This window comes from Polyodon spathula, chromosome 2 (assembly GCF_017654505.1).
Source record: "Polyodon spathula isolate WHYD16114869_AA chromosome 2, ASM1765450v1, whole genome shotgun sequence".
NCBI classification, from domain to species: domain Eukaryota; kingdom Metazoa; phylum Chordata; class Actinopteri; order Acipenseriformes; family Polyodontidae; genus Polyodon; species Polyodon spathula.
The window spans coordinates 47,575,596-47,719,774 of NC_054535.1; the positions used below are offsets into that span (position 1 = coordinate 47,575,596).

Below are 144,179 nucleotides of genomic sequence, written 5' to 3' on the forward strand. Positions count from 1 at the left end.
AAATACCAAAGACATCACGTTTGTGCCCATGACATCTGATGAATGGTTACAAAATGAAACTGCATCAATTCATAAAAGCAACTCTTCCAAAACTGAAGAAAAGAAAAAGTTGACCTGTCACACTGAGGTACAAAAATGTAACATTGCCATGCTAGAAAAACTTGAAATGAATACCACAAAACAAACAAATCGGGCTGTTAAATGCTTCAATAACTGGCTTTCTGAAAAAAAAAAAAAATACAATTTGACTTAAATTAATTACAAAAGAACAGTTAAATAATACCCTTAAAGACTCTATGGCACAGTCAGAAATTGTAAAAGCGAGCAATTTTGGGCTCTGTGCTGGATTAAACAGACATGTAAATGACCCCTGTTAAGTTTATCCTGGAGTTTAATGAGTGACACAGAATTCACAACTTCAAGTAATATTTTTGTTTCTACAAGGCCAGGATAAAACACAACATCACCTCATAACAACTGAAAGAGACATTCAAATTATTAGTCATTCTGATGCCCTACACCCTGACACAGCTACTGGTCTTGTTAGTAAAGTTTGGTTTGATGTCCATTTAAATTTTGGACGCAGAGGAAATTAAAGGTTTTGACCTCGAAAAAGTAAAAGAGAGCTGCTAAGTTGGAGGGTTCTGTAGGTCACATAGGTAAAGTTGCCATCCAAACGCTGTTCAAAAGGAATAGGAGTTTAAACTGAATTAACTGACATGGAGAAGTCCCCAATTGGCACCCCACTTAATGAAATTACATCCCTGTTAGATGACATTTGGGGTAATAACATCGGTTTGGCCTTAGAGTAACAAAATGCAATATCTGTTGACAGGAAACTAGTGTACAGTGCTCAGCCCACAACATATCGGCACTTTGTGGTGGAACGATCATTATTGTATTGAGTGGCCAAAACCCCGGGACTGGGTCAGGTGGTTCACAGGGTGTTGGTTCCAAGGTGGTTCCATTACGAGTTGTTACGCATGGCACATCCAGTTTTATTGGCCCGGAATATGCCACGATTAGCAAGAATATTGCACCCAGGGCCCCGACTGTCGGTTGTTGGCTCCACAGAGGGTGGCTTCAACTCCCTTGATTCCACTCCTGTTATTATGACTCCCTTTGAGCGGATTGGCATCATAGGCCCTCTAGGGAACACAGTGTCTGGGTAAAGGTTCATTCTTGTGATTGTCGATTATACAACAAGGTACCCAGAGGCTGTTCCCCTAAGCAATATTAATGCTGATACCATTGCCAGAGAGTTGTAAAGGTGTTTTCTCAAGTCAGATTTCCTAAGGAGAGCCTAACTGATCAAGGCACCAGCTTTATGTCAACTTTATTCCAGAAAATGTGTTGGGCTTTAAAAATAACTTCCCTTAGAATGTCAGTCTATTACCCACAGACTGATGGATTGGTGGAGAGATTCAATCAGACCCTAAAAAACATGCTCAAGTGATTTGTAACAGCACACTAGGAACAGGCTCAGCTGCTTCCCTTCCTACTCTTTGCGATCAGAGAGGTACCTCAAGTGTCCACTGGGTTTTGGCCTTTTGAGAGGTATCCTTTACCTGATCAGAGAGGGCTGGGAGGAGCAGCAGGCTCAAGAAACCAATGTCGTAAACTATGTCCTGCAGCTACGAGAACACCTGCAGCTTATAGGACAGCTTGCTAGAGATAACTTACAGACAGCACAAGTTGAGCAATGTCAAAATTGCAATGCCAAAGCTCGCAGCCATTACTACTATTGCCTACCACTAAATGCAAACTGTTTGCTAAATGAGATTATTCGGAAAATTGGGAAAGTAAACTATGAGGTCAGCCAACCAGACAAGCGTAGACACTGCCAAATTTACCATGTTAATCTCTTAAACCTGTGGAAAGGCCAGGAGGTCATGTTGGTAGCATCAGATTTACTGGATGCTGACTTCGGACCTAGTTGTGAGCCCATAAAACAGTGTAAAAGTCAGATGGGGGGAACGGAGTCGGGTGACAAGGTTAAAAGCTTTGGAGACTTGTTTTTGACTCTACCAGGCAAAACTCAGGTTACAAGATGCTATCGTTACTCCACCTGGCTGCAGGGTGCACGAGACACCATAACGGATACCAGAAACTTGAAGAACTGTTGTCTGAGAGGAGGTAGGGAAAATGCTCAACTTGGAGGTCATTGAACTGCAACGTAGCAAATGGTGCATCCCTATTGTTCTGGTCTCAAAACCAGGTGGCACTATTTGCTTTTGCATTGATTTTCAGCTGGTTGATGACTGCTCTAAATTTGATGCATATCCCATGACATGAGTGGACAAGCTCCTAGAAAGGCTGGGTAATGCACAGCATATCTTCACCTTAGACTTGATGAAAGGGTATTGGCAGATTGTGCTGACCCGGTCATCATGTCCAAAAACTGCCTTTTCAACTCAGGACAAACTGTTTCAATTTTGCAAGATGCCCTTTGGGTTGCATGGGGCCCCTGCGACGTTTCAGAGGCTAGTGTACCAAGTATTGCATCCTCATAAGGAATATGTAGTGGCTTACATCAATGGGATGGTCACCTGAGTACACTTGCTGCTGTTCTGAAGTCTTTGAGACAGATGGGGCTAACAGCAAACCTGATGAAATGTACAATAGGGAAATAGGTCCGGTATTTGAGTTATACTTTGGGGAACGAATTCGGTGCCTAGCTGACAAGATATGGGCCCTATTAGATGCCACCATCCCAACCACAAAGAAACAAGTACGATCAGTACTAGGGTTGGCGGGCTAGTATAGGTTTGCGCCAGCATTTGCCACAGTAGTTACCCCTCTAACAGAATTAACTCAGAAGTCTAACCCAAATAGGATCTTGTGGATTGATGAGTCTTAGAGGGCATTTGATAACTTTTAAAAATAGATCTTCATGTCCTCACCTTTATTAATCTCCCTGACCTTTCACAGGAGTTCGTCTTGCAGACCGATGCATCAGAGATCGGTTTGGGAATGGTTCTGTCCCAGAAGAAGGATGGTGAAGAACACCCCATCCTGTACCTCAACCAAAAGCTGACCCCATGTGAGACAAGGTACTCGGTACTCAAAAAGGAGTGTCTTGCTGTGAAATGGGGTCAGCACTGCCCGGGGAGGGAGAACGGCAACGGTAATTTCTGGGGGGCAGAGCTGTTATACAAAAGGGGCAGTCTCTCCACTGTTCAGGGCAGTGTTCTTGAACAAGCAACATGTAAGCAGGTCTCTCTCTGTTCCAGAAGGAATGATTTAATTCTCCTTTCTTTTGTTCCACTGTTAGACTAAGGAGGCATTTTCACAGAAGAGCTTTAGGATGTTACCTGACTGGCCAAGACATTGGGACAATACAGTCTACACAACCTGTGCCTCCCTGCAAATCCACCATATTGTAAATATTTGTTTTGTAGCCATGTTCCTGTGCATAATTATTTTTGTTTCCTTTCACCTACTTTAATTTTGTGTAAATAAAACCTGTGCACCTTCAATTGGACTTTCCATGTGTCTGTATTGCAGCCTCTAACAAGGAGTAACAGACATGAATTCCTGTACTGAATTCCTTTGAGAACAACTCTGTATTAATACCTTTAATTCTCCTGCACTCAGTTAAGAATATAAGAAAGTTTAGAAACGAGAGGAGGCCATTCAGCCCATCTTACTCATTTGGTTGTTAGCAAGTAGCTTGTATGAGTGTTCCATACCTGGTCATGTGAGGTGATGGGCTGTTATACTGGACCCCACAGCTCTGAAGTTTTCACTTTTTTATAATTAGTGTGGTTTCAGTTTTCCAGTGGTGATACCACCTATTATTGTTATACAATGTGTACTAGTTGGTTGAGAACCCATCTGAATAAATACATTAATAAAACTATATCAAACAAAGTATATGAAAAAACCTGTAATCCTCTACCATTTCAACCTCGTTGAAATGGTAGAAGTAATAAAGGGATTTACTATATATATATATATATATATATATATATATATATATATATATATATATATATATATATATATTAGTAAATCCCTTTATTACTTCTACCATTTCAACGAGGGGAAAAGACTGACATGCACTCCTCTAATGCAAAGAGCTAGAGTGAATAAAGTGCCCCTGCTTATTTTTTATTGTATCCCAGGCGTGATAAGTGTAAAATATCCCACTGGCACTGACTGCAGAATCTTCTCCAAGACTTACTGTCTTTTATTTGAACATTTTTCCTACTCACACTCACAGCTCCAGCTCCAGCACCATACAAAGGATAATAATTGAGATATGTGGCAGCTAAATAATGGACTGCTCAAATGACTTAATTCTAGCATATTTCATATGCCTAAATTGGTAATAAATGTATATTATTTTCATTGGACAGATGTATCTATATGACAAAAAAGCCAAGTAATATAGCATAGCTACTTTGCTATAAAACAAAACAAAAAAACAATTTACATGATTTGGATTATCAGAATATTCAATCCCCTGCATCTACCATATAGTACTACTCCCTTCCAGTTGTACTTTTTCACCCTGAACCAACTGCATACAATATTCTTTACACAGCTAGAATAGCAAGATCATATCATTTATCTGGCTGCACGCTATTTACATTTTGCTTTGTCATCTGAACCAAGTAAGTCCTTGAAAACACATTCTTTCAGCAAATGTCTGAATTGAGGTTCTGGCTTCATGAATACCCATACTCCATTTAGATTAACATGTAAAGTAGAAGCATTTAGACAAAAGTAACTTATTCCTCCAATATTTTATTTAAAGGGTTAACAGAGGTTGTTATTTAAAATCGTCTGAAATGTGTCCTCTATTTTTTAAAAGGCTAATAGTGTTAATGGAAACTCAGACTGTTTATCTGATTGCAGTGGCAACTTGTACTGGTTTTATTGTTTCTTTTTCCCTAAAAAGAAAAATGCAAGGACAGATGCTTAAAAGATTGTGTCCACAGACTTGAAAAAGAATGCATTTAAACTAAAATACATTCCTCAGATTTTAATCAGCAGTTTCAATGTGTTATTTCTTTATTTAAACAAGGGAGTAGAGCGTTACTAAAAGCAGGAAATGGCAATGACATATTAAGCTTAAAATGTCAAGAGCAGAAAGTAACGGTAAACTGTTTAAGTGTTTTTACAATTTGAAACCATTCTAAGCTGCAGTAAAATATTTGTAAATATTAGATGACAATGGCCAAATTCACACATTTTCTTTTCAAAATGAAGTACCAGACTCTCAGAGTTTAAAGCTATCAGCTATCAGCTGCATGTTGGGAAGTTAATCTCTAGAAATAGAAGTTCTGCCACTTCTAGCAGTGGCATTGGTGCTATATTGGTTGTTGTTTATTTTCTACTGTGTTACTGTGGGGATGATGTGGCATCTAAGATGTTCAGATGTTGGTATGGAAGAGGTATATTGATAATGTTTTTTTTTTACTATGGCAGGGAGATGCAAGCACTTTAGATTTTTTTTTTTATTTTTTAAAAAAATGTCTTAATGAACAATTTATAGAACATAAAAAACATAAAAAAGTGTACAAATGAGAGGTCGTCCTTCAGCCCATCTTGCTCATTTGGTCATTAGTAGCTTATTGATCCCAAAATCTCATCAAGCAGCTTTTTGAAGGATCCCAGGGTGTTCAACAACATTATTGGGACACAATTAGAACACAATTCTCTGTGTAAAAAAGTGCCTCCTATTTTCTGTTCTGGATGCCTCTTGATCTAATCTCCATTTGTGGCCCCTGGTCCTTGTTTCTTTTTTCTGGTGAAAAAAGTCCCGTGGGTCGACATTGTCAGTACTTTTTAAAATTTTGATTGCTTGAATCAGATCGCTGCGTAGTCTTCCAAGATTGAATAAATTCATTTTTTTTAGTCTGTCTGCATATGATGCCTTTTAAACCTGGGATAATTCTGGTTGCTCTTCTTGCAATCTTTCTAGAGCAGCAATATCCTTTTTGTAGCGAGGTGACTAGAACTGAACTCAATATTCTAGATGAGGTCTTATTAAAGCATTGTATAGTTTTAACATTACTTCCCTTGATTTAAATTCAGCACTTTTCACTATATATCCAAGCATTTTATTGGCCTTTTTTTATAGCTTCCCCCACACTGTCCACATTTCTGAGTCAACAAAACTCTTAAACCTTTTTCATAGGTTCTTTCTTCAATTTCAGTATCTCCCATATGGTATTTACAATGTACATTTGTATTGCCTGTGTGCAGTACCTTACACTTTTCTATATTAAATGTCATTTGCCATTTGTCTGCCCAGTTCTGAATGCTGTCTAGATCAGGCGTTGTGCTATTTTTGTGTCATCTGTCATTTGTGTCAATTTAACAAGTTTGCTTACTATACCAGAATCTAAGTCATTAATGTAGATTAGGGAGAGCAGAGGGCCTAATACTGATCCCTGTGGTACTCCACTGGTTACCTAGCTCCATTTTAAGGCTTCTCCTCTAATCAGTACTTCCTGTTTTCTACATGTTAATCACTCATGTTAATCCACGTGCATGCATTCCCTTGAATCCCTACTGCACTCAGTTTGAGAATTAATCTTTTATGTGGAACTTTGTCAAAAGCTTTCTGGAAATCTAAATAAACCATGTCATATACTTTGCAATCACCCATTGTCGATGTTGCATCCTCAAAAAAATCAAGCAAGCTAGTTAGACACAATCTCCCATTCCTAAAACCATGCTGTCTCCCAGGATACTGTTACCATATAGGTAGTTTTCTATTTTGGAACATATTATAGTTTCCATAAGTTTACATATAATAGAAGTCAGATGTATTGATCTGTAGTTACCTGGTTTGGTTTGCTCTCCCTTTTTGTGGATCGGAATTACGTTTGGAATTCTCCAGTCTGTCGGTACAACCTGTCTCAAGAGACTGTTGAAAGATCTTGGTTAGCAGTTTGTAAATAACTTCTTCTTTTCTTTGAGTACTATTTGGAAGATCTCATCCGGACCAGGGGATTTATTTATTTTAAGAGCTCCTAGTCCCTTTAACACATTTAATTGACACAATCAATCAATCATCGCCGGGCCACAATCCAAACTTTTCCAATAAAGCAATTAAAACATTCCACACTTTTCTTAATAAACAATTACCCCAAACTTGTTGAACTATGTCGATGTGGGAAGGTGGTCATCTTGGCTCCATGCTGTTCCTCCATACTCAAGCCAAAATGGTTGCCATCCACAAAAAGAAATGACACATTTCTCAGTGTGCAGGGCCTCTGCTCTGTCACAAAGACACTGTGCAAAAAAAAGTGTTAGTTTAAAAAATAAAAATGTGATCAGTGTATAAGTAATACCAATTAACATCCCATCACAACCTTTGGTAATGAAATTTAGGGGAGAGTGTAACAAAAGTACAAATCATCTCAGAAGTGTGCCTACATTATAAAACTGTTTACACTATGGCCCAATGTGTCCCAGAAGACATACTATTTGAAATGATTAAGCATTGGACATTTGGATAAGTGTAAGAGTCACATTTGACCTTACATTTCCATCTTCACCAGGAATTGGCAAACTTTGCTTGTCATCTAGGCCCTTACTTACTTACTACTTACTTGGTGTAACTTTTGAAAGCATTGGAGGAACATCTCTCTAATTATTTGAGTAGTTGTGGCAAAGTGGTTGGTAAGGCGAACAGATGTCACGGTGATGCGGTGCAGGAATGATGAACAGACAACAGTGATTCAGTGAATAAGTGCTTATTGCTCTTTTCCAGGTCTGGCGACCGTCAAAAATAATAAATCCCCGGCAATACACAACAATGTGTAAAGCACGGGGATAAAGAAACCAAGGGCACAGTCCTGAACAAAAACAGCGGTACGGTCACCAGTCCTGGGTGATCGAAAACGTGCAGGTGCTCAGTGCAGTGGTGCTCCGGATAGTGCTCTCCTTTCGACAGCTCCGGAGATGTGCGTTAACTGTCTAGTGCTGAATACAAAAACAGACAGTTACACGGACAGACACAACAATACAAAACACTAACACAATCCACTCTGAGAGCTCCTCTCTCAGTCCTTCTCTCTCTCCACTCGTTTAACCCAAACAAAGGAGAAGATCAGCGTTACCCTGGCCCCTATATGTAATCCCGCATGATATCGAGATAAACGGTTGCAGCTGCCTTATTACTTGCAGCTGCCTCTCGTTTACCTTTCAAATCAATACGGTCTTACAACAGAGTCGCGCTCCCCTCCAGGCTGACCCACTTCCCTGACCCGGAAACGAACTGTCAGGCCAGCCCTTCCAGATACTTCTCCTCCCGTTCTTTAGCGCCCTCACAGGTTGGGAGGAAGATTCATCACCAGAACTCATCTTTCCGTCACAGTAGTTCTTGAAAAAATATGCATATTCTCAGCAAGGAAAGAACACAAAGTTATTCAGTCCAGAGAATAGAAGAGCAGTTAAATTATTGTTAATGCTAGCAGAAAAAAGAGAGAACTTTAAAGCACTGGCTATTACTCTTTTAATAGGCATGAAACACAGAAGGTTTTGGTCATCAAGGAGTCGTACCATATCCCTGAAGGAAACATTTTGTAACTCGGTCACAGTATCTGACATTCATAGTATACACCCTTTGAAAACGACATTTCCTTTCTTAGGAATGTGTTATATTTAAACTCGTTTTGTATACTGTGATTATTTTTACTTCAGAGCATCTAAATCAACAAATAACGGTTGGTTAGTATATACATTGTTTCAGTACTTGAATAAATAGAACGATAACCTGTGTGTAAAGCAAGTGTGTTAAATTGCATCATATTATGTGGTTTGAAAATACAAATCCAATATTCAGCCATACAGAAACCAGTTCTATATACTCTTTATAATTAGCAACAATTGAGGTCCAATAAACTAGACAAAGCAAACCACAGTAACTGAGTTATTTCTCGCTATTATTCATGAACAGTATTTAGTGACGAGGAACACAAACTGCTACCATATTCAGGTATTCCTGATTTCAGACCACCCATGCTCACATAGCATTCCTGATCTGTAATGCAGGTAGCCTGGAATTAAACTGATTTCCAAAAAGAAGATACAATTACTTGTAACAGTAAACCTAGAGAATGCCAAGAAAAATCTAAATGCTTGGCCTTAAACTATTTTATAAAACTAAAGGTTGCTTTACCTGTAGATTTTTGTAAAGAAATACAGAATATAAACTTTGAAAATTTTATATATATATATATATATATATATATATATATATATATATATATATATATATATATATATATATATATATATATAGATACTCTGTTTATATTTAATACTTCCATGTGCGACCTTTTGTTTAAAAATGTTTAAACTGCATTCGACCATCTGTGTATTTTTAATGTTCTGGTCCTGTTACAATAACCTATAAGGAAATTGTTTTTCTAAAATATGTAAGCTAGCTGCTGAGAAATAGCATTAAGCATGCACCTCAACATGTACAAATCTAACCAGCAGATAGATATGCATATTTGTAAAATTTGTATAAAAATCATGGATGCCATAGAACAATTGAAATTATTCTGAGGCATCCCAGAGGTGACAACCAAAGGTTCATACGTCTTTACAAAAAATATTCCCTAGCTATGATTCTAGGTGAAATTTATTTTCACATTTCTGCTAAGCTTGTAAATTCCCAATCAGACGCAACATGTTAAAATAGACCTGGACAGTTCCTGCATTTCTCATCTATCAAATATTTCTAGTATCAGTCCTCAACCTACAGCTATGGCCAAATATTTTGCCTCACCTAGAATTTTTGGACTGATACATCATTTTAAAAACACACACACACACACACACACACACACACACACACACACACACACACACACACACAATTTAGATATTTTATTTATCATGTAATCAAAGACATTACAAAATGATATCACAAAAGTCTACCGGAAGACATAATAGTAGTACAGTATTTCATGTTATATTTCCGAATGACAAATTGTTCAATTTTTTGTCAGCTTTTTATAAGTATATGGAAAACTTCAACGTGGTATGTAATTCAATATGTTAACGTAACATTAGTCAGCAGGTTTAATTCAATTTTATGAAGCAAAATTAGTTAATTCTGTAGGGTGATACAAAACTTTCGAGCCATAAAGGACAGTATAGACATCTTGAAGGTCTTGAATTGATGTTATAGACGGAAACATAAAAATACATTCTGATTGTACTGCAACATGTTGAATGACTTAAAAAAATTCACATGCATCATTGACTACTAATATATTAATCGTGACTACCCCCTATACTTATTAGAGCAGTTGGCCTTGTATACTGTCACTATAATTGTGTGCATTACCGAGTGTCCACGTAATATATTGCCTTGGATGTAGAAAAAACAACACTTTTCTTTTTGCCAAAGTCCACATCCTCCTTTTCTTGCTCTTACATTATTTCTAATTACTACCTAATGGTTTCCTTTCCCACAGGTTAAACAAATACCAAGGCTTCAGCAGTTATGCTTGCTCTGGCTGATAGCTAAATCAATCTCATAACAGTATAGATAACGTGCATCTGAAAGGTAGTAAAATGTCTCACACAGGCTTCTGTTTATTATGGTCTGCTTTTAAAAGCCCCTTTCATTACTTTACTGTTGCTCTATACCTGTTTCAGTTTGACCTTGCTTTATAAGCATACAATTTAATAATTGGCAAACATTCGAGCAAGTTTATGATGTCTAGATTATTTCACTGTTAAAAGCAACCACACCCAAAATATATAAACTGAACACATCCAAACATAAAAGTAGTTTTTATCTACTATAACTACTGTAACAGCTTGCTGCTATTACAAAACGATAACAATCTGCTTGCCCACATCAATATTTTGTGTATTGTTTGCTTATACACAGTCATACCCAAGAAACCCCTCTGGGAACAGTACTTGCTGGAGGAACATGAGAGGAAATGGGTGAGGTTTGAGATTCCAGTGGAGGACTGTGAGGGAACGATTGGCAGGTCTTAACTTTTCCTGTGGAGGTGCAGTGCCTCAGAAGGCAACTCCCAAGAAAGATTTCTAAGGGGAAGTCATGTCAGCTGTGTTATCAAAAAGAACATATGAAGCTGCTGTCTATGGATAAAGAGGTAAGGACATGGTGGAAAAAGTGGATAAGGAGTGAAGTTTTCTGGTGAGCACAAATCAGTGTCTAATCCAATTACTATTTTTCTTCCCCAATTTATTAACAAATGTAAAAGTATGGGTATATATAATATTATTATATATATATATATATTATCTATATATAATATATATATATATATATAATATATATACTGTATATATATATAGTAATCATTATCATAGAGAGAGCGGAGAGACGAGAGGTAGAGCGAGCCGAGAGGAGAGAGAGGAGAGATATATATATATATATATATATATATATATATATATAGAGAGAGAGAGAGAGAGAGAGAGAGAGAGAGAGAGAGAGAGAGAGATTGTGTCTAACTAACCTGCTTGATTTTTTTTGAAGATGCAACATCGACAATGGATAATTGCAAAACATATGACATGATTTATTAAGGTTTCCATAAAGTCCTGCATAAAAGATTAATTCTCAAACTAAAAGCAGAAGGGATTCAAGGAAATGTGTGCACATAGATTAGGGAGTGGCTAAGATGTAGAAAACAGAAAGTAAAGATTTGAGAAAAAACCTCAAAAAGGAGCGATGTAACCAGTGCAGTACCACAGGGATCAGTATTAGGCCCTCTGATCGCCCTAATCTACATTAATGACTTAGATTCTGGTACAGTAAGCAAACTTGTCAAATTTGCACACGACACATAAACAGGTGAGTGGCAAACACCGTTGCAGCAGCAAAGGTCATTCAAAATGATCTAGGCAGCATTCAGAACTGGGCAGAAAAGTGTAAGGTACTGCAAGCAGGCAATAAAAATGTGCATTACAAATACCATATTGCAGATACTGAAATTAAAGAACGAGTTTATGAAAAAGATATAGGAGTTTATGATGACTCAGAAATGCCTTCATCTAGATAATGTGGGGAGCTGTAAAAATGGCCAACAAGATGCTCAGATATATTGTGAAAAGTGTTGAATTTAAATCAAGGGAAGTAATGTTAAAACTATACAATGTATTAGTAAGACCTCATCTAGAATACTGTGTTCAGTTCTGGTCACCTCGCTACAAAAAGGATATTGCTGTTCTAGAAAGAGCACAAAGAAGAGTGCCAGAATTATTCTGGGTTTAAAAGACATGTGATATGCAGACGGCTAAAATAATTGAGTCTATCCAGTCTTGATAAAAAAAGACTACGCGGCGATCAGATTCAAGCATTCAAAATGCTAAAAGGTATTGACAATGTCAAACCAAGGGACTTTTTTCACCAGAAAAAGAAACAAGGACCAGGGGTCACAAATGAAGATTAGATAAAGGTGCATTCAAAACAAAAAATAGGAGGCACTTTTTTACTCAGAGAATTGTGAGGGTCTGGAACTAACTCCCCAGGAATGTTGTTGAAGCTGACATCCTGGGATCCTTCAAGAAGCTGCTTGATGAGATTCTGGGATCAATAAGCTATTAACAACCAAACAAGCAAGATGGGCCAAATGGCCTCCTCTTGTTTGTAAACTTTCTTATGTTCTTATTAGGGGTTGTAACAGGGCGAGGAGACGTGTACAGTAAAGTTTGTTTATTTTTAGAATGGGATCTCCCCCTCTGCCCCTATGTTATTTTGTATTTGTCTATTATGATTTATTGATTGTATTTGACAGCATGTTATTGTTTATTTGGGATTTATTGTATTTATATATGACGGCATAGCCACATGATTTGTATTTGTGTCGCAGCGTGGATGCGAAGCCCCATCCACAGTAAAAACCTCATGCAGAAGATAGATATCTCCCAAGTCAATAAAGTGATTAATTTGTTACTAAATCGAGAGATGGTCACCTGCATTTAAACCTGCAGCTTTCTCCACTCCACGCAGATGTTCAGAGGAGGAACGGGAGAGCGAGAGGAGAGAGGTGATTTAAAATCAAAACAAAACTAAAAGAAACTCAAAAGATCAGTGAAGGCAATTTCCCAGCCTGACCTGGGCTTTCTGATTATTTTGTGTTTGAGATTTGTTTTTGTTTATCTCTTTTATTTGTGCTCTGTGAGCAAGTGTTTTCTGTTTGAATATTGTATTTATTTTTGTTCTTTAGTAAACAGCGTTGCCCTGCAGTACCTTGCCTTTGTTATTCTTCCTGCATCTGGCTTTATATCCACTCACGGCCATCCTGTCACAGGGGTTTTAATCGATTAAAGATTAATTGATTAATCACGCCTTTGGATGTTGATTGATTAAATAAATCATTGCTCAGTTAATCTAGTCTACCCACGTGCTGTATCTAGAAGGGTGGTGGAGAGTACTTCAAAAGACAATGGCAAACAAGTTACAGGGAGATATACCCAACAGCTTAGAACAGTGTTTTTCAGAAGAAGTTGGGGCGTGGAGACCTGACTGGAAAATATATTTTTCTGACTTCCTGGCGATTGTAAAAGCTCCATGGCGAATTGCAGACTCAGTGGATCTCCAGGATGATTTACTTGATCAACTATCCAGGCAGGGATCACGTTTAATCTGACCAAACCCCTGTTAAATCTGATCAATCCCTGTTCACAGAGCTTGTGTCGTTTCAGACCTATCATAGCTCAGCACCTGTATTGTTCAGCCCTCCTTCATCTGAAAGTGTAGTGGCGGCGGGTTTTAATATCAAATACATTTTGCTCACAAATAAAATAAAACAAAAATCTAGATTTAGATACAGCTTCAGTTAATAAATAGGGAGGGTGTGAGGCGAGAGTGTATTAAATGGAATGTCCAGACAGTAATTTATGTGTACAGAAATAAAATAATTTATTTTTATTTTCTATACACCACCAAAAAGGATTAAATAACAAACGAAAAAAACAAAATGGTGTGAGGGAAGGAGTGCAGGGGTGAAATCCAAAACAAACTGATGACACGTCTTTAATTTGTCTTCGTGGTGACCATAAAAACAAAAAAAAGACAAAAGAAATGTTAGTATTTCAAAAAAAACCCGCTGCACAAAACCAGTATCTCCCTTCACCCGTGACTCCTCCTACTTTTTCTTTCGGACCAACCCCGAACACAGTAGTACGTTCCCTTTAGTATGTAATGTCCCGCCTCTGTAGTCAGTGGAACACCAATCCCCAACCGACACGTGTCCTTATCCTTCACTTGACTCCAGTGGCTGGAAGTTACATACTCGTACTTCCGCCCCTCACCAAGGTGCCGCCCCTCAAAAGATGACTTTTGCCATGGTCACGAGATCTTGGTAAGGGAAGTCCCGAGTTGGTTTGATGCCACCTACTGTCGGGAGGCTGAATCACAGACCGAAACCCCTTTGACTCATCACATATCCCACCCCTCAGAGTGGAGCCGAAGGAACACTCGGACACCTCTAACCCTTCCCTTTTACCTCCCTCCCGGGAAAAAAAATCAGCATTTTGATGTAACTTACCCGCACGATACCTTATTTGAAAGGCGAAGGGTTGGAGCGCCAGGTACCACCGCGTAATCCTAGCGTTTGAATCCTTCATCGTGTCTAACCACTTTAAAGAAGCGTGATCTGTGATGAGTACAAAGGGTCGTCCCAGAAGATAGTATTTTAAAGATTCCACTGCCCATTTCACTGCCAGGCATTCTTTCTCCACTACCGAATACCTCTGTTCTCTGGGCAGTAACTTCCGACTGATGTATAGTATCGGGTGTTCTATACCATCTCTCTCCTGGGACAGAACCGCCCCCAGACCAGTCTGCGATGCATCTGTCTGCAGGACGAACTCTCGGCTGAAATCCGGGCTTATTAATGCTGGGGCCTGACTCAAATTAGTTTTAATAGATTCAAAGGCTGTCTGACACTCTGCACTCCACTTAATTTTATTTGGAGCGTTCTTTTTAGTGAGATCAGTGAGAGGGGCGGCTATAGTGGAAAAGTGTGGAATAAAGCGGCGGTAATAACCAGCCAACCCTAACAGTGATCTCACCTGGGTTTTCGTGGTAGGTACCGGTGAATCCAACAAAGCCTGGACTTTTGAAACCAACGGTTTCACTCTACCCTTACCCATTATGAAACCTAAATATTTAGTTTCTTCTTTTCCAATAGCGCACTTTGCCATGTTCGCTGTGAGCCCCGCCCTCCTCAGAGACTGTAAGACGGCTTCTAATCTAGTCAAATGTTCTCTCCAGGAAGAACTATAAATGACTACATCATCGATATACGCAGCTGCATACTCTCGATGAGGTTGTAAAACCCTGTCCATTAGTCTCTGAAAAGTAGCAGGCGCTCCATGAAGTCCGAACGGCATAGTACAAAATTGAAAAAGACCCTCTGGGGTTGAAAATGCCGTTTTCTCACGAGAGGCTTTCGTTAATGGAATTTGCCAATATCCTTTCGTCAGATCCAGAGTTGAAATAAACCGAGCTTGCCCCAGTTTGTCTAAGAGTTCATCTACTCGAGGCATGGGATATGCATCAAACTTGGAGATAGCATTCACCCTCCTAAAATCGATACATAATCGTAGTGACCCATCTGGCTTGTCTATTGGTACTATTGGGCTACACCACTCACTTCGGGAAGGTTCAATTACCCCAAGTTTCAACATACACTCCACCTCCCTTCGAACAGAATCTCTCCGACTCTCTGGAATGCGATACGGTCTCTGTCTAACTCTTAGACCTGGCGGAGTGATAATAGCATGTTCGATCAAATGCGTTCTTCCAGGCACGTTAGAAAACACATCACTGAACATTTTAATTAGATTGCTTACCTCTTCACGCTGATCAGGAGTTAATTGTTCCCCCATCGGGACCTCAATTGCTGACTCTGACTCAATTGAGGGTCCAAAATCCTCTCCCTCCTGTACAGGAGATATAAAATGGACTTCCCGTTCTTTCCACGGTTTCAGGAGATTAACATGATAAATTTGACTTTCTTTCCGACGCCCAGGCTGTCGGATCTCATAATTGACTTTACCAATTGCTCGAATAACCTGAAAAGGACCCTGCCATTTAGCAAACAACTTAGATTCCGATGAGGGCAACAATAACAACACTTTGTCTCCAGGTCGAAAGTTCCGAATTCTTGCATTTTTATTGTAGCTTTGTTGCTGCTTCTGCTGTGCCGCTTTGAGATTGTCATGTGCCAATCGACCGACTAATTCTAAGCGATCGCGTAACTGCAACACGTATTTTACTACATTTTTAGACTCCTTTGACTGTTCTTCCCAGCCTTCTCTTATGAGATCCAAGATACCCCGCGGCTGCCGACCGTACAAGAGCTCAAACGGGGAAAACCCCGTTGAGGATTGTGGTACCTCGCGAACTGCAAAGAGCAAGTAGGGAAGCAGTTTAGCCCAATTGCGTTTTTCTTGATCTACAAAGCGGCGCAACATATTTTTCAAAGTCTGATTAAATCGTTCAACAAGCCCATCCGTTTGTGGATGAAAAACTGAGGTTCTAATTGAACGAATTTTCAATAATTTATATAGTTGCTGAATACAGTCTGACATAAAATTAGTGCCCTGATCAGTGAGAATTTCTTTCGGGATTCCCACCCTAGAGAATATTTTTACCAATTCATTCGCTACAGCTATTGCATTCATAGAGCGTAAGGGAACAGCTTCTGGATATCTCGTTGCGTAGTCCACTACTACTAAAATATACCGATATCCTGACTCTGTTCCCTCCAGAGGGCCTACTAAATCTACACCAATCCTTTCAAACGGTACCCCAATAATTGGAAGTGGAACCAGAGGTGCGGGGCGAACTGACTTAGGGGCAGCTAATTGACATTCAGGACACTCCGATACATACTTCCGCACAAGACCATAAACCCCAGGCCAAAAAAACCGGGCCAGAATTCGTTCCTGAGTCTTTTCAGTTCCCAAATGACCTGAAAATGGAATGTCATGCGCCAATCTCATGATTTCTGACTGAAAAGGCCTAGGAACCAATAACTGTTTTACGAGCTGTCCCGTCCCGGGAGCCCGGGTTATTCTATATAATAAGTGCCCAGATACAGAAAAATGCGGAAATACCACCGGTTGTCCTTCCTGCATATCCTTCCCCTCGATATATCTAACCCGTTTCCAAGCATACTGTAACGTGGGATCATTTTGTTGTTCATATCCCAAGTCAATATCTCGGTCCCAATGGTTAGGTACACAGAGAGGAGTGTCTTTTATTACATGACCTTCCACCTCAGTAACCTCGCAGCCCCGGTTACACTGAATACCTACTCCCTTTCCTTGCCGTTTCAACGATTGGTTTACTTTTGTGTCAGACCCCTCCCCTTGTCGTCTCAGAGTTCCCTCATATTTTTCCACCCGACGCTCTCTTTTTGTTTTTCTTGGGCGGATTTTAGGGTTAAACAGGTCGGATTGCAACGGAAAAATCTCGCCAATTGTTTTCTCCTGTTGCTTTAATTGTCCCCTGGTAGAAACTAAGACCATTTCCCGACCTAAAATACGATCAAAAAACGGCCAGTCTCTTCCCAGGAGAACAGGGTATGGTAAACATTGCGCTACAGCCACTTTAACGCAAGCTGAATAATCACCTACAATAAGTCTAACTTTAGTGGTGGGATAAACCCGAGTTTCTCCATGAATACAGGAGATAGCCACTTTACCCTGTGGCTCCCAGGCTACCCCATCCAAGAGAGCTTGCCGAATCAATGTTTGTGCACACCCAGAGTCCGCAAATGCGTAAGTACTCTTTCCCCCGACCTGTACTCTTAACTGATAAGGGCCCTCCCGACATTCCCCAGTGTTCCTACCTGTTACTGCTGACCAGGATCTTGTCGCCAGGTCCACCTTTCTTACTGGACAATTCCTGGCAATGTGTCCAGGCTCATTACATTGGTAGCACACTTGGTTAGGAGGCATCAACGGAGTTAATCTGTCCTGCGAGTCCGCGACCGGCAGGTTAGGGGGATTCTCTCTCGCCCAGGATGGGGCTAACCTTGACCTCCATGGTCTGAAGGTCCGGTTACCCCCTCTGGGCTTCATTGGTTGGTTGGTCCGAGTTAGTTTAGGGGCAGGAGTGGGGTCTGACCCGGCACCTTCGTTTGCGTCTTCGTAGGCCTCCGCCAGGAGGAGGGCATCCTCGAGAGTGGTAGGTCTATTCCTCTTAATCCACTCTCGATTCCCTGGCGGTAGTATAGACGCAAACTGTTCTATAACTATTTTCTGCACCAGTTCTTGGGGTGTATGTTCTTCTGGCCGCAGCCACCGGGTGCACTGATCTAAAAGATATTGTCCCGCAACCCGGGGCCGCATCCCCTTGGACAGCTGGTATTCCCGAAAACGGCGCCGGTATGTTTCCTCCGTGATCCCGAGGCGTGAGAGAATGGCTTCTTTAACTTTAACATAGTCCCCTGCATTCGTGGCCGTCAGGGCTCGATACGCTGCCTGAGCTTCCCCTGTCAGGCAGGGTGCCAATTTCATGGCCCAGTGTTCCCTAGGCCACTCTGCAGCCTCTGCCACTCTCTCAAACGTAATCAAGAAAGCCTCGGGATCATCTTCCGAGGTCATCTTCTGAAGATTAGGCTGAGCTGCAAACATCCGGGCAACCGCTCTCTCTGATGTTGATATTGATAGTTTTTCTACCAGCTGTCCCAAGAACTGGGCGAGCTGTTCCAGGTGCCGTGTCTCTCTCTCCTCTCGCTTCTCCTCCTGCTCCCTAAACATTGTCAAAACTGTAGCTGGATCCATTTTCACTTCTGACACCACGTGTGAGGCGAGAGTGTATTAAATGGAATGTCCAGACAGTAATTTATGTGTACAGAAATAAAATAATTTATTTTTATTTTCTATACACCAACAAAAAGGATTAAATAACAAACGAAAACAAAATGGTGTGAGGGAAGGAGTGCAGGGGTGAAATCCAAAACAAACTGATGACTCGTCTTTAATTTGTCTTCGTGGTGACCATAAACAAAAAAAAGACAAAAGAAATGTTAGTATTTCAAAAAAACCCGCTGCACAAAATCAGTATCTCCCTTCACCGTGACTCCTCCTACTTTTTCTTTCGGACCAACCCCGAACACAGTAGTACGTTCCCTTTAGTATGTAATGTCCCGCCTCTGTAGTCAGTGGAACACCAATCCCCAACCGACACGTGTCCTTATCCTTCACTTGACTCCAGTGGCTGGAAGTTACATACTCGTACTTCCGCCCCTCACCAAGGTGCCGCCCCTCAAAAGATGACTTTTGCCATGGTCACGAGATCTTGGTAAGGGAAGTCCCGAGTTGGTTTGATGCCACCTACTGTCGGGAGGCTGAATCACAGACCGAAACCCCTTTGACTCATCACAGAGGGGCTTAGCTTTTAGTTTAAATTAACGGAATTTGCTGTGTGCAGAATGTAGAAAACGAACAAACAAGGTTGTAACATTTTATTAAACAAATCTTTAATACAATCTTAAAGTATTAAAAAAATAACCTGGACAAACATTACAATTACTATTCATAATTGCATTATCATTACTTAAAGACTAGTCATAGATATACTGTAATAACAACACTGTAATAATAGCAAAAAAAGTTTAGGAACCACTGGCTCACAATGAATGAAAAAAGACTACAACTTGCAAGATTTGCTCTTTGGGGCTTTCCTTTCACAACAATAAAAGATTATCTTATCATCTGAGTCGCAAGTAAGTAGATGCTTCTTTTAAACAGCTGATTCAAGTGACTGGTCTGCTTAATATATGGATTATGTTGCTGTTTGCAGTTGGAAGGGAACAGAATAGAGATTAGTAAGTAAATTTGAATGTGTGTTTGCCAATGTAACTACATCAGCTGGTTGAAGTAATTAATATTCTGTAGTGTTCACAGCTGTGGTAGATTGAAATGAATTTAGATAGCATTAAATGGGTAAGTAAAACTTTCATTATGCTAGAAAATGGTTTCTTGTTATAAGAATGAACTACACTTTCCATGCTGGAGAAAGATTTCCCATTACCACGCACTTTCCAGTTATGTGGAAAAACAAACCCTTTCCCTTTACTCTGACAGATAACCTTTATTGTTTTCCAATGCATGGATAGTCTGCACATTCCCCAAGCGCAGAACATGTATCTGTTTACCTGAATAACATTATATGTTAACCTATTTGTGTGGTTCGGGGGGCAACAGCTAGGATCTACCCTAAATTTTCATCTCCTGTCATCAATCAAATCTGCCTCCTATTTAAACTATTAGTCTACCCTAGGCAGTCTCTTGTGTTTTTTCATTTGGTTGTGAACCTAAGCGGATGGCAAGACAGCCAGCAATTTCTTTCTGTGTAAAGAATTTAGAACAAATAAAGTATGGAATACTTACGCACAACTCTTCCTTGGATTTGGAGGGCTTCGAGGGTAACTTCATATCCGTTTCAGAGCATTCTCCGACAGGGTCAATCCAAGAGCTGATCACCTCACCACTCTTCCCTCTATCAGGCGAACAAGTGCCTCCCAAGCACCATTACCATTCCACTACCCACCATACAAGGAGTTAATTGTCTGCACTTTAAGGACAACAAGCTCACAAAGACCATCTTCAAAAACTGCAGCAAAAGCACAGCAGGGTACAATCGAGAATCCCTTTTAATTTTCTATTGTGAATCCATCTCAGCTGAACCTATATTTCCACCTAAGAAAACTCTCCAGCCACGCTCAGCTGTTCATCAGCCCAGGACAAACTGTCTCATGCAACTCCAGCTGCCAGCACATCATCCCGCCATCAGGCAGCTGCTCCAGCCAACAAAACTCAACAGAAACATTATTGCATTTTCAATTAAATAAAAGCATTCATGCAATACCTTCCCCTCAATTAACACCAAACTTAGCAATTTGGATAAATGGGTGTCCAACATTGAGCAAGAGAAGCAAGGTTTTGCAGTTTCAGTGTTCTCTTTCATTCCTGCCATAAACGCAGCTGCTGCAACAGCTACAGTCACTTCTGGTTTTACACCAACCCCGGTCCCTACAATAGAGCCTCCAGTCTACAGCCTTGCATCTGCAACAGCATATGGTTCTATTGCCTCAACCACTGCCCATCGTCACTCAATATCCCTGCAGATTCGGCTCAGGATAATTGAATTAGATTTCACAGTCTGGTCCCTACAGCTGAATAATAATAATTGAAACAGATTTCACAGTCTGGTCCCTACAGTTCAGCCAACTCCAGCAGTAACACACAATTTTCAACTGAAAAGAACTATTAGCGGACTGCTCAGTACAGTGCAAGCATACATGGCTGCAGCACTTGCTCCTTCTACCAGATTTTATTCCACCGGCTGGACCACCTATTTGACTTTCTGCTCCCAAAATGGGATTAATCCGACCCCTCAACCAGGACTAGATTATGGCTTTTATAGTACACGCAAAGGACTCTATATCTTGCACCACCTACAATCAAATCCTGTCTGTCAGGAATACAATCTCAATTTCGTTTGATGCCCATTACCTCGCCAACTCTCCTATCAATACCAGCTGTCCATCTCCTCCTGCAGGGAAACTCTAAGAGCCCTCTGACTGCTTCTCCTTCTTGTCTGCCTATCTCTATAGATATTATAGGCAATTTGATTTCAATCCTCTGTCAAGGCTGCTTCTCTTTGCCGGTTCTTTTGTTTGTCTGCACATACAGTTCCTATAGAAAGTCTACACCCCCTAGAACTTTTTCCACATTTTGTTGTGTCAGTGCCTCAAAGTTTCATGCATTAAACTTTTTTTTTCACTTATCTACATACCATACTCCACACCATTCAGGGGAAAAAAAGTTTTTACTGTGGAAAAAAAAACTGAAAGATCACAATTGGATAAGTCTTCACCCCCCTGACTTAATCCTTGGTGGAAGCACCTTTGGCAGCAATTACAGCTGTGAGTTTGTTGGGATAGGTCTCTACGAACTTATAACTACGCACACATAAATTTGGCAATATTTGACCATTCTTCTTTATAAAACTGTTTGTTCCTTGGGGAGTGTTTATGGACAGCAATCTTCAAATCATGCCACACATTTTTAGTTGGATTTAGGTTGAGGCTCTGACTGGGCCACTCAAGGACATTTACTTTTTTGTTCGTTAGCCACTCCAGTGTAGCTTTGGATGTGTGCTTTGGGTCGTTGTCATGCTGAAAGGTGAACTTCCATCCTAGTTTCAGCTTTCTTGTAGAGGGCACAGGTTTTCCTAAAGGACTTTTCTGTACTTTGCTCCATTCATTTTCCTTCCTGACAAGTGCCCCAGTCTCTGCCGATGAGAAACATCCCCATAACATGACGCTGTGACCACCATGCTTCACAGTAGGGATGGTGCTCTTTGGGTAATGTGCTGTGTTGGGTTTGCACCAAATATAACACTTTACATTTAGGCCAAAAAGTTCTATTTTAGTTTCGTCAGACCACAAAACGTTTTGCTACATGACTACAGAATCTCCTGAGTGTTTTGTTGCAAACTTTAAATGGGACTCAAGGTGGGCTTTCTTGAGTAATGGCTTCGTTCTTGCCACCCTACCATACAGGCCAGATTTGTGGAGTGCTTGGGATATTGTTGTCACATGCACACTTTGACCAGTCTTGACTATAAAAGCCTGTAGCTCTTGCAAAGTTGCTATTGGCCTCTTGATAGCCTCTCTGATCAGTCTCCTTCTTGTTTGGTCATCCAGTTTGGAGGGACGGCCTGATCTAGGCAGGGTCTTGGTGGTGACATACACCTTCCACTTCTTAATAATCGTCTTGACCGTGCTCCAAGGGATATTCAAGGCCTTTGATATTTTTTGATAGCTTTCTTGCAGAGGGCAGCAGGTTTTCCTCAAGGACTTCTTTGTAGTTTGCTCCATTCATTTTCCCTTCTATCCTGACAAGTGCCCCAGTCCCTGCCAATGAAAAACATCCCCATAACATGCTTCACAGTAGGGATGGTGTTCTCTGGGTAATGCATTGTTTTAGGTTTGCACCAAACATAACGCTTTGTATTTATGCCAAAAAGTTCTATTTTAGTTTTGTCAGACCACAAAACTTTTTGCCAGATGGCTACAGAATCTACTGAGTATTTTTTTGCATACTTCAAAATGGCATTCAAGGTGGGCTTTCTTGAGTAATGGCTTCCTTCTTGCCACCCTAGCATACATGCCAGATTTTGGGAGTGCTTGGGATATTGTTGTCACGATTGTTATATATTGACAATATTCAAGGCCTTTGATATTTTTTTATACCCACCCCCTGATCTGTGCTTTTCTACAATTTTGTCCCAGGGTTCTTTTTAAAGCGCCTTGGTGCTCATGGTTGAGTTTTTGCTTTGACATGCACTACCCAGCAGAGGGATCCTACAGGAACTGCTTAATTTATCCTAAAATCACGTGAATCACTACAATTTAACACAGGTGGAGGCCACTTAACTTGGTGTGTGATTTTGAAGGTGTTTGGTTACACCTGAGCTTATTTAGGATTGCTATTACAAGGGGGGTGGACACTTTTTATTATTTTTACAAATTTCTAGAATATTTTTTTTCACTTGGAAGTTGTGGGGTAGGATGTGTAGATAAATGAAAAAAATATGTATTTTAATGCATTTTTTTAAAATTCCAGGCTATAAGGCAACAAAAGGTGAACATTTTGAAAGGGGGTGTAGATTTCCAATAGGCACTCTATAGGATTCTTTTGCGGGTAGAAAGGGTCCATTCTTTGGGGGGTTAATGATCTCACTTTCTCCACCCCTTGGTTAAGCTCTGATTCCTTTACCTCAGCAGGAGGGTTCTTCCCAAGTCAGAGGGGACCCCTGGTCAAACCCAACCTTTTAGCATCAAATGATCTATCATTACCCTCGCTATCAGAGGGGCTAAGCTTTTTCTTGCTAAACCTCACTGTAGAAGCTCTTCCTTCATAACACAAGGCTGTCTTCTCATTTCAGGTTCTCTGGAGGTGCGTCTCTGTCCCAGCTTTGGAAATCTATAATTCACCTCATCGTGGCCAGCTCTCTGAGCCAGAGATCCCCCATTTCTTCTTTCCTTTCAGGTGTTCGAGCTGCTATTTATGTGCTGGGTCCCCCCAAGAGATAGGGACCCCTTTTCTATATGTATTCTATCTTTACTGACCATGTCCATGAGGGTGTCGTGCGTCCAGCCTTGGAGGGTGCCTCACCATGACGCGGACCTCATCCTGCCGAGGGCTTGGGCCTAACTGTGTGTGACTCTCTGAGATGTCAGATGATGTCACTAGGTAGCCTGGCTCCTGCTCCATCAACCACTAATTATTTAAGGTACCTCAGTGCTGCCATTGTGTTGTTGTTGGATGCCAGAGTTTTTAAACAGGCTAAAGCAAAAATAGAGTTTGCTGTAAAAAGTTACAAGGACAAGTTTGAATAAGATTTCCCTCTCAGTATATTTATATTTTGAATTCACTCACCATCTGTTGAAGTTTTATTAGTGTAATGCTTAAGAAAAACATGTTTGGTTTTCAATGCAACATTAACATGGATTAAGTGTAAGGGTAATGCTTGTGGTTATAAAGTGAAATACTATGAAATTACTACTGGTGATACTGTATCTTTAAATAATGTTAATTACTTGTGCCACTAGCACTCTACCTAACTCAAATTCAGAAAAGCAAGAGCCAGCATTCTCAAAACATTGTAAAAGCTTGTCAGGGCTACGTATTTGACTGTTGAAATAAAAAACATACTTCCTGTAAATATTAATTAAATCTATTGCACCAGAATGCAGTTTGTTTTGAATTTCTCTAAAAGCTTAAAGAATAAGTAGCGGAGTTGCAAAAAAAAAAAAAAAGAAAGCGATATATGTCACCACTTGTTGCTACGACTGTTAAAATAATGTACCTGTAATTTTAATTTTCATTGTTAATATCCTGACATTTTTACACATATAACTTTAAAGTCTGTTTCAAAGTTCATTTCAAAATGTCTGCTCTAGTGCACTGGGGTTTTAAATCTGTCCTCTAAATCACTGCAGGAAGAGCGATAAAAAATACAAAAAAACTAAGTGTTTTTGGTTTTTCTGTTACATACCACATTATGGATTGTTATTGCTGTGTTACCTGTTTGACAATAATCCTTACACTATCAGCGCACTAGAGCAGACATTTTGAAAAGAGCATTGAGACAGACTTTAAAGTTATGTTTCAGGATGTTAACAATGCAAATAAAAATTACAGTTGTAGCAACACATGGGGACATGTAATGTTATATTTTTTGGAGCCCCGCTACTTACTCTTTAAAGAGAACTGTATATGATAAAATAACAATATACATAATGCAGTTACATTAATTGACAATGTGTTAATATGTGGTTGATGGTTCTTATGTTTCTATTTTTCCACAACATGTATCAAAACTGTTGGAAACACTTGAATTAAAGCTCAACATTTAATAACCAATGAAAACGGTGCTATTTCAGGGTTTTATATTTTTAGCACATTGTAGAGCATATATGAAAGTTTTTTTTTTAGTTGTGCCTGACAGCTGAGTGCAGACTGTAAAGTAAACCAGGCACTATATTGTGACTGGTTTACTTTACTTTATCGGTATTACAAATAGTGGGAACTAGTTGAAATAACAATTCTATTGGAGGTAGGCATAGGTGGTAATTAATTTTAGTCCTAGGTTTGAGCTCAGAAAAGCCCTCCAAAAATGGATTTTCATTGGTGAGTTTGTTACAGTGTTTCATATCTTACAGCTGTCTTACTCTTTATTTTTCAATGAGTTAAGATTTCTTGGTGAGGTGTGTCCCCAGTCACACTATTATTATTAAAAAAAAATGTTTATAAATCTTTATGCAGTCTTTATCATTCTTGATGTAGTCCCAGCACCCCACTGAGTACATAATCCCAACTACAATTTAAACCCTTTACAGTATTATTTGCTTCCTGTCTTTTTACCCATTACATAATGTACATCAACTATCTTCGATTCCCACTGGTTTGAGCTTAAGGTCTTTTATGCGGCACTCTATCAAAGCCTTTTTACAGACCAGATACTGTATATCATGTCATACAGTCTTGTTTCTATCCATCTTGAAAGAAGCTTAGTCATACAGGATCTATCTTCCATAAATATGTGTTTGCTGCCTCCTATGATGTTGTCACAGTATAACTAATCCTTTTGGCTATCCCTTATGATTGGTTTTCTATGAGGCTCTGTTGCAGAATTTGCATATTATAAGTAATCGTCGTAGTAACTACATTAGACACTTACTGTAAAGAACCATTACTTAATAGTAGCCTAGACAATTACTATTACATTATATATTTTGCTTAATCCAGTTATTTGTTATTACTCACCTTGTCTAAACTTTTGCAAACTATGGTGCCTCAACAGTTGCATAGCATCTTCCACTACAGATTACCGTTAATTGATTTGCTGAGCAGCCAACCGACAGCTAAGTCTCTCCATGCAGTAGAGGGATGAGCCATCCTGTGGATCTTAGCTCCACTCCCCAGACCTTTGAAATGGCTCAGGTAATACAAGTACTATAATCTGAGTGATTAAAGTAATAGCTGTTGATTGGACCACACAGATGTAATACTTCTCTGAAATATCAGAAGTACTTAAATTTTTTTTTTTTTTTTTTTTAAATAGCTAAACATGAAGATTTCATTTCATGTTTAAAAATATACACAACTTTCATAAAATGTGTTTTCTCTCAAGTATGCTTTGAACTTAGTGTCTTCAAAAACATCCTACATTGCATTTTAATAGTCGTCTATAAATTCCTGTCAAGCTTTAATTCAAAGAATGTCCAAGTCTGAAGTAGCTCCCAAGACAACACTTTAAGTGTAATGGTCTTTTCCAACAGCTGTTATTTCATATATAGTAACCCTGAGGTCTAGCCCCCTGAGAGTACCGTACAACATACATTATAGGGATAATACATTATTCTACCTCTTCCTGGAAGCTGAATTTAAATCACTGTTAGAATAGTCTACCACCTAACTCAAAGAAAGCTGGCATTCTTGTGTCCATACCGTGTTAAAGAGCAACTGATAAATGTCAGTTAAAACAAAACAGAACAGTGTGCAGTCATGTAAAACTGCATTGGCTGTGTAATTGAAGCCAGATTTAAGTAACTGCACCTTAAAATGCTACTGAACAGGAACAGGCTGTAGCGATTACAGCAAAACACCTTACTTTTAGTTGATGTGCGCTGGGTTGTAGATATTCCTGGAAAACATTTATGAGAGAAACATTTATGTGTAGCATGAGTTCAGTTCTCCTTTTGGTTATTGTTATTTGATACATATTTCTTGTTTTTTGACCAACATGAATAATAATTATTTATAACTACTCACATATTTGATTTTGATAGATATGAGGGACAAGACCTTCCTGTGTGTGACCCTGTTCATAATCTCATTGTGTTTAGCAAACAGCAGACCTTGTATTTTGGGTTGTTAGGTAGTTTCGCTATAAAGTAGCACGCTTTAAAAGCACAAGCAAATGGGTAAATCTTTACTGTTGCAACTAAGGTTTGAAAACCCATTAAAAACAACAAGTTCAAGAGAGCAGGGACTACGGTAAAGCTAACACCTGATTTTAAACCCGCATTACAACACATACACATATGAAAATAACAACAAAAAAAGAATCAGGATACGATGCAACTAGCTATTAAGTTTATCATGAAGCTAATAAACTATGTTTTGTACCTAGCCAATAAAACAATTTACCAAACATCTTGTATGAAACAAGTGTTTGTTATGGTAATGATCGAACTGTTTCAAGGGTAGTTCTCTTGCTGCTGAATAGCTGAATGGCAAAATGCCAAATTTTGTTATTTGAGTCACTCAAGGATTGCCCACCTGCCCTAACCCTGAAGAAAATAAGGATATTTCTGACAACGGTAAGCCCCTCTCACCATTTCTGTATGTAATGAAAAAATCTGCAGTAACAAGCCTGATCTTGAAGTACTGTATATAAAACCTGGCACAGGTTTATTACAACTGTTTGATACATTCTTTGACAAAGCAATAGAAGAGATTCATCACAACGTTTTGTTTCCCCTGCCAAGAGGATTGTACTTTTGTCTTCATTTGTATTTCTAGGACTGCTTTGACTGACACACAGCTAAACAGTGTACAATGCAATGTTATATTTATTCCAAAAAGATACTTCACATGATACAAAAATATTGATCAGTTTTTTTTTCTTTTTTACGATTGCAATTGTTAACAAAATTGTAGCAGACTTTAGTGGCAATAAATTATTCATTATCTGAAAAAAAAAAAATCATAAAAAAGGAAAACCTAGGCCATTTGGTCACTGAGAACTACGAGTCCTTTGTAAGTTCTCTACATAAAGGCCAAAGTTAATGGAAATGCACAATGTGCCTGTGTCCTCATAGTCCTTGGGGGGTCTTTGGTGCACAGATATATCCAAGCAGTGCACATTTTAACATGTCACTTTGCACGTAACTGTTGTTGGTGTATGTATTATTCAGATATATTTAATCTGTGTATGCTGGTCTTCTCCAGTACGTTGGTACACAGCGGCAAACCTCCTCACTGAAGTAAAATCTTGCCTCGCAGCGCTTTCTTCGACCTTCACAAGGTGGGCTGTAGCAACTGCGGCAAAAAAATAAATATATGAATATATATTATATAGAATTAAGACTGCTCTTAAACCAGTATTTGTCCTTGTTTATACAACATCTTAAGGGCATAACTTTGTAACATAATAACCTGGAAAGGTACAATACTTCTTACAGTAAACAAAAAGACAGTGGCAACAAAATAAGACATTTAAGTAAAAACCCCTAAAAGCATACAAATATGCCCTATAGTAGATGTAAAAGAACACTTAGCTCAGTGGTTGTTTTCCTTGGTGACAAGGGAAGGCAGTTGTTATCCTGTGATACTAGAAGTGTTTTATACATTTATTTACAGTAAGTCAGCACATACAACTTAACTGGTAAGAGTCCTGAGAAGATGCAAATGAGGTTGAGATCATCACAGTGCTGCTTTTGCCTCCAGTAGTGTTATTTTAATTGGTAGTTTTACGATAGTAATATTTTAAAAATCGCTATAGGTGTTAAGCTATGGACCAGACTTTGCTGCAGATTTACACCTAGTAACATTTGAGAAGCATTGCAGTAAATCACTGAGTAATGGGCATGTACTCATTCAGACAAATCAAACCACCCTATTGACAGTGTTTTGCAGTGCATTACTCCTTAAACTATGCTCTACACCAGCTGGTTTTGCCAGCCCTTGTACACATATACAATACATGCATCCAATATATTATAAAATGCTTCTCCATGTAAGTTTATCAAAGCATAGGCATTACCACAGATATATATTTTGAGTAGAGGAGTGATTGCAAGATGTCACATAAATCTTATCCAGCTACAAACTATTATATGGAGTTTAACATGAATAAAAAGCATGGTATTTCTGTTGGGAAATCCCTTGTGCCTTATAATAAAAGGAGACCTAGCCCTCACCCGGCTAAATTAATTATATTTATCTGCATTCAATAAGCAGGAAGATGCCAAATATGATCTAGGAGCAATGTTAACTTGATCACAAATATTATCTAATCATTCATGAATTAATATTTCCACAACGTAAATGTAAAACCACACCCTCTTACTGTGGCAAAATGGCTTATTTGGGCAATAGTCACAAACAAAGACTTGGGCAATAAAGTCACAAACCAAGACTAATTGTTGGTTATTTGCCAGGATACATTACATTATTACAGCAATTTAGTTACAACAAAAGAGCGACCCTCCTCAACTTACACATCTAATCTTATAATTTACAGGGTATAAACCTGTCATATTAAAATGAAATAGCAACAGTACAAACAGTACACAAAATATACAAAAGAGCCAACTTGTTTGCAAGAGCAGTTATAACTGTTGTCTTAGGTAAACTAATTAATACAATGAAATACGAATTACCTAAACATTTGTGCTTAAACAGATGACTGGCTTTTACAATGTACAGCAGTTTTTTTATTGCTTACAGTTTTATCCTCTGCCATTCATGTGAAAAAATATAGGACTGAAAAAATATTTCAGTTTACATGATTTAAAATACATTCAATAAAGCAAAATTCTTATGTCCATTATTTTACAAGTAATTTTCTTAGCCCTATATTGAGAGAACTGTAAACAGGAGTGTGGTTAAGGATTAATATACTGTTTTGGCATTCTATCTGACTTCCGTCAAACCTCATAACATATTGAAGGTTCTGGCAGTGAATGGAGAGCCAAAATACTAATCTGCAACATAAAATAAATTCCGGTTATAACTTGGTTGAGAACTGAAATTGATAGATGTACACATACAGTGTTGTGCATTGGATGTCTGTTTCTTTTTTAAACTGTATCAAGGCAGTAAAAGCAAAAACATCACCACAGGCCTTAAACAAATACAGATGTTTTGATATTGTAGTTCAACTAACTGCTCCACAAGGATAGCACTATACATGTTTGGCACCGGTTTGCTTGAACGCATGGTTTGGCAAGCACAAGTCAGCAATGCTCTGAAAATTCAATTTTCTACTTTTCAGGCTTGCATAAACACTAAAGGTATTTTGAACAGAGTTAAATTCATGTGTAACTGCATAATTAAATGTAATGAAAACCTTTTGTTTTACACAAAATGAACACAAGTGGATTTTGGTTCTCTTACTGTGAGTTAAACAGGTATATTTCAACACATGTTAATTGTGGATCATTAAAGAAGTGTGAATTGTGTAAAACACCATTAAAATTGATTTGGATTTTGTTTCCATATTATATGAATGACAAACATGAGCTCACAATAAATTAAGTGTTGTCTATGAACAAAAACCTTTAGATAGTATGGTAAAGCCCCAGGTCAAGGTTGGTCTGCGCAATTGAACCCAGACTAAGATATTGCGGTTTCAAGCACTTCTTGTACACTTATTATATACAAACAAATGAACAAAACACTGGAACAAAATAACAATTGCTTAACTAAATAATGGGAGCTAATCTCCTTTACCCAACATAAAACCCCACAAAATACCACTCGCTTTTCTTTTGTTTTCTCTTCATCAGCACACCCTCTCTCTTCAAGCTAAGCATACGTCTTCACTGAAACATTCTCACCCAAAAGTTCCCCTTGTCCTTTTATAGGGTGTGGCCAGGGATAATTGATCATCAATCATTAACTCACCACCTGGCCCCACTCCACACTTTTGTAATTAACAAATAAAGCAATAAATTAAACAATTAGTAAAACAACCAAACAAGCCATGTGGCTGTGCAAAGGTGGCCATCTTGGCACTAGGCTGTTCCTCTATGTTTGAGTCAAGATGGCCACCAGCCACAACACAAGCAGAGCCATGGCTGTGCCACAACAGCAATACTAACTACCCTTGGAACATACAATGCACCCTGCAAAATCTACTACTCGTACCATCTAGGACTGATTTGTATAGTAAGTGCCTGGCATGCTTTATTATAAAAGAAAAGTAGTGTCTAAAACATTTTTCATTTTGACCCAGTTGAAGCAAACTGAATAAAACATTTAAACCAGCAAGTATTACAACCCCCAGTTGACCCCATAGTTAAGTGTTAGGGTGAGGTGGGGTAAGCTGCAGCTCAGGCAGTGCAGCAAGTATTCTGACCCTTGTGAACTTCTATTCGTGGAAAAGTTGTATTACCTGCATGTCTGGTGTTGAAACCTTCTTCCTCTCAAAAAGCATCTATTTGGTGATTCTGTACATTCGCATGTACATTTATCAGGATTCAGCGGCTGATGTCTTGGGCAGACTTTTGAACAAACACACTGGCATGTGTCTTTATCAAAAACTTCACTGGGTCCACATGACGTTGGAAGCAGTCTGCACACACATTGGCAGGAGTCTCTATCCAGTACTCTGTTGGGTTCACAGCTAGAGAGGCTCAAGCTACCCTTACAGACACACTGGCAAGTCTCATCGTCTAGCTCTTTATTAGGTCCACAAATATCATTGACTCCATCAAATGCATCTGGAAGCAAGAAAAGAACAGTACAAATTAATTTGGTTTCTCTTCTGCTTAAAACTGATATTTCAAACCATATCTATAATAACATTTGTCATCACATTGAAACTTCAACACTACTGTGTGACAACAAACCAAACCAAACAATAATTAATCTCAGCCAGACCACACATGGTATCGTTGCGTGACAAGCTATATTTTGCAGACTTTTATATCAAAAGTTTCCATATACTGTAGCAGGACATTTTCATGGTGGTTGCCCAAGCAAACCTTAAAGCAAGTAAATAAACAATGAGATTGCAAATCTCAAGCCAGAAAAACACTTTTTTTTTTTTTTTTTTTTTTTTTTTTAAATGGAGATATATATCACCAATGATCTGTTTGTAGTATTTTTAACATTGTGTTTATGAAGATAGTCCTTTAACATATGCTAAGCTGCTATGTTGTAATATTAACCGCTCAAATTAAGTTTAAGCTGCACTTTGAACAACTTCTTTATCTTCTATTTCTAAAATTGACAAAAAAATGTTTCTCTCATTTGTACATTTGGGTCCAATGCCAGCTTAACGGTTACTTTTTATGCCTGTTTTACAATACTAATGAATATAATTTAACAGCTATATACAGGCAGTACTTTTGTCTCTGAAAATGTTATGTAAGATCAAAAACTCTAATGTTAAATACTTTGCACAGTAACTATACAGTTTCCATTTAATTGCTGCGGTACTTTAACCCTACATTCCACCAGACGTAGGAAGTTCACATAGGCCCCTTGTTATTCATTATTGCAGGGCAAAAGCCCTGCTTGTGTAAATACTGTGTGTGGGAATGTAAGGTTGGCAGGGTTGGGGTTGATTCTGCCCCTGCCAACAATCACAGGTGTAGCCATTCCACAATTATGTAATAGAGTGCTAATTTGGGAGTGGCCACCGGTATAAAAGAGCACAAATTCCTTTGTTTGAGGAGGGGAGTGAGTGTAATGGTGGTTTGTTTGTATCTGCTCAGTGAAGGTGAATGCCCAGCCAGACGGCAGTGTTTCTTTTTGCCCTCATGCCATATTTATTTGTTCCTGTTTATTTGTTGTTTTGTTTAAAAAATGTGCACACGAGTCCTTGAACTTCAGCTTCCTTGTTTCTGAGTCTTATTTTTGCTGACATCTTGGGCCACAGCGTTATTCTGTCACACTAAATGAAGGTGCCGTAGCTGTTACAACCATTGTGTCATTGCAAACACATGGTTCAAACATATAATATGTATACAAATTTTTTTTTATGTAATATTATATATATATATATATATATATATATATATATATATATATATATATATATATATATATATATAATAGAATACTTAGATAGGAATTTAATGCAGCAGACTTAATTCTTTGAAATCCTATATCCTCATGAGGCCTTGACGGCTGTTTTATTTTCCTTTTGTGTGCTTCAAGTTAAAAAACATCTTGTGGAATCTTTCTGAACATTTTGTATCACCTTTTATAGTGTTAAACACTGGGATATCATCCGGCTATAAAATGTTATAGGCCCCCTACATTCTTCAAGAGAGTTAAAAACAATTTCCACAGGAAACGCTCATGGTTAATATGTTCGGGACTGATTAGTCTTATACCTAACCAGTAATAAATCTTAACAATGTTACTAGGTGTTACTGTAGATTGATTATCTGCTAGAAGGGATAACGATAATCAAAGAGGAATGTGCTTTTCTTTCCCCTTTTAGAGTAGATTCAACATGGCCAGGCCTCACTGCTCAATTTTCTAGCATATTATTATTTTATGAACAAATCTCAAGAAATTAAAAGCAGGACTACGTACAGGTAAGTGTATCTATCAATCTTTATATTGTCTAACAGTTAAGTAGTGGCAGAAAAATGCATGTGTTTAAATGACTAAAACAGGACCCTCTCCATACATGCTTTACCATACAGAGATACACTACAGTGATACATGTTAGATTTTTGGTACCTTGGTACTCAAAGGGACCAATTTTATGTGTCTAAACAGTGCCGTTATTTAAAATATATTTAAAAACAACATGGCTCTTATTAATTAATCACTTACTTATTTCAGTAAATTATCTTACAATATTTTCATGTTGCTATTCACAGAGTTAAAGATATTTGCAATATTCAAGTTCCAAAGTACTTTTGTAATGAAATGAACTTTTTGTTGCAACACATTATCTCTGGATATTATAGAACGTAGCTGATAACCGCACCAAACTATTTGGCAGCAGAAATATTCCAGAAAAGAAATTAAAGCAAATAAACTATTTCCCTATTAAAGGGAAATATGATGTTTGAAAATGCTAGCAAGATGAAATTAAAGTTCAGCAAAAGTGCTTACAAAGTGCTTCAGATAAGTGATCCGACAATATTAGTTGAGGCAAAATAATGGCATAGAGGCTTATAAATCACTAGGTTTATCCCTTTAACAATAAATTAAAATTGCAGTATAACTGCCATGGGACAAGTCATTGGGTTGTACCCACGAGGCAGAAACGCCCTACTTGTATCTGTACTGGAAATGTGTGGACGCTGCTCTGGCATTTTGTAGGGTGTCAATAACCCTATTGGACAGACCCAGATGGCTGCAATGCAGCTGTTCCAGGGCCAGATCCAGAGCTGTAGGCTCGGTGGGTCAGGATGCTATAAAGTCCCCTGTGCCTAACTGAACAGGTTGCAGTGCTGGGTAGTTTCCACGGCTAGTTGCTCAGGAGCTGAATCAGGGTTGAAAATCAGTCTCCTGGGCCAATAAAATGCTACTAGGAGCAGCATGGCCCAGTATTGCCTGATTTTCTCCAGACACAGTGGGAGCAGGTCAAGCGCTGGGAAGGCATATAACATGTGCCAAGGCATCTACTGCCAGTGGGTCCCTGCCTTCTATTATGGAGAACCAGAGGGGACAATGGGTTGAGTTTTGGGAGGCAAAGATCTATCTCTGCTCTCCCGAAACCTCCACTCCAAGGCGCTGGGAACTCTTATTGAGAAGTGCAGCTCCAAAACATTGATGTGGAGACCCTGCCAAGGGAGGCTCCACACACCTTGCGCACCCCTGCCATTCTACATAGTGCCCCAGCTCAGGTTGGATGCGTCCATGGTAATGACCTCCCTTCTGGTGACGCTGCCCAATGCTAGTTTGCCACTGGTTTACGTACTGGAGGTGGGTGCTTGGGAAGCAGGCGAGCCAGCTCCTTAGTGGATTCCCACGCTGCAGCATCTCGTTTACAGCGGGATCAAAAATATGCCCTGGAGGAATCAGGGCATCCAACCCTGGTGCTTTGTCCCTGTCAGGCATGTGTGCCTGGGAAAGCCAAAGCTGCCTATGTGCAGCTACCAGTGCAGCCAGGTTTCTACCTACAGCCTGTCCATTGAGCTTGGACACACGTAGCAGGTTTTTCTTAACCAAGTTCATCCAGCTGTTGTTGTGAGGGTCAGTGGTGCTCTGCAATGCTGCTCAAGATGTGAGATTAGATTGCGTAAACGTTATTTGAAGGAAAATTGCTATGTCTTTAATAACATTTAGGAAATAAAGATGAAACAGGAATATAGAAAAAAAAAACTTACACATAGTGGGGGCAATTCAATCAATTTGTCACTGCTTAAATAATAATAGATCCAATCTGGTATTTTACAAATATAGGCATAAGGGACACTACTCTAAAGACAGCTTCAGAAACTCACAGGCATTGTTAGAGATGTTAGGTTTCACAAAGGGCCTTTCTTTAAATGGTTCAAATAAAGACAGTACTTAAATCTGCAAGCGTTTAGATCAACTGAATGATTCTGCACTTACAAGATCCTGGATACCGTGAAGGAAAAGTGAAGTCGTGCTGCTTCACACATCTACAGATGTGATTATTCCAGATGTGATTCTTTGGACAGGTCTTATTTGCAGCATGACATCTGTAAGGGAAATTAAGATAGAAGTCAGTTGTAATGTATTTAAGTAAACAAGTGCTGGAACTAAAATCTAGCTATAAAATTCAATTCTGGTATAACATTTAATGAAAACCCCACAAGCTGGTATTTCCCAGTCTGCTTTTTCTTGTTCAGTGCTAGTTGTGCTCAATGCATTTTTGAGGCAAACACTCAAATACCTATTTTTTTCCCCTAAAACCAGGGAGCAATAGACTGCACACATGTGCCGCTAACCCCTCCAGCTCATTTTGAGCATCCGTATAGGAATAGGAAACACAGCTATTCTATTAATGTGCAGGTGGTTTGTAATTGTGCACAATTTAGCACTGCACCACTGACTAACTGAAATAAAAACGGACAGTATACATGTAGTTTATAGGCTACTCATGATAATACAAATTAGTAGCATAATGACTGTCCTCCTGTAAGTATCATGATTCATAACTTGTCAATGGGGCACCATGATCTATTTTGTGTTGTCTAGCCCCCTTGCCCCCCCCCACCCCCCCTCAACAAAACCATTTATTTGCATTGTACATCAATGTGTACAATACAGCAGCCTAAAGTAAAAAGAAACATGTTATTTATTCATTTGATTTTACTACTGCTGTACTGTATACTTTACAGGCCTATAAAGTACACTGTACAGATTTATTGTTTTTCATAATGTAATGTGTAGCCTACTGTGGCAGAGCAAAGCTCTGCTGTTTAGAAATTGGCAGGGATGGGGTTAATTTCCCCTACCTGCCTGGGTTTATTATGTTCCGTTGGCTGGGGTTGATTAGTTGATTAAATGATTAACTTAATTAATGATCAATCAACGCCCAGCCACCTGACATAAAAGGAGGCCTCTACTTCTCATTTGGGAGGAGGGAGCTGAGGAAGCGTGTTGGTGTTGGTGTTGGTGTTGGTGTTGGTGTTGGTGTTGGTGTTGGTGTTGGTGTTGGTGTTGGTGTTGGTGTTGGTGTTGGTGTTGGTGTTGGATCCAGTGAAGGCATCGCCCAGCCTGGAAATCTGTATTTTTGTAGGTTTTGCTTTTTGCTTTATTTGTGTTTAAATATCTTTATTTTTTGCCCTTGTGCACTTTTATTTTATGTGTTATTTATAATAAAATCGTTATTTTTTTGAACTGCAGTCTGTCACACCTACCCAAAACACATTTGTAATCAGAGTAATGATTTATACATTTAAAATACATTGAGCGCTATAAATGTACGTATGTGCGATTGTATTTTATTTTTTTAAACCCTTATGTCGGACAAACATAACTGAGGAAGTGTATATGTATTTATAAAGTATATATTCCAAGGCACATAACTCATTGAATACAGTGTTATAAACCCAAAGTATTACTAGAACAAAGTGCCATTATTGGTAAAATTCTGTGATATATTCCTTTCCGTTCTGCTAGTTATCTTTATGTAATTTAATTATTGATCTATGGAATACAGATGACACAACCCATGTAGGACATACAGTGCATTTGGTTCACCACACATTCATTTTTCTGTCTGCAGGGCATAAAGAAAAAGAACTACGAATCAGTAACTTAATTCAGAGCAGCTAGCTGCATTTAGCAGGAATAAAACATGCTTAACCTTGAACATGGCATGTCTCCACACCTGTCACTCTTAATATCAATTTAACAATAAAACATACACCCTGTCATGAATACCAATGGATTTTATTTCTTTGCTGACTGTTTTTAGGCTATTATAAGCATTTCCAAATACAAATAGAAACTGGGAAAAGACTAAATAAACCCCTGAGACTGTTAACCCTCTGATGTTAAATGTTGCAGTTGATAAAAACAATAGCTTACGGATGCCTGTATATAAACCTGGAATGTAATGATTTATTGTGTACAGTTGAATTGTAATACTTTCTTTACATGATGCAGGTATATTATATTGTAATTAGGGGATTTAATCTTGACATTTTCTATTGATCGATTATCTTCCGATTAAGAGAGAGTTTAGCTGCGTGAGTTGGAAGCACATCATAACCATAGTGTAATTCGGAGGGTTGCAGCTTGAGATTTTTGGCTGACCAGTCGATTTGACAGGCTGTCTGGCTGTGTTCTGACTTATACTCATGAATATGAATATGACTTCTATTAATGTGATTGGCCAACTGCAAGGCTCCTTGCAAACCACTGCCCTAGGAACTGGAAACAATCCTCAACTCAACCAGCGTCAATCACATCTGAAATAAACCTTGAAGTATCCCACTTACTCCAAATGCAAACAACAAATGCTTTTAAATATTTATGGTTTATGGTTTCCAGGCTTTATTTTTGAGTGTGGTATGCACACAACGAGGGATGAAATGCATTTTATTTTGCAGCAAATCAACATGTAAAAGGGCTTAAATAAATAATTATTATACTATGATTTTAACCGAGGCCTGTGCTTCACAGGGCAATTCAGATTAATCAGACCAATTAATCCACTAAAGAGTTGATCTGCATTTTCTCCGTGGCAGTCCAATCATAAGTGAGCGGAGGCGGGGCATAAACAGTAGAAAGTACTCTCTACCTCAGCTGAAGGTCTTGAGTAAGTTTAACCAATGGGAGAGTCAAATATATGCCCCTTGTTATGCAGTTGTCCAATCATTACTGAGCAGAGACAGGACATAAGTGTGCTAGGGTAAGCGGTGTAAGAATAGCTGAATTTCGTGCAATATTGCTTATTTGGAGAAAACAATCTGACAAAACCAGAGGTTCAAAAAAATTAATCGGACAACGGGGACGTTGTATTTGATAGCATTAGCGCAGTGAGTATGTGAGTAGGTGATTACGCTGAAAATTGTGTAAATTGCGTAAACCGCATTGAACTCCTGAAGGATCTGGAGTCTGTTGTACTTTCTCAGGCTGCTGGCTTGTCAACATCGCAGGTGCCTTGCATTATGAAAAGATGTGATTTCGTTCTTTTTCATTTCATGTAGAAATAAAAAAAAACAGCATTTAATTTTTTGCCCAGAGCGCTCTCAATAATGTCATGGCCTCTATACCTTCCACAAGCTCTGTGGTAATTGTTTGGGACACCTTTTATTAAAAAGATCTGCTCTGAGGTAAGTCCTCCACCAGTGAATTTGGCAGTTTTTACTTTAACTTGAATATCAAATCATAATTACAGCATGTCGTTATCTGGAGAGTGGGTGAAAAACAGGTAAAGGATGGGGCACTAAAACAGTGTAAAATGTCTAAAAACTGTGACATACAATTTCTCTGGCTTTATTAAAAAATTATATGAGATAATACTTGTTTAATCGTGTGGTATAATTAGTCATTTCTCACCGATTTAGCCCCGTCCAAACAGTTTTGTCTTGGTCCAGAGGATTTTAGTATTCAAAAATATGAAAATGTATTTAATGCTAATTATGTTTAATATGTAAACTATAGTGACAGAATAATTAAACGGTATTGTTTTTAATACATTTCATTGTTTAGTGACAACTTATTTTTCTCACCCTTTGAATTTTTTTTTGTTTTTCCCTTTCCAAACAATTTGTCTTCATTTTCTAAGACATTGTCAGCTATTATTATGATCCTGTTTTCAGTAAAGTTGCTCTTTCTATGCTCCTGAACACTTATCTCGATTCTATGAGCACGGATTGACCGCCAATCGGAGCTGATATGAATTCTCCCTGTTGATAACCTACCTGAGTTGAGTGAAGAGACTCAGGCCCAGATTTCTAAAAGGACTGTGCATGTTTTACGACCGTAAAACGGGCGCTGAGGGATCTGAATTCTTGGATGGCATAATCACACAATTAATGAGTGATTTGCGGGGGGAATGTCTCTGTGAGCTTTACCCCTTGATGCATATGTAATTCTGTATATACATATGTAATTCTAGGGCATTTCTATGAAATTTTCAGTCTAATTTATTAAAGCTGCCGGTAATTGCAGGCCTCGTATTTGTGTGATTATTTTAAGAACTCTGAAAAGCAGGTGTTAATTTGCCACAGTCAGACAGTAGGCTAAGGCAAGGTGATGTGCTAGACTTATCTGCAGCAAGAAGAAGACATCGTTTTCAAGGACAAAGAAACTTTAATAACATTTTGGAAAGAGGTCATTTTTTAACCCTTCTGATCAAGTTAGTTTGTAAATTACAGTTTATAATACCGGTACCGTATTGTTTAGCAAACTCCAATTTTCAATACATGTTTCATAGCTTACATGACAAAACAGAAAGTCTGCAAATAGAGAATATAGTATCCATGTAAAAAAAAAAGGTTCTTAGAAGCAACTAAAAAAAGATCTCCCCTGGTGGCATTATTAAAAAATAATGGAGGAGATGGAACGATATTCCGAGGCGCACAAAAGAAAAAGTCTCATATAGAATGAGGGCTCATCCTCCACCGTTATTTTAGTAATGCCTACAGAATTAATTTTTTTGTAATATGGCATTGTGGTATAACAATACTGGTTCAGGCAGTATTGTTAAATTCGAGTTGGAAAGAAAACGGTAATTAAAAAAAAGAGGGACAGATGACGCAGTTAGTTTGTAGCCAAAGCAAGTACAGTTTTTCGACCATATACATATTATGATATGATTTAAAATCATACAAAGAGTAAGAAATACAAGCATAACAAATAGGAGAGTTGTAACTGCATAAACTTTAAGAAGATATAAGTCGTAGTTAAACTGAAGACTGTTCGTATGCAGCTGTATTGTTGCTGAACATACTGCGGTATAACAACGGAACAATCATCCACCCGTTTGACTGCCATGGATGTAAGTAAACAAAATGTATTGTTACTTAAGTTTGAAAAGTCTATATGCCTGTGTGACAGGAAATGGCTGAGTAGAATGAGGAAGAACAACAAGGGCAAGGTACTACAGGCAAAAAGACGTGCTGTGTCTATTAAACAAAATAAATAAAATGTTTAAACAGAAAACACTGCTCACAGAGCGAAAATAAATAAACAAAATAAATCTCAAACACAAAATAAACACTCACGCTGAGCAACTGCCTTCTCTGATCCTTATGTCTTTTAATTTATTTCTCTCTCCTCACGCTCTACAATTCTCCACTTCCGAGCACAGAGTAACCTGATGGCCCAGCATGTGGATTAACTGTTTACTCATCACTTGATTGGACAGTATTGTAACATACTTCCACCCATCCTGCTTTGGGTTAGAAAATAATCAGAGGCAGCTTGAATTGGCAGCAAGGTTTTCAACCTGGGTTGAATGAATGCATGGAAACAAGATATTTGAGCCATTGTCTTACCTCAGATATATTGTGTGTGTGTGAGTGTTATATATATATATATATATATATATATATATATATATATATATACACACACACACACACACACACAGTACTGTGCAAAAGTTTTAGGCAGGTGTGAAAAAACACTGTAAGGTAAGAATGCTTTCAAAAATAGACATGTTAATAGATTATATTTATCAATTAACAAAATGCAAAGTGAGTGAACAGAAGAAAAATCTACATCAAATCAATAATTGGTGTGACCACCCTTTGCCTTCAAAACACCATCAATTCTTCTAGGTACACTTGCACAAAGTCAGGGATTTTGTAGGCATATAGTCAGGTGTATGATTAAACAATTATACCAAACAGGTGCTAATGATCATCAATTCAATACGTAGGTTGAAACACAATCATTAACTGAAACAGAAACAGCTGTGTAGGAGGAATAAAACTGGGTGAGGAACAGCCAAACTCAGCTAACAAGGTGAGGTTGCTGAAGACAGTTTACTGTCAAAAGTCATACACGTGGCAAGACTGAGCACAGCAACAAGACACAAGGTAGTTATACTGCATCAGCAAAGTCTCTTCCACGCAGAAATTTCAAGGCAGACAGGGGTTTCCAGATGTGCTGTCCAAGCTCTTTTGAAGAAGCACAAAGAAACGGGCAACGTTGAGGACTGTAGACGCAGTGGTCGGCCAAGGAAACTTACTGCAGCAGATGAAAGACACATCATGCTTACTTCCCTTCGCAATCGGAAGATGTCCAGCAATGCCATCAGCTCAGAATTGGCTGAAAACAGTGGGACCCAGGTACACTACTGTCCGGAGAAGTCTGGTCAGAAGTGGCCCTCATTGAAGACTTGCGGCCAAAAAGCCATACCTCCGACATGGAAACAAGGCCAAGAGACTCAACTATGCACGAAAACACAGGAACTGGGGTGCAGAAAAATGTCAGCAGGTGCTCTGGACTGATGAGTCAAAATTTGAAATATTTGGCTGTAGCGAAGGCAGTTTGTTCGCCGAAGGGCTGGAGAGCAGTACACGAATGACTGTCTGCAGGCAACAGTGAAGCATGGTGGAGGTTCCTTGCAGTTTGGGGCTGCACTTCTGCAAATGGAGTTGGGGATTTGGTCAGAATTAATGGTCTCCTCAGTGCTGAGAAGTACAGGCAGATACTTATCCATCATGCAATACCATCAGGGAGGCATCTGATTGGCCCAAAATTTATTCTGCAGCATGACAACGACCCCAAACATAGAGCGAAAGTCATTAAGAACTATCTTCAACGTAAAGAAGAACAAGGAGTCCTGGAAGTGATGGTATGGCCCCCACAGAGCCCTGATCTCAACATCATCGAGTCTGTCTGGGATTACATGAAGAGAGAGAAGCAACTGAGGCTGCCTAAATCCACAGAACAACTGTGGTTAGTTCTCCAAGATGTTTGGGCCAACCTACCTGCCGAGTTCCTTCAAAAACTGTGTGCAAGTGTACCTAGAAGAACTGATGCTGTTTTGAAGGCAAAGGGTGGTCACACCAAATATTGACTCACTTTGCATTTTGTTAATTGATAAATATAATCTATTAATATGTCTATTTTTGAAAGCATTCTTACATTACAGCGTTTTTTCACACCTGCCCAAAACTTTTGCACAGTACTGTGTGTGTGTGTGTGTGTGTGTGTGTGTGTGTGTGTGTGTGTATATATATATATATATATATATATATATATATATATATATATATATATATAGCATCAGCTGGTGTAGTCTGAGTTGTGATTAATTTCTTCATAGATTAATGTAGAAATGTATTCACTTCCACAGCCTTGCGATATTAGCATTTTTCCTACAACTCTTTTGAATTTGACAGACTTGTGAATATATTTAAGATATTTACAGTGTTGCTTAAAAGTTGCATAAATTCACAAAATCTTTGAATACCTGGTTACATATTTCTACCATGACCTTTTATTTATTTAAAATAGTGGAAATAACCCTAAGTGCAAGAAACAGTTTGTGGGTAAAACCACCAATGACCTGCGTCTTGGTTTCAGAAACCATAAGTCTGTAATAAATATAAAAAGCTGGATCAACCTACTGCAAAGAACTGTCCGCCTGAGAGCTGAGTACGTCACAGTGTTCTCAGAGCATTCATCAGCAAGTCACTGTGCCACTTTCAAAATGAACAGCATCAGTCTACCTAGCTATTTCTACCATGCTATCTAAAGAAGGTAGAAGCCAAAAACATTGTAGCTAATAGCGAGTAATATCAGTTACTTTTCTTCATCATTATGTATTTCTAGAGATTGACGAGTATCCTCCTGGATCCTAATTCTTCTGAATATAGAACTGTTTGCTGTTTTTGAATTCTTCTGTAAATCAGCTATTTTCAGTTGGGCCATGGCATATTGATTTATACAATACTTCTACTGGGGTGGTTAATGTATTTTTCTTATCTTTTTTTCCTTAGTTCTTTAGTTTAAAATTTGACTATGTTGCATCTTTCTGCAGTTGTCTATTGGTATATCAATGTCTTACTATTGGTTGTATGACCAAACAAACTTTCATTTTATTGTTTCTTTGTTTCCTGGGGTGAGGGTTATGGGAATTACATATTTTGAAGCTCAGTTGAGCTGCAGCAGTTAAAGAAGCAACATGCCCTGTACACACAGTGATGGATTTGCTTACCCATGCCCGAAATATGTACAAAGACATATTTCTTAGTCTAGTTGCTCTGCTTTTGGAGCTGTACTATTGTCCGGTTCTTTGTTCGTTGGTTTGGTTTCACTGTCAATTGATTCAGTTACTCCACTATTTTCATTTTGATGGTTTCTATTTGTATTGAAAGGGTCTCCTTTGGGCTTAAAATGCTTAAAGGAAAGCAATGGTAAGCAATGGATGGTATAAACTCCCACACAATAACCTGACATTCAGAATGCCCCCCAATCACTACTACAGTAAACAAAATAAACAATAAAAAAAAAATAAACAAGCATCACAAGTATGAGGTTAAAAAATCTTTAAGACAACCATTACACTAAAAAAACATTTTATTAAAACCTATGAATGTAATAACAAGAGCAAAAAAATAATGTGAGTGCAGAAATGTACACTACAGGTAGGATACATTATTGCAAATTGTTTGCAGTGAAGAACTCTGTGATATGCATCTGGACTTTTTTTGCAGACTTGTGTCAGCGTTTTCAAAAAAATCCCAATTTGGCTATATCCAGATGCTGCTTCATTGCACGCCACAGTGTTAAAAGTGCAGCACGCATGCTTTCGTCATCTGTGTCTTTAGACAGAGTGTCCTGGTCGCCAAGGTGACACAGCTGAGAATTCTTCCTCTGACATCAGTTTCGGTTGTATTTTCGTCAGAACTCTCCTGCTCAACTACAGAAAACACAGCTTTTTTGATGCAAGGTTTCATTGTTTTCCTGACTGACAGATCCATGCATGCTTTAGCAAGTGCACAGCATCTAACTGGAATTTTATTTACACTGAATTTTCATGCTGATGCTCATCGCTGTTGCAGTCAGTCCTGCACAGTGATTACATAGCCATGGTACAGTACAGGGGTAATCGCTCAGTAACGAGGTGTAAACAGCTGATTGATCAATCTGTCAAGCAGTGTGGTCCAGTAACTTGTAACTAGAAGGTCACTGGTTCAAATCCCACCACTGCCACTGCCTAACTCACTGTGTGAGCCTGAGCAAGTCACTTAACCACCTTGTGCTGCAGATGAGATGTTAAATCAATGTCCTGCTGTAAGTGACTCTGCATATAATGCACAGTTCACAGCCTACCACGGTCACTCGATAAAAAAATTGGGCATTCGTTGATTAATCGGTAGATTAGTTGGTAGAGTACACCTTTGCAGTCCTATGTCAGACCAGGTCCGACATCATCAAAAAGACGTAAAGCACAGGTCTCCGGAAAAAGCAGAGAAAACCTTTCAATGGCCGAGTGAGACCAATAGGAGCAGAATGAAGCCGAAAAAACAGGCTGTATCTGATAGCCCCATGCACCACAGAGATAACATGGACATAAACAAAGGAGAGCTGCTTCTGCATACAGAGCTCAAATAATATCACAGACATTTGCAGAGCTTTTTCAGATGTTATAGTAATAAAATAATGACTTGGATTTCACTATTGAGGAGTTTGGTGATAAAACGAGTAATCAGGAGAGGATTTCTTAGTATGCATGTCTATAAAGAGGTATGTATAAAATACAATGAACAAGAGGTGGGGCTTGGCTGGAGATACAGTACTGAGTTTTCTTTTGCGATTCAATGCCTTTTAAACCTGTTTTACTCAGAAAAAAATATTTTAAACTGCAGGTGTAAAATAACAGCAATGTGAAATTAAATTGGACTTGACGTGCCTGACAAGCACTGAATAAATGGACTGCAAAGGGGTAATCCGTGCACATTTTTAATAAAGGTAACAATCTTATAGTGGCTGTCCTGCATTATAGAACTAAAAAATCTATAGAATCTAAAAAAATAATAATAATAATTAGCCCAATGGGAATTTGGAGTTGCAGTAGCTTGTCCATTGAAATTATACTATTGTTCTCACAAAGTATTCAAAAATGTAAAATTAAATCTCATTAGTTACATAATAACATTATTGTTCTACAGTGTCAGCCAAGTTAAAATGAGGTCTTAGCAGGGGTCTGGATTATGTAGATAAGTGACAAAAGGGTATGAGGAGAGAGGTTACCTCATGTCAGGAGAGGTGGGCTTGCAGGAATTACAAGGCATTTTTCTCTACCAGTCATGTGTCTTGGCTTTTTGTCAAAAGCATTATCGGCATGTTGCAGCCACCTGAGCTTAATCGACCTCTCTCAGCAGCCTAATAAAAGACCACCTTGAAGAAACTGAGTTGTATCCTAAGACACACTATAAAGAAACAGAATTCCAGCTGTGGAATCTAATCAGCAGGTAGATGTGTTCCAGTGTGGCATAAGGTATAAAAAGGTTCAGTTTATTCACCTCAGGGCTGCTGCAAAACCAAAGACAATGGGCTGAACACCATCCATGCTATCCGGACAAAGAGAACTTGCTGTTTACTGATCGGCATGAGAGTGACCTGGGATCAGAATATAAAAAAAACAAAATGGACAATGACCGTGCAAGTGTCTGTGTGGGACCTCCATGGTGTTTTATTTAGCATTACTTACATTCCCCTGTATGACCTCAGTGTGCTACCATTGTTGGTAGTGTCACGTGAGCTGTTCTCACTGTGAATATGTAAATAAATCATGTTTGCCTGCGGGATGAATGAACTTCAACCCCCATCTCAATCTCTTGCCTGTCACTCAAAAGCTAAAACATAAATCTGTGTACAATACTTATATACAACAAAAAAGTCCATGTGTCAAAAAATAAGTTTGCATATGATTTTGATTGGTTTATTTAAGCAGAATATGAACAGCAGGCAGTATCTGTATGGTTATTTGGTATAAAGCGATGTCTTTGGAGTTATATACTGACATTTCAAAAAATGCTTGGGGCAAGCTGAACATAAATGTTGTGCCAATGTGTTTCCAATTACCATATGTTTAATGGCAAATGCATTTCACAAAACTAGTAACAATGTTCTTCTTACAATGCTCACTTATATATTACATACATTTCACTGTCTGATTGCTATCACGTGTATTTCCAGTTAATAAGTTTATAAATAATATTATCATTAACTATTTTGAGTTTTGGTTTCAAACATTCAAAACCTGCAGGGTTGTTTTGTGAATTATGGGTGTTTTAAAGACTAACAGGAAAGGAAATTAAAGATTCCTTCTGAATCCGAAATAAAAATGAGTTATTTACAACCATCAACAGTATTTTCTTGGATTGTTTGTGTGTGTGTGTGTGTGTGTGTGTGTGTGTGTTAGCAATAAAGCCTGATGCAGAGGGCATTACTTGAAAAAGGACAGGGCCACTGACCCTTGGCAGACGCCCATTTCATGCATAATCACTGACGTTTTGTCTGGCAGGGTTTTAAATCAATCAAAAAGATACTACAAGCAAAAAGAAAAAATAAATAATCAAAAACACTATCCAAAGAATGTAGTAAATGAAGGCAGTTTTAACAAATATGCAAAATAACCCTAGATTATTCTGAACTTTAAAAACAATCTATCGAATTGTTTTTCATGTGGTGCAGTAATCTTTGTTAAAAAGATATATAAAAACACAACAACATCAAAAAACATCAACAATTATCTGTGTGTGGCGGTGGCGCTGGCAGTGGTCATGTTGCTCTCAGTGTGGGTCACTCCGGCAGTGGCAGCAGCGTGGCGTAAACAGAAACTGCTATTGGTGCAGGTGGTCTCCTCACCTCCCCTTCCTTCTCTGTAGACGGCAACTCCCTTTTCTTGGGCTCCGGCCCCAGAATTTCCTGCAGAGCAACTGCTGCTGTGGACCCTCAGGAGGTGACCGCAACTCTGCAGGCTGAGGCATGAGCAGTGGGTAGTCTCCCTCTGGCGGTGGAGGCAATATCAGCAGGTAGCCTCCCTCTGGTGGTGGAGGTGGGAGCAGTGAGTAGTCTTCCCCTGTCGGAGGAGGTGGGAGCAGCAGGTAGTCTCCTTCTGTCTATGGAGACTGGTGTGGTTCTCCCTCGGTCACTGGAAAATGGCATGGCTCTCCCTCGGTCAACGGAGACTGGTGCCGCTCTCATTCATTCGCTGGCGACTTGGGTTTCTCTTCCTTGGGTTCTGGACATTCGGCATACCCCCTCTTACGCTGTGGATGCTCAGCCTTCCCCATCTTAGCTGTGGACGCTCGGCTTCCCCCCTTCTTGACGCTTGGGCTCCCCCTTCTGGGCGCTGGACATTCCGGTTCCCCCTTCTTGGGCGTTTGGAGACAGCAAAGCTGGGCACTCCAGACTTGGCAGTGGGCTTGGGCAGCCCTCTTCTGGGAGGGGGCAGTTGAGTGGGAAATGCTCCCATTCTCAGCAGATGGGGCACCAACAAGTTACCCAAAGAGTGTTGAAGGTGTCCCAGCTGCTCTCCCTTTTCTCTGCTGGAGCTGGTACAGGCTGCTTCCAGGGACGGCCACTCCTCCCCTTCTTTCTCCTCATGTATGGCAGTTGTTCCTCTTTCTAGTGTGGGGGGTGGTAGTTGGGTGACACGTGCCCAACTTTGCCAATGGCAAAGCACCACTCCTCTCCTTTTAGGCACGCCTCTTCTTTTAAGCAGACATCCTGCCCTTGTTCCATTCTCTTCATTCACAAAAAAAATCCTTCCAAAAATAAAAATCTGTACCCGCTGTACCTGCTCTGGCCTGGATCCGTGCAGGCGCTATAATCACAAACTGACACCACGGCTATGTGGTGACATCCCCAGACCAGCAAGTTGACACCGACACAGGTTGATGTGCTGGTTCCTGTTTTCATTCCAACAAAAATGTAATAAAAATTGTATACAAGATGACGTTCACAGAGGAAAATAAATATTTAGGCAAAACCAAATCTTGAACACATAAAACAAAAACAAAAACCTAGGTCAGGCTTCACTGATCCTAGCAGTACCATGCTGGTGCTTCCAGCAAGAGTAGCACTTGGTTTTCTTTTATTTTGGTTTTACTTTCTCCTCTCTCGCTCGCTCCCATTCCTCCTTCCTGAACAACCACCACAAAAACACAGACATGTTTATACCGATATGTTCATACTGATATATTTATACTTATATGTTTATATACATGTGGCCATCTCTGAATCAGCAACCAATTAATCAATTTGGAGACGGACACATTCTGCATGAGACTTTGCCCTGCCCCCTATTTACACGCAGGGCTTTTCTGCCTGCCACGCCTTATGATAAGACTGGAACTATATGTCAAGGAAAATGGAAGTGCTTCAAGTCTATCTAATATAGTAATAACCCTGTTTAATGTCCCTGTACAGCAACCAATGACTTTTATATTCAAGTAATGGTTTTGGCAATAATAGCGTGTTACAGTTAAGAAAAAGTGTTTGCAGACAAAAATGAGAAGGTGTTGAAAAATAAGTGACAGTGGGTTAAAAATATCTCAGCAATGTGTGAACAATCTTAACTTAATTGTCCTTTAGAAAATTGTAAAATTATAGAGATATGCACTCCTAGTATATCCAGTCAGTAAGAAATTGTGCATGCAAGGAGGTCAAATGTAGAGAGCAAAATAAGAGCAAAACGTTTGAGAAGAGAAGATGTTAATGGGAGTTAAGATAAGGCAGGTTTGTTAAATTCCCAGACACCCCTGATAAATAGCAACAAAAGTATATAACTGATTTTTTTTACGTACTGAATTTCTAAAACCTTGTGAGATGCATTTTTCCAAAATTTCTCATTATTGCAAATTATCTTGACAGTAATGATTTTTTTGGAATGAAGTGCAAATAAATAAAACATTGAGGAAGTATTTATAAACAGATTCCCCAGCCGACTTAACTTACAACTGCGTAAATGCCAGTTTTAATCAGAAGGATTTATTGTATTATCATACACTATGATGACAGAGGAAATGATTTGTGGTTGAAGTTCACTGCAATGTGGCCATCTGTTTATAAAAGTTGTTTTAGAACACAGTGTCATGATAACAAGGACACAAATTCTTCCAAGACACATGCAAAAATGTCCCTGAAGTATTACAAATATCCCTGTTTACTATATTGAAGGCTGTGTGGTCCAGTGGTTAAGGAAATGGGCTTGTAACCAGGAGGTCCCTGGTTTAAATCCCAGCTCAGCCACTGACTCATTGTGTGACCCTGAGCAAGTCACTTGTGCTCTGTCTTTCGAGTGAGATGTTCTTGTAAATGACTCTGCAAATGATGCACAGTTCCCCTAAAAGAAACATACTGCAGCTAACGAGAGGTCAGACTGGGTGAACATATTTTTGCAAACTGTAGATAAACGAGAGGGTTCTGTTTTTTGTCTTCTATCTTTCTGAAACCTGTTTCTTGGACACTGTAGAGGTGCATAGCCTGCCTCTGTGCTGTGATCTTTCAACTCTGTTGTGTACACTGGGGGGGGGGAGGAAGGATATGTACAAGAAGCTCAAATAGATATATATTTTATTTGAGCTGTACATCTCAAAAGTTGCAGGGTTTGCATTAACTATAGAATGTTGAAAGCAGCACCTGAACATTTGAATGTGGGGCAGAGTATTTAAATTAAGTGAATGTGCTGCGCATCAGAATAGTGTAGGCTTTGGATTTGGCTGAAGGGAGATTTGTGTGGTTATTGCTAGAAATCCTGGCACCATGTCCGATGCCCCTTTCACAAACAAATGCCGCTACTGAGCCATCTCAGAGACGTTTAAAAAGTTATTCATAATACCCATTCACACAGCACGAAATTGCATAATCTATGCCAGTATAATGCCGTCATAACCCTTTCACACTAGCAAAGGGATCAAGATTGTAAACAGATCGTTCTTATGGCTACAGAAACTTCACTTCAACAAAATCTTTTTTTTTTTCTTTCGACACTGAGCAACGCAAATGCATTATATTGCACAATGCATATCATTTAAAATAACTATGAAGATTTTGATAGGGACACCTTTAATATTTTAAACACCCTTATTTAATTTATAACTATGTATTCATTTTCATTACCATTGTTAAACCATCTCAATTACTGTACATCATGAATATCAGATGATGATAAAACAGGCAAAAAATATATATTCTAGCTACACATTCCTTGAACAAAAATGTTTGCTGCCCTCTCCCTGTAAGGAAGATTTAATCACTACAGTACTGTACTCACAACTTGTTTCAGAAAATAGATACATTCTGCCTGGAGACACGCTCTTTTTAAGATTGGGAAATGAAAAAAGTTAATAATTAGCAAGAACCACTAAGCTCTATGGAACGTGGGTAGTAAAAGCCACATTTTTTAATAGTTCCACAGAGATTATAGTAGTATGATCTTCTACTTTTCCGGTCTCTCTATCATATTGTGTGGTTGTGTTTTAACTGCTAACATCCTATTAAACAACTATTGAAAACTGAAACAAATTATACAAAACAGAAGCAGTCGTCACTGGCGAGAGTGACGAGCAACAACGAAAACACTGACCGCATTACAAGAAAATATTCAATTTATTTTTAATATCGCCCTTCATAAACTATTTAAGCCACACATTTGCAGGTACTGAGTCAGAGAAGTCACATATTTAATTGTGTTTAATACAAAATTAAATATGCATATGCAGTATATTATTGATGTATACATTCTTTGTATAAACAAGATATCTAATTAAGGCCATGACATACATCATTTCTATGTTATTGCCACATCTGCCCAAGACAGAAATACAGTATTTCATGACTGGAGAACACACTCGCACAAGTACACCTTTTTATAGCACCTCACCTTTTTATAGTCACATCATTTACGCCAAGTCCTAAGTTAAGAATGTGCAAGTAATGGAGCGACTGGATGCTCACTTTAGTACATATCATTATGCACTGGTACATCTGGACTGCATATGTAATCCAGAGCATTTCAGAGACCAATGAAATGTTAAGGAGCTATCTGCATATTCCCTGGAGTATCTTTCTGCGGAGGCGTAAAGTTGCCCTTACAATTTGAGCATGCACATTTTTCAAGAAGCACTGAGTATTTCTCTTTCGTACATATGTCGAAAGGGAAAGTATGACATTTTCTCTTGTCTGCGTTTCCTATCAACACAGTTATACCGGTACGACATCAATAACAACTCCAGTGTTCACAGACTTTGTGATTATGCTCCGTAACGATAGTGGTATAAACACGGTGAAAAAGGCTTAATATGTATATAGAATTGGTTAAACAATGACATAATACTTATCAAATCTATACAAAAAAAAAATCCATAGTTGGGTGTCCAAGATGGAAACCTCATTAAGATACTGGCTTGAATTGCTCCATTATCATAAACTGTAACATTAGTGTAAGTTCACTGTACATGTCTGCTCCAAATTACAAACATGAAATGATATATCCTCACAAGTAAGTAACAAAAATCTATAAACACATTAACACAATAAAATAAAATTGCACTGTGCAAAATACTAAATGCTCCTATTTCCAATTTATTATCCAATCATCCACTAACAAACCCCAGAAAATATTCTCTACCTTCTCCTCCCTTCTCAACCCTCCCCTCCTCCTCCTCCCTCCTCTATCTCCTGACAACTTTGCCTCTTTCTTCTCTAAAATCTCTGACATCTGCATACTCTTTAACACCTCCCGCTCTAACCCCAACACCCTCTGTCTCCCCTACCAACTCACCCTCCTTATCCTCCTTCTCTACCCTCTCAGACTTTGACCTCTCCTCCTTCCTCCAGGTCCACAAACCCACCTCTATTCTCCTATCCTCTCTCGCTGACCTTGGGATCTGTGGCACTGCTCTGGAATCTACAACAATCTCCCCCTCCTCCTCAGCCAAGAACCTTGGAGTAACCCTGGACCCCTGCCTCTCCTACTCCCAGCACATCTCCACTCTAGCACAGACCTACTGATTCTTCCTGAGCAACATACGAAGAATACAACCCTTCTTCACCAACTACTCCACGCAACTCCTCGTCCAGGCCCCTGGTACTCGTCCATCTCATCCAGAACCCTGCTTGCCTGGTGTTCTTTCTGCTTTGCTTCTCCCATGCTGTTCCACTTGCTCCTGATCACCACTCTCATCCAGTTCAAGACTCTTGTACTTGCCTACCGATGCCTTGCCAGACTGCACCCAGCTACCTCCAGACCCTCATCTCTCCCTACACCCCCACCTGACCTCTCTGCTTCTGATATCAAATCGTACTGTGTTTTGTATTTGCTTTTATTAGGACTGAAGTCATTGTATTTTGTATCTTGCTCTTAATTGTACTGTAATTCTTGATATGTATTTTTTGTATACAACTATAAGTCATCCTGGATAAGGGTGTCTGCTAAGAAATAAATAATAATAAGAATAATAACTTTAACTTCCCCACTACTGCCTATAAATCATACTGGGAATCTCAATTGCAATGAAAAATATACTGTACATTGGCTCCAGTTTAACAATTCTCATGTTACGGTGGCTGCAGGCAAGTTAAGCAGCAACCAGTACCTCACTATCTGCACTCCATTTCTAAGGCTTGTTCAGTGTAAATGAAACCATTAAAGAAAACCACACCCTAAATGTAATGACTTTGGGTTCAGGGAGATTGACACCAGGTTATAATAAGTATTATCCTTTTTTTTTTCAAGGTGGCATATGGGCTTTTCATGGTCATGCAGTAGAATATGACCAAGGACAAGTCTAGATTAACTGTGGAAAATAGCTGCAAATCTAAAAACACAGAAAGCTACAATCTTCAGCTTTTAGAGTTATGGTTATATATTTTTAAACTGAGCATGCTCTCATCCTCAATCTTTTTTCCCCCCAAAAATAAACAGTTACTTGTTTGACAAATAAAAACAGAATAACAACATTCAGAAACTTACTCTGGTAGAGACCGTCTAATGATTGAGTGCACATGTCTATAAACATCCAGTTTGGACAAGCAGCGGCAAGATGTATGATTGGCAAAGCTCACTGTCACTGGTTTTGGTCCCTGAGACAGTGGTACTGTAATTTCAAACAACTAGAAGAGGACAAAATAGGAAAACATCAATTACATGACTAAAAACAGAACCATAATGTGACATTCTTGTGGAACATAACTGTCTGCAAACAGCATGACTCTCAACAAATTAGTTTAGTTTTTTATCCGTGCTGTTTAGTCTAATACAAATTGTGTTTGAAAAACGCATTGTTAACAACGGTTGAGCATATTAATTTCTTTATCATATTATTTTTGTTTAAATAAACTGTTTACCTAAGCCCACATAGCTGTTTCAGCTACAAGTGCTTATTTAAACATTTTCAAGAGAGACAGTAGCATTAGCAACTCATTATGTTTTGAAATAAATGAGCCTCAAGCTTTTATGGCAATCATTATTGTACATTAGTTTCTCCCATTTACTGTTAGAGTATCCTAATTGGTTGCTTTCCCATTCATGTACAATATATATTTACCAAATCTTACCAAAGCATACAGTTACATAAACAAATACTTCTAAACTAAAGAAAATGCTAATTCATGTAGACTTAAAACCCTTAAAGTGTATATTAATTTGTTAGATTTTGCAACATACATTTTCTTCAAGAAAAAAAAAGGTTTGCATCAAATTGCACTTTATACATCATAAAAAGTGATTCTTGTCAAAAACATTCAGTTTTTATCAATAATCAATTTCAGTTCAACAGTTACTGGAAGTATACATCAATATATTGCTTAAAGGATCTTAAAATTTGTATTTGGAAAAGGTTACTCAAGTGACTTCCACCGATTATTTATTACAGTCTGTAGCAGGGAAAGATCTGTGCTGACACTGCTGGTGTGTTCACGGGCTGCAGGAAGAGGGCGGCAGTCGTCCAACAACTGCCTGTGAGTCATGGCAGTGACACGGAGAGGTGGGAAAGTGGGTGTGTGGACTTTCCCCCTCTCTGAATGGCTGAGAGGCGAGTCTTGGGAGATTGTTGGTCCTATAAAATAACACTCTGCTGTTTCCTCAGGTCTGCCCTTATAGACGTGCTGAGAAAGTGTCACAGTGAGACAGTGAGAGCGGGGAACCCTTGGGCAGACCCCTTTAAAAATATAACAGAGCAGGCTAGGTAGCCGGCAGTGTAGGATGAAGATCCGGGTCGCATGGGCAGCGGCAACCGGATAATGCTGCAGAGTGCAGCACCTTTTATTTGTAGTTTTGTTATTGTGTTATTTTTTCCCTTGTTATTTTTGCCTTGTGTTTTCATTATTATTTCTTTGAGCACCTGCAAGGGTGCCGGTATTGTGTACCATTGCTTGGTATGCCCGTGGTTCTGTTTACCATTGTTGGTAAATCAGACCACGGACCCACAGCGCCATCTGCGAGATAAACTTGAAAACAGCACCCCGAAAATAAAACTGGACACCTGTGCGGTGTTGCCAAATCCACCTGTCTGTCTCCTGTGTCAGTGACTTACCGACCACCTTTCCACACGTGGTGTCAGGAGTGGGATTCACTGGCACTACCCCAAGCAGTGCAGCTACAGAAGGAGCAGACTAACGATGGATGCTACCCAGTTTGCCACAATGATGGACCTCCTGCGACAGACGCTCACCGCGGCAGTGCAGGGGACGGCCAGACCCGCAGCTCCAGACCACTCCCTACAGAGACCCACCAAGATGACGGCCGAGGATCGACCTGACGCCTACTTGGAGGTGTTCGAGGCCATGGCGATCTAGGCCGGGTGGCCCCAAGTCCAGTGGGCTAGCTGTTTGTTACCCCAATTCACCAGGGAGGCTCAAGCAGCTGCGAGGATGCTGTCCCCGGAGCACATGCTGGATTATCCCCTGCTAAAGGGAGCCATCCTGAATCATGTGGAAGGGTGGTGGGTAAGTCACTGACAAAGGAGACAGACAGGTGGATTTGGCAACACCGCACAGGTGCCCAGTTTTATTTCCGGGGTGCTGTTTTTAAGTTTATCTCGCAGATGGTGCTGTGGGTCCGTGGTCTGATTTACCAACAATGGTAAACAGAACCACGGGCATACCAAGCGATGGTACACAATACCGGCGCCTTGCAGGTGCTAAAAGAAATAATAATGAAAACACAAGGCAAAAATAACAAGGAAAAAAAAATAACACAATAACAAAACTACAAATAAAAGGTGCTGCACTCTGCAGCAATATCCCGGTCGCCGCTGCCCGTGCGACCCGGATCTCCGTCCTACGCTGCCGGCTACCTAGCCTGCTCTGTTATATTTTTAAGGGGTCTGCCCAAGGGTTCCCCGCTCTCACTGTCTCACTGTGACACTTTCGTGTCTTTTTCTTTCCCGGCTGGTTCTCGGTCCGCGACCAGCGTTTCCGCACTCTCAGCGCGTCTATCAGGGCAGACCTGAGGAAACAGCAGAGCGTTATTTTATAGGACCAACAATCTCCCAAGACTCGCCTCTCAGCCATTCAGAGACGGGGAAAGTCCACACACCCACTTTCCCACCTCCCCGTGTCAATGCCATGACTCACAGGCGGTTGTTTAGCGACTGTCGCCCTCTTCCTGCAGCCCGTGAACACGCCAGCAGAGTCAGCACAGATCTTTCCCTGCTACACAGTCCTTAACTGAAAAGGCTGTTACTTCATGCACTGTTACACAATTGTCATTAAAACCAATCATGTTGACCTTTTCCCTTTACTACCCGGTCATAACACTTGCATGTTCTGGCAAATCAACTCAGTTTAACAGACACAAAAACTTGGCATGACACACTGTCCAGACTGTAAATATTACAACTAAAACTCTTGTCACTGATAGTGATCAAGTAGTAACAAGATGGTCTGACCTAACAGCATGACCTAGGAACTGACACCACCTAATATACTGGGAGTAACCCTTCCTTTCACAGGCTAATTTATAGCCATGTACGTATATAACACATATGATTTTCTCATTTATAGAATGCAGGCACCAATTGAATTAATTTACGTAAAAAGAAAAAAAAAAATGGAATTGGCTTCAGTTTGTTGTCTGGCACAAAACAAACAGCACTTACAGTAAGACACTTTTTGAACTCATCAGATACGTCAGATAAAGGACAAAAGAAGAAATGTAGGTTTCAAACATAGGAATACATACACTACATCTAGAGGGCACAATTTATGGGTGAAGTTTTAGAATAAAGACTTACTGTTTTGCTGATATATGATGTGCTAATGTTCATGCACTGAAGTCCTTCGTTGTTGCAGCAGCCCCCACATCTGTAGACAGACACGCAGGGTGGTTTAAAGAAGGTGTTTGTTGCTGCCCCAAACTCTTTTCCCACATCTAAACAAACCTCTCGTGGCATGCACTGGGTCTTTCTCCACTCAGTATCAATACCTGTCAAATGCATTTTGAGAAATCAGATAGCAGAAGAAGTTGAAATACAACAGTGTTAAAAAAAAACAAACACAAAACATCCGATGCACTGCCCACATGATTAGGTTTAAAATATGCTATTGTGTATGTGCAGTAAATAACAAACAATGTTCATGCAAGCAATATCATAATTTAATGAATTAGTTTCTAATGTAATGTAAATGTCCTTTATTATTAAGTGATCTGCCTGTGTACTCGTGGGAAAGTTTAGTGTAGTTTACAAAAAAGTTTCATAAGGAAACATAAGGAAAAACAAATAAACTGTACAACCATTTGTCCTTTTTCCCCCAGAAGGCACATTTGTTGTATAATACTCAATGATCTTCAATATCCCATTACAATATCTTTTTAGCTGTCAACCTTTCATAGCTTACTGAAAAAATCTGGGATATAAAGCCGAAGTTCATTGTGTTATTCTTTAATTACAACATTTCACTTTTAAATCTCACAATGGTTTGGGCACTATTGGTAATTAGGGTCAGTAATTATGGGTTCTTATTGTAATTCTGAGATCTGATTATTTGGCTTAGAAAGGAAACAATATCTGGCCACTGATGTCATTTTGTTGGGAAATGTTTCAAATTTCAGCAGCGTTTCTCCTGAGGATAACAGCAGGAATTACAAATCTTTCAGATTGTAATCTTTAGCTTGTTATGTTGTTTATTTTACATATATCTCAAGAATGATTACATATATAGCATATAAAAAAAATTAAAAAACATACAAGATAAATGGTTCTGTACAGCCCAAAGGCAAAACTGCTTGTTGTATAACCTCCATTAACTCTGAAAAATGTCCCTTGGTAGTTCTGAAATAAAATCAGTCTAATTATCTACTAAAGCCCCTTTCACACTGGCGCTCCTACCCGGGTCACACTCTCGTGTGGTGTGAAACCACGTACCTGGGTCGTACCCGTGTTGACCCAGGTCCCAGCGACCCGGCTCAGGATGTGGATCGACATGCTTTGACCCGGGTTGAGCGACACAAAATGTATGACTGCCATTTGGAAACCAACGACATAACAAACAGTCATACTTGTGTTGCCTGAGACACACCACGAGCCAGATTGCAGCAGGGATGAAGACAAATTTGCTCTAATCAACATTTTGGCTGACATTCAGTCCAGAGAAGCTTGCATGGAAGCGTCCATAACAAGCTGCTCCCGTGCATTGTGTACTTGCGTCTTTCACTCAGGCCAACCCTGCTTTATCAAAAGCAGTGTGAAATCGCGTAGCCGACCTGCATGACACCAGGTCTTGACCCGGGTAGGTTCCGACCTGGGTAGAGCATGCCAGTGTGAAAAGAGTTTAAGTTACTTAAACAACATGCAAAGGGTTTCAGCAAACTTACTTTTTAAAATGTCAAGATTGTAAAAGGCTGCTGCAAATACTAAGGGATCCTCAGTCCTTGTGTCGGAGGCAGCTTTTTCTCTGAAGTGCAGATGCCCGGTGCTCTTTGACTGACATCTTAACATATTCCAATATTTTGGGTAGACTGTTTTCATGAGTTCATCCACACTGGATACAGACCGCAACTGTTCTTCTAGCTCTGGTTCTGGATAGTCCTAACAAAGAAACACAGGAGATCAATTACACAGTGTTAGGGATCTCTAAAGTAAAAAGTGCCTCAGCAAAGCCAGTCTATTTAAAGATGTCACAGTAATTTTAAAGAAGCTTCATGAGCTTACCAATATCATTCCCCATCTACTGTAGCAAAAAAAGTTAAATGAAAATGATAGCAGAGGTGAGTAAAGTCTGTGAAGTTTTTAAAACACAATAAGGTATGGAAATATCATTCTGTACAGAAAGACTCCTTTCCGTATTGTTCATATTTGTCTTTTATACCCTCTCCACATTACCATAATAACATGCAATCAACATGTGCTGATTACAATTCACTTAATTCACAGCCATATTTTCAAAACAAGATGTTTAGGCATTATTTAGGTTTTGTGAATACGATATCAGTTTCACAACCTGATTTATAATGTACTTTAAAATCTCTAACCATTTACCTAACTAAAAACGTGTGTATTGGAAACCATCTCTTCAGTTAAAAAAAAAAAAAAAAAAAAAAAAAAAAAACTGCATAGAGAGAAAAAAAAAGCTGACAGTGTCACCTGCAAACTGAAATTGAACTGAGTTTTCCTTTATATAGACAAGTAGGTCAATAACAAAAACATTATTAGCTAACTGAAAAAGTAAACGGCAAATAGTTCTCCCCTTCCTGTTATCCTGGTTTATAAAAGTTTGGAAAAACAATATTATTACCATAACTCAGTTCTCCTTGTACTCCGTGATGAGAATACAATTTGTATATCATTTTCTATCTTCAGTCCATATTTTACTTCTCAGAAGGACTGAGGACTTATCAGTGCTCTGCTTCTCTCAATGTTCCATTCTGCTTGTTTTTCTTACTAATTAATGGTTTCTTCCTAAACAATCTTGCAATCTGTCTATTGATGTATATCAGATTCCCCAGTTTCCTAGAAACTTAACCACATCCACAGCTGTTTTCTTTCTGTCTAGTTTCCTGGTAGACCTCTCAGTGGCTTGAGCTTTCAAACAGTAATGGATACTTGCATTAATTGAGTACTAATAAGGAAAAAACAGTTCCTGTATGTGCTTAATTTATGCATTTTTATATTATAAAACTTTCTTTTATACTGAGAATGTACCCTGAATGACATATTTCAACGACTTGGAGTGCAAGAAAATAATACAGAAAAAGAACGTTTTCAACGGAATCATGACCCAAATAGTTTTATTCTTCTCTAAATGGACAATGCAAGTAATTTGGAAGCACATATTGTTTTAATATATAATGACATATTATTCTGTTTTGTTCAAACATTTGTAATGATGACTGTGGCAGGAGAGAATGAATGCAACATGATAAAATCATTCTTGAATCATGTTCTTTTTCTGACAGGTCATACCCTTGTAAAGTGTCTCCTATAAAGGTCTTGTATTCAACCTAGAAAAATATTCAATTTATAAAAATAATAATCTACAATAAATCATATGCGTGGTCTATAATACTGCCTCTTTCTGTCCATATTTTGATCTCACTGGGTAGTAATCTTTTGTATAGTATAAATATATCAAACACATTTTACATAAGTATAAGTTTGCTTATTTGTAAGAAATAATATAGCGCTGTTTCTGAAATTGAAGACAGTCTTCCCAGCGACAGCGAGTGGAAGCGACAGCGAGTGGGAGAAGTACAGGCGTGGAAAAGTACAGAGTAGTTTCGAAGCAGAAAGGAGAAATTGCATCTTGAATTGCTTTAATCAGAAAACAGAGGACATTGGGGAAACATAGCAGCAGCTCAAAGTCAGACAGACGCGTGTGTTTTTCTGATAACAAACAAGCTGAAACTCGGAGCAGCTGATTCAAATTCAGCGCCGTTTTGAGACACGGGCGAGGGGAGGAACCAATAGTACAGCAGAACAACGCAGTTAAACGAGGCAGTCTTCCCAGCGACAGCGAGTGGAAGCGACAGCGAGTGGGAGAAGTACAGGCGTGGAAAAGTACAGAGCAGTTTCGAAGCAGTTTGAAAGCAGGTTAACGGCTGCAGAAGAAACTAAACTTCAAAAAAAAAAACGTCAACATGGTCTTCAAGCCAGTAATCTGTGACACCTGCTTGATGTGGGAAATCCGAGAAAACCCAACGGAGCTAAACCAAGTGTGCGTAAAGTGCCGCGCGATCCAGGATTTGCATAAACTAATAAGTATGCTAGAAATGGAGCTGGAAGAAGTGAGACAGCAACAGGATCTTGAGGAACTGGCACACCCACAATTCATGGAAGTCTGCATCACCCCTAACAGACTGAAAGCCACCAGGGAGATAGAAGGTCAGAACAGCTGGGTTCAGGTAGGCAGAAGCAGGGAAAAAAAGAAACTTCGTCAAACACAACCACCAGAAATCAAAACAACCAACAGATTTGAGTCACTTCAGAATTTTGATGAGCAGAACCAACAACAAGAGAATGAAAGGAACAACATCCAGGACCCTATTGACAGTGGTGACCAGACAGCAAAAAGAAGGGAGGTCATGATTGTTGGGGACTCCATATTGAGAAACACAGCAAGTTCAATTCGCAGTTTGGACCCCCTTACTACAACAGTGTGCTGCCTTCCGGGAGCCTCGGTCAAGCACATCACTGAGAACGTGGACAGGCTCCTAGAACGAACAGGAGACGACCCGGTAGTAGTCGTCCACATCGGTACAAACAACATTGGAAGAGACAGACCAAAATCCCTGCAAAACAAATTCAGAGAGCTAGGAAGGAAATTAAAAGAGAAAACCAAAACTGTGGTATTTTCTGGTATACTACCCGCACCTTGCAAAGGACCATATGGACAGCTGGAAATAATTAATCAAAACGAATGGCTGAAGACGTGGTGCACACGGGAAGGCTTCACCTATCTTGATCATTGGACCACATTCTACAACGAGGACTATCTGTATAGACGGGATGGACTGCATTTAAATAACAAGGGAACTAGTCTACTCGGAGAAAAGATCCTCGAGCAGGTTCAGAAGCATTTAAACTAGAAAGGAAGGGGGGAGAAATCAACAAAAAAACAGAAGGGAGACCGCATCAAAACAAGAACAACAACTCAGGTAAGACAACCATTAAATGTATTTATCTAAATGCTAGAAGTATCAGAAACAAAATTCTAGAACTTGAAGCTACTGCACTAACAGGTAACTATGATGTGATAGGTGTTACAGAAACTTGGTTGTCTGAGAGTGATGGGGACGAATTTAATATTTGTGGGTATACACTGTATAGGAAAGACAGGCAGGACAGAAGAGGAGGAGGGGTAGCGCTATACATAAGAAACAGTCTTGAAGCCCAGGTGTTAAACCTGGACAAAGAAAATAAAACCGAATCAATATGGGTCAGAATAAAGGACAAAAATTCAAAAGGGCATAATAATAGGAGCATGCTATAGACCGCCAGATTCAGACGGTGAGCACAATAATCTGTTATACAATGACATTAGAAAAGCGTGTAGCAAAGAAGCCATACTAATGGGGGATTTCAACTTCCCCCAAATAAAATGGGAAAACCCGGTGGGTAGCGCGAAGGATGAAATAGAAATGGTGGAAATGACAAATGACTGCTTCCTAACACAATTTGTGAAGGCACCCACTAGAGGGGAGGCATGCCTTGATTTAGTCTTTTCAAATAACGAAGATAGAATAACTAAAACAGAGGTCAGAGAACCACTGGCAAACTCAGACCACAACATGGTCTCATTTGAAGTGTTTTTTAAAATCCCCAAAAGTAATGACTAAAGCTAAGGTTTACAATTTTAGAAAAGCAAACTATGAAGGTATGAAACAGAGACTAACAGAAGTAGATTGGAGTAAAATAGAGAAAACACCCACAGAAGAAGGATGGTTGTTCTTCAAAAATGTAGTACTAGAGGCACAAAACAATTATATCCGTAAAGTAGACAAATCTAAATGTAAAACTAAATTGCCAAAATGGTTTAATAGATCAATTAAAAAAAATATTCAGCGAAAAAAGGCACTTTACAGAGCATTAAAAAAGGACCAAAAAGAAAGTACACAGAAAGAGTACACAGAACTGCAAACGCAAGTCAAAAAGGAAGTTAGAAAGGCCAAGAGAGAAATAGAAATGAACATTGCTAAGGGAGCTAAAACCAATTCCAAAATGTTTTTCCAATATTACAACAGCAAGAGAACATTCAAAGAGGAGATTAAATGTTTAAGAGATACAAATGGCAAAATCGCAGAGGAAGAAAAAAAAATAGCAAATATGTTAAATGATTACTTTTCACAAGTTTTTACAAAGGAAGATACTGACAACATGCCCCACATGTCATCCAGTTCCTATCCAGTTTTAAATAACTTTAGCATAACTGAGGCAGAAGTGTTAAAGGGACTAGGAGCTCTTAAAATAAACAAATCCCCTGGGCCGGATGAGATCCTCCCAATAGTACTCAAAGAAATGAAAGAAGTAATTTACAAACCGCTAACCAAGATCATGCAGCAGTCTCTTGACACAGGGGTGGTACCGACAGACTGGAAAATTGCAAACGTAATACCGATCCACAAAAAGGGAAACAAAACTGAACCAGGTAACTACAGACCAGTAAGCCTGACTTCTATTATATGCAAACTTATGGAAACTATAATAAGATCCAAAATGGAAAATTACCTATATGGTAACAGGGTACTGGGAGACAGTTAACATGGTTTTAGGAAAGGGAGATCGTGCCTAACTAACTTGCTTGATTTTTTTGAGGATGCAACATCGATAATGGATAATTGCAAAGCATATGACATGGTTTATTTAGATTTCCAGAAAGCTTTTGACAAAGTCCCGCACAAAAGATTAATTCTCAAACTGAACGCAGTTGGGATTCAAGGAAACGCATGTACATGGATTAGGGAGTGGTTAACATGTAGAAAACAGAAAGTACTGATTAGAGGAAAAACCTCAGAATGGAGTGTGGTAACCAGCGGTGTACCACAGGGATCAGTATTAGGTCCTCTGCTATTCCTAATCTACATTAATGATTTAGATTCTGGTATAGTAAGCAAACTTGTTAAATTTGCAGACGACACAAAAGTAGGAGGAGTGGCAAACACTGTTGCAGCAGCAAAGGTCATTCAAAATGATCTAGACAAGATTCAGAACTGGGCAGACACATGGCAAATGACATTTAATAGAGAAAAGTGTAAGGTACTGCACGCAGGAAATAAAAATGTACATTATAAATATCATATGGGAGATATTGAAATTGGAGAAGGAATCTATGAAAAAGACCTAGGAGTTTTTGTTGACTCAGAAATGTCTTCATCTAGGCAATGTGGGGAAGCTATAAAAAAGGCTAACAAGATGCTCGGATACATTGTGAAAAGTGTTGAATTTAAATCAAGGGAAGTAATGTTAAAACTGTACAATGCACTTGTAAGACCTCATCTTGAATATTGTGTGCAGTTCTGGTCACCTCGCTATAAAAAAGATATTGCTGCTCTAGAAAGAGTGCAAAGAAGAGCGACCAGAATTATTCCGGGCTTAAAAGGCATGTCATATGCAGACAGGCTAAAAGAATTGAATCTGTTCAGTCTTGAACAAAGAAGACTACGTGGCGACCTAATTCAAGCATTCAAAATTCTAAAAGGTATTGACAGTGTCGACCCAAGGGACTTTTTCAGCCTGAAAAAAGAAACAAGGACCAGGGGTCACAAATGGAGTTTAGAAAAAGGGGCATTCAGAACAGAAAATAGGAGACACTTTTTTACACAGAGAATTGTGAGGGTCTGGAATCAACTCCCCAGTAATGTTGTTGAAGCTGACACCCTGGGATCCTTCAAGAAGCTGCTTGATGAGATTTTGGGATCAATAAGCTACTAACAACCAAACGAGCAAGATGGGCCGAATGGCCTCCTCTCGTTTGTAAACTTTCTTATGTTCTTATGTTCTTAACTCAGATTTTTGATCTTTCAACACTGCTGTATAAAACTAGTATAAACAATATATTGTATGTGAATTTAGATTAAAATCTTTCCTTTCAGGGGTACCCAAATGATCGGTCTTCGCTGGGGATTCCATGGGGGCGCCACATTGGCTTTGGCACTCCCGAGGTTGGGGAGGTGGGTTCCGGGTTAGACTGTTTCACTTCACCGCTCTACGGTGACCCCTACAGGCCAGGAGGGGGCGGAGATTTGCTGGGCTGGTCTTTGTCCTCCAGAGGCCTGTAGCCTGCAGACATCTGCTCTCGAGTTCCTGAGTGTACAAAAGACGCTGATTGGCTCGTGGGATCAGAGGATGCCCACTGAGCCTCAGGTCAGTGAGCTGTGTGGAGAATCGCCGCGGTGAAGAAGAAATAATAATAATAATAATAATAATAATAATAATTGGACATTCCAAATAAAATAATTGGAGATTCTATATTTTTTAAAAAAGAGAAAAAAAAATCATTCCTTTAGTTATTTTAATTGTTTTGTTTATGCCTGGTGTCAAAACCATAACTTAGCTGCCGTCAGAACAACTGCAACACTTGCAACCTGACCTCTACCTTATAGGCCTGCTTAACTTGGATGTTTCTAGTCCTGTGTTCAATTGGCATTTCTCTTTAAATGCAAGGTCTGGAGGTTATTTTGAAAAAGGTCAACATTTAGCGTATTTTCCAGCTACTACTCCTACTGATTAACATTATAATAGTCACATTAATTAAAAATTAAAATTAATGGTAATGAATTCTTCAATAACCTAGCTCCAATTTCGTCTGGCTATCTTAATGCAATACTGACTGTAATTGCATCTAATTGCACTGCTAGTAATCATGGTAATAATCTTATCTTTATAATGTTTACACAACATTTTAACATCCAATTCTCCTTCACCCAGGACCAGTCAAAATTCTGCTTATTTGGTAAGTCGAGCAGAATTTTAGCAGGCCTGGGAATTAACATTAAACACAAGAATTGTAGGGTGAATGTGCAATATGCAGCCCCTTTGGGACAATCTTTCTCAAAGTGTGAAAACATGAGGTCTGTTATAGAGGTTGTCAGTAGCTGATGACGGAAACCGATACTCTTGTCTTGAACATTCCAGGACATATGTCCAGTTGCCCTCATGATTCTTTTTCAGGGAGTGATAAAACTCAAAAGATAATGATTACGACTCCAGGGATGTCAATAAAACATTTCTAGGAACACGTTTATCTTCACTGATGTAGTAGACCTAATTTGCCACGTAACACCAAAATCTACTAATCATAGCATTTGCATCTCTTTATTTTATCAAATAAAACGTTTTTATGAATAAGAAATATATTGCACCGATGTGTCAGCATCAAAAAGTATAACAAAATAATATGACGGGATACAATAATCGTTTTTAATTAAGCAATAACACAACAGGGTGTTCTTGTGGTATATCGCCACTCCTCGGGAGCACTGTGTCTCCCACTGCCTGAGAAGTGGCGATGTCCGACAACAACACACCCCCTGGCATGCCATATTGGGAGGAACAGTAGTTCCTATTGCCAAGTTATCAGCGAGAACTACCAGACTTTGCATACAGCAAGGATAGTTTACATGTTTTCAGGGTGTTGGCGCAGCAAAAGTAAATCAGCCAAAAGCGCCATTTGACTTTTAATTCGTAGTTCCCAACACTCTTAGGTGAAATGTAGAAAAAAAAGTCAATACCTGTGTGACGAAGTGCCCGCCCCTGTGTGTATTTTCTGTTATGTTGTGTGTTTAATGTTGGTGTATAGTCATTGGTACATGGGATATAAATGGGTCTGTGAAACACAAGTGTTTAAAATGTATATTTGTATTTAGGCACGAGGATTGCACAACACTTCACGTGCAAGTAAAAAGTAATAATATGTGAGCACAGGGAATTGCACTTTATTAGTGCTGTCTCTGCATCCACCACCATCGGGGGGAGAGGAGCAGGAGCTGCCTCTCCCTGTACAAGGAAGAGTATCAGGACTTGATGCCTGCATTCCTCAGCAGTCACTAAATAGTCTGCTGAGGGGAGCACGGGGGAAAATGGCCCGGCAGCAGCGGCTACGAAGAGGGCCAGTACATCAGCTTGTCCTGACTCCCTGCCTCGCTTCGCCCAAGGATGCCTGCCTGGCATCGCCTGGGGTTGCCCGCCGCTCCGCATCGCAGCAGGAAGTACTGTGGCCCGAACCCCACAAAGGGGAGCTGCTGGCCACAATGAAGGGGGAGGAGGTCTGGAGACCACCAACCCCAGCAGCAGTTTCGCTGCCGGAGATCATGGGGGAGGTCAGGAGACCTGCTCCCACTGCAGCAGTTTCACTGCCGGAGATCGTGGGGGAGGTCAGGAGACAGTCTCCCACTGCAGCAGTTTCGCTGATGGAAGTACGGTGGTCGAAGCCCCACCAAGGAGAGCTGCCGGCACCAAAGAAGGGGGGAGGTCAGGAAACCACCCCCCAAGCAGCCTTTCCGCTGCCAGAGCTACCCTGGCAGGAGTATGCCACCCCGCTGTCAGCATTGCTGCTGACAGCCTTACGACCTGTGGGCCCCTTGAAGCCTCCGGTCCTGGCCCAGGACTTTTATTAATGGTACTGTCTTAACCCTCTCTTGCCTTTTCTTATAATCAAGTAATTCATTCCTATTGAGTTTGCCAACTTTTCTCAATTCTCTCTCAATAATTTGTTCTTTATATCCTGTTAAGATTTATTTTAATTCTTTTCTCTGTTTTTGTAGTTATTTTCTTCAGAACATGTTATTTTTATCCTTATACCCAGTCCTTTAGGAACTGTTCTTTTAGTATAGAGAGAATGTGCACATGGCATGTGGCAGTACATATCAGTAGGTTTCGAGTAAAGATCTGTTTAAATAGATCCTTGATCAAGTTTAACCAAGGTGTCTAAGAATTAAATTTCAGATTTTGTCCAGCTTAAATGCACTGAAACGTTAGGGTGGATATCATTTGAGATTCTTCTCTGTGTGTCCCTATTCTAAATATGTCATATGCATATCTTATGTATTCTAATGGTTTCTTGTCTAGTTTACTGTGACAAAGTGCCCGCCCCTGTGCATATTATCTGTTATGTTGTGTGTTTAATGTTGGTGTGTAGTCATTGGTACACGGGATATAAACGGGTCTGTGTAACACGAGTGTTTAAAATGTATATCTGTATTTAGGCACGAAGACTGCACATCACTTCACGTGCAAGTAAAAAGTAATATGTGAGCACGGGGAATTGCACTTTATTAGTTCACGTGCAGTTGTACCGAGACTCCAATTGAATGAATGATTAGCAGTCGAGTCTTTGTACAGATGCATAAAAACAGCATGTTTTCACCCAGTTGCGGTTGGGTGTTCGGTGAGTGGAGAACGGGAGAGAGAGTAGGAGAGTTATCATTTCAATTGCTATTGCGTGCTGGTGGGACCAGCACGATACTTGTTTATTTAAAAACTCACCGTGTTTTGTCTGTGTAGTTCGTTTTGTTTATGTCTATTTATTTTGGCATACAGTGCCGTGTCCTGTTGTTTTCTGTTTGTTTAAACCTTTTATTTTGTAAAAAACCGGCGCCAGCAGGCGTCACCATCAATTCACCTCATCTGTCCTGTCTGTGTGTTTCATACTTTTCTGGTTCTGACACCGCCCACTTCGGCTGTCTCTGTGACAACCTGTCTAAGAGATTTTTGCAGACCCCAGGCACATTTATCCATGCATATGTATATTACAGGACATCTGAGTTTAATAACAATTTATTTGTTTTGTCAACATGGAAATATACTAGAGAATGCATTAATTTCAACGTCTGTATCATTTATAATAAATTATTTATTTCTGTTTTAAAATGGAACATTTGCCTGCAAATTTATATATATATATATATATATATATATATATATATATATATATATATAAAATAAATAAATGTTGTCCCAATTGTTTCTACTAACTTGTCTTGTGTTTTTCAGGCACAATAAAAGCGGATCGAACTTGAATCAAAAACACAAGCCAAGTTAGAAGAAACAATTGGGGCAACCTTGGCCCCCACCACTTTTACAGTTGTGCCTATTTGCTTGGTGTTGGCCAAGGTTGCCCCAACTGTTTCTTCTAACTTAGCTTGTACTTTTTATACAAGTTAGAAGAAACAATTGGGACAACCTTGGCCCCCATCGATTTTACAGTTGTGCCTATTTACTTTGTGCTGGGCAAGGCTGCTGCAATGGTTTCTTGAAACTTGGGCTTGAGTTTTTGATATCTCCAATTTAAGTGGCTGGGCACTTTTGATAACATGATAATGATTATACAATGGACAAAATTAGGCTTAAAGAGAACCGTGGTGAGTCGCCTGCTATGCTCTACCTTCAAATGTTTTATTTATTTATTTTATTTTTGATTAATGCATTAGCTGAAATGTCATTGTAATTGACTTTTATTTCTTTGGTAGTAATGATATAGCTAGTGATTTTATGGAAGGAAAATGCAGAGACTGTGCAGTTTAAAATAACACCGATATCACAACCAGATCAGACATCTGTGTTTTGCTAGTGTGAGAGGCACCTTCATCACTGATTATGATTAATGAATATGATTTACATAATATCTTTTTCAACTTTTTGGGCCAACAGCTGTTGCACTACTTGAGTTATTATTTTTTTTTCCATTCAGATTTAGAAACCACAGAAATATCCATGTCCCTAGATGCTAAAACAAGACAGGATTCTTTTTTATATCCAAACAGCAGGTTTAGCCTGGAATGACCTCCATATTACTCTGAAAATGCTATTGGTTGTTTAAAACCCTCGTAAAATATATATTTTAAAAATACTTTAAAAAAATCATAGCCTTCTTTTCTTTTTAATTTAAATACTTGCATACTGTTCTGAATATTTTAACTATTTATATATGCAGAACTGATACAATATTGACCTTTAACTACAATTGACCAACGGGACTCATGCAATATATTTTATGTCAATACTAAACAGCACCAAAGGTGTACAACAACACTAAAACCTGTAATTTTTTTACTCAGTACTTGTTTACTGGCATACAACTCGTGTAATGTGAAATATGAGGGTCATAAACTACAACAGAGATAGTGGGAATCTAAACAGTATGTTGATTACATTGCATGGAAGGGCCACCTGGTTAAATATAGGAATGCTCTGGCGTTGGCTGGATCATCATATCATTCTAATTTAACTGAAACAAATAAAAATAATCCTAATTTTATTTTTGTTACCCTAGATAAATTAACAAATACTTCCCCTAATAGTCCTACCCTTGACATTGGCTCCTCTCACAGCTGCAAGGACTTCTTGCATTTCTTTAAAAATAAAATACTAGACATCAAAAATGGAATTCCACAAACACCTTCTATTAAGAAGGACTCTGGCACATTTTTTACCAACTACACCTATTAAGGCTACTGTGGTGGCTTTGTCTTTGATTACCTTACAGGAACTGACAGAGTTAATTCGACGTATGAAAGATACTACATGCTCTCTTGATCCTACTCCTACAAAACTATTTAAAGATGTTCTTGGTGTTATTAATACCCACATTTTAAAAATTATAAATAGTTCACTTTCCTCCTGTATAGTTCCCTCAGCACTTAAGATAGCTGTGATAAAGAAACACAATTTGGACCCTAAATCCTCAATAACTATAGGCCAATCTTCAACCTACCATTCTTAGATAAGGTTCTAAAGAGTTGTTGCAATTCAATTATAAAAATTTCTAACTCTTAATGGTATATTCGAGAAGTTACAGTGTGGTTTTTGTGCTGCACATACACCGAAATGGCCCTTGTTAGAGCTGTGGATGATCTGCTGATAACCTCTGGCTTTCTATCAGTTTTAATTCTTTTAGATCTAAGTGCTGCCTTTGATACTGCGGACCATTCCATCCTATTGTCTTGAAAGCATAGTAGGACTGTCTGGCCTTGTCCTATCCTGGTTCAGATCTTATCCTTCTAATAGGTTTCAGTCTGTCTCTACTGGGGAGGTAAAATTATCTGAAGTTGTCTGTGGTGTTCCATAGGGCTCCACTCCAGGTCCCTTGCTGCTTTCATTATATATGCTACTGTTAGGTGACATTATCTGCAGACACAGAGTGAACTTCCATTGCTATGCTGATGATACCCAGCTATATTTGTCCCTAAAGCCAGGAATTTCTTTTGCATGGGTGAAACAAGAGGTGTGTAGTGTAGTGACCACATCTTCCTTACCAGACGCGTCCCCAGAAATCTTTCACATGGTACACAGAACTAAACCACACCAACATCCCATCTTGTGCCAACAACAACTTAGCATCACCATGCTGTAACATGTTTCAGGCAATCAGACTGCTGCATTTTTGTTGTTTTCCTTATTTTTCCTTTCTAAAAGTGAATAAACACAGCACGCTGCCATCGGGGCAGAACAGTGAGAGCCAAATAGTCCACAACAATAAAAGCTACAAGTAACCTATTTGAAATACAGACCAAAACTGGGGGAATATTTCATGCTGGTTCCATTTCTAACAATTTTACTCTCATCCCCTAAGCATGGCGTAAAAACATAAACTTTTGTTATGTTACATGTTCAAAAATTAAAACATCAATAACAACAATATTAATATAGGGAATAAACTCATGGCAAGATAAATGATGAGACCAAAGATGGCGAATCCATGTCACCAGAAGCCTGAGATACAATGACATGCTTTTTATTGCACACTTTGGTGTAATTTATTTGTTACAGTTAGTTCTATCTGTTTACAATAGCTTGAAGAAGTAGCATATATGATCGTTTCCCTTCCCTTGGTTTTTTCATGCTTTTGTTTTGCAAAAGTCTGTTTGGTTGCCATAGCAAATTGAACTTTCATGTTTGTGTCATGTTAAATACCCGTCTTTGCTTCCCAGTATACTGTAATTTTGCTGAGTTGCTGTACTGGTATTTGATTTACTAAGTTTTAGAAAATGTATATCACTGAAGGCATTTTCCTGATTTTCAATGAACACATCTCTGTTTTCATCAGTAACATTTTGAAATCTGGTCATCATTTTCATTAACTGCCAGATTGTGTGCTGTTTTGAAGTCAGTTTTGGGTCTGGGAGTAACTTACCCTCTAATTATAACACTGAGAGAGTAAAGAGACACTGAGATGTACTTTCAGGGGGTAAAATGCAACATTACCTTGAAGTCATGATTAATCAAAAAAATACTGTACAATTTTTAATGGTAATAGGGTATGCATTAAAAAATAGCCTTCCATTTTAACTGGTACTTTGAACTACTGTACAATAACCTAGTATTACAATAAAGACAACAGCTATTCTTATTCACTTTATTGACCACAGCCAATATTACTCTGAAGATAAGCACACAAACAGATCATATATATGAAGACAAGCACAGAAACAGAACTTCTATTTTAACATTAAATTCCTGAAATCAGTGAACATGTTAAAATTTCAATATGAAGCCATACAGATAAATAAAATAAGTAAATGCATTAATACATTATAAAACAGTTTATTTAATATTATAGGCACCAATTTTTTTAGCGGTTGCCTCTGACAATGGTTCCAGTTGGATTTGTAGCTAGACTGGGGTGTTTACGCTTCAACCTGTGTAGCTTTGAAATTTTCTTATTCTCACTGTGATTGGCTGCAAAGACAACAGGGCTAGCCAGAGATTGGATAAAGTTTTGTTGGGCGGGTTTTAATTGTGCACAGTTTCACAGTAACTGAAGACAGTGGAAGTTTTAGGGGAGGCAGACAAGCTGTGCAGCAAAACTGCTATGCTCATTTTTATGCATTAAATTAAAATTGATTGGAAACTTTTAATACATACAAATTGGCAAGTACGCAGCTTATCTAAACCGCTACATGTGAGTCCACACTTATGAAGACAAAATTTTGCAAATCAAAGGTATGCACAGTGTGTAACGTGCGTGTACGGGGGTAGTGTACATCTGAGCACTCTTATGCATAATAGTGGCACCAACATCACACTGTACCTCTATGAATTCCACTGCCATGTCTAGTGTGGCATCCACATGTTTGATGTGCGTCAGTTTGTTGGGTGGCGAGTGGGGAACTGCATGCAGGGCAACATAAGGGGAAGTGTACATGTATGGTAAATCGTTAGACACAGGTGCATGACAAAAGGACTACCAATAGTGCTGTAATATGAATCTATATCCTAGCATAACTTTCTTTTGCATGGAATTGCAGATTTTCAATAGCATAATACATTTTCAAGAGAGGAAGGGGCGATGGGCTGGCATTAACATTCATAGTAACATGTACAGGGGAAATGGGAGCTCTTTAAGAACAGGACACCCATGTGACAGATGTATGAAACAATGATATTGTCACCTGCAAAAATTGAAGTGTATGAGGTATACTGTTATGAAACTGTGTTCACATGGGCTGACTCAGTGAGTGAACAAGGATTTGAACCAGGGACCGCTTGGTTCCAAGCCTCTTTTCTTAAAACACTGGACCACTGAGGATCTTGACAGCCTCAGCACCCTCCTAGTAGGTCTCTAAAGAGCACTTAGAGGCTAGAGGCACCTAGTGGACCATGAAGGTAGATGTCTCTTGTGTTATTGTGATTTCACTTTTATCTTTACCAACATATTTGCACACTTTGCATGTGCTTTTACAGGTTGCAATGTCCCTTAATGTATATATGACCCCTTTTATGTTTACTGTGGACTAAAATCCCAGCTAAATTTGCATCCCTTCTAAAAGCTACGATCTGTGTTTTCAGAAATATTTGTTTTCATTTCCGTTATGAAGTATATGTAAATGCTTCCAAACTATTTTTGAAATGCTGAGTAATAATTTAGAATATGTAATTATTAATGGTACTGTCTTAACCCTCTCTTGCCTTTTCTTATAATCAAGTAGTTCATTCCTATTGAGTTTGCCAACTTTTCTCAATTCTCTCTCAATAATTTGTTCTTTATATCCTGTTAAGGTTTATTTTTAATTCTTTTCTCTGTTTTTGTAGTTATTTTCATCAGAACATGTTATTTTTATCCTTATACCCAGTCCTTTAGGAACTGTTCTTTTAGTATAGAGAGAATGTGCACATGGCATATGGCAATACATATCAGTAGGTTTCGAGTAAAGATCTGTTTAAATAGATCCTTGATCAAGTTTAACCAAGGTGTCTAAGAATTAAATTTCAGATTTTGTCCACCTTAAATGCACTGAAACGTTAGGGTGGATATCATTTGAGATTCTTCTCTGTGTGTCCCTATTCTAAATATGTCATATGCATATCTTATGTATTCTAATGGTTTCTTGTCTAGTTTACTGTGACAAAGTGCCCGCCCCTGTGCATATTATCTGTTATGTTGCGTGTGGTTTGTTAAATGTTGGTGTATAGCCATTGGTACACGGGATATAAACGGGTCTGTGTAACATGAGTGTTTAAAATGTATATTTGTATTTAGGCACAGGATTGTACATCACTTCACGTACATTTAAAGTAGTCAATATGTGAGCGCGGGGAATTGCACTTTATTAATTCACGTGCAGTTGTACCGAGACTCCAATTGAATGATTGATTAGCAATCGAGTCTTGGTACAGCTGCATAAAAACAGCATGTTTTCACCCACTCGGGGTTGGGTGTTCGGTGAGGTAATAGTGAATAATTGTGCAAATAGTATTTAAGATATCTACTCACCGTGTCGTGTTTGTTAATCCATTGTTTGTCTATTTATTTTGGCGAATGTGCCATGTCCTGTTTTTGTATTGTTACTGCCATTTATTTTCTGTTCTGTTTATTTATTAAATGGGGACCAAACTCCACTCCTCTGTTTATTTCCTGCTCTGTTTATTTCCTGCTTCTGGTCTGACGCCACCCACTCCGGCCGTCTCTGTGACATTTACTCATTAACATTTCCTCCCATTTGCCCATACACGTGCTTGGAAAACGCATTCCTAATTTTGAGCCTATTGCTGTGCCATCATTCTGTTTGTAACTTCTATTTCCAAACGTAAAATAACAATTTCCTAAAACTATCTTGATCACATTTAATATTTCTTTCCGTAAGTATCATGTTCTTATCTACTCTATTTTCCAGTGCCTCGTTACATGCTTCTAAAGTTTCATGACCGTGTTCTGTGGAAGTTTAACCTTTATATTAATCCTTTTCAGAAAATATGTTGTAACTTTAACATAGCTAGGTAAGCTTTCACATGTGTTGAGTTGTCAACAGTCCTAACAATCATTCGCATTGGATGTTTTTCTCTCTGCATTTTTGGGTTACCTCTAACCAAACCTGTTCTTGGAATTTGTGGAAGCATGATATTTTTTAATTCTTCCGATACAAACCTATTTTTATATAATCTATCTTCAAATTTCTCACTTCTTTTATTATGCTGTTATTAGTTTTTACTTCTTCATATGTATTTATATTGTATAAATCAGTCCTTACTGCTTTTATATAATTATCTTTGTTCATTACTACCACCCAGAACTTTTATCCGCTGGTCTTACAGTGATGCTATCATCCTCTATTAATTCCTTTAGCACTGCTTTTTCATTCGCAGTTATATTTAGTTTATCTTTATTTCTAAGGCCTGTTATTATTTCATTTCTAACTACTTCAATATATATATATATATATATATATATATATATATATATATATATATATATATATATATATATATATATATATATATATATATATAACCCATTTGTTTCCCTCTGCTATCGTTTAATTTGTATTCCATTTTGACGTACATATTCTGTAACTGTGTGTGCTTCATTATAAAAGTATTCCGCTAGCCTCCTTCTTTCCCATTCTTTTAATTCTGTTATTAACGTATCCTTATTTAATTATCTTCTTGCTGGAACAAACTTGAGCCCCTTCCATAGTAATGCTTTCTGTGAGGCTGTTAATGTTTTATCAGATAAATTAAATACTGTGTCCACTTCATGACCCTTAGTGATCTTCTCTTTCTTTGTTTTAACTTTTAGATTCTTGTGTGCACCCGATTGCTAGTTGCTTCTTCATTACTAATAGTATTTGATTATTTTCCTCAATCCCGATTCCGCATTCTTTTCTTTTTGTGTGGATGTATTTGTTTTTTATCATGACAGGATGATGGGCCGAGCTTACCCCCAACCACAATCACATTTTTTACCTCAAGAACACAGATGTTTTTGGAACGCTGTAAACACACCTTGGTAGTGTTCACAGACAGAAATATTAATTTTGACACTGGATACTTCATACACACGACACACAGACTAACAGGTTGTACATAAAATGACTGACACTCACAAAGCTAAGATCAAATGCCAAAATACAGAGGAAAGATATAGCATTAAATAAGCCCCAGCCCCTCGTACTCCTAACAGGATGAATTATTCAATAAACAGTTACACCTGGAATGATTTTATACAAGAATAAACTCTATTATTTAACATCCATTCCATTCACATGTTTTCCAATACACACAGCTGAGGACAACTGACTGAGAGGCTGTTATCCTCATGCAGGGCACTGTTAATAGGGTGATAATTGCACAGGGGATAAAAGGACTGAGAACCTGTTTCAATGCGTGAAACTGGAGTGGAGACAGATGTTGCATCTTGGTGGAATGAGAGAAGGACTGTAGTTTTAAACTGCAGCGGGGAAGCTCCTGGGACTGTTTATGGGATTGTAATGTTTCACTTCTCCTGGTTGCAATTATTGACCAGTTACAGGACAGTTGGACTTTTTATCTTGGTCTGGAAATCAGGGAAGTGCGACTTTTGCTGTGTTTTAATGTATTATTGTAACTCTTACTGTAATATGTGCTTTAGAGTGGTGGGCTTGTTAGACAATTTATATGTTGTGTGTTGTGCTTTTTAAATAATGTCTGGATAACTGCTTGGCTGTGTGAATAGGGGGCAGTAGTTTATAGTTTTGTTTGATTATTCTGGGATGTTATATATTGTTTTAGTTCCATTGAATTGTTTAAGAATCACTGTATTTTAAAGTTGTGTACAGGATCCCCTGTGAACGGCTGTAATTGGGGTAAAGTGCATGTTTGTTTTTAACAGTAAAATCTGTTTAAGTAAATTATTGAACCTACCTTGGTGTCTCTTTTCTTGATCATTGTGCCATTACTAAAGTTTTTCCTGCCATAGCTGGACCTCACCAGTGGTCAAAGGTGGTGGCAGCAGTAAACTAGTCGGTTTAAACAATTTCATTTCAATATATCTTACATTAAACATGTTTCTTCTTGTTTTATATGTTATTGTTTACAAACAGATGATTGATAAACGATTCCATTATCTTATGTTTACTTATTATCATTATTGTCATTTCTATTCTCTAGTCTTTAACTCTTACCAGTAATAACTGAACATTAGCATTACCCATTCTACTGGAAGAATACCAAACACTTGTCCCACATGTAAAGCTATGTAAAAAGGTAAGCGCCTTATCTAAATGAAGCAATATACCATCATATATCAAAAATACAGATCACCCACAGCTTTATCGCCAGTAGAATAACAGTAATAAACACAATAACAGGCATTACAGTGAGGGTCTCACACTCACAATATAGTTTACTAAAGTAGGTGACTTTGATAAAAAAAAAAAAAGGGCAAGGTTTCATTCGGTTCAGATTTTATACAAAACTGCACACACTTATGACTAAAACAGATTACTGGAGCCTTGTTTCTTTAGCAGTAAAACAAATGTAGTCATCCAAACCCTACATGCTGCTTTCTCTCGCTGTTTAAATCTGAATGGAGGAGTATTTGCTTCTTGCAAGATCAATTATTTTAATTATAGAACTGTAAGACTACAAAAGAAAAAATATTCACCTGATTAAATAAACGCTGGTGTGTATAACCAAGCTTCTGTCATGCAGAGTGGTAGATTCACTCTGACTTAAAACGGTTTCATTTCAAACCTGTGACCATAGAAAATGTTTTCTAATTTAAACTAACCACCGTTTATGAAAAAAGAGCATTAATACACAACAGTGCCACATTGCCACACAGAGGACTTTAAAAAAATGTAGGCAGCTTTATTTTTTCAGAGTAAAAGTAAGGGGGCCAAACCATATACTCAGTCCCCATGTCTGAAAAGTGGATAGGCCATGGACCCTTGGCCCCCATTAGAGGCTCACTAAAGGTTCATTCACTCTTGTTGGTAAAACTCGGTCTTTCCAGTTGCCCTTTTAGTTCAGACTTTTAGTTGGCAGTCAAACTGACGAAAGGCGTCAGTATCTGCCTGTCAACTAGCTTTGAAACCGTCTCTGACAGGTAATTACCAGTTAGCTGAAGCACTGGGTATAAGTTTTCTTTTTTGTATTGAGAACATCTATGTCTTTGTTTGTTTGATTCCTGAGATAACATCCACAGCCTGTTTCCTACCAGGAACAACAGATACCGGTAATAAGATTTATCAACAAATTCACATATTGCTTGTTTCCTTGCTCCTTGTTTATTTGTTCTTGTATTGTTTTTATCAAATAATACTCTTGAAGGTTTCCTTTTTGCCTAACCATAAACTGAATTACTCAAAGCTTAAATCAGAAGTGAACATCCTTTTAAGGTAATGTTGCAATGTTTTCATTCTTTTGGCTATAAAAAACACTCAGAATAAACAATTATTTGTGTAATATATATATATTTTCCCCAGGGTGCCGCTTTTTCAAGGGTGGCGATAGTCTTGGGGATAACGTCAGACCAGGAATAGACCGGACACACAGTATGGCGAGAGAAGGCGCTGCTGCACAGATATTAATAATAAAATGGAAAGGTTTAAACACAACAAAAACACTTCACAAAACAAAACAACATAGTTACCAAAATAAACAGACAGAACTGACAAACAAGTATCTTGCTGGTGTAAAACCAGCATGGGTAGCAATTGTTTTCTATATTATGTTATTTCCTTTATCTCTCGACTCACGTCTCTCGTTCTGCCACTGAACACACTAACCCCGTGCAGCCAAAGCTGCAGATTTTTATACATGTGACCGTCTCCAGATAAGTAATACATTCGGTCACATTCTGCATGAGTTTAGCGTGGATGGAGAATTTTAACCGCATCCATGTTGTAAAACAACAATAACAAAACAACATTTTTATGCACTAAATAATAATACAAAATAAACAAAATACACACAGGGCTGGGGTGTACCCCATCACAGGCGGTAATTAGAAGTACTATGGTTTGCAAAAGACGCAATTTTTTATTGGATTTTTTTTTTTTAGGTATTTGAGGAAGGCGTATTTTGAAATTTATTTCTGAGGAATACAATTTGATCAGGATGGAGAAGAAGTCCTACAACTTTAAACTGAAAGCAGTTGAGCTTGCAGATCAGATCAGTGTTTGACTAGGTGAAGACACATACCAGTGTAACGTGGAGAGAGACATAATAAGAGAGAAATGGCAGCACCGAGGAGGTCGGTTTATTTTCCCTTCCTTTTCTTAAAATAGTTTCTAAGAGTCGCAGGGCTGAACTCGTTTATATATGGTGCTTTTCTTTCTCTTCAATCAGCAAGACAATTAAATACTCACAGTTTCCTGATCCAGGCAGGGCTTCAGTGAGGAAGATGAGCTGATCTAGTGGCTATCCCCTAAACAAAAACGCCCGCCACAGCGAGGGCTATACTAGCTTCTGCTCCCCATTGACACTCAAAAACCCCCACTCTCCGAACTTCCTGTCTGGCTCAGGATTCTGCAGCGCCTCTTAATAGCCAAAATACCATGTACAACCAAAACAGAAATGCATTTAAGAAACTTAAATAATAATTCATACAGCTCCTGCATTACAACTAAAATATATTACTTTTCTTATATATATATATATATATATATATATATATATATATATATATATATATATATATATATATATATATATATATATATATATAGTTTTATTGCATCGTAGGATTGGAGGACTCCTGCGGATGACTTGGAAGTCAAAAAAGATTAGACACGGACGCCTTAACGACGCTATTCCTTTGATTAACCGGTAATATGAGGCCTCTACAATTGAGAGTGAAATAATTAGGCACTCTAATTAAAAAATACCTTTAAAAAATGATCAGAACTGACTTTCATCCCTATATTTTACTGTTGTGTCAAAACAAATGTACATACATAAAGAACTAAAATCGGAGAGAGCAGCGGTCTTACCAGTGAGTTATAAACTGGCAAGTTTATAACGCAGTAAATCTTAAGAATTAAAACAAACTCAAATTAAATAAATTTCCTGATATTACAAAGTTTCTATGTGGTCCCTGCCTCATTTATTTATTTAGAACAATTGTTTATATTCAGTTTCCTCCCAGTTATTATTCAACCTCACTCACTGCTGCAACCCCCGAAATAACTTGGGAGAGACTTGCACTCCCATCCTCCGTAATGAGTGCTGTCAGCTTTTTTCACTCTGCAAGTCCGCCACGCAGCCATATCATGAACTTACAGCATCGGAGGACCACGCAGTTCTCAATCCTGCAGGTGCTTGGCCAGCCACAGGGGTCGCTGGTGCACAGTGAGCCAAGGACTCCCCAGCCAACCTAGCCCCTACCCCGCCCAGGCAGTGCTTGAACAGTTGTGCGCTGGCCCCTGAGAACTCCCATCCACGGTCAGCAGTGGCATAGCTGGATTCGAGCCAGCAATCTCTGAGCTATAGGGCGCATCCTGCACTCCAGGAGGAGTGCCTTTATTGGATGTGTCACTCGGGAGCCATATCCCTGCCCTATTTAACGTAAATTACTTCTTATACAAATTCACTTAACCCAATGTTTCTGTTTGTACAATTATTTTGGAACACCCTCAGGGAAGAATTATTTTAATGAAATGAATTGCTCCAGTTCGAACAGCTGAGTATTGCGGATATTGGACTACTGATCCTACGATGCATTTTGAGTTGCCGTAGTGCTCACACATCAATTTCCATGAACCAGTACAAAAACACGTCCACTATCCTTGCAGACAGAAGTGGAGGTGTTCAAAATGGTGGATAATGCACCACCGTACAAGAAAAAGGAAGATGTTGCTGCAGATTTCAACATTCCTGTGAACACTTTTTCAACCATTCTGAAAAACTGGGAGACAATATACAAAACAATATTACAAGGAATCATGGTGTCCCTGAACAGTCAATTTTCCTCCATAACCCTCAGGAGTAGAAAGGTCAATGCTGTGATCCTTGTCATCCTCCCAAGATCGCAAACTCAGGATAAGATTCCAACACGCTCTCATGATTCACCCTGCACTTCAAGCAGAGGTGTGTTTACTAGATATCACTATATTTCTGACTATTATTCTGTCCAGGAATTAAATTTTCTAAATGATTGAAAATATTGGTTTACTAAAATCACTAAAAGCTTAAATGGTCCAAACTTTTCAAAACATTAATTTGTTTATGCAACTGTGACTTGGGGTTATGAATTTCCTGAATATTATTAATATTAGGTCTACCATAATAGCTACATAATATCTCTTAGAAACATAATTTGGTTTGTTTTAATCATCCCTCACGTCCACACCCTACAAGCACGTCAGGAAAGAAGAAGGAAACATAGAGCTACTCTCCATCTGGCCAATGTACTGTTTCGTAACTAGTGGAAAGGTCCACCAGTCTATCAGCCTACACCATAACTGAAACAAAGCCTGCTACATTTCAGACTTGCAGAGCAACATTAGACAAGGTATCCTAAACAAAGGATTTCCTGCCAGTTATGCATTATTCCAGTTCCTTGCTGCCTTAAGTTATGCAAGTAGCAGCAAATGAAATGTATACAATATTTCAAACAAGTGGACTGGTTTATTTTCAGTAAAATATATCTGGTAATAAAAAATAAAAATAAAAAATCACAAAATCAAAAGCAGCTTTTAAACGTTTAGAAAAGATTGGAACCCATTATATTGGTCAGCAAAATATAACCTGTTGCAGGTTGTGGCAGTGCAGGAGCCCTGCGTATGAGGCGTGGGTTTTTTGTGTGTATATATTGTAAATAGTGTTGTGTAATTAGTACTGGGACAAATATCCAAACAAATATTTTTTCACATGTATTCACATACAAAAATCAGATGTTCGTATTAGCTACAAATAACAAAAATACCTTACATTTATTTACCATCTCACCAGAATGTGCGGAACAGTCTTCAAAAAATGGCAAATAAAAAATAGCTCTGTGTGATACGTGAGCAGGGTTGGCAGATTTCTGACAGAAAAACAAGTGCAACCCATGTTAGAGTATGGGCATTTATGCAAATTCCAATCGCGACACTCAAAAAAAGAAGTCCAATCCCGTTTATTATAAGCGGACTTGGCATCTCTGTATGTGAGATTAATATAACAATGTATAACTGCAGGCTGGAGGCATGCTCTGTGGCAGCGTCTTTGTGAGAGGACCGTTTCTGTAGCATTACAGTGGTTCTGAAAAGTATTCACCCCCTTGGACTTTTTCACATTTTATCGTGTTACAACATGGAATCAAAATGGATTTAATTAGGAGTTTTTGCCACTTTTTCTAAATTAATTACAAATATAAAACAGAAAATAATTGATTGCATAAGTATTCACCCCCTTGGCTATGACACACCTAAATAAGTTCTGGTGTAACCAATTGTCTTTAGAAGTCACATAATTAGTTGAACAGAGTCCATCTGTGGGCAATTAAGGTGTTTCACATGATTTCAGGTAAAATACTCCTGTCTCTGGGAGGTCCCACAGTTGGTTAGTACATTTCCTAACAAAAACTACATCATGAAGACAAAGGAACATTCAAAGCAAATCTGGAATAAGGTTCTTCAAAAGCACCAATCAGGGGTGGGATATAAGAACATTTCCAAGGTATTGAATATCCCCCGGAGCACAGTAAAGTCCATTATTAAGAAATGGAGAGACTAAGGCACAACTGTGAATCTGTCTAGAACAAGCCTGTCTAGAACAATCTGTCTAGTGGTGGCAGAATCATGCTATGGGGATGTTTCTCTGCATCAGGGCCTGGAAAGATCATGAAGATAGAGAGCAAAATGGATGCAGCAAAGTACAGAGAAATCCTGGAGGAAAATCTGATGATGTCTGCAAGAGACCTGGGACTTGGGAGAAGATTCATTTTCCAGCAGGACAATGACCCTAAACATACAGCCAAAACCACATTGGAGTGGCTTAAAAACAAAAAGGTCAATGTCCTGGAGTGGCCCAGTCAAAGCCCCAATTGAGAATATGTGGAAAGAGTTGAAAATTGCTTTTCACCAAAGGTCCCCATCCAACTTGACGGAGCTTGAGAAATTTTGCAAAAAAGAATGGGCAAAAATTGCAGTGTCCAGATGTGCAAAGCTTGTAGAGACTTATCCAAATACTCAAGGCTGTAATTGCTGACAAAGGTGCCTCTACCAAATATTGACTCAATGGGGTGAATACTTATGCAATCAATTATTTTCTGTTTTGTATTTGTAATTAATTTAGAACAATTTGTAGATTTTATTTTTTACTTTTACATTATGGACTTTTTTGTGTTGATCAGTGGCAAAAACTCCTAATTAAATCAAATCTGATTCCATGTTGTATCAATATAAAATGTGGAAAAGTCCAAGGGGGGTGAATACTTTTGAGAGCCACTATATATACAGTCACAGACAAAAGTATTTGGGCAGTAAGAAAGTGATTTCAAATAATATAAGTCAGAGAGTCTGCTTTGTAATAAAACAACAAATTATTACATAACATGCATAAAATGAAAAAATAACATGCAAAAACTAATTTCATACTTTGACAAAAGTATTTGGACACCCTTATATTTGTATTATGCCTACCCTTTACTTCCTTTACAGTCTTTTTTTGTATTTTGAAACCAGTTCCTGGCATCTTTTTTTGCCTGTTCTTCAACACATACAGCTTTGTGTTCTGCAATCGACTTTGGTTTCCTTTTTGTAACAGCAGCCGTCAAGTCAGTCCACAACATCTCGATGGGATTCAAGTCTGGGGACTGTGATGGTCAATCCATAACTGTAATCTTCCTTTTTTCAAAAATTCCTTTGTAGACTGTAGAATGCTTAGGGTCATTATCCTGCTGGAATACAAACTTCTGTCCAATAAGGCTTCTAGCACTGGATAATAAATGAGAGTACAACTTTTATGATATTTTGCAGCTTGCATTGATCCTTCTACAATACAAAGGTCGCCCGTGCCTGAGGAAGAAATACAAGCCCACACAATCACACAACCTCCACCATGTTTAAACATTCTTTAAATTTTTCTCCTCTTTTCCTCCAGACATACTGTTGCTTTTTTGGAGAAAAATAAGTTATATTTTTTTGGATTTGTCTGACCATACAATCTGGTTGAAGAAATCATCAGACTTCATAAAGTATACAATGGAAAACTCCAATCACTTTCTTTTGTTTATTATTTTTAACAAAGATTTGCATCTTGGTTTTCACCCATGGACATTCATCTTGTTGTGGTATCGTTGAATTGTTCGCTCGTGAATTTCTTGACCATTTTCTCTCAATACTTATGTCAAATCTTTTGCAGTAATCTGAGGATTTTGCAGGGCTGCTCGAATGATTCTTCTTCCAGATTTTGCAGAAATCTTTCTTGGTCTTCCACACTGCAGCTAGTTGCAGTAGTTCCTGTCCGCCTGTGTTTTTCGGTAAAATGAGTCTTTCTTTTTCTTGTAGTATCTCCTTTTTCGTTTTGTTGTATCACTACCATTTTGAGATTGTTGCTATACTCTTTAGTTTTAACCATTTTTGTTGCTGTTTAATCAGAAATGTCTACACTTGATGATTATGTATTTATTTATGCTATAATTATCATCAGGTGTTGGTTTTCAATCATGGTAATTGTCAATAATTAGCAACAAGTGGGTTTCATACGAAATATGTTGATTGTCCAAATACTTTTGTCAAAGAATGAAATTAATTTTTGCATATTATTTTTCATTATATGCATGTAATATGTTATGTAATATTTTCTTGGTTTACGATAAAGCTGAATCTCTACTGTCAATGTATGTGTGGATGTGTTTGTACAGCCACAGGTGTAATTAGTTTATTTAAGGAATTGATGTCACATGCCTGTAGGCAGCATGCAGGTATTAAAAACAGAGCAACAAGTTTGTTCAGGGCAGTCTGTGAGAACGTCTGCTACTCTCCTCCCCCTGAAACTCCAGACGTCACTGTGCAGTCGGCTGATGTCATGTACGGTCTCCCTGCCTCCTATGTTCCCCCTGGAGGATCAGATGCTGCTGCGATGGATCAGAGGTTCTCAACTCTGCCTGCTGCTGCACCCACCAGGTAACCGGCCTACGCGCCAATTCCCCAGGTCACCCAGTTTGGGTCCCGTGTCGCAGGTTCGCAGTCCCTTCCCGAGGTCACCGGAGAATGGATCGTCCAGCCCTTAAGTCTGCCCACAAAGAGTGAAGAGGGACAATGTGTGACTTGAGGGAGGGAGGATGGGTTTTAAAGGAAGAAGGGGGTGGGGGTGAAGTCCGGTGTGCAGTGCACAAGGGGGGAGGGGGGTAGGTGACAGGACAAATTCCTGCATGAAAGAAATGTGTTTAGATGTATTTGCACAGCCACAGGTGTAATTAGCTTATTTAATTCACTGATGCCTGTAATCAGCAGTCAAGTTTAAAAAACAAATGGCAACAAGTTTGTTCAGGGCAGTTGTGAGAAGGAAAAGAGGCTGTCAGTGTGGTTAATAGAAAAGGTAATGTGTGTAAACCTTTTTGTTTGTGTTAAAAGAAATGTTTTGTGACTGGTTTTGTTTTGATTATTTTTCTTTTATTTCTGTAAAATAATACAACGGCACAGGATATAAATATGGGTTACATGCATGAGTGTCTAAAATGTATATTTGTACTTAGGCACTACTTAGGCACGAGGACTGCACAGCACTTCACATGCAGGTAAAATGTAATAATATGTGAGCATGGGGAATTGCACTTTTATTAATTCACGTGCAGTTGTACCAAGACTCTAATTGAATGATTGATTAGCGATCGAGTCTCGGTACAGCTGCATAAAAGCAGCATGTTTTCAGTCACTCGGGGTTGTGTGTTCGTGAGTGGAGAACGGGTGATAGAGAAGGAGACATCTCAAAAACAATTGCTATTTCGTGCTGTAAGCTCCAGCACGGTACTTGTTTGGTTCGTCCACGTCTGGCTTGTGTGTGTCTGTTTGTTTGGCCAACGCGCCTTTTGTTTGCATTGGTTTTGTTTACATCTTTTATTTGCTGTTTATCATTTAACAAATATACTGAGTGCCACGGCTCCGTTTTCACCTGCCAGTCCTTGTTTTGGAGTCTATGTTCTTCTGGGTCTGACGTCACCACTGCAAGCCATCCTGGTCACATATGGTGTATGAAGAGGGATAAACCCAGCCTCCACAAGTCAGACCAGGGAAGGACAGCGTTTTTTTCTGTGTTTTTCCAAAAAAAAAAAAAAAAAAAAAAAAAAAAAAAACTGAAACTTTTTTTTTGTGTGTGAAGTGCCCTTATGGGGAAAAAAATTAATAAAAATGGGAAGAATTGGCAGGAGAAAGCAGCAGCAACAGCAGGTGTGGCAACAGCGGCGCAGGGCTGGTCGCAGGTCCTGTCAAATCTCTACCACACCGGATGTTTGCCTCGCCTGTCTGGATGAGGAAGGGTGGTGCTTCCTGCGTGGCAAGGTCAGGTACCACCCACTCAGCCAGAGCACGCATGGCAGGAGATGAAGGAGCCTGAGCGTCCGGCGTCAGGGGGAGAGGTCCCACTGGTTCAGAGGCCGACAAATTCCCTCTGGAATCTGGGGATGGCTGGTGGAGCCTGGGAGAAATGTTGAAGAGGCCCTCCATGACGTGATCAACCTACTGTGGGCCACAGATGGAGAGCGATGGGAAGCCTGGGAAAAGCAACACCGCCCAGTGTCCCTCGTAGATATTGTGGACATGGTAACCGCTGCCTGGCTGCAGATATGGCAGGGCTCCCGCTATCTCCAGCTCCATCGGGAAAAACCTATAAAAGAATCCACAACTCGTCGTACCTTGACATGAATGGGGTATGGCAGCCAATGACCTAACAGAGTTCCACATCTTTCAGCAAAACACAAGAAACTGCAGTTGCAGTAGGCTAAGGAACAAAAACATTGGATACTGGAGGATTGGAAAAACATTGCCTGGTCTGATGAATCCCAGTTCCTGCTGTTTCACGCTGATGGGAGGACTAGGGTATGGAGAAAACCACACGAGTACATGTATCCATCATGCCGTGTGTCAACATTGCAGGCTGGTGATGGTGTGGGGTGTGTTTTCATGGCACACATTAGGCCCGTTGATAAAAGTGGAGCAACGTTTGAATGCCACAGGATATCTGAACATAATTGCCAATTAGGTGCATCCCTTCATGGCAGCAGTGTATCCATCTGCTAATGGATTTTTTCAGCAGGATAATGCCCCATACCACAAGGCTAGGATTGTCCAGGAATGGTTCCACGAACATGACAGTGAATTCAGCTTACTGCAGTAGCCTGCCCAGTCACCAGGTCTCAATCCAATGGAGCATCTGTGGCATGAGATGGAACGAGCTACCAGGAGTAGAGATCCACTACCAGTCAACAAGCATTGGAGTCAACATGGGCCAGAATCCCTGTGGAACGCTTTCGACACCCTGTAGAGTCCATGCCCCGACAAATTGAGGCTGTTCTGAGGGCAAAAGGGGGTGCAACTCAATATTAGGAAGGTGTTCCTCATGTTTTGTACATTCAGTGTATATATATGTATACAAAAAGAGAAAGATAGAGAGGTGGAATTCCTTTAACAGACCACCTATCTTGTTTGTTATCTTTTAAACATGTCTCATCATTTTTCCAGTCTGTTTTATTTTTATCTGCATTACACTACTCACTGTTTTAGCCATAAGAATAAATGCAATTTTAGAAAGACAAATTGCTGTACGTCATAACAAAGTGCTGTAAATCATAATTTGTGCAAGTCTGGTTGTTTAGTATTAACATACTTCTTACAGCTTAGAATTACTTCACTTTTTCAAGCAGATGGTTTCCAGTTCCTTCGGTGATGTTGGCATCTCACATATTCTCCACTTAGTTAAACTAGGCCACTCTTGATCTTTACCTTGGTGGAAATGCTGCCCAATAAGCAGCTGGCAGCATTCTACTTTGCAAAGTATGTTTGCATTATGCATGTCATTAACAGCATGGATATGTTTCTCTCCAGAGGACAACACAGAATAACTCCCTGCTTTAGTTTTCTGATAACTCTCTTGCTTGAACTTATAAATCTGACAAACACATTCTCTTTGGTTTCATCTAACCAAAATAGACTTTCATTAATCTCAGCATCTTCTTTTACAAACATTTTAGTTTAAACATTAGCAGTTGTAGGGGTGCTGGCAGCCGGCAGTGGGAGACTTGCTAATTTATACAAGCTCCCCTTATGAGGATGCTTAATTACATTCCTAACTGTAATATGATCCAAGGAGTGTTTCAGATTTCATTTACAAGTCATTCTCAAACTGCAGTAATGGTTTCTAGGTTCGTATTCAGCCTGATGCAAATTAATTAATATAAACCTACTGTACTATAGGTGGGATTGTGTTTAAATACTTCATGGAGTGCTGATACATTCTGTGTTAGGATTTAGGGACTTAGGTTCTGTAACAGGGCAAGGAGCCCTGTACATATATTTGTTTATTTATTTTTAAAACAGGGTCTCCCCCTCCGCTCCTGATTTACTTATTGTATTTATATATGACGACGAAAGCTGTGCATTTTTGTTTTGCTTAAATGTGTTCTGGCAGAGGCGAGGTTGGCAGCCTCTGCCAGTTACTAATTAAGAAAACCGTGTGCAGAAGGTGGCCATCTTCTGAGTTAATTAATTGCTGCTAATCAGGAGATGGTCACCCTCATATAAACCTGCAGCGCTCTCAGTTCCTTGAAGGAGTACAGAGGAGAAGTACTAGAGAGCGAGAGGAGAAAGGAAACTGAAAAAAAATAAAAACAAACATAGGAACAGTGAAAGCGAACTGCCCAGTCTGACCTGTGTTTGGTGTTTTTTGTGTTCGAGATTTGTTTTAGCTCACACGTTTTATTTGGCTCTGTGAGCAGTGCTTTTGTATTTAAATATTTATTTGATTTTGTTATTTAAATAAACGGTGCACGCCGCGTCTTTTTTTCCTGCAGTTACTTTGTTTGTTTTTGGTTCCTGCATTCTGGCCTGACGTCACCATACGGCTACCATGTCACAGGTGCCAATGACATACTTCTGATCTGATGTAAACAATGGCTGTTGTTATGCTGAAAACACATTTTCATGGGAAGACAAGATGCTTTGGCCAATGTCAAATGAATAACTAGACCAAACAAAGATATCCTATATATATATATATATATATATATATATATATATATATATATATATATATATATATATATATATATATATATATCAATGCAAACATACGGACAGCACAGCAGTAAACCGAATAGGTTCTGGAGTAATAAGGTAGTTCCATAATAGCTCATCTAATATGTGACCAAAAATGCTTATTCTCATTTTAATTTGAGAAGGTTTGTGTTAGAATGGAGTGACCCACAGAAACAACTACTGGGTTTGCTCTCCCCCAATGATGATAAATAATCAGCAGCAGTTTAAAATAATCATCATAGCAGTTCATATAATACAGTTCTCACTTACCCTACAGTACTCTTAAATAAAACACAATCCTGACAAATATAATACCATGTTATTATGATTCCAATAAATAACTAATACATGTTCATTTTCAAAATTCTGATCCGACATTTGATTGAATTTAAAATAAACAGTTTCCATTCTTGATATTGTTGTGATATGAATTTATAGTAAAATTTACCCATGCATTTTAAATCATAATGACATCTCATGTGTTGCTTTGGACGAAAGCCTTGGTAGCTAACATTTACCTTGTATTATATGTTTATATTGGAAGCAGTACAGAAGGATGCAATTGCTTGGGAAAATGTAGCATTAAGACACCAAACTGCATTTCTGTTTAACATCATATAGAACCACTATTTAACTACAGTGCCAACTGCTGAAGCATTCATCCTGGTTCATATATGGTTCATGTCTTCAATAGGACACAAGTATTTTTCCTTTTGAGTAGAACACCATAAAAGGCTTGGATGCTTATTTTGAGAATGAAGGAAGACTCCATGGTCAAGAAATTGTTACATGGTTTATCAAAATATATTACATATTACACTTGTTGCCTTACGGTTATTTGGTTTGGTTTAAACAGTTAAAAATGTAGTTATTTTATTTTGTTTAAAATAAACTCCAGAACTTTAAAATTGCCCCAACTTCAATATGAGTAATGTCATATTCTCCAATGTACTTCATACAAATATTGTTTTGCTAAACTGACGCAAGCTTCACTGTAAAAATATTTCAGCTGCATTTTTGTAGAACCTCAGTATGAAATATTTGTTCACAGTTTTTACATAATCACATTGTAAAAGGCTAATTTGGAGGCAATGAAAACAAAATAAGCCCTACCAAACAGCATTCAAGTAACAGATTGTTTTATAAATAAATACTATACAACTACTACAGCTATTATTTTTTTGCAATGTGTGTAACATTATAATACTGATGTAGAATAAATATACAATGTATAGTATCTGAGCTTGTATCATACATGTTAGTTTGTAAACAGTTTAAGAAGTTGTATACGTGCCATATTCCTTTGAATTTAAGACACACATTTTTAACCATTTTTTGATTCTCAAAAATAGTCTTAAGTTCGAGTACAGTACAGTGATGGCTGCATTAACATCAGCACCAAAAGGCATGACTACCTGATTACACAAGCACCAATGTGACTTACTACCGAGAAAAGATGAGCCAAAACGTTACTGCCCGATCTCAAATCATCCATGACATACAGGCAACCATTTTCAAAGAAGCGTCGTTAGCTTCCTGAGGAATTAAACGGGAAGCTTTTACAATTTCAGCATTTCTAACAAACAGTACCAGCTTGGACAGATCAGAAATGCTGATCAGATCCCTGTATTTTTCAACATGTCAAGCAATACCACAGTTCACAAATAGGGAGAAAAACATGTGTGAGTAATCACAACTGGAAATGAGTAGCAGCACATAACTGTAATACTTTGTGTGAGAGCAGACGGCTGCAAACTGCCTTCATATGCGTCGTTCAGGTTGTATCTTTGTAAATGTATATTTATTTGATATTTTTTCCTTAAATTGAGGGTGGGAAATTTGGGCTGCGTCTTAAATTCAAAAGAATGAGGTATTTTGCCACATCAAGACACTGTTTGATTTAAGAACATGTTCTACTGGTCAAAAAATCACAAGGAATAAGTAATTTAGTCCATGATACATATTTCACTTCATTACATTTATATCACACTAAAAAGGAATTACTGGAAAGCAATTTAATGTAATTATTACCAACTCAATTTGCTGTGGTTTGAAATGCCTGAAATACATTCAAATAGTACCAGTATAGTGAAAATGTGATATAATTTTTTTTTTTTTAAGTTATATAGACAAAGTTATAGGTATATTAAGTAAATGTCACCCTGTGGCAAAGTGGCTGCTGGTTGTGTACAGGTGATGGGTGATGCAATGCAGGAATAATCACAGGCAGGCAATTGTAATCCAGTTAGAAAGACTTTATTTTGTAATTCCCGGTCTGGTGACCAAAACAATAAACCTCCTGCAATACACACCTATGCGTAAAGCACAGAGGGTGTTTACATAAACGGTTCTCCACAACCAAAATAATAACACAGTATTTATCTGACCCACAATAATACAAGACACGGTCACCAGTCCGGGTGCGTGCTGTAGTGCTTGAGGTGGGTGATAATTTATTAAAGACAGGGAGTGTAAAATGCAGTGATGATCCGGTTTAGTGCTGGCTCAAGACAACAGCTCCGGATTCGTGCTTAGCTGTCTCGTAATTACAAAAAGACACAGACAGTTACTAAACACACAAACAAACAAAACACTCACAAACTCTTTTCTTATTTCAAGGGACAATCTCCTGGTCCTTCCTGTTCCTCGTATTTTAAACCAAGTGAAGGAAAAGATTAGAGTTTCTCTGGCCCCTTTTATGCTATCCCGCATGATCCCTTGGTAAACGATTGCAGCTACGTCTATTGGTTGCAGCTGCTACCTCGTTTACCTTCCAAGTCAATACGTTCCTGCAACACAGTTTCGCTTCCTTCCAGGCTGACCGACTTCCCGACCTCAGAAACAAACTGTCAGGCCAGCCCATCCAGAGACTTCACAGCGCCCTCACAGGTCAAGAGGAAGATTTACAACCAGAACTCATTGTATTTCTATCACACTCCCTTTAAAGAGAAAATAAGCTTACAATATTTATTTTCTCTTTTATTACTTTTGCAATCATTCCGAGTGCTTCTGGGGGTCTCCAGTATTGATTAGAATATGAACATTTCAGAACCGCTGGCCACACGTGCTCTCTTTAATAATAATAATAATTATAATTCACACCGAAGTGTCTCAAGGCACTGCACAATAAAATGTCCACAAATTTATAAACATTGGCGGTGTTTACATGCACAAGTCATGACAGTTTTCCTCATGACGTGTTTGCTGTACTTTTCAGGAAATGCGTGGCTATGAAGTTTTGATTTAAGAAAAAAATTGTCCGTACCAATGCAGATTACTTAATTCATAGTCATTTAGGGGAGTAGATATTTAAATATCTGTGTCTGCTTATTAAGTAGGAAAAGAACGACTTTGAATATCGTGAGGAGAGCTCCATGCATTGCCATGAAGATAAAAACATTTAACAAGAGAAATGAATACACGTGTTGTCGCCCACATTCTTAATACACACAAACACAAACACACACATACATAAAATTATATAAAACATAATTTCTACTAAATCCAAGTTATTTATTATCCAAGATATTTGGTTGAATATCATTGGCATATATGTAAATCCAGAGTATGCAGGCCAGAAGGGTTGCAAAATAACACTGTCAGATTATCTGAATGGAATGGGGAAGACTATGAGTCAAGACTCAACCCAGCTTGAAGAAAGGTAAAGATATTTAGAAAAATTAGAATGACTCAATATTTGTGCAACAGAACCCAGACCTATTTGGACTGATTTCAAGCATCATAACAAAACAGATGTAAAAAAAAAAAAAAAAACTTAAAATGTTGTTAAAGCTATTCACCTTTAAATCTTGCTATATTAAGGTCAAATAAAATTATGGAAGGATGAACTGCATTATGTTAAAAGAAGGATGTCATTAATATGGACACCCCCACCTCCATAATCAGTGCTACCTACTATATAAACCTGTTTGTGTGTGTGCTGTCAGTATTTTCATGTAGCTGGTTAAACTCTGCCAAGCAATTACCCAAATTAAGCAATACATGCGTCCATCATTATCATTCCCCCTTATACTTAGCCTGCTTATTTTAAGATTATCTAGTCACATAAAACTCAGCTCTACCACATGGTAATCACCAATGATATTCTCAGACTCATTTCTACAGAATCAAAACATGGAAGACGCTATATATCAGAATTTTATGAACAGCAGGATTAACCGTAGTGCTAAGATTGCTTAAAAAGGGAGCGCTATAGAACTGGGATATTAATACTTTACAGTTTTTAAACTTAAAAGTGTTTCCAAGTGTTACAAGTTAGAATTTTAACTAGCTTCTGACCTCAACTTGAAATTGTACTCACTTTACTGTTTTTTTAAGGGGAAAGATGAATAATCTTTATAGGATAACACTATGTTATCACATGTTTCACCTCCTTCTCTGTTTTGTATTTTTAAAATGGTGGTATTGTGAATTATTCTGTGGTCTGGGGTAGGTTACAACATGATCTGTCATATATGATTGAACACCATACAAAAGTATTTGGTAAATGTTGTTATGATACCATCATATTCCTTGTGCATCTTTAGCAAGGACTTAAGTCTTTAACCATTCATGTCTATTATAATTTGCACCTTCTTCATAAGCCAGAAAACTACCTTCCCTCTCTCATTTCAGACCCTGGTTATCAAGTTTCATTCTTGTTATGACATCTCAAACCACAACAGCAAACTAAGTAAGTAAATATTATTTTAAACAAACAAAGCCCATACTACACAATTAAATACCACAGAGAAAAGACTATAACCTTATCTCATAAAAAATCCTAAACACAGCATAGTCATTAGCCATCCAGCCTTTTGATTGAAAATAGTAAATGAACCATTTCAATGTGGTGGTGGGGCGAGCACAGCTTGTATGGCAGCATGCCAAGAAGTAAAATTCCTTTCATGACATACTGTAATCTGGCCAGCTGTTAAATGGATTTCATTATTTTCGTTTTACTCCTGCGGTGTGAACAACATTTGTTTTAATGCTATATTGCTTTGTATAAAACATTCACAAGAAAATACTATTTTATTATTTTGTTCTAGGTACTGTTTTCTTAAGAATCATCATTTTACAAATATACAGTTTTTTTTTTTAGCTATTCAAATGTATACTAAATAAAGAAATTCAAAAGGACTAATAAATTGCTAATATTATCAAGTACAAATGTCTTAAATCTCCTGAAATACATAGTCAAAATTCATAAAGCTCAGGAATATGATTAATGATATTTAAATTACTTAACAACTATGAATTTGTCCATTCTGTGTTTCACTTAAATATACTCATCTTCCTTTTAAAATGTACTGTACAACAATGCCTTTTAGTGCTGATGTCCCACTAACATCTGATACAGTTTTTCACAATGTTAGCAAGGCATCTGTGTGCAACGAATATGGAACTGTTGCTTTACACTGTGTAACCATTTAGTGATAGGAAAAAAAGGGCTTCTGACATGCAGTAAATATCTTGAATTTCAAGCTTAACAAGAAACAAATCTATTTTCTCACCAAATGCATGCAATTCAGCAATTAATGCATATATGCTTATGAAGGAAAATGTGACTTAAAATAGAGGAACATGGAGTTCTTCATAATGTGTCTAGGCTACAAAGTTTATTTCTCTAGATAAATTAACTGGCTAAAGATTAAAAAGTAATAGTAATTTAGGGTTGATACTAAAGGGTTTTAATTAGTCACCTAAAACACAGCAACAAGTTTATATAAGTTTGAAAAAAAAAACAATTTTTCTAAAATGCCAAGGGTTTTCGGTACACAATGAAGTTGTTTAGAACAATGTCTTTAAACTGTACTACTGTATTAAGAATGTCGAACAGTTAAGTAGATGCAATAATAGCTAACAAGGTGGGTCACCTTCAGCAACTTGTACAGACCCGAGCCTGCTCCATATATCTGCCAGAAGGATCACTTTGACTTCGGCCTCAACTGAATAAAGTGAATGGAAGTCAAACTAAAAGCTGAGGTTAGACAATGCTATGCTTAACAGCACAATCCAAAAGAGGCTGTACCAAATGAGGCTGAACAGAATGAACTTGATCTAGTCACTGGACAAAGTGATCCAACCTAATCTTTTAGCAGAAAAGGTGTTATACTGCATTACAGTTTTTTTTTTTTAATTACTGTATATATTTATATGCACTTAATATGTCTTTTTTATACATATGCTATAATCCATAAAAAAAAATAAAAAAAAACCTAAGTGCTGGATATTGTTGCCAAATTATAGAAACATTCTTCCACATCACGTTCCTGTCTATGCATTAATGCTAATTGGTGCCAGACCAGATTTGGATGTTTGCCATCTTCTGGTACTTTAACTGAAATAGTCTGTGTGCCACCTTGGATTGTGGTTGTGGTTGCTCGTGGTTTTCTAATGAGAGATCAATGGGCCAAACTGTTATTTTTTTGTAAGATTAATTTACAGCTTAGCACATCGTTCCTCTGCAGACATCTCTCTTAAACATGTATATACTGCCACTGGGTGATATTATTCAAAAGCATGGGGTTCAGTTCCATTCCAGATACACAGATCTATTTAAAATTAAATTTGAACACTGATATAGTCCTATCTGCTTGTCTGGCAGATATTCAAACCTGGATGTCATTTTTTTTTTTTTTTTTTAAACTGAATGCTATCTAAACTGAGCTATTGGTTACTGGATCTAATACCCAGCTTTGCTCTTCTGCTGGTTTTTCATGCCTTTTGGTGATTGCCTTGTAGATGCCTCTTTGTTAGTCTGCAGCTTAGGTGTTCAACTCGACTCAAAGCTTTTATTTTAAAAAACACATCTCTTCAGTGGTATAGAAAGGGTTTTAGTACTTAAAGAAAATTACCAGAGTGTGTCACGTTCTGCCCCCTAGGGATGCTGAGATACTTGTTCATGTTTTTGTTACGTCTCGGTTGGATTATTGCAATACACTTTTTGTTAATCTTCCTGCTCGCTCTTTACATCGATTGCAGATGGTGTAGAATGCAGCAGCAAGGGTTCTTACCGGTACCAAGCGGACAGAACACATTACTCTGGTCCTTAAGCACTTGCATTGGCTTGATACCCAGTCCCGTGTTTCCTTTAAAATATTGCTGTTGACATACAAGGCTTTGTACAGTCAGGGTCCTAGTTATATAATGGACCCTTTAGCCTTTACATCCCTGGGAGGCAGCTTAGATCCTCTACCTCTGGATTGTTAAAATGCATGGTTCCAAAACGTATTACGCTCAGAGGGTGTAGTTTTAGCCGTGTTGCTCCTTTTCTTTGGAACTCACTAACAGCCTTTATTTGAGAATCTGCAACAGTAGCCAAATTTTAAAAAAATCCCTTAAGACGCATTTATTTTCCATGAATAGACAGCACGCCACTGATAAAAAGTCTGCTACTACAGTGAGTGAATCTGGTAATGGTGAGAAAATTATAACTGAACAAACGTTAACGTTGTAGAACAAAATTGCTTTAAAGGTACTTAGTGAAAGCCTAGTGAAGATAAAACAAGTATAGTGAGGGAAATAGCTACACTTATTTTGTGGGGCGGCTACTGTGTTTATGCCAAGCCACATTCATCTAATTTTATAGTGTTTTTCAGTTATTGTTTTCTGTTCTTTTTGTTTGTTAAACAGAAGAAAAAAAAATCCTTTGTTGTGGTAAAACAAAAGTGAGGAAAAGACAAAACAAAGGAAATAACCAATTTGAGCTAGAACATTTATAATAGTGCCCAATCTATAATCAATAAAATTCCAAACCGACATTTCAGCCCCAAACCTCTGGTATTCAGTGTCTTCCTGCTTTCCAGCCCCTCTGCTCCTCTCACAAGACCATACTGGCCTGGCACCCAGTGAAGCATACCCACCACTATGCAGTCGTGGGTATTGAACTTTTAACCTCTTCTCATCCCACTGACAGGGGACAAACTCCGCAATGGTCATGCACCACACAACACTGCTTGCTACACGAGCCCAGTGGATTGCTCATCTAATCAGGTGTTACAATCATGACCTACATTCACAGTACATTGAAAAACCAAACAATGAGGACAAGCTTAAGCAATCTTAAGTTACCGATACCTACAGCAGATTCTCTGTCCAGAAAGTATCATGACCGATATTCACAAGACAGGCACGTCCACTCTTTCCCCTGTTGACAGGGATATGCTTTTCAAGCAGGTGATAATAATTTTGAATGCTATTAAAGTTCAAACATGACTCTTACAAGTTAGACTTTTTGGCAAGCAGTTTAATTTATTCACAGCATACTTCGATTTCAAGAATTTACAAACTGGTTCTTGTCCAAGCAACATGCCCAGTAAAATCACTTCAGTTTGCAAATGCAGCCAAGAAAGCTTTGCAATGTTAACCTTTTACATTATTCCCCTTCTACAAAATAAAGTTACCTTGTTAGGAATGTTAGGAAATCATTTTGTTTTATAGCATTTGGGAACACAAGTATCTGAAACTGCAGTTAACTTGAGGTTTCTGGGATTTCTTTGCCAAGAATGGAGTTGTATAGCTTTGTACTGTATACAGGTACATAACTAATCCTATGCTAACGAAAACCTGGTTGGTGAGAAAGCATTACTAGAATAGTAGCCAAATCAGTAGCGGAGGAATAGCTGGTGCAGCCAGTGCAACTGTACAGGGGCCCACAGACTCAGAGGGCATTGGAGGGGTCTGCAAGTTTGAAAATAGAGATGACAGTAATAATATCCTTCACATTTGTGAAACCATCATATTCTTAATATTCTAGCAACCAGTGCCAGTAATTCAGTTTGTATTGTCCCTTGTTTCAACAGGTACCACTAATCTCTTAATTATGTTTTAAAAAATTTAGAATTAAAATGAGCTTACAAACTTCCTTTTTTCCGCAACTGTCTTTGCAAGGCAGGTGCTAGGCACTGTTTTATGTGTCGTTGGTCTCTTTTCTTTTTTTTTCTTTTTTTTTTTTTTAACTAAGTTACCACTTGTGCTTCTGGTGGTTGCTCAATGTTGCAAAACAGTTTCTCACTGTCTTCTTGGAAGGTTTTGGGGTACTGTTCAGCACAGATGTTTGCAGTTCATTGCTGTGTACCCGATTCATCCTGTAGTTTCGGTTGAAGCTATTAACGGGTGCTACTGGGTATTAAAATTAATAACATGCCTGCATTTCTGATTGAAAAAAAAAAAAACGGTTTTCCATGTGAGAGAAATTCTGCAAATCTCTGTGCAGAACCCTTCACCCTTGTGCGAGTTCTGCATTCACATCTGCAATCGCAGAATCGTGGAATCCTGGTGGGGCTGGTGATTAAACTAGTTAGGTTGTGATTAAAAACAAGTGTACGTGCACGTAAAATGCAATTCAAGTATGGTGAGTAAAAACATTCTTATTACATGCAGTCGTATACTGTTTCACACATGCTAACATTCTGGTAATTAAATATTGTTAAATACTGAATACTTGACTTGGAACATTTTATGTTTATAGCAAGTGCTACATTCAAGTTTTCAGGGGCCCACAATAAGGTCCTGCACCGAGGCCCCTTTTCCTCTTCCTCCGCCACTGAGCCAAATTATGGTAATTTATTTAAAACAACATATAGAGCATTTAACTGTTATCATTTTATTTTATATGCATGTGCTATAAATTGAGCTTAAAGCACCACTTTCAACAACATTTACTTTAGCTCTTCAGTGGAAATCTGCTGAAATACTTGGCTTCTGTTCAGGGAAGAATGCATTGAGTGTATTTATTTATCAAGTTTTCAGCGAACCTTAGAGGAAGTATAAATTCACCTCTAAGTGGTAAACATACCACCTGTCCGTACATTAGTCATATGTCTTTTTTAACAAAGGTTTATAATGGCTAAATACTGTTTCAAGGAATTGCAATAGTGCTTTACAAAGAAAATGTGAATAGTTTTCTTTAAAAAAAAATATCACCAATGTAGTTTGACAACTTCAAAAAGTAACCAAATAACTACCTTAAACAGAAACATGTTACACATTATTTTACATTTTCTTTTCTACCACATAAGGATACTCCAAACTCCCCCACATTCAGTTTTTTTGCATGTTTTTGCCCGCTGACGCCTGACAATCATCCTCTCCCTTTCCTACTTCGGCTCACTTGCACTTTCTTAAGATCTGTTTTAGCTCCACTCCCGTTTGACATTGGTAGGCTACAGTTGTTTGTACCACATGTCCTTATCTCGCTTGGAACATACATGTCAGAATGCAAAAAAGTCCATGAAGCCAGCCTGGTGGCAAACTGACGCAGGGATTTATGGTACGTGTCACTGTAACCCTCCAACAATACTGCAAAATGTTTTGCATCGGTACCGTTAGGCTCTAGAAAATAAAGTAACTTAATCAGTCAACTAAGGTACCAGGGTAAAGTATGGCATAAAATTATTTTATGACATGCTTCAAAATTGTCTACACTAATAATGCATCGCTGCAGAACTACATGACTGAAATCATAATATGGTAATAATTTCGGTCTTTCTGTATCACTTGAAAATCACATCCATGATATACTGACAATACTTTTCCTAAATACAGGTATCCAGCTGAACATGATCATTTTAATAAGAATCTCTTGGTCCGTCCGTCATTAATGTCGGGCAACATGTTAACAGTAAAAGGTATATACATTGGCAACTAATAATAATAATAATAATAATAATAATAATAATAATAATAATAATAATAATAATAATACCTGCTATATCTAATACATGCATAGTAGTTAATATTACAATTTTCAACCTACCTTTGTATCCTCTTGATCCTGTTCATAATCATAGTAATCATGACCTGATTCAAAAGCAGAGTCTCTTTGAAGCAATATAGTAAAGATCACTAAAGGAGCTAATTCCAGTAAGTGCATTTTATACTCTAACAATCCGAGGTAAAGTCAGTCTGGTTAATATTTCCTTTCAAAGAAAGTTCACTTGGTTTTGATAATTCGAGGTTGCTCAAGTGTTGCTTTAAACTTTCTACTGGCTAGCTTTATGTATTGAGGCGTTCGATATATATTTTTAACATGCCAAAGTAGTATCTATGTTTTCTGTACAAGAAAAAAAAAAATACACCTTTAACTGCAGAAGTTTGCACGCGTTGAGTGAAGTGAAACTTTCACTGGAAGAACACCGGAGATCCAGTTTGCTGAAACTCCAGATCGCGTTAAAATCCACAGAGAGGGGAATGGCATGTTTAATGCAATTTATTCTGTCTCCAGCTGCCTTCGTTCTCCTCCCCCTTGATTTCAGGAGCGCGTCTCTCTCTCTCTCTCTCTCTCTCTCTCTCTCTCTCTCTCTCTCTCTCTCTCTCTCTCTCTCTCGTGTTGCTATAAACTCATCTGCTACTATTTATATTAATCGAGAGCTTTAGGAAAGAAATATGAATTGGGCACTGTTCCTGTGTATGAATGTATAAAACAAAATAATTGATAGTAATATATTAAATGTTATATAGTGTTAGCATTTTGGATGTTCGTACCCATTAACAAAATAATTTTTCCTTCAAGACTGCTGAAATATTATCACAGCGACCTTGAAGGTTAATGGTTACATTTTTATTTCAGGGAACCAGGGTTATGGTAATAACTTAATGCTTCCTATCAAGTACAAAATGTAACAATTACCTCATGGATATGAATACCAAAGCTGTCTCAATGCAATAATGCAGACAAACTGGAATGCCACAACGTTAAGCAAGGCTACCTTGTGCGTTACCATGATAAACCCCAGTACAAGAAGCTTGGGCTAAAAAATTGAAGGAGACTCACCTTAAACTGTGAGTTACTGAATTTTAGTTAGTTAATTTTACTTAGCTTATTAATATTGACTAAATAGTTTGAGTAGCTTGTTCCACATTGATAGTACGTAATCTGGTAGGGTGTGGCTATATTCCTTTTTGAATTGCCCTGTGAATTGGCCCAGATTGGCGCAGGTACTGTGCTAATAAACCCTGATTTATAAATTGTTATCTGAAAAACATCATCACCAGTTTAAGACCTCCAGCAGTCCTACTAACCTGCGAGAGGCTGCTGTTGGTTGAGTGGAACTGTGTTGGGTTCAGAACAGGGGTAAGTCACTCCTATCCTATGCCATAATTTTATCTTTTTTTTTTCATCTGCTCTCCTTTTTGTTAAATTGCACCGTGTAACAATTATTATTATTTTTTTTTTTTTGGTTCCTGGGTAGTAAGTGTTATTTCCTAATTGCTTATGCCTCAAAAGTATAGAAAATGGCTATTATTATTGTAAAAGTTTTTAATTTTAAAATGTTTTACAATTTTCAATGTTATTGAAAAATATATCATATATGAAAAATGTTGAGAGAATCTCTTACACATTAGTCATGGGTGAAATAAATGTATTTTTGTAGGATGGTACAGAGGGGAAAAGAGAGCCATGAAGTTCGCTATCCCAAGAATTTGACGGGAACTCACTGACCACTCAAGCAACTGCTACTTCTGCATGGTGGACCCTTCCAAACGTCGGACTGGCAAGAATGCACCTGCTATCACGTATCCGGACCTTCCTTCATCCATCGCCCCGGTGCCACCCTGCCATGAGCTCCCTGTACCCACTCCTCCGGAGAGAGAGCAGCCGTCTTTAGAAGAGAGCAGCAAGTCAGAGAGCGAGGAAGACATTGTAGATCCAGATGACAATTTCAGAGATGGAGCTGAGGAGAGAAACCCATACTACCCCAACCAAAAAGACCTCAACGACTTGATTAGAGATCTTGGTCTCACCAAGTCCAATGCCGAGCTTTTGACATCTAGGCTCAAGCAGTGGAACTTGTTGGATGAAAGTGTGCAAGTCGCAGATCAGAGGATGCGTCACCAACCTTTTTCCAGCTTCTTCACCCGTCAAGATGGGCTCTGCTTCTGCCACAATGTGACCAGTCTGTTCGAGGCAATCGGAATCGCCTGTAACCAGAATGAGTGGCGCCTCTTCATTGACAGCTCATCCAGGAGCCTCAAAGCCGTGCTGCTCCATAATGGTAACAAGTACCCGTCTCTTCCCCTGGCTCACTCGGTGCACCTCAAAGAGGATTACAACAGCATCAAGACCTTGCTGGACGCCTTGAAGTATGATGAGTACAGCTGGGAGGTCATAGGAGACTTCAAAATGGTAGCATTCCTGATGGGTCTCCAAGGCGGTTTTACCAAGTTTCCCTGCTATCTTTGCCTTTGGGACAGCAGGGACACCAAGGCGCACTACCACAGGCGGGACTGGCCACAGCGGACCGAGTTCTCTGTGGGGAGGAACAATGTCAAGTGGGAGCCACTGGTGGACCCCCGGAAGGTGCTTATGCCACCACTGCACATCAAATTGGGCCTTATGAAACAATTTGTCAGAGCTCTAGATAAGGAGTCAGCAGCCTTCAAGTACCTTCAAGACTTCTTCCCTAAGCTGTCTGAGGCAAAGGTCAAAGCCGGTGTCTTCGTCGGACCACAGATAAAGAAGATCCTGGAGTGCAATGAATTCCCCAAGAAGCTCACTAGTAAGGAGAAAGCGGCTTGGAACAGCTTTGTCGCAGTGGTTCGGGGCTTCTTGGGCAATCACAAGGCCGAAAACTATGTGGAGCTGGTTGAGACTCTGGTGAAGAACTACGGCACAATGGGCTGTAGGATGTCCCTCAAAGTCCATATCCTTGATGCTCATCTTGATAAATTCAAGGAGAACATGGGAGCGTACTCGGAGGAGCAAGGCGAGCGCTTCCAGCAGGATATAATGGACTTTGAACGCCGCTACCAAGGACAGTATAATGAGAACATGATGGAAGACTACATTTGGGGGCTGATTCATGAAAGTGATTTACAGTATAATCGTAAATCTCGAAAAACTACTCACTTCTAAATCTTTTGTAGTCATTTTTGTATTACTTTAGTATAAATACATGTTAATTTGAATTCATATGTTGTTTTTTTCTGACTTTATGTGAACGAAAAGACACAAATTCGCCCGTTTTCTCATTGGAAATAGGTAAATTTCAAAATATCACTGTCCTGGTCACAAAAGCAAAGTTTGTGGGGAATAATAGCCATTTTCTATACTGTTGAGGCATAAGCAAATAGGAAATAACACTTACTACCCAGGAACAAAAACTGAAAAAGAAGATGATATTTGCAAGAAGTGCCCGGTCACATATTCCTTATTGAAGAAGGGTGCCAAACTTGAAAAACAAATTGGAATACTTAGAAGCATAAAAGAAAATGAGCAGTTCATTGAAATAGTTTTAGCAAAACTAATAACGCTTGGTTAGTTTTGGACACTGAAGGTGAGACTTTAGAAATTTGCCTGCTCCATGTGACATTTCTGTGCCACGGCATGACAGTGAAACTCTATGTGTAGATGGTGAGAAGGTAATGGATGAAAGGCAAGAAGTAAGAGGGTACTTTTAGAAACTGTACGTAAAAAGTACAAAGAGGAGGACGACATCGAGCAGTCAACACAGAGAGGAGACTGATCTAGCTAACATATTCCAAGCAACAAGCAATGCCAGCCTAGTGCTGGATGGACACAGGGGTGAGGTTTTGTTAGTAGTTCATTCAATTCTACACTATGTCAATCATAATTTTAGCCATAAAGATCCCGTAAAAAGGGTTATTACCTGCCTCCCTGGAGCAAAAAGGATATTGAATCGAGTGCACAGATGATTAAATCACAAAAAAGAGTATGTGGTCATTGTACATGCTGGTACAAATGACATAAGGAACAGAAAATCTGATATTCAGATTTTAAATCCTTAACAAGAGAGCTGAAAATGTTAGGATGCAAAATTATTCTCCCAGGTCAACTAAAGTTTTGGTGGTGGGGATGAAGCATTCAGTAGAATTAAGACCTTAAATACTTGGATAGTGTGTGCAAGAAGGGCTGGCATTTATAAACAACTGGGATTGCTTTTGGAAAATAAATGTATATTATAAGAAAGATGGACTGCAACTAAATAGGTCTGGGGCATGCAGGCTAGCTGATAACATCGAACACCACCTAGCAAGGTATTTAAACTAGGAACTGGGGAGGGGAGGAAATCTAAAGAGGCATGTAAAATTCAGGTTAAAGCATCCTGCCATTCCCACAACCCACTGAGTAAACACAGAGGTGTGTGCTACAGTAACCTTCGTCAGATTCTTATTACCCATGCTCAATCACATCCTACACATCGTTTACATCATAGGTTTATTTAATGTCATGTCTCTGTCTAATAAGGTTATGTTAACTAGTGGCTTTATTTAGGATTACAACATTGATATTCTCTCTTTAACTTCGCTTGGACTAAATGACAATGTTTTCCTGATTGAGGCTTCTCCACCTAAACTTTTTTTTTTTTTCCCAGAAAGCTCGCTCTACTGGGCCTTTTAGATGTTTTAACCTTGACATTAAACAGCCCATTACCTGTTCATACTGTAATTATTTATCAACCACTAAGTCAAACCCACTATTTCTGACTGAATTCGGGGATCTGCTGTCTATATTGACAGTCAAATACGATAAGATTCTTTTATTGGGTGATTTTAACCTTCATGTTGACATTGATTCTGACTCTTATCTCCTTGGAATTGTTGAGACTGGATTTCTTAGATTATATCCTGCATGTCAAAGATCCTACACATAATCGTGGCCATACAGTATTTTAGATCTGGTCATTTCTTGTGGATTAGCTGTTAAAGTTATAACCCTAGATATTACTATTTCTGATCATCTTGCCATTCTTTTTGAGGTGATTCTGCCAGTATCTACAAAGACTGTGGACCATACATTTAAATCCCAGGTAATTCATTCTTGAATTGCTGTTAAGCTTTCTGATGTCTTTAGCTCATTACCACTCTCTGAGTCCTCATCAGTAGATGAGCTGGTTAATACCTACAACACCACCTTAACTGGTACCTTAGATACTGTAGCGCCAATCAAAGCTCACCATGGTTCAATGATACAACTCGTAAGATGAAATATGAGGGTTGTAAACTAGAACAGAGATGGTGGGAATCTAAACAGCATGTTGATTACATCGCATGGAAGGGCCAACCTGGTTAAATATAGGAAGGCTCTGGCATTGGCTAGATCATCATATTGTTTTTAATTGAAACAAATAAAAATAATCCTAGATTTATGTTCGCTACCCTAGATAAATTTGTTAATCCTTTTCCTAATAGTTCTACCCTTGACATTGGCTCCTCTAACAGCTGCAATGACTCCTGACTTACCAACTACACTTTAAGGCTTTTTCTTTGATTACCTTACAGGAACTGATAGAGCTAGTTATGAGAGCTACTACATGCTCTCTTGATCATATTCCTACAAAACTATTACTTGGTGTTATTAATACCCACATTAAAAAAAAAAAAAAAAAAAAAAAAAAAATTATAAATGGTTCACTTCCCTCCGGTATAGTTCCCTCAGCATTTAAGGTAGCTGTGGTAAGGTCTATGCTTAAGAAACACAATGTGGACCTTAAAGTCCTCAATTACTATAGGCCAATCTCCAACCTACCATTCTTAGATAAGGTTCTAGAAAGAGTTTTTGCAATTTAATTAATGGTATAGTTGAGAAGTTTCAGTGTGGTTTTTGTGCTGCACATAGCACAGAGATGGCCCTTGACAGAGTTGTGAATGATCTGCTGATAAACTCTGACTCTGGCTTTCCATCCGTATTAATTCTTCTTGATCAGTGCTGCCTTTGATATTGTAGACCATTCCATCCTACTGATTTGTCTTGAAAGCACAGTGGGACTGTCTGGCCTTGTCCTATCCTGGTTCAAATCTTATCTTTCTAATAGGTTTCATTTCATCTCTATTGGGGAGGTAAATGTGCATTATCGGAAGTTGTCTGTGGTGTTTAAGATTTTGCTGTTAGCTTACAAGGCACTGAATGGATTAGCACCTAGTTATTTCCAAGTTATATCCCTAGGGTCAACAAAAGCAACACAGGAGGAGGGAGGGCTTTTTCTTGTAGAGCTCCTAAACTGTGGAATGCTCTACCTTTGTCAGGGAAGCTGGGACCATTACAGTTTTCAAGAAAAAAAATGCACTTTTATAAAATGGCTTTCTCATCTCGGTGGGTTTTAATGTAACTTTAAAATGTCTGCTTTTGTATTATGTTCGTGGATGTAAAAAATTATGAAGACAACAGTGCTAGTCAACATAACACTGATATAAATGTTTACATTCACACCAAACATAAACATACAAAGAGACGATACATGCGCGTCAGTGAAAACGCAGATGATAGAAAACATATTAAATGATCTATACAAATGTATTGTGGTTTGTATTTGGGCAGTAGCCTTCACGGATCCTTATTCTTTTTCAATATCTTTCTCACCTATCGCTCTCAGTGAGCTCCACTGCCACGTATTTAGGGAGACATATAACAGGACCTTGTTTGATTATTCACGTACCAGCTGATAGAACCGCGTACTGAAAGTTTATTCCCTTGCTGGGCTGTCCACACCGCTTGCATCACACTGGCGACGTAGTGTTGCTGTTAAACATATGAAGTTCTGGAACAAAAACCATGTAGCGACTTGTACATGCTTCCTGGTGGAATGTGTGCAGTGAGTTTTATGTAAGGCGCAATGGTGACAGCTCAGCTTAGTTAATGAATGTTTTCAAATAATTGCAGCCCATAACAGACAACAAAGTTGTTCAAAGACAGCCTCAAATTCGTGGGCGTTACCTGCGCACAGTAAAGTGCACGGATGTATCACCGCAAACGTTTAGGAGAACTCCCTCACAATCTCTGCTCTCCAGGAGCTGGACACACTCCCTGTAAGACTTAAAAGCGGATTTTAGAGATAATTCTAATGCAGGAATGAACGAGCAAGGTTTTAACGGGGCAGCCTCGCAGTGGTCATGACCTTCACCAACTTCTGAAACTTTCAGCAGAAAAGCGAGGTGCGCAATTGAAATCTCTTAATAAAGTCAAAATAATCCACGTACATGTAAGATCGTGTCATTTTGACACAGCACCACAAATATACGCCTGATAAGTGAAAAGAGTTTACGTTCTTAAGCGGACGTCTCGTTTTTAAAAATTAATTTGTAACGGCTGCTGCGTGCTGGTGTTTGGTGTAATTGGAGGAAGTTGACCCTTGTGATAGGAAGTTTTGTAGGTAAAGGCATAAATTACCCTTTCAAAAATTGCCCCGCCAGGAAATTAGCTCCTGGGGAGACTGAATCAATATTAATATGACAAGCCAAAATGGCTGCCAAATAGACCTTTAGTGTAGAGGGGGATTTCCCCTCATCAAATAGGTCCTGTAAAAATTGCAGTATAACTGTGAGCAGGAAAGTACGTTGCGGAACGCTCCTGACGTCTGTTCTTGGTGCTGTATTGTTTTGTAATGGCACCATGGTGTTTATTTGCACGTTTTTTTCCGGTGTAGCAGAAGCATGGGATGTGCGTGGAAACGAACACAAAAAATAAACGCTAAGGTCCGGCTGGGCAGTAGCCTTCACGGATCCTTATTCTTTTTAAATATCTCTCTCACCTCTCGCTCTCAAGTTCTCCACTTCTGAACACCCACCTTAACATGGAGAGAGCTGCAGGTATTTATACAGGTGACCATGCTCCACTTGTACACAAATATAAAATAAACCATACTGGGAACGCATGAACGCTGCTCTGGTATTCTGTAGGGTGTTGATGACCCTATTGGATAATAAATGTTTAGGTAAGCTCCATGGCTGGCCACTCAGGAGTTGCATCAGGGCTGAAAACTACAGTCTCTTGGGCCAGTAAGGAGCTACTAATGGCACCATGGTCTGGTCTTGCCTGATTTTTTTCCAGGCATAGCAGAAGCATGGCGAGTGGTGGAAAGGCATGCAGAAGCTGCCTCGGCCACAGGTGCACAAAGGCAACTTTGCCAGTGGGTCCCCAGCTCCTGTTATCTAAAACCACTGGGTGAAGCCTCCATTCTGAGCCACTGAGGACTTCCCTTGAAAGGAGGTCCACCGCCCTGGTGGTTTATATAAGCCACTATGGTAGTGTTGTCCATATGGACAAGCACATGTTTCCCTTGCACCTCCTGTAAAACATTCTGCATGGCTAGAAACACTGCCTTCAGCTCCAAAATATTTATGTGGAGACCCTGCCACGAGGGATTCCATACCCCTTGTGCTCCCATACCATTGCACATGGCACTCCAGCCAAAGCTGGACACATCCATAGTGATAACCACCCTTTTGGTGATGCTGCCCAGCGCTACACTGAAGTGCAGATGAGCAGGTTGTGTCCACCAGGATAGCGCCATTAGACAGTGCTGAAATCACCGTCAACAGTCTTTTTTCATGAGAATAATTCCTTTTGTGAAAAAAATATTTAAAAAGATAAAATAAACACATTTCCCACTCACAAAATGAAAAGACAATGTTACAGTCAATGTTATGGAGTCCCAATTATTATTATTATTATTATTATTATTATTATTATTATATTATTATTATTATATTATTAAAATGTTAAAGTTTTTTTTTTTTTTTTTTTTCTTTCCCAAAACTTTAAACTGCTGCTGCTTTGAAGCTGTGTGACTGATCAGGTTCTGAATTGGCAGGTAACAAGCTGGATACATTGACTGTCAGATGCTGAAAAAAGTTTGCTGCTGCGTCCTTTTAATTGGCGCCATGACTCATTTTTTGATAAAACCTTTCGAAATCTTCTTGGGAACCGGTGAAGCGATGATCTGAAACTTGGCATATATCATCAGCAACCAAACCCACATCAAGTTTGTGAAGCAAAAGTTGCTTTGATAAATTTTAATGTCAAAATGGCTGCCACAAATCTTATAGAAACATGCCCTTAACAGCAAACTGCTGCTGTTTGAAAATCGTTTGTCCAACAAACTCCGAACTTGGTAGTTATTGTGCCAGTAGCCATGGGATACAAATATGTGAAAATGGTGATGTTTTATAAAACAAGATGGCCACCACTTATATGTTTACATTTGAAATTTAAACCTTCCTCAGTTGACAAACGATTTACTTGACTAACTCCAGACTTCATGAGCATCATCCTTGAAACTGTAGCAATACAACTGACTTTTAAGAAACTCGCGTTAAACAAGATGGCTGCCTGACGCATTTTTGAAAAAAAAAACCCTTTCAAAATCTTCTGTGGAACAGTTGAAGTTGCTGATTTTAAACTTGGCACATTGAGAACTAAACACGCTTAGCCGGGTACTGATACTGGGGCTTGGGAGCCGTAAAACTGTCTGGCAGTTGTAGTTATTATTATTATTATTTGTTTATTTAGCAGACACCCTTATCCACGGTGATTTACAGAGATTAGGCTGTGTGAACCATGCATCAGCTGCAAAGTAACTTACAATAACGTCTCACCTGAAAGACGGAGCACAAGGAGGTTAAGTGACTTGCTCAGGGTCACACAATGAGTCAGTGGCTAAACCGGAACTAAGCAGGTTTATGTATAGACATGTCATGGTTTAGTAAAGATATAAGATATTCAGCCAGTTATTTATTTTTTTTAACTGAAAACAAAATGTCTGTCTCAGGAACAAAGATTTTTTCTGCTGAAAGAAGATTAGACCATCGTGAAAAAGGATATTTTGTTTTCCAAAGATTCATCGAACTGCAAGAGCTGTACTGAGCATGCTCAGAACCAAAATTTCAAATTCCTATAACTCTAGAACAGATTCATATTTTTTCACAAAACCAGAAAAAGGCACTATTCTGGTCCAGTCCCCCTGTACCCTAAAATTACCAAACAAAAATTCCAAACCATTTTGGAACTGGATACTGACAAAAAAAATAAACAGCAAAAAACTCATAGTTTAATTTTTTTTTTTCACTCTCTGGATCTCGGCATCTGCATATCTGAGCAGAACAAAATGCCCCACATCAAGAGATCTAACCGAAGGGACAACACATCCAAATTTCTGTGCAAAGTTATTGAATGGGGTCAAAGTTATTAAAGTACAGAAATTGGGGTTTAACATTACACTGCATACTCCACCATAACTATAACTGTAATATATATTGTAGCAGAGTGGACCTCTGCCTGGAAGCAATGTGTTTGGGATTGGCAGAGATAGGGTTACATTCTGTCCCTGCTAGAGAAATGTGGGGGTGTGGCTGTGTTCACACAGTCACAGGTGTAATTCATTTTTTGTTAAAGTTAAGTGTCACCTGCCTGTAGCAGGTATTTAAAGAGAGATAAATGTGTGTTCAGGGCAGTCTCCAGTCTGTGTAAAGAGAGAGGTTGTCATGGTAAAAAGACCTATGTGTTGAAAAAAATAATAATAATAATAATAAAAATGTGAATGATAAATAGCTTAGCTGTCCAGTTTTGTTGATCTAGGGACTACAAAGTTTTATTTAGGACGCCATGTGTGAGTCAGGGTTTTGTTTTGATTTTCTTTTATTTCTGTAATTAATAAACCTGCACGAAAGTGCTGAAAAACTTCCAATTTTGTGTCTGGATTTGCATGAAAAGGGGCTACAACCCTAAAAATAAGTAAAAGATGCCAGGAAATGGCAGGACTACATTACCCAGAAGGCCATGGGACTGCAGAGGAAATAGGAAGCACCTGAGGCTGATTAAGCCATACATAAGAGCAGGAGAAGCCTTGTAGTCAGCCAGACTGAAGGAGAAAAAGCCAGCTGCTGAAGAGGTAACATGGTTGTGTATTTGAGAAGTGTTTGCTTTTTGTTCTGCTGGTAAACGGCTTAGCTATCCAGTTAGTGGCAGAGGAAAAGTTTCAGTTAGCGCTCTAAAGTGGAGTTAGGTGTTGCTGTGTAGGGTGAAAAGTGGGCCTCAGCCGTAAGACTACGTGTTACAATATATATACAGTATGTAAATATCCAACAGTGAATGTGTCTGTGATTAAAGAGACGTATCAGTGGCTAATCCTGGGAAACGCTGATATAATATTTGTACAAAAGAGTAAAACAGCTGACTCCCAAAATCACAACATTCTTGTAGAAGAGCATCAAAAGGGCCTCAGCAGACAAGGGGTTAAATCAATATTATGACGGTGTCATAGCCAATATAAAGTATAGCTATGTCAGTGTCATAAACTTTGATTTAACTTTGGTTGGAGGTCAGTTGGTCCAATTAAGAAATTTGATTGGAACAATCAGGCCTGGGTAACTTGAAGCCTCCAAAGAGGTTCTAAAATAGTTAATTATTTAATTTTAGCCATTAAACATTGTCCTCCAAGACTGGAGTTGCCCATTCCTGCCAAACAAAATAACTGCAATATACATACATGCTTAAATAACTACAAGCAGTTTAAGGATGCAGACGTTCTTCAGAAATTTGCACAGTGCCTTGTGGTGGTGGTCAGCTTTCCTCACAATGCAATAGAAAAGTTACTTCTTTGTAGTGGGTTAATTCTTTACTTAATTCTCTCAGCTGACTGTAAGTACTTACTGAACAGGTAGCGCTTCTACCTTGGCAAACTCTAGAAACAAATGATGAGGATCAAGTGTCACATGCTATTAACCATAAGTGTTTAAGTCAATCCTGCAACTGAAGGAAGAAGCCTATAGGAATTTCTATGAGGGCTTGTATAGAATCTAAAACCCAACCTCTCAGTTGCCTGAAGATGCAAGCACAGCTTGTTCCCACTTAAGAATTGCCCTGGTGGAACTCTGCAACAATAAAAGGGCACTGAAGGACCATAGCCTCTGCTCTCAAGATCACTTGCCCTGTTAAAAATGGAATTCATGGAGTCCTGACAGCTTTAAAACATCTCAGTTCAATCTTGTTTCCATAAAGATCAAGTGGTGAAGGCTAATCTTGTTTTGTAGACATTTTAATACAATTTTCCCAGGCAGCTTTAACCCCTAGTCTGCCAAAATGTTTCCTTCTACGAATATCTTTTTCTAAAACAGATTTTGACAGACACAACAGTACAGAAAAATCAATGTTGGCTACTGTGTCCACTAGTAAAAATAAAAAGAATGGATGACACAAAGATAACTGCATTTCTGGAAAGCAGTACCGTACTGTGTGTAATGACTTTTACAGTTAGTTTATTTATTTATTGATGGCATGCACGTAGAATTAAAAAAATAATAATACATTAGCTGAGTAAAATTTGACAAACTTTGACAAGACATCTAATGCTTATTGTTGAATTATTATATTTTAATTTGACTCAACTACATTTCTAATTTAATGTCCTAATATATTAGCTTTATATAAACGTATACTTACATTTCTTAAAAATTACTAAAAATACTAAGTATTGACTATCAGTGTTACATTTAATTATTGCAAGATTTAAGGTTATTTTTCTTACTGCAGAAGCAAGGGGATTCAGGGGATTATTTTTTCACATAAAGTGACCCATTCATATGTACTTTGTAAATGAAAAAAATGTTTGTGTATGTCAATTCTAAGTCATTAAGATACACAGAGCTACTTAACAGGACTGTACAGAGAAAAAGTTTATTTTTGTTTGGCCTAAGGGGAACCGAGATGTTGTGATCTGATACCATGTTTTTAAATGTTAGCATCTGCTGGGATTTAGAAAGCGATGTCTTTGGGGAATTACACCTGCTCATAGCACGCAGTTCAATTTTAAAAGTGGTTTGTTCAGTCTAAACAATGCATTATACCTTAATGACCTGAAACTGCCTGAAAACTCAAGATCCTGTTGGCTGAACTCCATAATCCTCTGCAACCTGTACATTAAACCTCACTAGAAGATGAAATCAATATACCTTTACACAACACAGACCATAATGAAAGAAACAAAAAAAAACTTCTGGATTAATGCAAAACCTGCCAAGTTTTTTATTTTATTTTTGTGTGTAAAATGTATACATTTTCCCTTTTTGTCACAGTTTTGAAATGGTAAATTTGAATATTACTTAATTGCTTTAACCTCAAATACCAATCAGGTGGCTCTGATCTTGAGATAAAAGTCAGAACAGTACTCGGAGGCTGATATAATCAATCTATACATATGCTTTACAAAACTAAAGGGGGTCATAAAGCTGTTACACTGTGTTTGCAATTGAGAATCTCTTTAAAACCTACCTGAAAAATATCTAGAGGTATTTGGTTCATTGCACTTGGTACTAGTTCTCCATACTAACCACAGAATCATGCATAGTTAGTATACTACTATTAGTTCATTTCAATAGGTGACTTGAAGCAGATGTTATTTTTTATAGTTACAGTTACTGTAATCAGTTCTGTAATTGCGGTAATATATATATATATAGTATATATATATATATATATATATATATATATATATATATTTTTTTTAATTAGTGCACAAAATGATGTAACAATATATTCTTTTGATACATTCTCACACTATGAAACACAAAATGATATAATTTAACAAAAACAAAACAAACTAAAAGATTGTTTGTTTTGAAAACAGCAAAATGTTGCTTGAATCCATAGATCTGTGAGTTCATGTTATGTTATTGATGAAAATAATCTGCTTTCATGCACTGCTACCTGTGATCTCAAGCCCTTACATGTGCCCTTCATAGGAGTAGGATGATTAGAGTAGCCAAACTCCATCCATACATGTATGAATATGACTTAAGCTGTGGAACGCAGACCCAGCTTCTCGACTTGATTCAAAGGACTGTTTAGTTGCTGTTTTTGTTACTCTAAAGTAGGTATGTGTGCTCCACTAGATTCTGTACAAACTTATTTAAATCAAATGTGTTGTGATCACATACATCAAGAAAGTATTGTATTACATAGAAAAGCTTTCAATCTAAGTATGTTATTCTTGGTTTTATCATTTGCCAAATTAAAAGCAATAGATTTCCTACATTTGTTAGGTCAATGGTGTGTGATGCAATGGAAATACAGTAATTGCAGGGTTTTCCTAATGGGTGAAATAAGTAAATCTTCAGGACTGAATCAAGTCAAGTTTCACAGTTTTGTAATTTTATAGATGAATAATACATCATATCTAATTCCTTGTTACCCTTATTGTATTTTTATTATTTTTTCAATAGAAAAAAAGTAATTTGCCTTTTTCAGTATTTATGGCTGAGATATTTTATTCTTACGATAGTCTTTTATTAAGACCCAGCTTTCCCCTTCAAAGTACCAATCTGTCTTAAACAAATGATCTTCAGAGGATTTACAAACTTAAACCACACAAAGTATAGAACATCATATATATGGAAGAGAGAGATTGTCTGAGTGCTGCTGAGGCCAGATTTCCATCAACAACTAAAGCCTTTTTCTACCAACGTCCACAATTTTGTGTTTTAATCTCTTTGTAATAGCTTAGTAATTTATTGTTTCATGTGGCAGGATGTTTTTATTTATCTGTGGAAATGATGTATTTATAGAAAAATAAACATAACTTTTCTAGAGAAATTACAGTGGGTTTTATATTTTTGGTACCCTTGAAACGGGGTAGGATAAATGCTCCTGCTACAGCATAGCTTGCAACAGAAGGACGCAATAAGAGCCAATAAATAGATGAAGAACAAAACTTTAAAAGGATGAAAATTGATGGTTTTGGGGTCTTGTGCTATCCTGAATTGTCACCTGCAAGCTATTGATAGTTTTTCTAAGCAAATTATTGTCAACTTGGGTAGGCCCTGGGTGAATTTTCCTCATTTAAATCCAATGGAGGGAGGGCGGGGGGGTCATTTAAATGCACGTTGAATTGCTGACTCTCTGAGGTCAGGGTTCTTAAGGGATCATCTGAGATGTTTTGGAAAATCAGTCCCTGTCTCAATTTAATGCATATGGAAATATTTAAATGAAAGTGTGAAAGTTGGTCACGGAAGTCCACATCTTGCCACACTATGGTGGGTTCTACTCTACTGCTCTTAAATCTGTTATAGATTACTACAAATCATGTCTTGTTTCAAAGCAAAGGACAAAATGATCCATTCACACTTTATTTTCTAGTGAGTCTTACACTTTTTAGTTTTCTTTGTTCATATTACACTTTGGAACCCAGTTGCTGAAAGCTGACCTGCAATTTGCTGCTTATTTTCTTCAAGGAGACCTAATAAGAAGTTACACATGTGTCTTTTGCATTCATGACATATTTCCTAGGAAAACAGGAAGGATTTGTGAAATATTACATGGCATTTGAAAAGACCTTTGGGAAATATAGTGGACTGAAGTTTTAAAAGTTGTATACCAGCTTTGACTGTAAGACAATGTGGGGAAGCTATAAAAAAGGCTAGCAAGATGCTCGGATACATTGTGAAAAGTGTTGAATTTAAATCAAGGGAAGTAATGTTAAAACTGTACAATGCACTAGTAAGACTTCATCTTGAATATTTTGTGCAGTTTTGGTCACCTCGCTATAAAAAAGATATTGCTGCTCTAGAAAGAGTGCAAAGAAGAGCGACCAGAATTATTCCAGGCTTAAAAGGCATGTCATATGCAGACAGGCTAAAAGAATTGAATCTATTCAGTCTTGAACAAAGAAGACTATGTGGCAACCTAATTCAAGCATTCAAAATTCTAAAAGGTATTGACAGTGTCGACCCAAGGGACTTTTTCAGCCTGAAAAAAGAAACAAGGACCAGGGGTCACAAATGGAGTTTAGACAAAGGGGCATTCAGAACAGAAAATAGGAGGCACTTTTTTACACAGAGAATTGTGAGGGTCTGGAATCAACTCCCCAGTAATGTTGTTGAAGCTGACACCCTGGGATCCTTCAAGAAGCTGCTTGATGAGATTTGGGGATCAATAAGCTACTAACAACCAAACGAGCAAGATGGGCCGAATGGCCTCCTCTCGTTTGTAAACTTTCTTATGTTCTTATGTTCTTATGTTCTTATGTGCTTATGTAAAACAGTATAAAGAGTTTGAAAAGATCTCTAAAATGAATATATTGCAGAGCCTTACATGAATGAAACGGTTGAAATTTAAACCCAGAAACTCCTTTGCTGCCTTTTTTCCTGCCTTCCCTAAGCTTATCCCCCACACAGGGTACAACACCAAATAGCCTTGTGGCCAGCAACCTCTGTGTTAGCCCATTGGAGTTCATCAGAATATGGCCTGTTGTGGAAGTATCACAAGCTCGGTTGTTATTGCTTGTTATTTTAATGTGTTACAATATTATTCTCAGTAGGTTGGATATGGTGACCCCCCCCTTCCCACCTCACCTCCCTTGGGAAGTTTGTCTGGTTGTTTGGGAATTTGCAGGTCTATACAGCCTTTCATATTAATCAATTAACAAATATGTTTATGAATTCCTGTATGAATTGACAAATTTATAGACGAATTGCTGGACAAATTGACCAATTCACGAATTCACAAACAAATGAACAAACTAACAGTTGGATAGTTTTGGCACAAATGGCGCTCCATAGTTCTGGGCCTTTCAAAATGGCTAGCAGTAGGATTAACAACAATGTCATATATGACAGGCTTACTGATGGCAAACCCTTTTAAGTCTCAATTTTTGGGATTTACTGCTTCTAATTTACACTTTCAGTCAGATCAACAAATTGAATTCTATTCTGCAATGTTTTAATTTTTTTTAAATATATGTTAATTCTCCACTGTAGCAGGGGGAGATCTGTACTGACTCTGCTGGCATGTTCACAGTGCTGCGGGAAGAGGGCAGCAGTCGTCCAACAACCGCCTGTGAGTCATGGCAGTGACACGGGGAGGTGGGAAAGTGGGTGTGTGGACTTTCCCCCTCTATGAATGGCTGGAAGGTGGGTCTTGGGGAGATTGTTAGCCCTATAAGATAATGCTCTGCTGTTTCCTCAGGTCTGCCCTTTTAGACGCGCTGAATGTGCGGAAGCACTGGTTGGGATCAAGAACCAGTGGGGAAGAAGAAGCCTCGTAAACAGTGAGACAGTGAGAGCGGGGAACTCTTGGGCAGACCCCGGAATATTGTATCAGGGCAGGCTAGTGAGCCGGTAGCGTAGGTCGGTGATCCGGGTCGTATGGATAGCGGCGACAGGGATATCACTGCCAAGTGCAGCACTTTTCTTTGTAGTTTTATTACTGTTTTATTTTCCCTTTTTCTTTTTGCCTTCTATTCTTGAATTATTGTTTGAAGCACCTGCGAGTGCGCTTGCACCCTGAACTGTTTACCATCGTTTGGTATTCCCGTGGTTCTGTTTACCATAGTTGGTAAGCAGACCATGGACCAACAGCGCCCTCTGCGGGGTAAAGAAACCAAAACCCTTGAAATAAAACTGGGCACCTGTGTGGTGTTGTCAAGTCCAACTGTCTCCTGTGCCAATGAATTACCCACCACCCTTCCACATCCACGTTTAGATATTACTTCAAAATGATTAATTTCCTACCTTGATAAACAGTGATATAACAGTGATATAGTGATAAACTTCCCACCTACTTTTTGGCCTGTCATTTGATGTGTTTATGGTTAATATAACAGCTTGCCCAAGACTTAATTAATTTATAACCTTAATTTATCACTCAGAAAAAGATAACAACAAAAAACATAATTTTGCATTTTATGGATAAAGGTTTAAGGTATACACAGGGTGTTGAACACCAATCCATTGTTGTATTTTATGTTCTCTTTGAATTCCTCTTTGAAGTAAAAAAAAAAAAAAAAAAAAAAAAAAAAAAAATGGGCACAAACCTTTAACTATAAATTATTATTGTTATTATTATTATCATTATTAGTCATTTATTTATTTATTTTTTAATGTCTCAATAAAATACAGTTTGATATTAGAACTTGATTGTGGCTGTTTTAAGACCAGTAAATGTAATGAATGTCAAACTGTGTTGAATGAATAAAAATACATACTCTTATTAAAATATTCTTTAAATAACTTGGGTTAAAGCTTTGTAAACTCATTTCAGTATTTCATTACTGATAATGCTACTACGCTAGGTCAATACAATGTTTCTACTAGGGCATAACATACTTCAGTGTTTAACATAATTATACACCACCCCCCCACATACTCCCCGTTTTCACTGTTTAATGAATGATAAATATTTCATACAATGATACGGATTATAATACATAAGGCCCCCCCCCCCCAATTTAAGTCTTGAAGTAGTTGTGAGTAGGTTCTTATGTTTACGTATATGTCTAGCAGAACATATTGTAACTTTGTCTGAGTTTACTGGAAAAGCAGAACATATTGTAACTTTGTCTGAGTTTTTTTATATAGTGGTTCCTCAATTTGAACACGGAATTAGAAATAAAAAATAACAACCAAGGAAAATGTTTAAACTTACTAGTGTTTAATTTTCGATGTTTAACAAGCTAGTTTTTTTGTCATATATATATATATATATATATATATATTATATCTAACAATATATATTATATCTATATATATATTTTATATAACGTTGTAACAAGTCGAACACATATAGTTGCCTGTTCCTAAAGCACGGAAAGGGGAAAAACGATTTGTAAAAGAAAACAGTTTAGATTCTGTGACAAGAGGATTACATTGAACCACCTGGTGTTGAGTAGGAAGATAGATCTGAAAACATGGAGCTCCTAATACATGTGTGGGGCAGTTATTGTTGGATGGGAGGATGTGGGTCCAATTCAATCAACATCCACAAACTGGACAAGCATTTTTACAGCTGAACAATTCATCTTATTTTGTCTTTCTGAAATGCAAAGTTCCCCTGTAACTTTTTACTCTAGCACCAATAAAGTACACAAAAATTATGTTGTGCTGCCTTGGCAATTACATTTCAGTTATAATGCTGAGTTCAGCTAGATATGTTCTACAGATTATTAAAACAAAATTAACTTTTTTTAAATTGATACAGTAATACTGAAAAGAAACTTAGCTATAAAACTCTTTGATGAAAAGCATTTTGTCAAAATGTTTGTATAAATAATTCCTATGGGCCAAGTCACTAGGAGTGATTATGATAGACTGGGTCTAAATTTCATTTTCTCACAGATAACACAACCCTAGAGAACATTTGAGATAAATAAATGTAACATCCATTTTTATAATCATCTATGGTTAAATGCTTTAAAAAATGATAGCTTGGGGTTATATATGCAGCTCGTTGGAAGCACTATAAGAAATATTTCACAGAATACCTGCTGTGGGTCATAGTAATGAAATTGAAGCAGACACTGCTGGATTATGACAGGAACATTCACCATAGATTTTTTGATTCTTCATTCTTTGTACCATTGTTAAGTTTTGAATTTTTGTTGGTATTGAGATGGCTTCTATGTTCTGAAGTTGTCACAAATCCAAACTGTAAAAGGCACTTAGTGGTGTTTTTAATCAATAGTTTCATTTATAAAAGTAACCATTCAAAATTATATAGTTAACCTGCACCAGTGTAATAAGGATATATTTCTATTTAACAATGTACCAGTTATAAAGCTTATTAAATTGAATTGATGCTTTGCCAATTTTAAAATGCTAATTGTTAGATAAGAAATTTCAAATATGTGATTACAACAACAAAGCAATGTGCCCACCTGCTTTCAAAGGATTTAGGTTTGAAAAACCTGCTAATTACTGAGGACTGCAGCAGATGAATGAACTGTCTCAAAGAACTTGGTGACCTACATTTGGTGTTGCATAAGACATTTTAAAGGGATTAGGTGATCTATAGCTTTGATGCACTGGTCTGGTAGATGACTTGTTATTTTCAATACATTTCTCCAAGGTGTTATAAGGCAGTATTGGAGCCAGGACATCTAACCAACTTTTCCACAGTTTCTCAAGATTACAATATTTCAATTATGCTTTTTGAGAATTCCTCATTATTGACTCAAGACTGAAGCATTCAGCAGCAGGTAGCATTGAATGTTAGTGTCAGTGATTGTTGTTGATTCTCAGAATAACCTTCTTGGAGAAGTTGTACATGTAAGAACTAAACTGAAACCAATATTTTGTAGATCACACTTACTATGTGTATCAAAATCATTTTCAACTTGGCAGGGGTAGTACTTATTCAGCTGGTCTTCTAGAGAATATGTATATACCGGTACATGTCACCTCTAAGAGATGTATTGCATATGTTTACATAATTACACAGGACACCACAACATGATAGTTAGAACACTTTTCTTCGGGCCAAAAGGTGGAGTTGGCTTTCTAATGATGAGCTGTAAAGCAGAAGACCTATCTTCATATGAAACATTGCAAATTCTAAACCCTATCTGTATGGGACTGATTCTTGTATATCAACTGCCAAGATAGTTTATTGAGCCAATATTATTATAGTTTGCTGAGGTGCATATGTCCCCATAGCATAGGAGGGCCCAGGGCAACTTACAGAAGTATATATCAAGAATTACAGTGCAATTAAGATCAAGATACAAAATACGATGACTAATAAGAGCAAATACAAAACACAGTACGATTTGATATCGGCGCAGTTCAAGAGCAGATAACAGTGTTGATAGTTACATAAGGGTTAGATACAAGTGTAGGTAAAATGCAAAATACTGCAGATTGGGTTAAGTGCAGAATTAAATACAGTAAAATAGGGAGCAGATAAGTGCAAGTTAAAGTGCATTAAAGGCAGAGTGCTATATAGTCCAGAAGGGGAGAGTTGAGTTTTACAGGTGTTGTCTGAAGAGGTGTGTCTTCAGGAGGCACCGGAAGGTGGACAGGGACTGGGCAGTCCTGACATCCCTAGGAAGGTCGTTCCACCACTGCGGGGTGAAGGTGGAGAAGGAGCAGGTTTTGGAGGCAGGGGAGCATAGAGGAGGTACTGCCAGTCTTCTTGTGCAGATGGAGCGGAGAGGTCGGGTGAGGGTGTAGGGAGAGATGAGGGTCTGGAGGTAGCTGGGTACAGTCTGGTCAAGGCATCAGTAGGCAAGTACAAGGATGCGAGTGGTGATCAGGAGCCAATGGTGTGAGTGGAGTAGTGGAGTAGCATGGGAGAATATCTATATCTATTCATATAATCAACCGTATCACGCTGAATTCCTAACATACTTTGTTCTCAATATTGGTAGGCTGACATCACCCACTTTAAAAATAATTTCAATTCAAAACATTGACATTACAGATCTCAGACATTCCCTTCAAAACTTAAACATACCTAAATATGGTAGATTTATTTACAAGTTTACCAGTCTCACCTACCATATATATAATATATATATATATATATATATATATATATATATATATATATATATATATATATATATATTTGTAACTGAAAACCCTTCTAGCTTGATTTTGTAACTTATACATTACCAGTAATGCAGTATAGTATAAAGTACTGTATAGGATGACGAGCATATGTGTATGGGTTATATCGGATATGGATGCATATATCGCAAAAACACCTGTTGGCTTTCAGTTTGGTTAGTTAGCTTCTACTCATACTCTAAGACGTAAAACCGGGGTCCTATTGTAAGTGACTCTGCAGCAGTTGTTTATCCATAGTTCACCCCCTAGTCTCTGTAAGTTACTTTGGATAAAAGTGTCTGCTAATGACAAATTCTCTTTGTGTCTATTACTGTCTTAAATACATAGGTTAGAACTTTTGCACTAATTTTGTACTGTAGACAAAAGTAATTTCATGCTTGTAAAAAAAATATTGTCAAAAGGTAGCACAATAGACTAAATATTTCAGTAATATACCCATTCAGGTTGTAAGAGCTTGCTGGCAGTTTTGACTGATAACCATTGTAAATGCACATTAGGTAGAACATAAAGCCTGTTAAAAGGCACTCTGTAAGATTCATTATCTCTTAGAACATTAACAACAAAAAACTTGTGGATTGTGGGTAAGCGGTCAGTTGTGAAACGTGTGATCTTGTCATGCTTTCCTGTCATCGAAGTTTGAAGATTATTATGTATAATGAAGTCAGTCAGTTCAGGTTCAGACATGTGAAAAGAAAGATGACAGTGATATAGAATATAAATATGTAAATAAATCGGAAACCAATATTCAGGATCTAAATAGTTCCTCTGTTAAATAACCTATGGCCTGATCAAGGCTATGTAAATGAAATGCTATCAGTCACATCTGTTTTTTCTGGGAGCTGAATTTATTCCTGTACGTTTACAGTTGCACTTGTAAAAGAACCACGGTTCACATTAATATAGCATCCCTGTGGGGGAAGCTAGCATGTTTCTGTTAACCTGATATCAACGGTTGATATCTCTTAACCATTTGAGATTCAGTGTCTTCAATGTCATTGAAATGTATTGATACCTTTCACACTGACCTGTGACCAAAGATGGCTACCATACTACGGTAATGTGACTTTTTGGTTTCCAGATAATAGAAAACCTTCAAGATGTTGTCTTAATATTTGGCACAGAGCTTTGTTCTATGATTTTCCAGTAAAATCAACCCTTTCACTGCCACATTGTTTTAACCTCTGGATATATCCATGATACAGACCGCACACTTTGACATAATGTCTTTTATAGGTGGTACACGGCTGTTTTCTGATTCTTTCAGATATGTTTATTAACCCTTCAATCTGATATGACTTTACATTATATCACTGGGCATGCTTTATTTTTGTGTACACAAACTCCCATATCTAGTTTCTTCCAAGATTACTCTGTGTTATTCCCCCCATTTTCTCTTGTATGATAGTTTTAGAGTTGGCAGTATGTTTTGTTTCAACTCTGAATCTGGATTCCACTACATGCCTTATCAAGTATTCAGTTTTAGAAAGTGCTGGGTACAGTACCCCTACACTTCAAGCCAGTAACAAATTCAGCTCTCAGAAAGCATACGTAGCTGCAACTGATAACATAAGGATTAGCAGGTAGTTCTACCTGTATTTTTTTTTTTAAATGCCAGACCTGTTTTAATGATTTATTTGATGGCCATTACAGTTGGTGCCGCTTTATTGGAGAAGTAAAAATATCTTGAATAATCGACTGTTCCAATTAAACAAGAAGCATTTGAGACAAGTTTCTCAACTGCCATGGTCACACTTTTTTTTATTTCTAAATGAAAAGAAAAATAATGATTAAATGTTAAATACAAAATTTAAAATACGAGTCAATTGTTTTCTTTTTACTACTAAACAAAATGAATCCCTGTTTTTTTATTTCTACAAGACGAGGCACCTGCGATGTTGACACGCTTGAACTTTCTTGTTGAACTTTCTTTGCAACTGCAGCCTGAGAACCCACAGGAGACTCCTCCTTCAAGAGTTCAATGTGGTTTACACAATTTACATAAGTCGTAATCGTGTAATCGCGTACTCGCATACTCACTGCACTGCACGGTGCTACACTAATTAACTTGTCTTGCTCTGAAAAGCGATTTCCATTTATCATTTGAAAATACTGTATCCCAATTAACTGAAGTGACTTCCCAATTAAACGGCATAAATAGCATTGGGAAGAACCGTCTCACTTGGAACCCATTTAAGCAGAAATCCCAATTATCAGTATCCTGATTAGGTGAAGCCGACTGTATTAGGCCCCCCTAATACTCTTCATGTAACTGAACGTTAATTCCTCTACATCTAAATTATTTTCATTTTGATGTATCAGTGGTTCTAGCTACATTTGTTATATAAATTAGGAGCAACTTGTTTACTATGGAAATCCGGGCAGCTATCCTCTTATATTTAATGCACCTACTTGGGTCTAACCAGGTTAATTAAGATAATGAAGTGATGCAGCAAAATTCAAACAAATACATTGTTTAGAAAATTAAACCCTTAATTTGTCTTTCTAATCAGCTAGTTTAAAATTCCAATTTTGTAAATGGATAATCCTAGTTTGAGGCAGTGTGGTCCAGTGGTTAAAATCCAGGGCTTATAACCAGAAGGTCACTGGTTCAAACGCCACCCTGCCACTGACCCTGAGCAAGTCACTAAACCTCCTTTTGCTCCATCCTGTGGAGGAGATGTTAAATCAATGTCCTATTGTAAGTGACTCTGCATATAATGCACAGTTCACAGCCTACCTCTGTAAAGCGCTTTGTGATGGTGGTCCACTATGAAAGGCGCTATATAAAGATAGTATTATTATTATTACAGTGAAATGTTTTAAATGAGCTTCATGCCTTCTTCATAAGGTATTGACTTTTGGGATTCCATTGTGGATTTGGTTTTGCAGGAGAAGGTCTAGGATATTGTCATACACAACTTAGTTTACTCATCACCAGAGAAATGAACTAAGAGCAAAGAAATGTTAGCAAGTAATTCATAAATCAAAGGATATATATAGCAAGGCTGTAGCCAGCTATGAGGCACCTGAAGCATGGGCCTCGGTTAAAATCATACTAATAATTATTTATTTTGGCCGTTTTACACATTGCTTTTGCTCGTTGTGTGCATATATGAAGTCCCACTGATATCTATAGCCTGTGTGCTCCAGAAAATCTTTACTGTCATTGCAGACTACAGTGTCTAAATGGCATGTTTAAATGGCTTTGAAATGAACAAGACTTAAGGCTGCCACACACCAGGTGTGATGCCATTTTTCATTGGCCGACAAAATACTCTTGCAACAAACGACATGACCATACACACCAGAAGTGACACAGGTGATGCGATAGATTTGAAAACTGCCAGATCTATAAAACTATTGCAAATTGCTATTGACAAAATGATGATCAAGACTGTTACATATTCATCAACAGATGGATTATATTAAAATAAAATTACAATTTAAATTTAAAACATGTACGTGCTGCATTTTGTAATCTGTTTGATTTATTAGATCAAGACATTTGCTATGGATGTCCCCTGCTGTGAATGAGCAACTGTATATGCAGGAAAGGTTTTAATTCCATTCAAAAGCCATCTGATTTGCTGCCATTCGACAACCTGGGAGAAAACAATTTTCATTTGGGCAAATTGTGATATTTGCAGATCGCTTTACAGTGGAGATATTGGTACAATAATAATAATAATAATAATAATAATAATAATAATAATAATAATAATAATAATAATAATAATAATAATGCATTGTATTAACAAGTTGTGTAACTTATAACTATCTATTTTCATTATTGCTTACTTAGATGGATAACAAAAGGCGTGTTCACTTACGTTGGGTTTAAGGCAGCGAGAGCTTCTATCTGCTTTTCTTGTTTTGCTCTCAATACCAACAACAGCTACTTCACCAGTTATATTTAGACACATGTTTTCCCCATTTGAGGTATTTTTCATCTCCTTCTTCTTTTACCTTCTTTTAATTGTGTTTTACTTGCTAGATCTTTTTTTTTCTTATTTCAAGTGTTCTGCTCCAGCCCTAGATCATTTACTCCATCTGTTATTATCTTTTTCTTTTCTTCATTAGTTTAACTTGCCAAATAGAACATATTTGTGTTGGCCAACCATTTCTATAGTTGTATCAATTTCTTCTTTGAAAACTGTAACACTGCCATTGTGTAATTAACTAATCAGTCACTGGGCTTTAAAGTGGATTACTGAGTTATTAGCGATGGCACTTGCGAAGTGCTTTATGACACGGACGCAGCGACGACCTCTACATCCTCGCAACCACATCACAATCGCAGGACTTTTATGAAGGGGGCCCCAGGCTTATCCAGTCGCTTCAAAATGGACCACCATATATTATCTTTCAAATCAGTGTCTTCATAATTGTGATGATCTTTGTCATAAAACTCTGGGTATTTTTCCAACAGTATTAAAGTATTATTTTTTTCTCTGTCATTTTGTATACTGCTTCACCTTGCTGGATCGCCTGCATTGAAGCTGTTCTCTGAATGCTCAGTTAGCTAGTTGTCGCACACAAATCCCCCAAAATAGGATTCGCTCCTATGTATATCACGTCGCTCCAGTATAGGTTCTATTCATTTCGGATTGCTGCACAGTAAGCCTATGGCTTATGTCATTGCTTCTAGTGGGTAACAGCTTTTTATTAGCAATGTTTTTTTTACAAGCTGAGGCAAAGTAATAATGCTGATTAGAACGTATCAGCCTATAATAATAAGGAATAATAAAAGTCAGCTGTTTAGCAAACTGAGTTTATTAATATTAAATTCTAAACCACTTAGCAGCTTAGCGGAGCCAGTTTATGCACATTTTAACAATTGTATACAATAGTTTAGAGAACCTGTTGTTAATATTATTACATCATTTTAGGTAGGGGTTTGGGGGTTTGCTCCCGTTAGACACTAACTTTCTATACATATATGCCTTACATGTAGGGCGTTCTACAGTGTCGCCACAACTGGGTCCCGAGACCAAAACACTGGGCTCCTTGAATAGGCCAACACAGTTAACATTGGGTGTAAAATGGTTGTTTTGTGTTGAGTCAAACAGTGTGCAGCTCGACAATGTATGTTTAAATCGTCTATTTAATTATGTCGAGTGATTGATGTGATTAGTATGCTACTGTCTGCATTTCAATTTAATGTGACGAATGTACCTCCCATTAAAATATTTTGTTGCTGACTCTAATTTTATTAAAGTGAAACGAGCAGATTAACTAAGATTTCTTTCTACTCCATCGAATAACGTGCAGAATGAAGGCGGTGGAATAAAATGAATTGCTCTGCATTTTAAGTAGTGCTCTTATAAAACAAACACATAATTAAATGTGATAAAAATCATCATTCACAAGCAATGCCACAACCTCATGTGAAAAAGGTATTTGAAATACATTTATGTGTTCAGAATATATCCAGTGCAAATGCTGTACGTTTAATGAAATACATGTTACATTAAGTTTCACCTAAAACTCCTTGTTATCCTAGTTTATTCCAGCAGGTGAAAATGTGCTTGTTTGTTTACTCATAAGTGCAACAAATAAAAAATAAATGCAACAAATCTAAATATCACAGTGGGCAAGTTTATAACACAAACTGTGTTGTCCTTAATGTAATAAACTTTTTGATAATAATCATAAATGCATCTTGGCCCTGATTTTACCTGTTTTGAAAAGTGTGAGCCGTTGTGTTTTCTAAGAAAAAAAAAAAAACAGTTAGTAACAAAGCTAGCAAGAAATAACCCAGCCATATTTTTAGACATGTTGTTTGGAATTCTAAAGCTACTCAACAAGCTACTGAAAGCAGGTTGTGGTACTTTCCCATTAAAATAAACTATCAGAAGTTTGTGCAGCAATAATGCTCTTTGAATTAAACAAATCAAATTAGACCATGTATACCTACAACATAGAACAGAGCACATCGTTTACAACAGCAGGTAATAGAATTATAATTTAAAAGTGGTGTCTGATTATAAAACCATGCATCAACACTCATCCTTTTATTTGTAAACTGCACCTTCGTGACCTTGGAATTACTTGGTTCTAACTACCAAAGGTATAGTTTTGAGTAATCCAGCTGTAAAGTTTTCATCGACCACATCTGAATCTTGTTCAGTAACATCTCTGTCTGCTCTATCCATGCGTATTCATCACCTGAAAGGCAATTCACAGCCAGATAACCATGGGCCCACCATTCATTTTTGGGGTATTTTTTCAAGGGGTGCTTTTGCAGATAGAACAATGTAACTTAAGAGAGTCAATATCGTTTGAGGTACATAATTCCATATGACATTTTAATATAGATTCGTTTTAATTAAACACCGAACGGATCATGTTTATCAAAAATTTTACATTTGTTTTTTTTTGTTTGTTTTTTTTCTGGAAAACATAAGCGATACATCAAAAAATGATTTAAAAAGATTTTCACCAGTTTTACTGCACTGCTCCTTGTGTAAGTCGAACATTTTTGCTACACTAGACTGGACTCTAAATACTGTTTATTAGTTGATTCCCAGCAGTAGTGCGATTCCACAACTTGAAAGGAGCTGATATGAACCCTGAATATCTTTCATTGCTTCTAATACAACTCTTTTTGGATGTTTGCCTGTTCAATCTGGTTTTACAGTCCCTGTTATTGGACTTTTGGTGTATATTGTACACTGGTTTCTGGCTGATATCTAGTGTGCCAGGGTAATATTGTTTGCAGACCCTGACCCTACTGCCTTGAATATTAAAAAAAAGTACTTAAGAACAATTTACAACATGACATTTTGCTTGTTGTAGATTTCGTCTTGGTATGGTACTCTGTGGTAGTAGCAATACAATCAAACTATAGTAGTTGTCAAATATTTGTTTCCTCTCATTCTGTGATTTTATTTTCATGCAACTGTACTTGTATGTAAATGATTTTAAAGTTTTAGCAGCTACATGCTTTCCTTTCCTACGTATGTATGCCTTTCCTTCCTGGCAGTTTCTTATTAACTGCATTCCATTCTTGCGGGTTTGCTTTCATTGCATTAGGCTGTGCGGACCCTTGCTCAATGCTGCCTGGCTATGCAGACCCTGTTCCATACTGCCTGGCCTGGTCTTTGATTTGACTGAAATATAAATCCCATGTATCAGAATGCTGTAATAATTAAAATAACCTGTTCTATAATGAACTACATATAACCTGTAATTTAAAAATTACAATATGGTATTGTGGGAGGGTAGTGGGTGGAGCTTTTGGGAAGGACCAGAAGTGACAGCACACAGGAGCCGGAAATGGAGTTTAGTCCTTAGAGCCCTGTACCATCAATGGTATCAGGGCAGGGTTTTATTTTGCAAAAATAATAAAAATAGAACAGTCCAGTATTGCAAAAAATAAACAAGAAAACCACATGGAATACCAGCAATGGTAAACTCAGGTTTGAAATAAAAAGAGTAAATAAAAAATGTCACGGTTACAAAATAAATAACAACAAAGGAAGCACAAGGTTTCTTTGTGGTACTGCGGTGGGTTTCCTCTCACCGCTTCTTAGCTCCCTTCCACAGATTAATGGCCAGTCCTAGGTTCCTCACTCCGGTAATCCAACACAGTGTCCAAGGTTTTCAAGCTTCTGTGAATAACAGCAGTGAATAAAAGCAACACAACAAGCACAGCATGTGTTTTCAGTTCAGCCCAGGGAGACCAAATGGCAAAACCATACTGCTTAAATACTGCCAAGTCCCACCCCTGCAATCAGCACGCTGCCCCACATCAGCCAATCAACGAGAACAGCACAGCTGATTGCAATGATGGGACCTGACGGCCGCATGGTTCTACCTTGGGCCAAGATGGCCGCCTGACCCAGAACTTCCTGCATGGTCAGAGTTCAGCCTCCTGATCCAATCACGGTCAACCCTACACAGCGCTGCCAGTGGTCGGGAGGGCAAATTACGACAGGGACTCCTTTCAGTCCTGTCACAGGTATCTAAACCATCTCATGTATTAACTTATTTTTTAGAATATACCTGTAATCTATTAAACTGCTTTAATTGTGTTCATAACTGCATCAAATGACTTCTGTTGTAGTTTTACACAGCATGGTACAATGTCAATTCTAGAATGTCACATAACTTCCTCTTACTGTGTACTTACCGTTCATTGCTATCAGACTCTAATGGAAGGCAGTCATCATCAGATGATTCACAATCATCTTTAAAAAAAAAATAAAATTAAAAAATTGCATTTAAATTTAATTTTATTATGTTATTGTCTGCTTGCCATGATTGCTTAGATCTGGGCCCTGTTCCTCGTAGCTGGTTTAACTAATTCAGGCTAATCAGATGTTAGCCAGATTCAATTAACCCGGTAATTGAAGTCAGGCTATCTCTGTTCCTCGACGGCGAATTCAGGCTAAAAGTGTCCTAACTCGATTCCGACTTAGGAAATCCAGATAATTGCACGTGCTCATGCTACCTCAAAAGGGAGGATTGCAGATCACTGAAACAATGATCTTCACGAAAGATGACTTTGAAAGAGAGAGCAACTTTTTTCAGCTCGACTGAGCAAGAGTTTATAATGGAAAGTTTTGATGAATATAAAAGCATTATCACAACTAAATGCAACACTGCTGCTGCTGCTGCCAAGTCCAGAGAGGAAGCATGGAAAAAAACTGCAGATAAGCTAAATGCATAAGTTTTATTTTTTATTACACAGGCTATGTATTTACCCCAATATAATTATTTCACACACATCCAATTTGAATCTGCATGCTTGTAGTAATGGAATGTAACATGGGCTGAGAGCTTGCTGCATGAGAATGGTTAGCTCTCTATTATTTTGTCATAATTTATCCTTGTTCTTTTTTTAATATATAATACTGTAGTAGTATGTTGTACTAATTAATCTATCTGATATAATTGGTGTTTCTTTAACTTTGTAGCCAAATTAACAGGAAATGACTAGGTATTTCTCTTTCCCATACATGTAGTAACAATCCCATGGGCATTAAACGGACTTAACTGCAGGTTAAAGTAAAGTATAAAAACATTATTCAAAGTGGTAAGTATTTATACTAATTATGGCATGTCAATGTGTAGAATGACTTGTCAATGGGATGTGTTTTATAATATCACCAAACATGAAGAGGGTGGAATGGCAGAAGACTGGAGAGGGACCTGCGGCTCCTGACTTCACACCTGCAGAGCATCTGGCCCTCCAGTACTATCGGGGTAGGTCAATGATGGAGAACATTGCTGGGGGCAGTTCTTCTGAAGAGGCTGGCAGCAGTGTGAGGAGGTCCTATGTCAAAGGTACTGTAAGTACACCTCAATCTCTGAACTTTCTCAGAATTCGTATTTGAGGTAGCCATACACACATTTTGTAGTGACTGGACGTTCAGTGATCCTGCTGCAGCTGCCACCAATAAACAATTTTTTAGGGAATTGAACCACACCCAAAGCATGCTGAGCCTGGACCTGCTGGAAATAGAGAGGTGACTGCTCATTCAAAACATACCAGTGCCATTGTAGTAAGGACAGGCAAGGCTGTTGTGACAACTGACCACCACATTAAACTGAATTATGAATGCTGTCTTTTAGAGAGACACCGAAAGCCAGGAACATGTGAGGTCTCTATACAAGCACTACCTTCGGCAGGAAATTGCTTATCACCAACTGAAAATGAGAAAACTAGAAAAGGAGACACAATTGCTTGATAAACAGCTGCTGGATGTGAGCATAAATATGTGAAGAAAGGCTTTTGTCTAAAAACCCATTCTGAAAGATGTGGTCTGTCATAGATTACAGCTGTACTAAAAATACATCTTCTGCTTTTCCATTAGCAGGACCAGCCATGAAATTCCAAATAAAGGATTTATTTTTTAACATGATGTTCTTGTTTTGGCATGCTGGTACTCACTGTTGGCAATGCTTATGAAAACTAAAGGGATATTAACAAGGCAAAGATTAACAAAAAACAAAAGGAAACACAGCATACATCCATTAAACAAGTGAAATAAATCATACATCCATTAACAAAAGTAATGGTTTGCAATGCAATCCCTTGCAGCTCAGCCGTTCTGATGATCTAGATGCACTGGAACCACATCATCTTCGGGCTGGGCTTGGAAGACTGGGACCCTCTCCTTTCTTATGGTCGCAATGTTGTGGAGCACCACACATGCAACAATGTTGTCATAATCTCTGTCTGGTGCAATCCTCAGACCACAAAGACAGTTGAATGGTGCCTTTAGTTGCCAAAAAGTCATTTCAATTCGGGCTCTTGTCCTTGCAAGAGCCACACTGAATCGTGCTTGAGGTCCTGGTTCTGGGTATAGGGTCAAGAAGAAGGGTCTACATGCATAGCGTCTGTCTTTAATTAGGACCCCATCGTAATGACCTGCAATGAACACTGTTAGATCACTTCATAAAATAAAAATTTAAGCAATGATTTCTGACAAATAAGATTATTTTCTATTCCTTCCTCGAATCTCTGGCACAATGTAGACTCTCTGGATATTCTTGAGTCGTGGACAGAGCCTGGCCACTTGGCTTCAATATTTGAAATGAGGCAGCTGGAGTCACAGATCATTTGAGAATAATTGAGGTCAAGTCATGGATGATGTACAGTATTATTCAAAGTCTGACACCTACTGTCTAGCACTGGCATTATGTAATTGTCATTAAAATATTGGATTATTTGCATCAGTTGCTGAATTGTAGCTCATGTAAGTGATAACATCATAAGTACCTGTACAATAATGCTGTGAAAGGATTTCCTGTTCACAAAATCCACCTCATTTGGTCCTGAGGGTGCCTTGATGGGTTCTGACTGCAGTCCACAGCACCAATGACGTTTGGGAACTCTGCATAATAATGTAGCCTACTTAATAAATGATAACGATGGGATTGCCTATTCATTAAATTGCATATAACCTAGTAAATTACCTGTGACTGCATAGAAGCCCTCTTTGATGGCGTTTCCCCTTGTATGTCCTGGAAATGTGATGAACACATTAACAAATCTCTTTAGGGCGAGGCAGACCCTTCAGACTGCATGGCATGCAACAGCTTTGCTGATATTTTCAGTATCACCAACTGAGTATAGGAATGCGCCACAAGCAAAAAAGTGCAGCCCTATGTATATAGTCTATGTTACTGTCAACGCACAGCTGCGCCGGGTGGTATGGGCAATATACAGCTCAAGTAGATTTATTAGGTCATTGATACCTTGCCGACTGAATCTATAGCGCTCAAACACAAAAACATCTGAATGATGCAAAGGATCTTGGCGATCTATCAGTAACCTTTCTCTATGAAAAGCTACTCTAAAATTGCTCCTTGATCTATGGGATCTCTAAGAAAGGGTGCTGCCATTTTAGAGGGGTGTGTCAAGTACTTTTATTGGGTAGAAGTACGAGTTTTTATACACAGATCCGGCTAACTTTAAGTTAGCCTGAGCTGGAGCAGGTTTAAGATTTTAATGATGTGTTGCTATTGTAACTTAGTCGGCTAGACTTTAAGCTTGCTTCGAGGAAAGGAAAAAGCTAGACTTATCTTAAGTTATCCTGAGAGTTATCTGGCTAAATCAGGACCTTAGTTAGGTAACATTATTCTAAAAAGTCAGTTAATTGGCTGTTCAGCTAGTAGGGGGCTTTCTGCTTGGTCGAGATGGTGGTGCAGAAAAACCCTTATATACTCCATTGGGGGATATGTAGTGTAGCAAAGTGGTTAACAGTGTGCAGATGCAGGTGATCAATAAACGACAGACTATTATAATCCAGGTGCAATGTTGTTTAATGGTTTGTAATTCAATTGCCTGATGGCGTAACAATAAATAATAAGCAATGTTAACATGCAATACAGTGGCATATATTGCTCTGTTTAAATTTATGGTTGGTTCCCAAATAATAAATAGTCCCGTTCTTATTCACCCACACGTAACACAAACACAAACACAAGTCCATAGTGTGTGCTCTAGTGCTCGTGTGAATATATAGTCCTTAATGAGACAAAGATAACAGAAAGTACTGATTAGAGGAAAAACCTCAGAATGGAGTGTGGTAACCAGCGGTGTACCACAGGGATCAGTATTAGGTCCTCTGCTATTCCTAATCTACATTAATGATTTAGATTCTGGTATAGTAAGCAAACTTGTTAAATTTGCAGACAACACAAAAGTAGGAGGAGTGGCAAACACTGTTGCAGCAGCAAAGGTCATTCAAAATGATCTAGACAAGATTTAGAACTGGCAAATGACATTTAATAGAGAAAAGTGTAAGGTACTGCACGCAGGAAATAAAAATGTACATTATAAATATCATATGGGAGATACTAAAATTGGAGAAGGAATCCATGAAAAAGACCTAGGAGTTTTTGTTGACTCAGAAATGTCATCTAGACAATGTGGGGAAGCTATAAAAAAGGCTAACAAGATGCTCGGATACATTGTGAAAAGTGTTGAATTTAAATCAAGGGAAGTAATGTTAAAACTGTACAATGCACTAGTAAGACCTCATCTTGAATACTGTGTGCAGTTCTGGTCACCTCGCTATAAAAAAGATATTGCTGCTCTAGAAAGAGTGCAAAGAAGATCGACCAGAATTATTCCGGGCTTAAAAGGCATGTCATATGCAGACAGGCTAAAAGAATTGAATCTGTTCAGTCTTGAACAAAGAAGACTACGTGGCGACCCAATTCAAGCATTCAAAATTCTAAAAGGTACTGACAGTGTCGACCCAAGGGACTTTTTCAGCCTGAAAAAAGAAACAAGGACCAGGGGTCACAAATGGAGTTTAGACAAAGGGGCATTCGGAACAGAAAATAGGAGACACTTTTTTTACACAGACTTGTGAGGGTCTGGAATCAACTCCCCAGTAATGTTGTTGAAGCTGACACCCTGGGATCCTTCAAGAAGCTGCTTGATGAGATTTTGGGATCAATAAGCTACTAACAACCAAACGAGCAAGATGGGCCGAATGGCCTCCTCTCGTTTGTAAACTTTCTTATGTTCTTATGTTCTTAAATTGCAGTGATGTTGTCCAGGTTTGTGATTGCCTGTGGCAACAGCTCCGGATCATGTTTGCTGTCTAAACAATAACAAACAGTATTTTCAGACAGGACAAACAAAACACTTAATATATTTCACAAAGTTGTAAACACAAGTCCTTCCGGGTTATTTCTTAACCAAAATGAAGGAGCAGATTACGTCGCTTCAACCCCTATTTGTAGTGTCACACATGACCCTTTGGTAAATTAATGCAGCTGCTTCTCCAATCAGTGGCTGCCACATAATTTCCCTTCCGGGTTGACAAATTAGTGCACCAAAGCTCCACCTCCTTTCTAGGTGACCGACTTCCTTTCACCCTGAAAATGAATTGTCAGGCCAAACAGTCCAGGGTACACTGTTCCCGTTACTTAGCTCCCTCACAGGCCAGGAGGGAGATTTACCACCAAGAATAATTCTATTTCTGTCACAGTAGTTAGAACTTTTTACAAATACATTTTACCTTATGAGTAAACTAGCTCTCATGAATTGAATATATTGTATAGCACAAAAACTTTAGATAGATGCTTGTTTGTTAGTTAGAACCTATAATTCCAAGCTCACGCTTTCTTTAAAAGGCCAATGTATAATTAAAGTGTAGAATTCCATGGAACATCCTGGTACTCGTGTACTTATACTTCTGAGCTGTTTTAAACACTGTTTCCTGAATAAACTACTTTAACATTCACCAAGATGTCATTGAGCAATAGAATATGCTACAACACTGGTACATGAATAGAGTGAACTCCTCTAAACTGTTTATCCATAACAGTAAATCAGAAGTAAAAGAGCAAGTAAAAGTCAAGGAGACAAATATGTCATATATAGTAGCCTTTATCAATCTCTTTATTGGTTGTAAAGACATTGATAAAGACTTCTACCAAAATATGTGCCTACTAGACTTAGTTTCCTAGCGTTTTTACCACAGTAAATTCAAGCCTTTATAGAAAAACATTAGATATTCTATTTTGTTTTTGAATAACTAAAAGACAGTTTGCCGTTTAAAATTGCACACATTATCTGGTGATTCAGTTATAATGGTACAGTGTGCTTTGCAAAGTAGGACATCTCAAAATGGTGTTTGCTAGCACACTGAAAACTATATAGACCTGTTCTTCCTAGTTCAATAATCTACAAGTATAAAACTTTCAGTAAATAGGCTTAAATAGTACAATATAAAATAATAAAGGACCAATAACACATCTTAAATGTAAAGTGTTTGAATTGTACGTGGAGGTGAATAGTTTTACACCCAGATGGGGTTATTTTTGAAGTCTGGCAACGTAACTTGTGTAAACCAGTTAATTCAGCATAAAAAAATATTATATACTACTCAACATTAGCTAGAGATAAGGATTTTCAACAAAAAAGATTTTAAAACTCAGGGTTCAAGTGACAGTGTTGTGTGCAGAGCAGTAGTAATTCAATCGCAAGCAGTGTTCCATTTCAAGAGTTTTACTTAAAAATAAGTTGCAATAGTACATCCAATAGCACATAAATAGCAAGGGCAGTTTTAAAAACAGTTCAGCATAATGTACCTCCAGTATAATCCATAAAGTGCAAACATATATTGTAAATAAATCCTAGCAGAACAGTACACGTCGTGCCATGTCCAAATGCATCCAAAATGTGCTAAGTGTCAAAAATAATAAATAGTCCGCAGGTTGTTTAAAAGTGCTTTCAAAATTTAAAATAAAGACTCTGGTATCAGTTACAGCAGTATCCTACATGACCACATGATCTAGGCCTTTCTCTGTGTAAATGGCCATCTTTTCTTTTATTAACCACCCTCACCTCTGACCTCCCAGTATGGGTAAACATGCATTTAATTAAAATGTTATTTAATATTCATACCCCTTAATTTTACTCCATTATATACCAATTGTGCAATAACTGAATATTAAAAATACACATTTTTAAAAAGAAAGTCTACCGACAACAATCAGTGTTAATCTTCCCAGGCGGATTAAACAGTCACAGGCTGATTATGTTAATATACAGCTTAACCTGTAAAAATTCATGCATAGTAAAAATAAATTTAATAACAATATGCCACTTTAACAACGCCTGCAGATCCCGCTAATCAGATACTGTACACATTGTTGTTGTAGCTGGGCCTATTCTTGGTTAAAGGCATCCTGGAGCTCCTGCAGAGTGCTTGGTTGCACTGGACAGGCTGCTATCGCTCTCTTAAGCATGTCCCAGATCCTCCATTTTCCATTGTGTTCTGCAACATGAAGCGGCAAGAAACATTCACCATGCTGTCTGTCAGTCTAATCTAGACAGAATGTGGAATCGTCAGTGAAGAGGAGTGGTACCAAGCAGTTCCACCTGATGTGATCCCTAGCCCCTCTCAAACATTCCTGGATTTGTCAGTGTCAGAGGTAAACAAATTAAGGCTCTTCTGGACCGAAATTATAACTCCTGTTACATTTTGAAGGTTATTTCTCAAGTGGGTAGCACTCATGAAAGGTTGCCAACATGACTGAATTTGAATATGGTGATCTGCCCAAGGGGTTGTGACTTCGGCATCCCACACACATTTTGAACAACAGAATCATGAGTTTGAAGTACATTAGGAAATTCAGCAAAATAGACACGACAACAATCGTGCCCCTTGGAAATGATTTCACCAGTTTGCTTACACCAGCTACATCCATATTCACCATTAAATTGAATAGCATTTCAAGACAGGCCACTTCTCACTAGAAACACTCTGCTCACCACATTATTCCGAGTAAAAGGGTTTTTCTCATAAACCATGCATTGCATAATTTTACAGTTTCATCAACAAATTGCCCTAAGAATGTATTTATGCATGGCTTAGAACTGCTAAACCACAAAGATGCTAAAAAGGTGTGTTTCCTATACAAATCTGCACAGATTTAATTTACAAATTGATTTGGCCAAACAGAATAAAGCAAGTCAATGAGAAGTCATTCTTGTCAAATTAAAAATTTTGTACCAGATTTTCAAAACATAATCCAATGTAAACAGGAGATTCTTGCCAAATTTATGATGTGTTTGGCTGCATCAGTAAATTGTATACAGTCCTGAACTGTTTCTCTTTAAAATCACCAGTTTTCATATGATCAAGAAGTTGCAGGTCTGAATTACAACAGGGACAGCTGGTAGAAGATGTATCTGTTCCACAGTACACAAGACATACTTTGCAATAAAAGTGAACATTGCAAATATTTTTGTAATTTGTAAAATGCTTCAATAACTCAAAAACACAAGATGGAAATACACCAGGGAATATGAGCTCAATTAATTTTAAAAGATCAGCTGTAGCCTCCTTAGTTGAGCCATGTTGCAATATAAGTGTATTTTACACCCAATTGAGTCTTTGTAACAGCAGTGCCTTGGAAAAGTGGAACATCTCCATTTTCAAATTCAAACTAAGGTGTGACATCAAAATCCTCATCACCATTGTGTATATAAGAATCTGATATACACATTTTTAAGAATATCTGGACCTTGGCCAGAATTATAATCACTCGAAAGGGTAGAATTATAAAAAAAATGTTGGTGTCCAAATCTGAGACAATTACTTCTGTGTCAGACAAAGCATTCAGAAACACGGAGGCCTTCTGAGAGGTGAACTTCAAATGTGCATCTTCCAAATCATTCATAAATTACTTGAAGACAAAACAGGAAAGTGCAAGATTATAAATACATTTATAAAAAAATAAAAATAAAATAATAATTCTACATTCCTCAATATACTATGGTTAGTGGAATTGGAAGAGACTATGTCCTGTGGCAGGACTGGCTGTTCTCAGCATCTCTGCCTGAAAATGGGGTGCTAATTGATTTACACATACTAATTAATTTTAGCTTGCCACTGTCAATAAAAAGATACCTCCATGACTACCTTCCTTGTGGTATACCATGTGACCTATACTATTTCACACACTCCTGTTTACCCTTTTTTTTTCTTCTTGTGTACAATTTACCAAAGGATAACACAACTAGCAATGTTACAAACAAAGTGTGAAATAAACCACAAGCTTCATTTAAGGATTCTGAACGCGTTAACATTATTTTATATTTTCTTTTCATAAAATGACACAAACAAGTAAACAGAGTAAATAGAGTAGTGTGGCAAAGTGGCTTGCAGTGCGTAGGTGTAGAGTTGATGTGATTATGAAATAGAAGACAGACAACAAAGTTCACGATCCAAACAGAAAATGTTTATTTTTGTAATCAATGTCTGGCAACCTCAAAGAACAATCCCAGGCAATACACAGCAATGTGTATTGCATTGTCTAAACAATGGGTTACAGTCCCGAAATAATAAATACAGTATAACACACACAAAGACTCACACGATCACAAGTCCAGAGTGAGTGCTAACGTGCAAGTGGTGAAATACAATTTATTCGTATACAGTTGTGAAGTGTTGTCTACGTTTGGTGTTGGTCTTAAGCGACAGCTCTGGATCATGTTAGCCATCTAACAAAAACAAACAAGTATAATTAGACATGACAAACAAACAAAACACTCACAGTAAGTTTACAGTTCTCCTTTAACAGTTCGCTCTTAACCATAACAAATGGAACAGATCACCTAGCCACGTCCCCTTTTGTACCGTCAGTCATGACCCAACAATTGGTAAACTCCTCCTACATGACAAAGGTATGCTCCAGTAAACTTTGACATGTATAAGTTTTTCTATAAAATAATTTCTATTTAATTAACTTTTAAATGTAAAGCTTTATGAATAGGACCAAATATGTTCTGAATGTGGACTATTGTTATACATTAAATATAAATTCCCCATATCAGTAGCTGTTTTCCATTCCATAATACACAGCGTGTATGTGTGTGGTGGTTGGGTTGGGTTGGAGAGAGAATCATGTAAACTTGGGAAATACAACTCCCAAGGAGCTCTACGCTTTCAAGCATGCCGCACCAACTTTCAAAAACCTCTGTATGCACTTTAGATCATAGTTTGGGTTAAGAAGTGGAATATAGATAAGTGCCGGCCCATTTGACATACATACATGCATACATACATGCTTCATATGTTCCACCTAGTGTTCCAGATAATTTTCACGAACAAGCACATCAGGTTCCTCATTGGTGTTATCTGAAAATCCCCATTACATGCTATTATCAAGTCTAGGTTATCAGCTTGATTGTAATCAGTTTGAGTGACAGGGTATAACTCAGTGAAAAGTGATTAACCAAGAAACTAAGAGAATCAAGTGTGACGGACCAATATGACTACTGATTTTAAAAATGAAAGCACTGAAGAAATGTGTTTAAAGGAATATAACTAGTAACGGGCAATACTAAAATATTACTGTCTTAGTTTATATGACTTTCATGTTTGATTCCTAAATTCTTGGCATTATCAGTAAAATTAAGAATCTTCTCAGGAATCTGCATTTGGTGACATTATTATCACTGGGCTATTATGGACATGATATTTATTATAATAATAATAATAATAATAATAATAATAATAATAATAATAATATAATAATAATAATAATAATAATAATATTCCATTGTTGAAATTACAGGTTTCTATGCTTAGAATGCATGACAAGACACAAATATACCCTACAATTGTTTGAAAATGGTGCTCTACTATGCATTGGAAATGCAAAACTTAAGGTACTTAAGAATTTATAACAGTAAAATACTTCAGCATGTTGCAATCCTCCTGCTTTTACATATGCCCTTTTTTGGATACATTCTGTTTTCAGTAAACTGTCTATTGATAATGTTCTGCTGCTTCCATAATAACATTAACTAAATTACCCAACCCTAATTGCCAGTTTCAAATAAAGTTTCTCAAATGTACGACTTTCACAGATAACAGTTCTTCCCATTTGTTTGGTAACTTTAGTGATACATTCCAAACTGTTAACCTTTCGGGGTCAGAGAACACAGCAGAGTTTTGTTGCACTGAAAACTGACCTTCCCTTTCTTGTAATCCAAGCAAACTATCAGATGCAATCTACTCCTTTAGTCTCAACAGCTAGAATTTACCCTTTGAGACAAACAGTAGCTGCTTATGTGTCTGCACCACAATTTTACTTTCCTCAAAAGGAGCAGGCCAGTGAATGGTGATGAGGGTTAAACTCTCGACAACACTGCAGAGTAGTGTTTTATGCTTTACTTTTTTCTAATGCAGTGAGAATAAAATACTAAAAAAGACCACTGGAGCTTGGCGCTTCCACTAACAATTGAATCATTGTATTCATATTTACATATTTAAAAACATGATATTGTTTTTGCATATTATTTTCTTCCAGGCAGTAATAGAGAAAAACAATTGTGCTTTTACAGCTGTGCTTTAATTTACATCTGACTGCTTACATTTGAGATTGACAGCTTCCTATGGTTATGGGAAGCATACATGACTTTAACCTAAAATATTTAACAGAGAGCTTCAAAACTGTGATGTCAATTACATTTTTTTTTTTTTTTTTTTTTTTTTACAAACAGAAATGGTAGTTTTATTAAGCAACAGAACTCGAAGAAGAGGGCTTTACATTCTGGTATGACCTGCCTTGTGTCGTAAGATTTTAACATAACGAGAAGGGCCTTACCAGATGGTAAAGCCCTCTTATGAGGGTTCTATTGCTATTAGAAAATGGCACTGTGTTAACAAAAATTTTTTTATATATATATCTATATATATATATATATATATATATATCTCATACATTTAAAGTTTTTCCATCTGTTTTTTTATTGATTTTATGCAGCACTTCCTTTAGTAGCTAATAAATATTCTATGAGTAATGCAGTTTGTTCAGAATTCCATATGTGGTCTGGTAGCCTTCAGGCTTCAGAATCCCAATGGTGGACAATGTTGGATCATGGGTATTTCCAATAGCCTAAATAGTAACTCAATACAAAAAGAAGTACTTGCATGGAGTTTAGGTATCTCATACACAAAAGCGAACATGGTTTCTGAACTGTTAGCTTTTATTAACCTCTTACAAAATGAAAAACATATAAAAGAATAAAAGTAACACTAACATTTTACTTTATATGATATACTAAAGGTAACTATATTGATTGAACATAAAGGACAGCTAGAAGCAGACTTTAGTCTACATTGAGAGACAACATTCAGAGGACGTGTACTAGAACCAAGATTTTCTTTAATCAAGCAGAAAAAAAGGTAAATTACATAAATGCTGTATTTGCATATGTTCCAGTGGATTGATTTGGAACAACTTTTGAGGTCCTGTCCCAGAGAATAGGGACCTCATACTGACCAATCAGATAAAAGGAAATATCTGATCCATTTTCTAATTTCTGTTATAAAATGGCTTGAACAAATCAAACATTGTAATTGGCTGAACAAGGTAACATGACCATGCACAGAGTAATCACCACTGAAAATGAAATAGTGTCTGGGTCCACATCTTAAAAAAAAGCAGTGCAGCCATGCTGACTTCAGCCCACTTAGATATTAAGTATTTTTATATCTATTTTTTTTTTACAATAAAAAACTAACAAATTAAATAGAATAAGAATCTTGATCTCTCCAGCCACAATGATAGTTCCTGTAAAGCACCAAACTTAAGTACCTAATTCAGCCAATTTGCAGGATCTGAAATCACGGTGGAGATGGGTTGTGTGGAAAACAAAATTAAAAAAATAAACTTGGTTCATATTGTATAAAAGTTACATACATTACATTATTTGCAGACATCATTGTTTAATATAATGCAGTGAAAAGTTTTCTTCAAGTTGTTTGATATGAGTGACATTCTGCATGACATGGGAGACTGGAGAAGTTAAACTAGTGTTGAGAAGAGACGTAAGCAGCGCGTCTGATGGAAGAAGATTCAGAGTGTAATTATTGTACTAGTGCAGTGGTTGTCAACCTTTTTCAAAGTAGCGACCACCTATGTTTTTAGATTGTTTTCCATGGACCACTTGCCACGCATTTCTTCACAACAGCATTTTGAAACTAATTTGTATGTGTATATGTGTAACTACACGTAGAAAGTAAAGTATTGTCTCATGGAGCACAGAGTCGCCTGCTGTTTGAGCTGGGAGCAGCCCAGCTATTAAGTTGATGCAAAGCATGTTGGTCTAGCTGGCATGTTATTTATTGTGTGTTCATTCGACAAACATGCAACATTGTTCACAAAGTAGTGAGTTTTGTCATTTCACCATGACAACTCAAAAGAAGGTTGCTGCTGTATGGAGCCTTGCAAAAAATGATGGAGGAAGATGTGGAAGACGGAGGTGGAGGATCGTGTAAAGGAGACTGCTGCGCGGGAAGATGATTCAGTCGACAAGGGACCACTTGAGGAAGCCTAGGTCCCCTGCTGCAGCCCAGAGGCAGATCGGCTGGAGCTTCAGCTGTACCGTGGGATGGTTTCTGAAATGCTGGCCAGTCTGGGGAGCCGGAAAGAGGAGCCGAAGGGGTAACTGCTTGCAAACCCCCACAGTACAATAAAATGCTTTCCAAGAACAGTTCAAGATCATCACACATGTGAGAGAGTGGACAGCACAATAAAGCCCTCACCGATAATGCCCTCACCTGAGCACTACAGAGATGTTTTGGCAGCAGCCAACAGCCCGGGCTGGTGCAAAACGAACTCCATACCAGGATGCAGAAGCCTGGTGAGACCTTAAGGGAGCTAGCAGCTGCAATAGACAGACTGGAAAGGAAAGCTTACTCCCACATGCTGGGAGTTCAGGAAGATCTGGCCAAGGACCAGTTTATCGAGGCCCTGGGATCTGGGGAACTGGTGATGGAGCAAGAAGGTGTTTGGGCAATACAGCCTTGGGTGAAGAAGAGAGAGTGCCACAGAAGCATCCAACCCAGCAGATCCCCACACCTTGCAGCCCCCAGTGATCAGATTTAGTAGTGGGTTGTACTACCCCCAGGGGCAGCTGGCTGTGCCTACAGACAGGGCACCACATTTCAAACTGCTCCCAACTTGCCATTTTCTGAGCCTGATCTTCAAGTGAGTTGGAAAACTAGATGAGGCCGGTCATGCAGGGCAGGGACCAGGCACCCTGTTTACTGAATGGAACCACCATGGGGAAGTCCACAACTACTAAGGTCCCTGTGGGTAGTGTGAACTGGACACTACAATTGTTTGCTCAATGATGCATCGAGGGGGTGGTGTGCAACGGGATAAAGAACTGCCTGGGAACCGGGGACCTGGGGCACCGCTGTGGTTCCACTGCACCATGGACCGGATCCTCACCGTCAGCTATACTAGCTTTCCCGCAGCATAACCTGACTAGACACAGATGCCAACGACATAGGAATTGATACTGTCCTATCCCAGCACACCACCAAAGGGGAGAAAGTTCTGGGGTACTTCAGCCAGGTACTCTGCAGGGAAGAAACTATTGTGTCACTCGACGGGAGTTAATGGCAGCTCTCCGAGCTATGGAACACTACCACCATTATTTGTACGACTGGCAGTTTGATCTGAGAACTGACCATACCTCTCTTCAGTGGCTGCTCAACTTTAAGCTCCCAGACCCTCTGGCTGGTCACGGGCAGGCAACAGGCTCAGCTGAGGTACGAGCCTTGGACCCAGATCAAGAACTAACAGCAGCTGAGTGGAGGGAGCAGCAACTGGGGGACGGAGGCAGGTCCAATGCTTCATTGGAAGGAGGATGGCAGGCGGTCCCCTGGAGTGAGATGAACGGGATACTGGAACCCTTAAAAGCCTGCCTAGAGGTGCGCTCGGGTGTACTCCAGCAGTGGTGGAATTGTGTGGTGCTGGCTGCCCTGAAAACAGACGTTCTGGCTGCTGCCCAAAGGACTGCAGGGGCTGAGCATTATGGATCTACCACGATCCTACAAAATCTATGTAGCAGGTTCTACTGGGTGCGGTACAGGTGGGATGTGGAGTCATAGTGCCATTGGTGTGATCGCTGTGTAACGCGGAAGGGGCCACCAAGACGGTCTCGAGCCTCTCTGTAGCAATACAACATTGATGCTCCAATGGAAAGAGTGGCGGTGGATGTCTACGGACTGCTGCCCACTACTGAGTATGGCAACAAGGTCACCTTAGTGGCCATGGACTGTTTTACGAAGTGGCC

At 38.3% G+C, this 144,179-nt stretch overlaps 1 protein-coding gene and 1 pseudogene across 2 annotated transcripts; both read right to left on the minus strand.

Moving 5' to 3' along the window:
- Positions 1 to 28,115: 28,115 nt before the first annotated feature.
- vegfc (vascular endothelial growth factor c) lies at positions 28,116 to 100,211 on the minus strand. Of its 2 annotated transcripts, none has more exons than XM_041223665.1 (7): positions 99,786 to 100,211; positions 58,472 to 58,685; positions 56,892 to 57,082; positions 53,630 to 53,769; positions 35,818 to 35,927; positions 31,682 to 32,009; positions 28,116 to 28,602 (listed from the first exon to the last, which is right to left on the minus strand). In XM_041223665.1, exons 1-7 carry the CDS (start codon positions 99,900 to 99,902, stop codon positions 28,485 to 28,487), a joined length of 1,218 nt encoding a protein of 405 aa, XP_041079599.1. In that variant the 5' UTR covers positions 99,903 to 100,211; the 3' UTR covers positions 28,116 to 28,484. The 2 variants fall into 2 exon arrangements, with proteins under 2 accessions (XP_041079599.1, XP_041079607.1); XM_041223673.1 differs by lacking the exon at positions 99,786 to 100,211 and adding an exon at positions 59,392 to 59,478.
- Positions 100,212 to 131,151: 30,940 nt separating this feature from the next.
- Positions 131,152 to 137,997, minus strand: LOC121326711 (annotated as a pseudogene).
- Between the last annotated feature and the right edge of the window lie 6,182 nt (positions 137,998 to 144,179).

Bases quoted from the DNA above. Each gene is read 5' to 3' on its own strand.
- vegfc (XM_041223665.1), bottom strand. From the start codon at position 99,902: ATGCACTTACTGGAATTAGCTCCTTTAGTGATCTTTACTATATTGCTT. The intron at 57,083-58,471 runs GTAAGTTTGCTG...TGCATTTGACAG, and splicing joins CAATCTTGACATTTTAAAAA to GTATTGATACTGAGTGGAGA. The intron at 28,603-31,681 runs GTAATACAACTT...TTTTTGCCGCAG, and splicing joins TTTCAACACCAGACATGCAG to TTGCTACAGCCCACCTTGTG.